Here is a 121,896-nt window from a genome sequence, read left to right as displayed (position 1 = left end):
ATGGCCTCTACTCTACTGTGTCGTCTAAAGAAGAAGCACACGGCACAAGAACGGGAATCACCACAAGAAAAAGTACACAGCAACGCCTCAGAGGACCCAACAGAGGAGGAAAGGATCAAACAGAAAGAGGACTTCAAAACAAAAACAGATAAAACAAAAGAAACAGCAAACATGAAACACACATCGAGGCTGAACTACATTTTTTTTGTTTTTTTTCTTTCCAATAAAATGTCTTATGTTAGAATTATAATCTGTATAATTTACAATATACAATGTTTAAGAAGGCTGAAAAAATACCCCTTACTAATAATACTGATGTTTGATACAGAGCGCGTGATGTTAGAGATCAACTACACTTAAACTGGAGCACCCCTCAGCTGTGACACGTTGCCAGTTTACATTAGATTACACCGTCATCTAGATGACACATTTTGGCATTCTTATTCGGCTTTAGAAACGACAAACAATGATATTAAAAAAAATCCCCTCGACTGTCTTTACCTGTTAAAGCTGCGACCAGTCAATCACACTGTATACAATGTTGTTTTTACTGTACGATGTCAGAGAGCTTCCTGTGAGCTCAGATTCCACTTCAGTTTGACTCAACGGGAAACTATTGAGGCCTTAAAAATGCCACTTAAAGTCTGTGTGGTTACTATTTAAAGGGGGGGTATTATGCTAATTTCAAGCTTATTATTTCAGTCTGTGATACCTGTGGAGTAGCTTAGCATAATTTACAGTTAAAAAAACTCACACTGGTGCTCTGTGCAGGCCCTCATACAGCCTGAAACGACTCAGTCAGCTCTGTCCCTTTAAGAAACCCCGCCCCCTACAAGCCCACTTTCTTCTGATTGGCCAGCTCTTTGAAGGCGGCTGAGGCAGCCGGGTTTTAGACAGTTTTTTATGACATCACAAAGTGTAGAAAAAACTGTGTGAAACCTGGCGTTTCCTGCAGCCTGAGCTGAGGAGCCTGGGGATTACTCCAACATACTTTTACCTACAGATTTGAAACTTCACCCACGTTTAGTCTGGACATCCAACATTGTAACATTATATATATATAAAATAAAATGTATTTAAGCACAATAGCCCCTCTTTAAATAATTTTATGAATTTAGATTATTATGTCTACTTAAAATACAGGATATGTTGAAGATTTTTAGTACAACACAAACTTCTAGAAAAAAAAAAAAGCAAGGAAACAAATGTAAGAGTAAAGCTCCCCCGTACATTTACTTTAGAAACTTAATATTTATTTTATTAAGTTAGATATTTGGTTGGATTTTACCATGACAACATTTCCTTTAAAATATTTAAATATAATGTTGATAAACAGGAAGTGGAATAGCGAGCTAACATGAAAGTCTCAGTGTCATGTTTCTTTTTATGCAGACGATGTTCTGTTTTAGCGTAAAGTACCAGATTTAGTACTGTTATTCTGATGGTCCCCTCATTGGCCACACGGAAACGTTCACCGTAAGGACAAAACTGTGTATTACTAAAAGTAGACTTGAAACAAAGAACTGTCTTGTTTGATCAGATTCAAAGTGGAAGCATAAAGAGCCTGGTCACAAGAAAGGTGCAAACATCAGAACCATGTGATACTTTATCTTTCAGCTTGTAGCTGCTAGTGTTACTTCTCTAATCCTCATACTAACCATTCCTCACAAAGCTTTTATGTGACAGCGGCATTAACGTCTCATCCTCACATTTCTGGTCCACATGTTTCCTGTGTAACTATCTCTAATAAAGGAAATATTGACTGTTATCTAATAGCTTATGGCAAGTTACACAGAGGGAAAGCTACAAAACCCTCCTCTCTCTGAAATTTGAAACTGGCACGTTATGTTAATATTGCAGACTTAGTCCATATGCACAAACCCCCTCCTTTTAAAACCACTATTGCTCAGTGTTTTCTAAGATAAACGCTGATTTGTTAATACATTATTACTTGTTATATTTATATATATATATGATAATTGCTGAAAGTGGTCAAGCTGATAGAAAAAAGGAAAGACATATTGATTGATTCAGTTTTAAGAAGACAATATTAATAACAAAAACAAAGCCGTGTTATATGTCATATACAGGATGACAGTTATTTACAACCCTAATACTGGTATCGTCGTCGCTAAGGTTATTTTCAAGATAGAAATAAAGGAGAAAAATAAGGAGTTTCAAAGCAACAATAGTTGTTCTTCAGTCAGTTTTTTTCAGCACACCTTTCCTTCTGGTTTGTATTGCGTTGAATGACTCAAGCGCCCTCATCACTCCCTGGAATAATCACAGAAACATCTCAGTACTGCCTTCGAGAGATGAGCTGGAAGGTGTGAATTCAGCGGAGTAAGGAGGGGAGTTCTGAGGTGATGCTTTGCAGTTTTTTTGGAGTTTGGGTAATGAGCATGGGCTGGACTATTCTTCATGGCACATCGACAGACTGAAATCTCTACTGACTTGTGTGTGGAAAGCGACAAACCTGGGACACCAAGGGGCTGAAAATGCTTCAAACAGACGTCCAAACACAAGAGGGGAGCGTGGACTGACCTCAAATCTACCAGCTGGACAAGCAGGAATCTATTGTTGAAGGTATAGATCAAATCTTATCTTGTTATAAATATGCACCTAACTCTGTCAATCGATCAGACCTCAAGTGGTTAGATTATTTAAAAGCATTTTCAGCCCCGTCAAGTGTGCAAACACTAACACTAAGGTAATACTGACAGGTTGGGGAGGCCAGAGTCTCTTGTTTTCTGACAATTACAACTAATAGTACAAGTTGTAGTGAAAGTAGGGGACTGATGGGAAACCAGGAACTGAATTAAGGAAGAACCAGAAAGCGTTTCCAATCCTGGTCATCGAGCCCTGCTGGTTTTCATCACTACCAGAAACAATTAAACTGGTTGAACAGAAAACCAGCAGCACTCTTCAGGCCCAGCATTGAAAGCCACTTGAGATCAGAGCAGAAAACAGTTTTGGGTTGTGACAGTAAAGTTTGCTGGCAATCCTCTGAATGGATGAGCTCCATTCTTTGGCAGGGCGAATCTCCTCTTCTTTTCTTTCCGTCCATCCATCTACATGAAATTTTTTTTACAACAAACGTCATTAATACTTCTTTAGTGTTCTTCTTTCCCCACTCGTCTTCTTCTTGAACACTTAAAAAACTCTGTTGGGGGAGACGGGGAGGAAAGTAGACACGAGTGCAGTCTTACAGTCTCTCAGGACTAAAATTAAGCGTTTCTTTAAATGTGTCCTCATTGAAGCGTTTGTCATTATTGGCCTCTTAATCGTTATTAAATGCATAAGTGTTTTGCCATCTTCAATGTTCTGAGCCGCTCTGGAAACAGTCAAGTGATGGTTAAGAGTTTTAAAAGGAAATACCATCTTTCCTCGGGGTTGGGGGGGGGTCCTGTCAGTCCATCAACTTCCTCCCGACACAAAGTTCAAGTGAGCACCCTCTGGTCACAGACTGTGGAGGTTCAGGGGTTCAGGTAAGAGGTTTAGGTTACTGGTTTAATCATAGGGTGATTTGTCAGCAGACGTAATTTAGGGACTTACTTCTGTGTGTGTGTGCGTGTGTGTAAGAGTGTGTGCGTGTAAAAGAGCAAGAGGTCATTCAAAGTGAGAGTTTGAGTTGAAGCTCAGGTGTTCAGACCGGCGTCTAGCTGTCCTTCCATCTATTCTCGCGTCCTCAGACCTTGGCTTCCAGCAGCTCCAGGAAGAGTTTGTGCATTGGGACTTTGCCGTCCTGCTTGATGCTGTAGAAGTGCTGCACGGCCTTGGTGGAGGTCTGGCGGAGCAGAGGGAGGGTCATGAGCAGCTTGCCCGCCCGGCGGGGATCCTCCTGGTGCTGGGAAGCCTCGTAGTCCTGCAGGGCCTCGTGGAGCACGTCCTGGAGCTTCTGCACTGCATCCACATCTTCAATGTGCATGGAGTCTGGAGGAGGAAGGCGGAGAAATACAGTACTAAGATTAAAATGGGATTAAAGGTATTTGATCAGGTGCTGGTGTTGGGTCCACATCCAATGCTGTTTGTTTGGCTTAATCTAGACATGAAAGTTATGATTCTGTTTGCTTGCATTGTAAAATATCATCAGGCATCGTGTGAAGTCTTTGACTGGCTGAAATGCAGACCACTAAAACCGAAGAGGATCATTCTAAAATAAGTACTCTTGACTTCAAAATGCTTATATACCTTCAAACATTGTTTTGTAATGTCGTTTTAAAACCTTCAACTGCTACATGCAGTGTGACGCAGGAATGTGGCTTTAAATTCAGCCGCCGCTCCCCTCTGAGTCTTTAAAGTGCGGATCTGTGGGTGTGATGAATGGACCGACAAAGAGACGAGTGGGCGGAGAGAAAAGAAATAGACTCGTGGAATGATGGAGAGATGCGCGAACACCTGAGAGTCTGTGCGAGTGTGTGCGTGCATAAGTATGTGGCTGCACACATGTATAATCTCTCTTTGAGCTGGCATGTATAAGGTGTGTTTCAGCACATGTGGCAGTGAAGGCTGAGAATGTCCCTCAATGATAATGCTCCATATTGCCCCTTAGGGAGGCAAAGTCTTAATGTGAGCTGGCCTTTAGCTCCCAACCTCCGATCAATGTCTCCGATCAATGACTACATGCATGTTAAATAATAATCACAAGGCAAGTATTGATAGGCCACCACACCCCAACACACACACAGCCCGACACTCGCACACACGCAAACTTAATCTGTGCTGCGGATGAGACCTTTGACGAAACATAAAAAACACTACATTTTACGATCTTTAACTTCTGTTTAAGGCGAGCTGTGTATTTGATGGAGCAACATGTCAAACAAAGGAGGGGTTTCTGTAGCGTGTGACTGATGAATGTCATTGGTGGATTCAATTAAACCATTCTATTTGCATCTCATAAAGGGCTATTTTTTGTCTGCTATAGCGGTGTTGGCCTGTAACATAACACTGCCAGTTCAAGGCGGGATTATTACGCCTCTGTAACGTGTCCTCTTTATGTAAAACGCACTGAGGCGTAACGGTGAGGCGAAGTCGTTCAGCCTCTGAGCCGGCATCGGAGGTAGTAACAGAGGCGAATCGGCGTCTGTGTAAACAGTGGAGCCGGCCGGGTGTTTACACCTTGCGCACATTTTGCTTCCTCAACGGAACTCTAAAAACACACACTGGAGCGGCTTCACGTCGGTGTTGCGTGGTCCAATGTAAAATGACAAAGGCTGCGTGACGGCAGAGCTTCGTCCCGGTGTTGAGGCGCAACCGCAGAGTAAAAAGGGCTATAGTGATACTGTAACCCATTAAATTCTTCACCCACACTCATGCACAAAAGTTGAATGAAAAAACATGCAGAAATAAAACATCTGTTGAGCAAGAACATTCAAAAACATGATAAATGAGACATCATCCTGTGCAGATAAAATAAATCCAACATATGTGTGTGAACACAGATGTGCACACTTACACACACACACAAACAGAATCAAATACCCCGTGTCGGATCTATAGAGTGTAATGCATGTATCAGTATGCAGGACCAGACCAGTCACTGGGCTGGATTCTTTGGGGATCAATAGAAAACTCAGCTGCTATTGGTGCTCAAATGTTCCACTCTTTACCAGTTTAGATAAGACAGGCTGTTTTAATTTTGCTGGCGGATGTTATTTTGGAAAGACGTATGAGGCAGGGATAATAATTAAGGTTAATGAATATCATACAGGTGCAACATACACTATAAACTACATGATAAATAAACCTCTGTTTTGCTGATGTTTATTTGCCGGCTTATCTTACTTTTACTAATTTCATTTCTTGAATATCAGTATTTTACAGACCAAATATTCAGCTTTCTTAAACAATGACACAATATAAACTTTGTACATCAGATACTGTCCCAAAGGACAAAAGAAATGTATGCTAAATGATCTAATTGTACTCCTTTGTCTTCGTTATTCTTGGATTTCCAATAAGTGGTTAACAGAAGTGCAGCCGTAACTTTAAATTTAGTTTAATGAGTTTCACATTGTTCCTGATTAATATTTTGTGTTTAGTATTTAAGCTGGTAGACATGGCCGCTGCCTGTGCTCTGACCCGCTCTACACTCACAAGTAAAACAGCAGACGTTAATGAGCACGAGCACATGAGGCTGTTAAAACGCACATGTTAACATGGAACTCACAATAAACGGATGCACACACACACATATTCACACGTGCCTCCTGTTTCCCATGGCTAGTTTAGCTGTCTTTACATGTGGGGCACGTTCGCTAACATTTCTTAAGGCTGGGCTTCATTAATGCAGACGATTAGCATCCTGTGAATTAATTAGTGTCAGTGCCCTTCAAAATGCTAATGCTAGCATTCTGTTGTCTTGAAGAGCAGTTACAGAGTCCGGGCAATGATGCAAAAGTTCTTATTTAGGCGTCAGCTGTTTCCATTTCAATCAGCTTAAAGAATAACTGTTACATATGTGGGTTTCCTGTGTGAGGTAAGCCTTTGATGGAGAATTACTCTGGATTTATATGGATCGGTTTTGAGGTGGGTGTGCCAAAGTGGACAAAGGGATTGAAGCCTCGGAAAGAGTCGGAATAAAACATATATAAGTCATCTGTCTTTCCAGGTCAATCAGCTGATTTATCGAGTAATTGATCTGCTGAAAATTAACTGGCAAACATTTTGATTATTTATTATTAATTCAAGTTCTTTTAAGAGAATTAATACACATCTGTGGACATTACCTGTATGTTTGCTCATGACTTTCATACCTGTCTCTATCTCTGTCTAAACCCTTTTGGACCACTCAGACCAGTGGACTATGTACCACATGTTTGCTAAATAATTATTCATAACCATCCTCTTGATCGTCAACACTTTTGTCCAGCCGACAGATCCAGCAAGCTTTTTTCAACTCAGCAATATTAAGAGACCAACGCGCACACACAAGTGGGCAGAACAAAGTGATTGATTGTCACACATAGACCACAGGAGAACAATATGTCAATATTTTCAGCATGTGCATGACAGGAGGAGCCCTTTTCAGTGGCTCACTTTTAAGAACAAATATAAAACTGAGTGTGTTTTTGTGTTGATGTCAGAGAGATTAAATTATCTTGTTTTAGAAAAAGCACGAGTGTTGTGTTTGTGAATGTTCCTGGCGTTTGTGCGTGTGCCGGCATCAGAACAAAAGGCCCCTCCCTCCCTATTCAAAGCCCTCCCATTGCATTCTCCCATTTAAACACATTGTATTGACAGCTCCCCCCTTGTAATTAAAGAGTACTGAAGAGCTGGCCGGCTTCCAAGACAAAGTTCAAAAGACGGGTCATGGGAGGAAGAAGGCGTGTGTGTGTGTGTGAGGGAGAGTGTGCGCGCGTGTGTCAGTCAGCTGTCGATGCAGCTGGACACATCAGAGAGGGGGCTTTATCGACAGACTTTGGGTTCTAATGATTTCACCTTATTTAACAGGCATCTGAAGAGACGACTATGCTAATTGTAAAAGGGATCGCCACTTTGTTTGGGAGGTGGAGGTGGGTTTTATGTTGAAGATGAGCGTGTGTTTTAAAGGTGTCCTAGTTTGTGTGTGCAATAAATGATTGTAGGCGTGTGTTACTTTAAGAGAAAGATGAGAAAGTGAGTCGCTTTAGGGGGAAGGTTTGAAAAAATGCCCCGGTATTTAAAAGTTACAGTTGTGTGTGTCTGTGTGCGTGTTTGCATGCAGTATTGAAATCACTCCTTTGATGGTTCAGTTTAAATGAGCCCTGTGGGACTGGAGATTCCTCCGTTTAACCCTTTCTGCACCAGTCATGTGCTCACAAACTCACACAGATTGCAGACAAAAAGCAGCGGGTGAAGAGTTTCAAACCTGAGTTAGCCAAAGCGATGGCCTTGAGAGTGACAAATTCCTCCTTCTCTAGTTTCATGGTCTTGTATTTCTTGACCAGCTGGAGGATGGCGTTGTTCAGGTCCAGAAGTCCAGCCAGCTTTGACTGGTCCTCGTCCATTATGTAGTCCTCAGCATACACCAACTACAGACAAACACAGAGAGGTTACAGGTTGAAAATAAGCATGCGTATCTATATATCGTAACTATATATTTGAATAGAGTGAGAAACAAGCAAGCCAACCTTGTCACCTACCTTGTCTTCAAAGGACAGTGAGCGATAGACAACGCGTAGGATCAAGATCTCCATCCACGCACTCTGCAGTAGACTCATCTGGTCTGCCAAAGACAGCGTGGAGAAACCTGGGGAGGATTGACACAGAAGAAAACAAAGAGAGACGATCAGCACAGAGTTAAGCTCTTTCTCTCACCTGTACTGAAAAGTCATACTGTCTGTGTAAAGAAACAAAGGAACAATGACAATGAGATCATGAAGCTCATTTTGAAGCTACAGAGAGGTTCAAGATCAGCTCTCCTCCACCCCTGCCCACCCTCAATCCATCCATCCAGCTGACCAGAGTCCTCCTCCTCCACCTCCTCCTCCTCTCCCTCTCTCTCCCCTGTGCCCAGGGCTGTTCTCTGGGGGAAAGGCAGGCCTTATCTCCCCCTGACACAACCTCCACGGATCAATGCTGGCCATCGCTGCTGCACCGCTCAAACACACACACACTAATTGCTGCTATGGCCTCAAAACTCCTGCTTTCTCTGGTGTCAATCCATGTCCTTCTATTTGCCTACGTCTATATCCGTCTGTCTCCCCGATCGCAATCCATGCCTTTTTTTATCTGTCACTGTCTGTGCACGACTGACCGTGTATGTGTGCCTGATTCTGGCTGTCCCTGTCTTTCTATACATCTTGATACATCTCTGTGCACAGGCTCTGTCTGCTCGGGTCTCTGCCTGTTTCATGTATTTGATGCTCCTTACACGTTCTCTGTGTGTCTCTTTTATTCTGTCACTTTGTAAAACTTTCTGCACTATATACATTTTATTAGATTTCTTCTTCCTTGTTGTCTCTCCCTCCCTGTCTCTCTCTCTTTCTGTGCGTCTATCTCTTTAATGGAACACCTGCCCGCTCACACCTTTCCTCACAGCTGTCCTTTCCTCACACACCTGTCCATTCACACCTGCCTGTCTGCCTATGTGTGTGTTTGTTTGTGTGTGTGTGTGTGCAAGCCTTCATAGGAAAAGGCAAAGACAGTGGTCCATGCGAGCACACCTGTCAGACCTCACAGCAGCCCTCCAGTGTGTGTGCGTGTTTGTTTGTGTGTGTGTTTTTGTGTGTGTGAGAGAGAGGAGCATGCTGCCAGCAGAAGTAGGCAGATGAGAAGGAAGATATTTCTTCAACAACATCTGCTGCAGTGGGCCTCCTCTTGAGATGGTAAGGTGTGCGACAGCGCGCGTGTTGGCGTGTTTGTGTGTGTGCATATGCATTAGGGGATCTTATCTCACAGTGTGTTGATGGGTAATGGCAGGCGTCTCATTATGTCCAGGTTGCAGGCTATTGTTGTTCGTAATGTGCCCTAATTCATCCTATCTACGACTGTTAATATCTCCAACACACACACATGCAGTATATAGAGAGGATGACACTGCTACGCACACACACACACATAGTTTCGCATATGCATAGGAACACACTGGAATGAATCCAAATGTATATGATTGATACACACACACACACACACATGGCACAGTGAAGGGAGCAGTATCGTTGCCAACTGGCAGTGTCTTCTTCTACTTAATGAAATCATCAGAAGGGATTAGAGGTGAATTTCTTAAGGGGGTCTTCATACACACACACACACACACACACACACACACATTCACACACGCAGATGTCTTTAGGGGGTCCTTAGACTTCACCACTCATGGTGGGCTGGGGAAATAAGCGTGGGCACGGCTAAATTTAACACACACACTTATTGAATGTGTTCAAAGCCTGGGGTCAAGTGAAGAGAAGACGACATGAGGGGGGTTAATATCATTTAATGGTGTCACCGGTTGTGCGTTTTAGCTCGTCCCTGTGTGTGCGTGTGTTTGCAGTGCTAGGGCATTGGGAACAGAGCGGAGGGTTCAATCAATTTGGGCACATCCCTCTGGTGGAATTTGATCCGGGGCCAACAGGGGCGCGCAAGGCACAAAAGGTGGGCACGCACGCACATTCACACAGAGTCACAGAAACGCAAGCGTGCACACGGTAAAAGAAATGTAAGTAAAAAAAATAATGATTACACATACTTTCAACCAATAAACATCTCCCTCCTGATTACATGTAACACGCACACATATGTGCGCAAACACACACAAAGGAAACACCAATAATTAAAACCCCTGTGATTAATTTATTGACCTGAAAGTGCAGCTTTTCTTATTGAGGTACATCAATGATTTTTATCTGGATGTGTGTGTGTGTGTGTGTGTGTGTAGTGTTTTGGTGAAAACATTTAGTGTACTTTTGTGAATATATGTCTGCTTATATTGCATATTTGAGCATAATATACATAACTGTATAGTGAGTGTGCCGTCTTGATGTTCCATCAGCGTGTATTCTGCATACATTCCCATACATACGCCCCTGTGAGTCTGTGCATGTGCGCCTCTATCTGCGTGTGTTTGTGTGTATGTGTGCCTCCCCGACCCCCTCCCATCCCCACCAGCCTGTCTGCGCTGTTCAGCCATCCAATGCCTCTTATCTGTCTGATTAATAGGCGGCCAGCTTCAGGACAAATTAATTAACAGATAACGCCATCTCTCCCTTCTTCCCTTCCTCCCCTCCTTCTCATGAAGCGATCGATACAGCAGAAGAAAAGAAACATCAATGGGAATTTAGTGCTGATGATGGAGAGAGAGAGGTATTGATGGAGAGAGAGAGAGAGAGCACGGGAAAGAGTAAGACGGAGGAGAGAAGAAAGTAAAAAGGAGGAGAGGTGGTGGCGGTGGTGTTGGAGGGAGGGGTGGAGACCTTTCTTTCATACCTGTGATTTCACTTGACAAAAGAAGGTTCCTTATTTGGCTCTAATTACATTTCCTTTCTGCCCATTGTTGATAAGGCATCTCATACTATATGAGGGAGTGTGAGTGTGCTTGTGCATGTGTGGATGTCGTACAGCCTGTGTGCTGTTTGCAGGGGTGATGCTGGGCTGAGCTAAGTTCAAAGCTTTGCTTAAATATATCTACATAAAGGTAGAAAAGAGAAAATCGCTACATGACACGAGCTGCAGGTAAAGCCATGTGTTCCCATGACAGCATTGTTGGATAAATGTTTAGGTCTTTGGTAGGAACATCATTCAGCTCAGCTTTTCTCAATGTTAACCATCCTCAGTTCCTCAGTGTTAACTCAACACTCAACAACAAGTGTAGTGCGCTTTACATTTGAAGCATTTGTTTCTTAAAGTGCTAACAATCTTCTCTTCACTTTCTACATGAAATGTCCAAGCCTAATATGTTTTTACTGAACTCGAATACAATCTCTTTGTGAACAAAGTAAACTATTTATTAGTAAATAAAGCTAATTTTAATCTTTCCGACCGACACCCAATATCGATATACGCAAGGAAAAGTTTGTGGATTACCAATATGGCAGCTAATATAGTGACTTTTTGAGCTGGAGAGAAAATAGCCCCTTTCTATGTGGTTTGTACTCTGATTTTGCACTGATATGACTATAAAAGACCATTAGGGTTGTTAAAACAATATGAAAATGTCTATCGTATGTGTTTTTCCATATCGTCTCTATAGTGATGTCACAAAACCAGCGGCTGAACTGCTTAACGTTCTTATCCTGACACGTGGGAGTGAACCTGGAGCGAACCATAGAGGGAGGCGCTGTTTATTAACATGGACAATAACGTGCAGAAAAAGACTTAGGCTCAGCCTGAGCGAAAACGGAAAATGTTCTGCAAAAACAGTTTTCATATCGACGTAGACAGGAGACCATTTACACTGGTACCGGAAAATCTGTAATACAACAATATCAGTCAACAGATTTTGGTCAGGCTCTATCTTTATTAACAACCAGTGTGTAAGTAATAATTGTTAAGATATAAGGGGTGCATCGATCAATCAATTTATATTTATATAGCGCCTAATCATAACAAAAGTTATCTCAGGACACTTTACAAATACAGCAGGTCCAGACCATAGAGAGAGAGACCCAACATGAATCCACAATGAGCAGTAACAGCAACAGTGGCGATAAAAACTTCCTTTTCACAGGCAGCAAACTTGAGCAGAACCAGGCTCATTGGTGAACAGCCATCTGCCTCGACTGGACGGGCCATAAAACAGGATAGAGTGAGAGGCGAAAAGAGTGCATGAGGTCAAGTTAATGATCCAAACTAGACATGGACTTCGTTGGATATGTGTGTGTGTTTGTGTACTTTAATTTGGGCTTTTCTGGCAAAATATTGGCACACTACATCTATGGCGGTGCAGGGAGAGAGTATGTGTGCGTAGGTGTGTGTGTGTGTGTGTGTGTGTGCCATACATTGGTCTGACAGAAAGAGGCTGCAGTGCAGTCATGCAGACTTAACCTCTCCTGCTTGCTCTCGTGCTCTTTCTTTTTTCTCTTTCCTTTGCTCTATCAGACACACACATAAAGACAAACACACACACACAAACACACGTCGATTCCCCAGCCACCCTGCGGCCTGTTTGTCTGCCAAATGAGTCCTGACTGCACGTTTACACCCGAGACCGCACAACAGTCTGGCACAGACACACACACACACACACACACACGCACACAAACAGGATAGCCCTCTCTCACGCCCCAGTTGCCATACAGACACACACGAACACACATATCCAGGAGGCCTATATTTGTTTTCTTGTGGTTACAGGGCAAATGGGAACCAGTGAGAGGAGATTGTGATGCTTATGAGTATCTGCGCGCTTGTATGTGTAGTTTGTGGTGCTTGTGAGGTTATTTCTATGAGCATGTGGGTCTGTTTGTTTGTATGGGGTGCCTATGGTACTGTGCAATAACTGATGCACCAGAGAGGGCTGTCCTATGTGTGTGTGTGTGTGTCTGTGTGGATTAATGTGACAGGTGTGAAAACTGGTTGCAATGCTGATCTGGTCTCTGTTATTAACACATGACTAGTCTTTACATTCTGTCGCTGCAGTGAAAAACAGGGACCTTTATTTTAGAACAAAGGAGAAGAACTTTTATTTTGAAAAGGATGGCAAGTACATTAAAGGAAGTCATCACTTACTTTCTTTTATTGTCTGTGTTTTCTGACTATCCGACTACATGTACCGGTATTACAATACACATATGGTTGTCCATCTGCACACTTGCAGTGCTCTCTTTAAGCACCCGCTCACTCTGTTATCAGGGACCCTGAGCTCTGTCCTACATGCTCGTGGCCCCTGGACACATTTATCAGGAAACTTCTCAGTCTGTCTCAACAATTTAACAGCAAACATTCACACACTTATCAAAAGTTATCGGTCTTGAAGCGATAAGAATAAGCTTCACGCATTGTCAAAGAAATGTAACACAATACAGTAAAACTGAATTCACACTATTCTCACAGTTAGAGTAAGTAGACGCACTGAAAGAGGAGTCTTCTGGCCTAACTCAACATTATTAAAGACGCACACTGTGGTTCAGTGTCGTGTACCAAATACTATTTGTCAGAAGGCATTTTAAAAGAGGTTTGGAGTACAGCAAGGTAAACTGTTTTGTGATCCTCTAGCTGCTCATTGTAAGTGTGAGGAGAATGATGGATTGTCTATGTGCAGCATGTACACGTATTGTGGTCTGCAGGGGACAGATTTAAGTCTACTGGCCCACTGAGAGAGAGATTGCATTAGGACACGTGAAGTTTCCAACAGTTACCAGCACATCGCTGCCCTGCATGTGTGTGTGTGTGTGTGTGTTTGTTCTGTATGCACACTGTGTTAGGTGGCTCCAGTGCTCTCTCCAACACTGTACGTGTACGCGTTTAAATTTGTGTTAGTGTGCACATTGTTGCACGCTGTGCAATGCAAGTGCTCCCTTGTGATGCTTTTTGAGTGTGTTTGTTTGTGTGTGTGTGTGTGTGTGTGTGTGTGTGTGTGTGTACACCTCAAACTGTTTTGTACCATACGGCCAGACGCCGGCCCAAATGAACACGGACCCCCTGTGATGGCTTTGGCGAGGCTGAAACTACACACACAAGATATAAGCACACGACAAGCACGCTGGCAATTGCTGTCACACACAAGCACACACAAGCACACACATCCACCAGCTGACCCAATTACACAGAGATGCGCAACGAAATGGAAACAAATCTACCCAGAGAACCAGCTAATTTAGAGGGGCTTAAAGACACACTCACACAGGACACACACTCACACTTCCCCTTACACGTCAAAAGTCACGTAGATGATTACAAAAAGATCATGTATCAAGTGGAGATGAGACTTTATGAAAGAGCAAATCAAAATTATGTCTTCTCTTATTGACAATGAGATATTAATTTCTATCACAAATTATTTCAGTGTAGCAAAAGTCAGAGTGAGAACAAACTCAATAGGCAAGAGTTCATTTTCATCCTCCTTTTTGCCCCAGTCCTGCTCATTATTGGAAAATGTGTCTGTATGCATGGTTGCATTTTTCTGCATGCACATTTGCGGTTGTAAGTTTCTATTATACTTTCACATACATCAAACTTTAGAGGATGTATAATGAATGAAGAAGCCCCCTGAAACAGTGGTAATGGTTGTGGTATTTCAAATCAACTGAACTGGGAGCATGAGGGAGAGGAGTGACCAGTTAGCCTCTGAACACCGTGGATACTGAAGCCAATGTGGCCTCAATATCCTGTGGTTAGTATGACGCAGCCACATGCTCGCTATTGATGATGTCACCTCTTTCTGGTTAGCTCTTTGGTCTGATTGTTTTTTGTGTATTAAGGTCAGGTGATCCTCAAGAAGGTCAAGTCACACTACTTGAAAAATGTGTTCCTTACTTTTACATAATTTGAATGTTTGATCTTCATTGTGCTAAATGCTTTATGTGCAATATATTTTTACATTCATCTGCTGTAAGATAAGTGTATCTGTTCTTGTTGGTCTTATCCATCTTGTTGAAGGCTGGATAAGATGCTAAGACCACCTGGTTGTCCCTCGCACTAATATAAAAGGAGAATGGACATTAGCATGTATACATTTTTTACACAATTCATCCGTTTTCTAATACACATAATGCACACACCAACATGCATCATCACCTTCACCTTCCTCCCCTCTCATATTGTTGGTTAAAATATCTTTTTTCTATGTCTTTCCCCTTCAACCCTCCCCCTCTCCTCCCCCCCCACATCCCCCCTTGTTCTGTGTGCGGCCTGGGGGAGAGTGGAGCAGTCACAGGGTTGCAGTAGCCTCTAATCAGTGTGAACAGCCAGCTAATTACCAAACCCTCAGCCCTGGCTGACTGTTAATTGCATACATTAGACACCATCAGCAGCACCGCAAGATTAACACTTAAAATCTTCCCATTGCTGTAGTCGAGATGAGTGCTCTGCGTGTGTGTCAATGTGTGTGCGTGAAAGAGGGAGTCAGGGGGGAAGAGAGATGTGTACATGTGTGGTGTGTGTGCGGCCTCTGTGGTTGCGGGTGCTAATATTTAACACTTAATTAGACCAAAATGGAGACGCGGCAACATGGAGATGGCTGTGGAGGGTTGCCGTGGCAGGGTTGCCTGGGTGGGGGCAGACGGTCGTTGAGGGCAACCCAAAGCCTCCGCGGAGACGACAGATGGAGTGACATTAAGATCATTGCAGTGAAGGCATTTCAAATAATAAAATATCAATATTTACATTTTAATTACCCACTTCTAGCTCCACCGGGGCCGTGTCAAGGAGTGTGTGGGTGAGCCTGTGTGTGTGTATGTGTGTGAGCATGCTCCGAAGTGTCTGTTTGACTCTATATAGAGTCAAGGGTGCTGCCCAAGTGACAACGGGCAGCTCTGCACCACGAAGTCCGTTCAGTAAAACAACTAATTATTCCACAATATCTGCTTCCTTTCTTCCTCCAACTGTGCATCCTGTCCCTCCATCCTTCCATACAATGCTGACGCAGGCAGAATGACCACTCTGAGTGTGTGTGTGTTTAAGAGAGAGCATGTGTGCACATATCTGTCAGGAGAATTAAGCATGTGTACGCAAAAACTGTGAAGCTCGTCTGTCTGTTTCTCGCTCACGCACCCTCACGAACACTGCTGACAGACAGTTTTGAAGACAGAAAACAATGAGATAAAAATGTTAAATATCTTTCTATCTATCTATCTATCTATCTATCTATCTATCTATCTATCTATCTAGATCATTCATTTTCCCAGCTTGTTCAATTAACTAGGTAGTGACAGTGTATTGATCTCTTGGTGGATTAACTTTTCAGAACAATATCCTGCCATAACATATTCTACTGAAGAGGCAAAATCCATAGTCCAAGCATCAGGAAACGGGCTTCCCTGTAGTCACACGTATTCTGGCCTGTCGCAAAACAATATCTTTCAATAAAGGGGAGCACCAAAGTAAACATAGGACAAGTAAGAAAATAAACTTGCTGATTGAGGCTTTAAAACAAACCCCAATGGTCCCTGTCCAGGCCCGGTGTCTGTGTATGAGATTATGCGGCTGTGTTGATTCTATCTTCCTAATCCCCCGTAGCCTTCCATAGAGAGAGGACTGTAGAAACTCCACAGGGATTAATTTACCATTCACAGATTAGAGATATAGTCTCCAATATCATAATCCAGGACAAGTATTGAGAGGAAGGGCTCAACAATGGAGCGATGAGGAGAGACAGAACAGAGAGAGACATGGCTGAGAGACAGACAGAGATGAAAACGAATGCCCACGGAGAGACAGCCTTCTCTGCTACAGCATCATGCCTTAATGTCCTCGCTCCAAGACAAGAACATTAGACCTCATTCCACCTCCTCATCTGGGCCTGAAAAAGCCTGGGCTGAAAATCTTAATTAATTGTCCAATAGTGCTGCGGGGTCATTATGCATTGCAATAAAGAAGCGTGTAATTATGAGATTTAACAGCCATTACCAAGGCCAGGAACTCATATGTCATCATCAGCAACCAAGCCAATGGTTTGGTACGGCTGTGTGTGTGGCTTGATGGACAGCACACACACACGTGCACAATACACACATTTAAATATGCATATATTGTTCATATCGGTATGTTGTTTTTTAGATGTATAAGAGACAAATGTGTCTGCTGTGTAAAGGCAAACTAACAGTTGCAGGTAAAAATACATGTTTGTAGTTTAATAGAACACAAACTGAGAATGAATACAGGCCAGCACACACACAGTATAACACACACACCCACGCACATACCCATCAGTCTGACCCAGACAATAAGGCAGCCAGCTGTGATAGCAGCCTGCAGATGAAACATCCCATCAAGATTAAATAGACACAAAAATACACACATTGTTACCGCTGTGTGTGTGTGTGTGTGTGTGCATGTGAATGAACAGTGAACCACTGAGACCACAGACATGGTCCTTCACCCCGTAGCAGGTGGGAAGTGACACACCTGTATAAGGATTAAGTGCTGTGTACAAACGCAAGCACACAATTCAATGTACATTATATCAAATGAGCTCAAGCACTCTCACAGCCAAAGAGAAACAAGAAGTATGACTGAAAAATACTCAGCAAAAAGAGTGTGGCGTGCCAAATGTGAGGACATAGAAGTAACACAGTATTTCATAACGTCTGCTGTGTAAAAATTGCCTCTCATCTTGATGATCAGTGTTTATAGTTTAGGTCAATCTGCATTGCTTTTGAGTGTCTGTGTTGGAGGAACGTCACTCTTAAAGTGCGTTCAGACTGAACAAATTCAAGCAAATGTTTACCTCGCCTACGCCTTTTAAATAACATTATTGCAGTCTGTTTATATATCCCATATTTCCAGTGTACACTCTGTAACTGTGTCCCACTTCAGGGGGCATCCTTTGAAGGACGCGCTCTACGGAGGATTTGTCATTCATAGCCTGTGTAGACCGCTAAAGCTGAACTGAAATGAGACGGTCTGGTCTACGGAGGATTTCCTGTTTGCGTCACCAGCTGTTCCCGCCTTTACCTTTGCGTCACCAAACGCCGCTCTTGTCGCCTAGCAACAGGTAGCTAGCGGGCTAAATAGCTAGCATAACTTACGCCACATAACTTAACCTATTATTTTAAAGAGAATTTGTTTCATGGGTCCTTTCATTTTTTTAAAAATGTGTCTGACACTAGCTATTCGACTGAGTTTAACCCAAAAACGTTTACATTTAAAGTGTATTCCTCGACTGTTTAAGAGTTTACCATCTCGTTTGAATTGGTGCGCAATTTTCGGGATACGCTGGGCCATGAAGGATGCACCCAGTGGATCCTTCGTGGCCCGGGAAAAGGAGGACGCATTTGTTCGCCGCATCTAAAGGAGCCTTCGAATTGGGACAGCCTTTGATGCACCGCTGTGACGCGATCAATTTGGACACGGCTTGTATAGATGTTACCTGTGGTAAGCTAGATTTGTTATTGACAAATTTCACATTCTGTAGCTCAAATCACAAAAGAATCCCAGTTCTGCCTGTTATATTGTCTTCATTTTGTATCTGCGAAGTAAAGAATCACAGTTGCAAAGCCTCTGAATGAGCACAAGAACATTTTGAGCTTGGGCAGATGTGTCCACAAACGTGTGCATCTTTGCACTGACATCATGTGCCATCACGTCCTCTCCCATATTTGCTAAGCTGAACTGTTTATAATTCCTTCCAACACTGTTGGGCCACACTCAGTTAAAGAAGCAGTCCAAAACGGTTGCCTGTGAGCAGGTTTTTCCTTCTGAGCTGTACCTGCCTTTGTGTTTTTATACCCATATAATGTATATATATAATTTGCCTCTATGTGTGTGCTGTGTGCACAGACCATAAGTCGTCCCCATCTGGTGACAGGCACGCTCCAATCCTATTTTCCCACCTGCTTATTCCCTGATGGAAAGGATGAATCCTCGAGACTGTTATTTAAGAACGATAGATGGAGGATGGGAGAGGGAGAAAAAGAGAGAGAGAGAGACAGAGGAAGGTAGAAGAAAGGGGGAAGGTGGAAGAGGGCACAGAAGAGCAGGAGAAGCAGGAAGGACAAGTGAGAAGCATATGAGGAAGAGATGGGAATAAAGAGGGGAAGGATTGGGAAGAATGTGAGGAGTAATGGCAGGGAGAGGAAGGAAGGAATAAAGGAGCAATTGTAGGAGGAGAAACAGTGAGCCTAGCGAATAAGAGAAAAGATACTGATAAAAGGGGAGAAAGGGGAAGATACAGGCAGAGGAAAGGTGGATAGATAAGTAGAAATAGAGAGAGAATAACTATTTCATGCCTGTCTGTGAACTTTGCATGAACCGACAGAAATAATGTGATGCCATGACAAGCCTGTCCCTCCTTCCACCAGATTTGCTGCATGCATAGGTGTGTGATATGTGGGCGTGGATGTCTGTGAATCCCTGTGTGTGTGAACTCTATATATTGCTTCTGGTCTGTGTGTATGTGTGTGTGTGTGTGTGTGTGTGTGTGTACATGTGTGCTCCAACAGATAGAATAGGATGATGATGATTTGAAATGGAGTTTGGCCTGTGCGTAATTATGATCATCTATCTTTATGCCCCGCCAGCATATCATATCATATCACATCACATCATCTCTCTCTCTCTCTGTCTCTCTCTCTCTCTCTCTGTCCCAGGCACACACACACACACACACACACACACACACACACACACACACGCTCACACACTCACAAAGACAAAAGCAAATTGAAAGTGGTAAAAGCTGACTGTTTGCTAGTGATGACTTAGATGATGATGGGCTCAGATGGTGCGCTGATTTATTTGTTACTGCTCGTCTGATGTCACATATTATAAAACTGTGCACGTCTGTGTGTGTGTGTGTGTGTGTGCATCTGTGCACATGCAATGTGTGTTAGTGTTTTATTTTCAAAGAGGGTGTTTAGGAGTGAATATTTGTGTGTTCCTGGGCATTTTTTATGATGTATGTGTTTGTGTATGCGCGCTTATGTGCATGCTGATGTATGCGGCTTCCCTCTGATGTGTGTTTGGTGTGTGTGTGTGTGTGTGACAGACATTATTTGATGCAGATTAGTCAGTGTACTCAGATTGCAGGCTGTGTCTCAAAGGCTGATAGACAAATGAATTTGATTTGCTAATGTAATCAAACTAATAAGAAAAACAGCAATGGGCTGCTGAGCGCAAATCTCACGACTTCAATATTTGTGTTTTTTTTCTCACTTTTACTTGAACATCTTTCTACTGAACGACTTTCCTGGCTATTTTTTTTAGAAATGAAAATTTATTGAAATTACTTTTAATGAGAGGCTGATCATGAAAAAAACAGATTTTCATCAGACACCACTTTTAAAATCAGTGTAATTCTTAATATACAGGTATTTTATTCACTTATTATAAGATCTAAAATTAGGAGAGGTGCTGTTGTACAATCATGTTTTCTTTATGAATACATCTCCACCGTACACTGCCTCTTATCTTCAAGTGACTTTTTTCTTTCATTGTGAATTCAGGTCTGATTTGTTGAGACACACGTGGATACAGTGACACCTGCTACCAGGTGTGAAGTTAGTTGTGTGTGTGTCATTGCGTGTGATGTGTGTCAGGTTGCTTGACTCTCAAAGCATAAGGTGTGTGTCATCACCAAGGTGTGACCTGATAGAGGAAATACCTGTGTGTGTGTGTGTGCGTGTGTGAGAATATTTGTGTTTTTAAGGCACACACCTACAGCGGTGCGTGTTTGAGTGTCATCACAGGCACATCGTCATGGAAACACTGTCAACACGGTGATGACAAAACAAACAGTGGATTGGACAGACAGGAGAGTCAACACAGACTGAACGTGCCCTCAGAGACTGAATATGGAGGTGCATTTGTGTGTGTTTGTGTGTGTGTGTGTGTCTTCTCTACAAATCAAATAACTCTTTCACGAAAACAAAACACGTCTCTGCCATCGTTTAGTGGCAACTTGTTGAAACTTAGCTAGCTTTAAATGTAGTAATTAGTAGTAACGTTAACATTAGTAGTCAGTAGTGAGTTTGCAAAAATTACAATCACAGTTACAGCTGGCTTGCGCATCGCGGAAGTGGTTGCCATAGGTTACACATAATGATATGCATAGCATCACCCCGTCAATTAACGGGATTGGCTCCTTAGGTTTGTAACGTCTCAAACCTGCCAATGTGAAAATGTGTTGTTCAGCCTGTCCTTGGTACACTGCAGTTTAAAAGCAGACAGGCCCAGCCATGATGACTGCTTATGTTGTCCCTGATATGTCTTGTAGCACATGAGAAACACCACATGGAGATGTTAAACACTTGATTTTCACTGGAGGGAGTCTTTAAGGCCCATACTCAAGCTTTAACAACTATTGTGACCAAGTATGTGTTCCATTTTGTTAACTTATTTTTGTGCTAAAACCCTAAAAAAAAGACCTTCTTTGTCAATTATTAAATTACATAGACTGATCTCACATTATAACCAAAAAGACAAGAATGACATAAACACAAAAAGTGGAGAGAAGAAAAGTAAGACAGAAGAGAAGCTATGCACAGAAAAAGGGAAATGTTTTCCCTCCTCTGTTTTCTCATATTGATGAAATGCTTCCAATACCCACAGGCCTAATCCAATAAAGAAAGCCCAACTTAATCCAAACATTAAGCTCAGATATCAAATATTCTTTTCCTAATTTGATTTCATCAATATTTGTTTTCATCTGCAAACAGGGGTCTGTTTGTTTGTATGGGCTGCAAGAGGAAACCAATGCGGTGGTGCACTGGAAAATAAGATGTCTCTGATGCACAAATGTGGACAATGAAACAAACACACAACGCACTCACACATAAGCAAACACACATTCTGGAAACCAAGACATCAACCTCTAAATGTGTTATGAAGCTCAGAGATGAGCAGAAATGGAAATCAAACACGCCCAACAGGGCTCAGAGAAAATCAACAGGGACGGGAAACACACACAAGAATGTATTTTGTCGAGAGCACAAAAGAATCAAAATTGACCAAAGCGATGAACAAAATCAAATTGTTGATTCTTAATATAAATCTAAATCAGATCCACATACATTTATATTTATAAGTTGAATATGAATATTCTTATAAGAATATGGAAACGGTGAGTTAGATCCCATCAAAGAAAACAAAGCGCTATCAGGTACCGTAAAATCCAGAATATAAGACGCAGTCTGTTTTGGGGGTATCCATGAGGGAAAAATGTTTGTGTTGAAACACATTCAAAACACACACAAATTACAGCCTACCATCTTTTCGACATGTTTGCAATCCTACTAGCTACCGGTGCTGGAGTTGAGCTCAGCCTACGGTAATGCTGATTGGCTAAATACCGATCTCCACACTCAGGACTCATATACTTTGAGGCGCGTTCTCGCTAAGTGTGTGAGTGATTGGCGCTGTCCCACTGTCAGATCGGCAAGTGCGTTGTGGTTATTTATAGCAGGTTTTTAGAGAAGTTTGTGTTATTCAGTTAAATATTCGCAAAGGATTAACATTAATGCCTTTCTGACATTTGATAGTTTGCTATTGTTGAGGATGGCAGCTGCACTGGCTATCATGACGGTGCATGTCCGTAGCTTTAGCTAGATTATAGCGCCATTGTCTGGGTAAAATACTGTCACACAAAAATTCCCCATTCTGCATTTTTTACTGGTATATTGGTCGCACCAGTATATAGGACACAGCCTACTTTTAGATGAAAAAAAAAGCATTAAAAGTGGGCCTTATACACCAAATGTTACAGTTTGTTTCTTATCTATTTTACCTGAAATGATTGAAAGCAGTTTGCAAAAACAGAAACCTTCTGAATCAGCATCAGAACAAAATGATGTGTGCTGATTTAGATCACTGTCAAGGTTAATTATTTGTGTTCCCTGCAGTATGTGCTCCTAGCTAAGTAATATTTGGGCTTTAATGGATACTATAGGCAACTCAAAGCAATTCTAATTAACACTAGATTTGATATGATGTGATTATTTATCTGTAACAAATATGTGTTTAATTCACTGGAATCTTTCCCTATAAATCTTACACCTTTAAATGTTGCCTACTAATACCTAAGACTTATAAACTCAACAGTGTGTGTGTATTTGTGCAAAATGACAATGTCATCTTCTGTGTGTTTATGTGTTTGCCATTTGTTCTTCTTTACGTCTGGTCACTGTGCTGTATTTGTCTATGGGAATACACTGTATGTTTGTGTGTGTTTTAAGAAGGCACTCAGCATGCTGTGACTGTCAAGGTGAGCTAGCCTTAGCCGACAGAATGGGGACAAATCTTTCTTGTGTGTTTCCGTGTGTCCATGTGTATTTCCGTGTATGCGTTTTTATGAGTTTAGGTGTATTTCTGTTCCTAGACCAGGCATTTTATGGCGGAGGGATATGGCAGTGAGAGGAAACGATAAAAATAAAGCGGGGAAGGTAAAGTGAAGACCACAGACGGAGGGAGTGAAAAAATAAAAAGGGAGGTAATATTGTTTCAGAATGGCAATTAAGCTCATTGATTCAACAATTGGAAAAGAGGAAAAGTGTGTTTGTGTGATTTGTAGAGGAGAGATGTTTTCTCTTCTGATTTACCACTCTCTGACCTGAAGCCCAACAAGCTCTTTGCTGATTGATGGCAACACCAGACTTAATGAGGAGGGCCATAGAGTGACATCACCACCAGTCTGGGCTTTTACATTCCTCTGTAACCCCACTCACACACACACACGCTCACACAGTCACTCCGTCAGTGCTGGTCGCTGCTCTGCATCTCTTGGAGCTCATTGTGAAGTGTTAAAATGTGTGTCAGTGTTAATTTAGAGAGCTGCACTTTCTGACTCAAGGATGTGTATACGTGTGAATGTGTGTAAGTGTGTGTGCAGAGGTTCCCCTTGACTGCTGAGACGCAACGTTTGATTTGCTAAAAGGAGCAGGACACTTCTATTAATCAATATTTGCTGACTGACTGCGTGTCTTTCTGGCTGATTGACTGGCTGTGTAGTTACTTGACTGTCTGATTGGCTAACTAACTGACTGACTGTCTGGCAGTCTGAATGACTAACAGTTCGACTGGCTGACTAAATCTCTGAGTGAAACCATTTAAAACATGACCAAAAGAGAGAGGGCAGGGCAGAACATCAGCAGAGGGGAAGATTCAGGAGGGCTTTGCTTAGTAGGTATGCTGACATGAACAAGTGTTGGTTTTAATCAATGTGCAGTCGATCATACTGCTTCAAAATAAAGGGCTAAACTGGACTAAATAAACCCTGATTACAGGAATCTGTAAGGACGTACAGACACACAGAACCAGGAAGAAAGGCAGTGACGAGAGTGGCTGGGGGAAGGAGAGACGAGGGGAGTTTGGAGGCGTGGGAGGGGATCGGGGTTGAGAGATGAGGTTGACTTGATAATGAAGAGGTTAAGGATACCATGGAGAGAGAGGGGGTGGGAGGTCAGGTCAGACAGAGGGAGAAAAGAAGGGAGCGCCAGAAAGAGACAGAAGTAGAGAGAGAGAGAAAAAGAGAGGTCACAAGAGAGGTTGAAGAGGTGGGGGATATTTAGCCATCGGGTCAGAATAGTATTGTGTTAAAGGCTCTTTGGGAGTATCCAGGTTATACTGAGGTAATGCATGTGACCTCACTGCTTTCCATTTTCACCCATTTCAACACTTCTCACTCTTCTGCCCCTGTCATTGTTCATCACACACAGAACAAGGAATAGAAAATAATTATATATCATTTGAGTTACACCTCAATGTATTACATTTTTTTAAATCTTATTCTATTTGTCTTTTACTTTTTTAAATTCTAGTTCTGTAACAATTGTTTTGCACCAAAACACCATAACAAATTCCTAATTCCTAATTCCATAACAAAACCTACTTGGCATTAAACCATGTTTCTGATTCTGAATTTTGTATTCTCAATTTGTATAGTAACGATATGTAACAACATAATAACAAAATAAAAAGTTAAAAATGATCAAGTAATAGAAAATAGGAAAATACATGATTTCCTACTGAAAACAAAATCCACAATTACAGCTTAACTTTTGTTAGCCAATGACAGTTAGTTTCATTATGATGTCTGTGCAATGTAATCGGACAGGTTGGGGTTTAGAAGCCTCTGATTTTTCTATTTAAGCTTCAATACTTGTATAACAAATTAAAAATAAAATGGGCCTATGAATGAGCCCTGAGGAACTCCACAGGTAATTTGTAATAGACAAACAGAGGAGTTTTCTGTTTTTGTTGTGAAACTCTGGGGCTTTCTTTGTCAACCCACTTTAAAATCAAGAGAAGAAACAATCTGGCATGTGTATAACTACCTAATGAGGTGTTTAAAATGTCTTTTATATATCTGGACTATAGGAAGTGTCCCTTTATTTAATAAACAAGATACGTGACACGTCTTCTAATCTCTTACAAGTCAAGAAGAAGAAAAATCTTCTTGGTGACAGGAAATGTCAGATTTTATGGACTCGTGCTAATGTTCACCATGACTGACATGAGACAGAGGCTACCAATCATCCAGGGCTAGACCTCATACTTGTTTTCAGCACCTCCACGGGGTCTTTCAACACCCTTGCTTATCCCAAAATCCAAACAAGTGGAAGCGACAGAAGAAACGATAGACAGATAGAGAGAAGCATGCATCACATGAAACAAGAGGACTTCCCTCTTCATCTACAATCCCATCACTACAACCACCACCACCACCACCACCCAAGCCCCTTCTCCCATATCTCCATAAAGGCCGATTAAATGAATAGACAGACAGCAATCCCCCCTCCACCTCCCTTCCCCCATTTTTACAGCTCAATCATACTGCGTTACTGCCGACACATAGACCGCTTATCCTGAGTGTCAAAATTGAAAGGGGAACGAAAGGAAGAGAGGGAGAGAGACTATAAGAAAAGAAAGAGCAAGTGAGAGGAGATAGAGGAGGAAGAGAATAGTGGAGGGGAAGTGGGGGGCGGCCCGAGAGCAATTTCTTTCTTGAATAAAGAAAGAATGGGGGAGGGGTCATAAAAAAACACTAATGGCAAGGCCCCTGGTTCTGGTAAAATAGACTGTGTTATAGGTTCTGCCTCTTATTCGTTGATTCATTCATTTGTTCGTTCCTTGCTCTTTTCGTCAAGTCAAGTGCTCGCCTGTCTGTCTTTCCCTTTTGTGTCCGCAAGTCGAGATAAGAGCTGCTGGCATGACTGCCCGGTAGTCATTTAGTTATTATGGAGAGAGAGAGAGAGAGAGACAGAGAGAGAGAGAGGATGAGGGAGGAGTAAGAGAAGTGAAAGGAGAGGATGAAAAGACTAATTCTACAGACAGATAAATGGCTCATTTTGAATGGCCTCTTTCTTTCTCTTAATTCACTCTCTCATTCGCTCCTGTTTAAATATTTGCTGTTCTCCTCCTCCTCTCACCTGACCGCTCCTCGTTCCTCCTCTGACACACACACTCACTACTATGACATGCAGCCTAATATGCATCTGAAGTTGTCTCTTTGAAAACTATTACATTAAGATTGTCTCTTTACTAATCCTTATAATTGGACACCAAAGCCTTTCCTGGCCTCTCAATAACAACCCTTACAAAATGTCTACATACCCAGTTTCCTGAGTGTGAAAGTATACTGCTTATATACTTAATCTTCTGTGCGTATGTGTGTGGCCACTTGTGTATGCGTTTTCTACAGTTTGAATCAGCAAAAAGGCTTCTAAAACTTGTTAGTGTTTATGTGTTTGCATGCTTTCATTTCTCTCTTTGAAACAGACGTGCATTTGCGAGGTGCACGCGTGTGTTAGAGTCCCATTCCTGGTGGGAAACACGAGACACACACTGTCTGAAACCTCATTTTCCTCTCCTAATGACATATCAAATGTTTGCATATAGGCCATATCAGTATGGAAATGAGCGTGCACACACACATGCCCACATGGCTTTAGAATAAAAGAACCAATCAAAGAGATATGTGTGTTTTGTCACAAGTCTCTAAGGTTGGGCGAGTCTGTGTGTCAAACGCTACTAGCTACACACACACTCAGACACACACACACGCACGTAGCCTAGCCTTGTTATCCGGGGGCCTGTCTTGCAGGCAGCCTCTCTAACGCTGAGTGATGTTTAAATTAGTTTACAATTTAGCCTCCTCGCTATCCGCAGACGGCTCTTAACTCAGTGTGTGTATGTGATGTGTTTTTGTGTGTGTGTGTTTGTGCGTGTGTGAGCGTAACAAATTGTTGCCAGTACGGCAGACATCTAATGACTTCAAATTAGCTGCCTGGCGCTCGCCTTGACACGTTGTTACCACTGTTAGCAGCCTGTGTGTGCGTGTATGTGCGTGCGCGTACGTGTGTGTGTATGCAGCGCTGCGCAGCCATATCATGAAGCATAAATTGGCTTCACCTCTCCTCTCTCTGCCTGTCTTTTTTCTCTTTGTTTCTCTGTCTCTCTCCATCAATTTGATTAAAAAAATTACTGTACCATGGCGAGCCAAGACGTGAGCGTTTGTGTTCACATGTACACACACACGCACACACACACTCGAAAACGCACACACTCCCATTCACACACAATTGACAAGATGTGAAACAAGACGGCTACAAAAAGGTTAACAGGTCTATTCTATTCTCTTCTATTCAAGAATTAAGTCATTGTAGACTCTTTATTGGTTGCCTTTGTGTGTGTCTGCGTGTGTGTGTGTGTGCGTGTGTGTGTGTGTATGTGTGTGTGGGGTGTAAGAGGCTGATAAAGAATGTTGAGATGTATTTCTTTCTGACAATCCTTTCAATCCTGAGTGAACAGTAGATCACCTTCTGTGTGTACAGGTTTGTATGTTTGTATGTGTGTGTATGTGCGGGAGTGCACGTATAAGATCAGTGTTCAGTGTTGTAAACAATGACGATTTCATAAAGTGTTCACACACACACACACACACACACACACACACACACACACACACACACACACACACACACACACACACACACACACACACACGAACACACACACACTTGGAAGATGAAGAGTTCTATCTTTCTGTGTGAGCAGTGGATTGCCTTTCTCGTTCATCTAATCACGCCATCTTCTCTCCTCCGCCAGGCAATCGTTGCGCTCCATCCACACAGAAAGCAACACACACGCACGCACGCACGCACACACACACACACACGCACACACACAGCTCAGCACATTACCAGGCTAACTCACTCTACTCACTTGTAAAAGTAGTGAGCAAAGGAAAAGGAAGGCCAAATGCAAAACAATACATTAAATATACATCGTGTGTTTTGAGTGTACATTTGTCCGTCTGTGAGTTCCTCTTGTGTGTGTGTGTGTGTGTGTGTGTGTGTGTGTGTGTTACATAGAGTAGGTGAAAAGAGAGAGACAGAGAAGGAAGGAGAGAGGGATAAATGGATTAAAAGAGAAAGCGAAAAGGAGTAAAAGGCAGGTCAGGGAGATTAGAGGATAGGAAACAGTACTGGAATGAGGCTATATGTTGTTTTGAGAGCAGAAAATAAATATTCAAAGAGCTATATTTGGTGTATGGATCAATATATATGTCTGCTTACTGCCCATATAGCAGCACATAGATCAATACACTAACAAGAAGCAATGTATATCCCCATCTCTCCTCTTCTTTCTCTCTCCATCTCTTTTTTTCTCTTTCTCTTTGTTATTTTCACATTTATTGATAAAATATAAAATATATCATTTGGAGATCCTGTTATCCAACGCCATTGACTTTATTGTTATAGATTTACGCAGCATGACTGAGTGGTATTTACGCTTCTAATCTGGTGTTTCACCGTATGCTTTTACACCCCCCCTATACTATCTGAGCTGTGGCAGCAGGGCTAATTCTATTCTACTCTATTCTACGCTTTTCTTTTCTATTGTATTCTATTCTATAACCATATTTCCTGCCGTCATTGTGACTAATCTTTGCACTAATCTGTGTTAATCTGAGACACCACTATTCCTTCCTCAGTGCTGTCACAGCAGGCTCCCTCACTAAAACCAAAACCAGATTATAGCTTTCATCTCTTCCTCTCATACGTCTGGCTCCCTGTCTTCCTCTTCATTTCAGCTTTTACGGCAGGACGCATTCGTCAATATCAATCTTGCTCTTTTCCTCTCTTACATCTTCACTATTTTTGTTTTTAATGTATCGGCCATTTTTCTTGTAGCCCAGATCCAATTTTGAACAGATTAGGAGACAAGGGTTAGTTTAAGCAGATTAGATTACATCGTACTGTTTTAGTGATGAACCTGCAGAGGGATGCTGATGCACTATAGGCTAAATAGAACATGTTATGTTTTGTGTAATTTATCGATACACCATTCTCTTATTTCTACCAGTCCCACAGATATTTCTGTGACAGTGACTTTTAGTTTCAGTACTTACAATTAGACCGCTAAGGTAAAGCTGTGGTTTCAAAGGGGCTTGTCGTATCCATGGTACAGTGACTGCAGGCACACTCACAAACACACCCACACACACATACGTGGGTCGAAGGTAAGGGGATTGGATTGTTGGTTCAAAAGGTCACAATGTATGCGCTTGTGTGTGTGTGCGAAGGTGTGTGTATGAAAGTGCGATATAAGTGAGGCCATTTGGTTGGTCTGCTGGAGGAGTCAACAGGTCAGGCTGTCTGAGTGCAAGGATTAGGGTGAAAGGTCACACCCTAGCACCAGGTGTACTTGTATGTATGTAAGTGTGCCTGAACTAGACTAACCTTGGACTCTCTGTGCCAAGTCGCACACCACATGTGTGTGTGTGTGTGTGTGTGTGTGTGTGTATGTCCTGTATGTGTGTGGGTGTGTATGAAGTCTTCCATTCCCTGGAATTGGAAAAAAAAAAATGTATCTGTGTGTTTGATTGTGCGACATCGTGGAGTCAGGGTAGGTTCAGTGTGAAAGTCAGGGTTCAGCAGTTTTTTTTCTCCCTACCTGGGATATGTTTGGCCCAGCCGATGTTGACCACCAGCTCTCTGTCCGCCAGGTCGCACAGCGTAGTGAGGGCCTTGATGTCGCTGTCTGGTACTGTTGGGTCAGGCATGGCGTAAATCTTCTCTGGCTCGGCCACCAGCAGGTGAGAGACGATTTTGTTATCTGCAAGGCAGCCAAAGGCAACTGACATGACCACCAGACAAGGAGAAAGACACAGAGACAGAGAGATGGTGAATTTTTGCCATAGTAGGCTACAAGCTGTTCTACCCAATCTGGTGTAAAAAAAAAAAAACCCAGTCACATGCCTTATAACATGGCTGGATAGATAACAGATATGCTTAAATGTATTTCCCCATATAGCAAAAAAGCAGCTGACATGACCTTTAGATTAGCAGAAAAAAACATGCATATTGCATCAAATCAACACAAAACGTTGCAGCATACTCACAAATTAATTTAGATATAATGCACACACTAACATATGACATTTGACATGATCTAAAAAACATGTTGACAGTGTAACAACATTGCATACAGTGTATTGTATAATATAGTATACACACATTTTAAGTTTCCAGGTTAACAGCAATTCATATATGCAGTGGAAAGATCCAATAAGAGGATGATTGACTAAAACGCATTGCCTACATTTCCTGAGGATTTTCCCATCAATTAAGCAGTAGATAATTGATTTGATGCCTTTAATTTGGCAGGACTAAAGATGAATAAAAATGATTGAAAGGTTTCCAGTTTAGAGGATGCTTCAAGGTGTGATTAAAGGCAATCACTGCTGGCGATTCAGGTTGCCCCAAATGCTGTCTTTTTGTATCACAGCCTTAAGAAGCTTTGCTGATACGTACAGAAGGGAAAGATAACTCTGAAAGCCAAACAGCTCAGCTGGTAATGGTGACATGTGGTGATGAGATCTCTATGGCCCATTAGTAACAGACTGATACCCTGCTTCCAAATTAATCCACTGACTAATCAAGCATGGGAATAATAACAGAGGATTGAAGAGCAAGAGAGGAGCGAGGGATGGAGATAAAGAGAGGGAGGAATAAGGGAAGAAAAAAAATGGGGGAAGACAGACAGGTAGAAATAGAGTCATGGACAGATTGTTAAAGACAGACAGGAAGAGTCGAGAGAGCGACAGCTAGATAGAGATAAACAGCAAGAGGGAGTGAAACAGAGTTGGGGGGATGAGTTGTGTATTGATCTAACACTGTCCTCCCCCAATTCTGTTACACACACACACACACACAAATACACACACTTGTACATATATATATTCGTTCCATCCTCTTCCCTAGCTCCAGCTCCAGGGTCGTTTGAGCCAAACCAATCCCAGTCACACTGCAGTATCTGTGGGTAAATCTTATTTAATGTTTCCCTAATTAGAATCAATGGAAGCCCATTTCCAAACCCTGGGCTATTGTTCTGTTCTCACACAATCAATGGGGACGCTGAGGCTGGGGATTGGGCTACAGATAGATAGGCTGTGTGCGTGTATCTGAAAGAGAGAGAGAGACAGGGGGACGGAAAGATTTTTGTGTGTATTGACTGTGAGTGAGAGAAAAAGAACAAGAGAGAGGGAGGAAGTCTATTATAAGCTTATATTTTTGTTTTTCAAGTGTTGGTTTGGCTTTAGATTGGAGAGCTATTTGTTTATACATATATTTGAGGAAATGATTTAAACTAGGGATTTAATACATAACTATTTGGTGGTTAATGGGGTTTCCAGGAAATTACTCTTCTAAAAAATCCTCAATAAAAAAACTCAGTAGTTAAATTTCACTCATCCAGTTACATGGAAAGTGGTGAATAGCATGTTCATCAAGCATCCAGTTTCCCGGAACACACACATGCTGTGTGTATGCAAACAAATACAATATAATTGCAAACACAGAGTGTACACACGTTTGTATTATCCCATCATTTCAATGATTAGTAGTGCAGAAGTCCCGGTAAGCTGTCGTGCAGCCATTCAGCATATTGGCCTAAAGCAGAATATGCTCCAGCTTTAAGCAAAATGGGCTTTGGGGACCAAGCTGCTAAACACTGCTCAATCTGCACTGCATGAGTGTGTGTGTGTATGTGTGTGAGCAGACGGTTAGCTAAAGAGCTAACTCTAGTTTGATGTGGTTGCCAGATTGGATTTAATCCGGATTAGGGTTCTGGCTGGTCCCCTTCCCTTCCTTCCTCTCCCTCCCTCCCCCTGCTCTCTCTCTCTCTCTCTGAGAAATGTTCCCATTTTGATTCACTCTCTCTCTCTCTTTCTCTGTTCACCTGTCTCTCAGTCACTCTCACTCTCTCCCTTGTTAATTTTTCAATCATCAGGCTTTGGCAATGGTTTTATTCTTTAAAAAATGCAGCCAATCCAGCCGGAGCTAAATGAATACCTTTATAGTGAAATATTACACGTATAAAATGTTATGACCCCAAACTGGTAGCCGTAGAGGCAGGGAGATAAACTTGGTCTCAAACAGATGGGCTTCTCACTACCGTGTCTATTTATGTGTGTGTGTGTGTGTGTTTGTGTGTCTGATTGTGTGTTTAAATGGTTTTACCGTCCAACTGTCTCCATTAGGAAAGAGACGGATGGAAAGGCACTTCCTTGTTCTTCGGCACATCACATGAACACTGCCTTCACATAGTGATGCTGCTGTAGCACATGTCAATTTGTGTTTGACTTTGAATATGAGCCACTGTAGATAGTGGATAGTAAGCAAATTCCTGCTCAACCTCTGAGAGAAAAGGGCTGTTACATATACAGTGAGCAGTCACAGTTTGTGTGTGTTCTTACATGGCTTCTTGGGAGGCAGAGCCAGCTGTGGGTTCAGGTATGGACTGTTATCTGCATCTATCCGGCGCTTATACTTCTGTCTTCCACCACGAACCCTGTCCAGACGAACACCTGCAAGAAAAGAAGGAAGAAGTGTATCAAGACACTGTGCATGCCTTTTGACTACTTAATAAAAAAGGCAAGTACAATTACAAATCTACTAGTGGGGAAAAAGGGGAAATGAAAGGAGTTTGTGGAGTAGGAGAGATGAAAAAGTTTGGACTGGAGGCAGACTATATATATGAGTTCTGGGTGTGAATTGGTTATAACAGTCCGTTTCTGCAGTGCATGCACTTTGTACATATGTGTGTCTGATATGCAGGTAAGCCCTTTTATGTAATTGTCAAGCTTTATAAACTGGCGTGCATCTTTTACTCTACAACAATACTAATTTATCGACACCATTTGAGCAAAGCACCTCTCTCTCTCTCTCTCATTGTCTTTCTGGCTTTCTGACTCCTTCCCCGTCTCTTCCCCAATCTCTGTCTCTCTCTCTCTCTGTCTCGTTAATTAATTGACACAAAGGAGTCCTAATTTAATTAGGCCTATCTCTCAAGGGATTGGATGTTACCGTGGTTACCACTTAAAGATGGATAAGGAAGACAGAGGTGTCATGTGCCCCGGAGGAGGAGAGAAGAGGAGAAGTGAGGAGAGGAAAGGAAAGGAGGAATCCAAAAGGGCTGTCAGATGTTTCCAAACTAACCCTAAGCTATTTGTGGAGGAGATCCAACATGGCTGTCGCAGAATAGCTCAAGAAAGAGGTCCAATATGTGGATGTCTTAAATATATAGAATATGGACAGGGGGGATGGGATGCGAGGGAGAGATTTGCTAACATAAAGAGATTTAAATCCTCAGAAAAATGTGCTGACCACGGGCTTAACAAGACACCTCAGAGATTTAACAGAAAGACATCCTTCTGCAGAAACGTCAGCGAGCATGTTATCTTTAGTTGTCTGCATATGAAAGTGTTTATAAAAGCATGTTTCCCTGTTTTATTTGTGTTTTGTACATGTGCACTTTGTTGCACCAGCTTGTACTGAAAGCATCTTACAGTGACCTGAGTGTAAACATTTTATTATGGAAATATAGTCGTTTAGAAACCTCAAACCAGCCCTGGCAGCAGTCAACCAAGTGAACTGAACATGGCATGCATCTCAGTGTGTGTGTGTGAGAGAGAGAGACAGGAATAGGTAGACAGAAGGGCTGACAGTCCAGGTACAGTGGGGGGAGGCAGTGTCAGCAAACGGTCAAGAAACTCTTAACACCGGGGGGTACAAACGCACTCACACACCCACTCTTTGCTTTCTCTCTCACACACACACACACTCACACACAGTCCATGCTTCTCTAACCCACATCTTCATGTTGTGTTTTGGGTTTAACTGCAACAAGCAGCTTGCTCAGTGACTTGCTGGGTCAGTGGCTGGTCAGAAGAGGAGAGGAAGATAGAGAGAGCAGGAACATAGCAGAGATAGAAAAGGTGGAGGACAGCGGAAAGGGGGGTAAGGGTGGATGTTTGATTCAATTTCAACCTGTATGGTAAACTAAAAGAAAGTACAGGTGGCACCAATAGACATGCTTCTAATTCAAATAGGCAGCATGGTTTTTAAACAGAAGAACAAATGTTATCAGTGGAAGCATTTCAACTTAAGCAGTAATTCAAGTGATTTTCAAAGTAAAGTTCAAAATTAAGAGTGGTTGATGTTGACAGTCTGCTCATTCTGACACAAAAATGAATGTACACACTGTCTGATATTACATTGCACTGCACACACACATTTCCTCTATCGCACACAGACTCTCAATTTTTTCCTCTTTCTCTCTTCTGTACACCTAAAAGACCCAGACTGCGCTGAGCTCACTTTATAAAGAGCCCTCTCTAACTACCTCATCTATTTTCCACCAAATTAACTCTCTCTCAGCACTGATTAATGATCAAATCTAAATGAATCAAATTAAAAATTGAAAATTATATTTCCAAAGCCCACAAAAAAGAGACAGGAGGAGGCTAGGGGGAGAGCGAGAGAGCTCTAACTCCTCTTAACAAATGAGCCTTCACATCGTAAAGAATGGGCACGAGAGGAGAGGAGGGAAGGAACGAGGAGAGGAGAGGAAAGGGGTATAAGGAGAGGAGGAAATGTTAGGATAAAAAAAGGTAGGAGAGGGACAGAATAATGGAAAAGGGATGGGCAAGACATCGATTAAAAAGGCTTGAGAAAAGAAATAAAATTTAAATGCTTTAAAGTAGGATTATGATAAAACGTGTAGAAAAAGGAGAACAGAGCAGAGAGGAGTAGAGAGCAGTAGTTGTGAAATAAGAGCAGGGGGAAGTAAATGATGGGCTAGTAAACAAAAGAAGAAAAATGGGGGAGAAAAGGGGGATGAAGAGAGGGCTAATAAAGGGAAATGAGAAAGGAATAGAATAATGAGAGAAAGGGGGAGATCCATGAAAGAGAGGGAATCCACAGAGGTTATACACCTTAATTATATCCTTTAATTATTATGTCAACTAACAGTGCACCTCTACTCAGTCTACTGCTTCTACTAGTGTCAGTGTTGTACAATTTAGGTCATATGGTGTTCACACGCACACACACACATACACGCACACAGTGACAGTGATGAAGGTGAATCTTTCCTATCGTGGGAATATTGCTGCCTGTCGATAGCACGATCTGCACTGATCACATCAGCATAGATTTTACACGGCCCTGGCGTCACTCTGTGTCAGCATATGTGTGTGTGTGTGTGTTTTAACAGTTGAGGGATTGCGATTGAAATGCCTTTGACACCTAAGTGCTTTTGAAGAGAGAAGCGACAGGAAGAGGGGAGAGGAAAAAGAGGAAAAGGGGAGAGAAAGACACAAATGGATTGATTTCAGATGGTCAATGATATGATAAGAGAATGAGAGAACGAAAGAGCGAGCCAAACAGGAGTGAGGGATGGAGTGGAGAGAGGAGTAGGAAGACAAATGAAATGATAGATTTCTGTTGATCACAGCAAGAAGAGAGAGAGAGAGAAGGATGACAAAAGAGGAAGAGAGCATTTAGAGTGGCAGAGACACGGGAAAGCGAAAGAGAAAGGGAGAGAGAGAGAGAGAGCAGAGTTTTATGGTAATTGAAGTTGTAACAGGGTTGAAGTCTGTCTTCCACCTTAGACCAGGTTATCACCTTATGTTTGCCAGAGTGTGTGTGGTGTGTGTGTGTGTGTAAAACCACAGTGTTGATGTAATAACATAAAGGGTTTTCCTATGTGGGTTTAAGAACTGATGGCTGAGTAGATTGGGTGGGACAACAGACCTCTTTAAATCTACTGTGTGTGTGTGTGTGTGTGTGTGTGTGTATCTGAATCTTGAGCATGTGAAGAGGAGTTAGAAATAAGAAACCTACACTCTATAGAAACAACGAAGCCAGAATACAGACTATTTTGTGATTTTCTTGTATTAGATGTTGGTTCAGACTGTGAAGAAATCATGTAAGTCTAAAGAGTCAAGATTTTAGTTGTTCCACGTCGGTATAAATGTAATGTTCAGAATAAAAACTTGACACAAGAGAGCTTAAAGAAAGACAGAAAGCTAAAGAGAGCATGTGGGAGGGGTGGAGGGGAGGTTAAGAGGAAAGTGTGTGTAGTGTCATGCAGTGACGTTTGTTTAGACCAGAACAGATCAGAACAGCACCGCCTGAGGCAGCGGGCAGGTGGCTGTCACTGGTGTGTGAATATGTGTGTGTGTTTGTGAGCATGTGGGCATGTGTGTAAGGCCATGTGAGGTCCATCAAAAGTGTTGCTTTAACTACGATAATGGCACCTATTCGTTTAAAGCATTGTTTATGAAATACATCGATACATTTATTAAAGAGGGGGTATTATGCTGTTTCTAATTTTAAGACATATGTATAATGTTACAATGTTGGATGTCCAGACTAAACGTGGGTGATGTTTCAAATCTGTAGGTAAAAGTATGTTGGAGTAATCCCCAGGCTTCTCAGCTCAGTATGCAGGCTGCTGTGAACGCCAGGTTTCACACTGTTTTTTCTACACAGGCTTCAGAGAGCTGGCCAATCAGAAGAAAGTGGCCATGTAGGGGCGGGGTTTCTTTGTTTTTAACTGTAAATTATGCTTAGCTACTCTACAGGTATCACAGAGTGAAATAAAAAATGTAGCATAATACCCCCCCTTTAAGCTGTAGTGTGTATATCACAATTTGGAATGAGAATACAAGGTTACACTTTATTTACTCAGACTATTTGAATTAGCTAACATTGGCTAACACAGTATAATTAATTGTTATCAGCTCATGAGACAGCAAAGCACCACATTCAAGTCAATCATACTGGAGTTGTCTATTGTGAAATGTCACACTGAAAACTACAGCAACATTTGGTTTGAGTCTTCTGATCCCTGTCGTCCTGCCACATCTCCTCTCCTCCCAAGACCAACAGAAAGAAAAAAGTGTATGTGAAAGAGAGCGGACCACTTAGGCAGATCACCCGTCACAGTATTTCCATTATCGCTCCTTTCTAGCCGGGATGCAACCAGATGCCACTCACACACACTCGCTCAGGACAGACGCTACAGGGCCAGATTTAGCTACAAGTTTCCCTTGGGGGAACACCAGACGCCACCAGTTGTCTGGCGCTTTCCTCCTCTGTTTCCCCCGTCCTCTGCTCTTGTCTGCTCCCCTCTCCCCATCTCTCGCTCTCTCTCCCCCTGCAGTCATTCTCTACTTTCATTCTTTACTTTCTTGTACATACCTTTTAAGAAATGTGTCCTATATGTGAAACAAATTGTCTTGGTGTATTTGGCATGAAAATGTGCCGGCTAGTCGTCTTGATTGTGTTTATGGCTGCATGTGTGTGCAGCAATAAGATCTGATAGCTGCAGTCAGGATGGTTGGGTTATGACGCAGACTACCAGCTGTATAAAAACACCAACACACACCGACACTCACACAGACTGGGGCCTTCCACCCGATCTCACTCATTAGGTCTTTGAGGCCGTGGGGAGCACGGCCAAAGTTGGCATGAGCTTTAAGTGTGTGTGTGTGAGTTTAGGGCAGCATGCCAAGGTTTATATTTGCAGTCCGTGGTCTCTGTAGTAGTCTACCATCTGAATCCAGCTGGCCGTTTACGGCAATATAGAGACAGAGGCTTTGGTTTAGGATTCAACACATTCTGTGTGTTTAACCATGATTCATCAGACGTGCCATCATCAAAGCTGCGGTGTTGTAAGGGAGCAAGTCTGTCAATAAGACCATATGTACAATATACATGCATACTGAATATTGCTGGCTCCTGTGACTGTGTGCCTCTGCCAAAGCTTTTATGTTCAAATGTCTGATCTGTGTTTTGTATTCTGTTCATGACAATTCTACGCATTACGGCTCAATTGAATGCATTATGTCCGTCCTGCCTTGCCAGATAGGTATTATAGAAATAACTGTGACATCTACAGTGTAATTAACACAGCTTGTTGGCAGTATTTTAACTTGTCTGGAAAATAGATTATGTTTTTGAGGTTATAAAATTGCTAAGAACCGTTGGAACGTTTCCCTGTGTTGTTATTTTTCATCCAATTTTTTACCTACAATAATGCCACTGTTCTCTCACTCCCCCTCCCCTCTCTCCTGGCAGATTAAAGCCCCGCCCCTGTGACCTTTTGGTCTTCAGCTGACGCATCATTATGACCTCATTAAAAATGGACAGACAGCCATTGCCAGAGGGGAAGTTCTCATAATACAGTCAGGCCTTTTAATTGCCTCGCTCCAGAAATTAGCTGCTACATATTGGTGGGTGGGTGGGAGCCCCGCGTTCGTTCATTCCTTCAGTTTACCCCCCTCCGCTCGTTTACTGCTCTGCTCTCCTCTGGGCGAGAAACATTCAATGTTTTCACACAGGTTGCGATGTGTGTGTGTGTGTGTGTGTGTGCGTATTCACACGATCAGGAGTGTGTTTAAGAGAACATGTAAAGAAAAGGCTCCACTCGGAGTTGATTTACTGACCCCCTGGCCTCTCGTCCTCCTCTCTCTTTACGTCACACACACAGACACACACACACTTCCTTGTTGCCTCGCTTGCTCTTCATCTCACCCTCTCTGTCTCCCAGGGCGACAAAGCTAATTTGAGGCAGATCTTGCCCTAAGGGGTAAACTACAGCATCTACACACACACACACACACACACATACACACTCACACAAATTCAGCCCTATGTCCTCCACCCCACTCTCACTCCACCCTTACCACTTTATCTTCACCTTTCTCCCGTGAGCGAGCCCCTGACAACCAAAGTTAGCTCTGATGCTAACTGATCTAGCCACTTACCATTATCATCTTTGCAATTCTGCTGCAACGATGCTTACACCCAGAAGGGAAGCATGAAACACAGCAGGCAGTGTTCTTAAATGTTGTGTGTGCACAGGACTGTGGACTGAAACCACGTTTACCATGATGCACCTGATGTATCTGCAGCATGTAGTTGTTTTTAAAAACTGACCAAACATTATAAATCATGAACCGATATTTCCAGCAGATAATGGCAAAGGTGAAAGGAACATTTAGCTCCTTTGTACTGGTATTGATCTTTTTCAAATTTCCCAGTTTGAGTGAAAGCGAGAAAATGTAAGAAAATGGGTGTATCAATTTTCCAAATGACCCTTATTCATATGTAGAGCAGAGCCCCCTGTATTAAATTCACACCCAGCACAACAAATGGGGTGGCTGTGGTCTGTCATGTTGATGTATATATATGTAACCCTCGGTATGTGTGTGCGTGTGCATGATATATGTGTGTGGAGCAGAGGAGCAGCGGAAACAAAATGCAGCTATAGTTTTGCTCTCTTATGGCTTAGTGGACAAACCTGTAGGGTTAAAATCAATAGCATATCCACCCATGTTGTCCACACATTGTTAAACAAATAAAATGTTTTTAAAAGTGATTTTAAAAGGGAAACTAAACATTATCTTGCAAATGTCGGCTTTGTTTGGAGTTTATCGACAAAGCGATGTGGTGTCTGTGTCCAGAAGGAGGATGCATCCTGAGCGGTGTGGATTGTGAGACTGTTGGAGCTGCCAATAATACATGCACTTACACGTGTGTGTGTGTGTGTCAGTGTTTGTGGCCACACACACATACGCCAGACAAAACAGGAGATGAGACATGGGTTCTGCCGATGTCAGATCGACTGGGAGAACAAACGCTACGACAGCAGCTTGTTGGGAATGTGTGTGTCTTTGTGTGTGTGTGCAAAAGAGAGAGGGAAGTAGAGAAAGACAGGAGAGAGAGAGATGAGCGTGTTTGTGCAGTAGAGTAAAAATGTGGGCTGTTGGAGGCAGTGATGTGTTTTAATTTTTGTGGGTGTGTGTGTTTAAGTGTCTGAACCTCCAAATTTTACTGCACTGAAGTTATCCTTACTTTTAATTTGCTGTTTATAGAACAAAGAGTCAATTTATCCCTTGAAGGAAAATCTTTTACTGTAATTTAAGCTAAAATAATTATATCAACACTGTCATAGTTGTAGTTTGCAAAGTTCCAGCTAGTCCTTGTGTCATGTTTATGTGTAAAATGTCCCATGAAATGCTTTTATGTCATCCTTTTGTGGATTAAATTCATGCTCTATATGTTTTTATCAGTTCATTGCAGCCATGGGGGGAAATGTAACATTGCTCATGTGGTGTTGTCCCACCATAAATCCTCATCAGCTTGTCAGGTACTTGTTTTTATTACAACTGTCTTCCTCAGTCTGATATGGATTCACATAACGTTTGAGTGTTAAAAGCAGCAGCTGCGGATGTGTTTTGTGGCAGCAAAGGAGGGATGGAGTACAGATGGATAAAAAAGGCAGAGAAGGAGCAACAGAAACAGTATAATAACACTGAGTGGGAGAACTGGAGGGAGAGATGGAGACAGGAATGGATGGAGGGAGGGCTGCCAGGCGTCGGCAGAGGCACGCTCCCTGACCACTGTAAGGAAGGGGGCGTAGGCCAGGTCTCCCATCAATTACAACCTTGACCCTCCTCTCTTCTCCTTTCTCTCTCTCACACACTTTCTGCTTCATTCAACCATCCTCCCCCTGCCTCTCATCCTCCCCCTGGTCCCTCTCCTCTGCTCCTATAAATCAATCTATTCTCCCTCCCTTCCTCCCCCTGGTTTTCTCCCGTCTCCCCCTCCTCCCACCATGCCTCTCTCTCTATCGGCCCTCCTCTTCATCCCTCGCGACTCCTCTCCCTCCTTTCATCGTTGGAAGTGCAGTGGGAGTAGAAAGGTCAGAGGTGGGGAGACGAGCAGGAGAGAAAGAGGCAGAGGCAACGAGGGAGTGTGAAAATGAGAGAGTGAGTGTATTTAATCAGAGCGGTGAGGGGGCATCATATCTATTGTTTTTCTTTTACCTTTTCTTCACCCCCAAAACCGGCTGAGTTTGAGGGCTGCAATTATTTTGTAATTCCTGTATTTATCTCATTTAGTTAAAGTGAAACATGGGCACATTCAGTTCCTGGGTGTGGGTCTTCCCATGTACACTTCTCCTCAGCAAATATTGTGTGTAACAAATAGTGCTGGGTAGTAAAAGTGAACATACACAGGGAAATAGACGATGAAATAAGATGACAGACACGAGGAAGGACAAAGAGATTAACAGAGCCATAAACACATATGAGGATAAAAAAGGTATGCATGATGCAAATAGAAAAAGATCACAATCCTTTAAGTGAAGAAAGGAGTATCAACAATTTCTTAGAAGTGTTACATGTAGCATCGTTCAACAACAATAAATCATTGTTTTTCTTTAATTACATATTAACTGTAAACCAATGACACCATATTTGGAAAGCTGGCCTATTTTTCCAACTAGCAGATCACTTGCAAAGTTAAACGCAGTGGTGCATGATGGGACGTTAAGGCCGCTACAAGTTGGTCAAATTAGCAGCAAAGACCTCCATTAACCAAATAAATAACCATATTAAATAGATTTTAAAATGCTACATGTAACACGGTTAACAGAGAAAGATAAGGAAGAGACCTTTTCCCTTACCCTCCCTCAGCATGCCCACAGTCAGACACTTCATGAAGCGGCAGGCCTGGCACGACTTGCGTCTCCTCTTGGTGATCTCGCACTCGTTGGTGGCTGGACAGCTGTACTCAATGTTGCCTGTATGTAAACATGTTGAAGGAAGAGAGAAAGAAAGGTCTCATTTTAGACGGATACATCAGCAGACATGCCAGCAGACGACCTGTTAGACACCTGTACCCTGCACATGCAGCTGCATACAAATACAGTTTAGAGGAATGAATAGACATATACAGAATTAAAAAGTTGTGCATGTAAAAAAGAGGTTAGTATACAACAAGATTACCATTTAAGAGTATTGACATAGACACCTTGGTCTTGACCTTTGACCTTAAATTATTCCTGTGTTGGCATTGTGCCAATTTAAAGTACATTATCATCAGAATAACTTTATTAGTGCATGATCCTTTAATTAATGCATCCAAACTGGCATAAGAACAGTGTGATGATACTGTATGTGTCTGTGTTGCATGGGTCTACATATATGTGCATATGGCACAGCTACAGCAAGCTGAGGTTGCGTGACAAGCTGCAGCACACTGACGCCAACACCGGTGCAGAGCCGAGGCTTACACTATCAGCTGATAAGTCTATTAACTTAACAACTCTGCCAACTAAAACAACACACCTGAAGTGTGTTAGAGGCTAATACCACTTTTACCTTGAAAAGTCGACGACCTCATTGTTTCTGTCTCTTTGTTAAGGAGAACTTAATTCCCAACTATAATATATTTAATACTTAATGGAGTGGTTTATCTCTCTAAAACCATTCGTACCCATCTCTTTCTACTTCCTGCTTCTATATTGTCATAGCCTTTGTTTTTACTGTTTTCCAACTCTGACCATCTACTCTGCCTCCTGTTTTCCTCTTTTCTTGTGTGCTGTTGTTTTCTTATTTTCAACTCCTCTCTCCTCCAGTTCTGCTCATTTCCTCCACTTAGTAATTTGCTTCCACCCGGCTCAAAGCAGAGCCCAGTTATGGATTCGTCTAAACAGTTTGGACTGTTAAAGAATTGCTCTTAAATGTGTATTTGTTCAGGAAGGTTTATTCATCTAGTTTAAGCTGTGTTAAGATGTGAACCTTCCTCCCATGCCCATCTGACAATTACAGTAGCCCAGCAAGCCAATGCATCTCCCTCTGAAACAGAGTAAACAGTGATTACTATTGACTGCTGCTGTAGAGAGGATGTTTTCTCATTACTGCGCTGATTAAGGGGGCTAGTTAGCTTGGGAAAAGGCTAAATGCGCTAACACTCCTTAATAGGCAACAAGATGCTCATTAACAGGCCCTGTTAGTTAAAGTAAAGGCTAAACATGCTAAATGCTAGGGGAATGGCCCCTCATAGTCTAATGGACGCCACTAATGGGACTAGTTAGCTCACACCCAACCTTTACATGCTGATGATACAGAAAGAGCAGATTAATTCAGCAATTAAGGGGGACACTTCCCTAGCATTAAGGCTAAATGTGCTAATGACATGGTTAATGGATGGTCAGTTAAAAGCCTTGTTAGTGCAGGGCTAAACAGGCTAAATGGATAACTGCAGTGAAGAGCCACTTATGGGGCTGGTAGCAAGGAGGCTAAATGTGATAACATATGCTGAGTGCTACAGTGAAAGTGGGCGTTAGTAGGCAATAATCATAATGAATCTTATTTGTATATTATTAAAATGACACCTAGGACAGATATAAGGATATTTGTCAGACTTGCATATAAAGTATCTCAAGTGCCATAGACTTTATTTCCATTATATTTGTATTAAAGGTACTTGACATCATGGACTGTTAAAGAAGGAGCAGGTCTGGTAGGCCTACATTACAGCAAAGGTGTGATATAGGCCTGTCTGTGTTATCTGGCTGTATACTCTCTGTATGCTCAGACATAAACATCCTCCCTCATAGCGGGGGTATATGGTAGGAATTAGAAAATAAGGGTTTATATCAGAATGGTATAGCTCTGGTTGTGTGTGTGTGTGTCTTTACATCTGTCTTTATGTGTCTTATTGTGCACTGGGGTGGGCTTAGAGCAGAGAGGTTCTTGGAGCCTTCTATGTATAACGTGTGAGTTTGTGCGTGTGTGTGTGTGTGTGTGAGTGTGTTGGTGTGAGTGAGGAAGGATATCCGAGGGCCTCAAATCCCCTGCAATCTCCTTTGAGATGTGTGTGAATGTCCACCTGCTGCATGACAATTGACCACCATTGTGCAGAGGGTGTAATATGAATGCCCACATAGTCTTTGTTTTTACCTCTCCCCATGTTACACCTCTAACTTTGTTCAGCCTCTCCCTCCTGTTCACTTTTCTTTACTTGGCTTTTTATAAGTTAGTTTTAACAATGCAACAAGGTGTCAGGGTAAACCTGGGTATATATTCACTGCACTGCTCACTTATTCCTTTGCCCTATGTGACTATCACCTCCCTCATCTTCCTCTTTTCTGCTCTCTTCTGCCTTTTCCATCCCTCTTGCTGCCTTCCTCTTCCCATTCCATCGCCCTATCCCTCCCTCTCCCACACTTTGCCCTCCTCCTCCTCCTCACTCCCCTTTATCCCTCTCTCTCAATAAGGGAGTGATAGATGCAGGTTGTCAGGTGTCGCTGGACTGACGCCACAGAAACAGCAGCTGCCAGAGCCACTTCCTCCATGCTGCGACACACACACACATGCACACACAAACACACACATTCCACTAATTCCTTCCTACATCCATGTGTCCAGTCCACCCTCCCCCCTTCTCTCCTCTTTTCTCATTCTTGCTTTAACTTGTTGTGTATCCAAACCGGTGTACACACCTCCTCTCTTCTCCTCTCCCGCCCCAGGCTCTCCTCCCTGTCCAGCTGGAGGTGTTTTTTTGGTGATTACCTGCGGTTTTATTGGCTAATGGGTTGAAACATACCAATATGTCTGCCGCTGCCCATCTGAGGCTGGCCCCGCTTTGCAGCCAAGATATGCACACTAACACACAACCGTGCATAAACACAGGCATACATGGATGAGCACAAGCCCACACAAACGCACACATGGGGTAACACACAGCCACACTAGCTGTGGATGAGTTTGGCTTGTGTGCTAGCCAAAGATAATGTCATGACCCATTTGTTCCAGTGGATCCAAGACTGCTCAGTCTGCATGCAAGCAAACATTCAGCGTTGTACTGTAGCACAAATATTGATCAGAAATGTGTTCATAAAAGGTCAATCCATTGATAGATATAGGTTTAGTGCAGGTTTATAAAGCGTAGACTATTAGCCATTTCTTAATAAACATCAAAGAAACATTATGTTAATTGGCAGAATCAATCTGTGATTTTGCGAACATTTCAATGTGGCTTTCCATCCTTTTGCTTGACACAGCCTCGTCATAACCTCTCGTGAAGTCAGTCCTAGCTAGTAACTAGCTTTGCCAAAGTCTTGACCCACAACCTCGAACTCCAGCCTTTCTGATCTGCAACATGTCCACTACAGGAAACGGGAGGATTACAAATACAGTGAATATAAGGGAGTGCGAGTGAGGAGGGGGGCAGACCATTGCTTTAAATCTATTCAAGGTCGTACTCCCAAGAGGCTCCACTGTCAACATGGCATCATATCTATATGTTTGCTGGGCTCCTGTATTTAATCTGTAACTGTGCGCTCACCTGTATAACCTTTAACAAGCCCTCAATTGAAATGAGACATGTGGAACTGGTTAACTATTAGGCACTACAGCTATGAAGGATGAATTAAGGGTCAAACCTATACACAAAGTGATTACAGAATCGTGTGTGCAGTCTATTCATGTGTGTGGAGGTCCATATGTGAATTCTATGAGTTAGCTTTGTGTGTGTGTGTGTCTCTCCACCTTTATCCCCGTTTGTGTGTTCTCCAATCTCTTTGTCAGGATTGCCCCATGTTCTGATCTCTCATCCCATAATAAACACATACAGGTCATCTCTAGGTAGTGGTGACCATCTAGTGGATGTAAGACTTTCACCCCCACCACCACCACCACACATTTCCCTGTCTCTCTCTGGGGCTTTACCGGCAAAGCTGCTTATCGGAGGCAAAAGAAAGCAGCGACAGATAGGTGGATGGATGGAAAGGCTGATAGATGAATCCTGTCTGATATGACTGACTGACTAACCGGCTCAATGGATCGATGGCTGGAAGTTTGACACGAAGGCTGTCCTGCTGACTGACGAGGCCTCATTATTTTAGAAATGTAACAAATAATTTAAGATTACAAACTGACAAACCAACGAGGTCAAAAGCACCATGGTGGCCTTCATAGAAAATTCAATGATCTTCTGTTGGTTTCCTAAACATAGTACCTTTGGTACATGGGTTTACAGAGGCGATAGTATATATTATATATTGCTAGCTTTATCCTTGTTGGCTATCATCAAGTTAAACCATCTAGCATGTATCTGCTTCAGTTGGTCTTGCTGTAGAAAGAAACTTGAAAACCATCAATAAATCAAATCAGTGTTTGTTATGTTTGTGAAATCTTCGGCATACTGCATAAATTATGTGAAATTAGGATGGTTATGTTTATGATTACCACTAACCCTTGTGCTTTTAAGGTTTAACAAAGAATCATACAGTGTGGGTTGAGTATGAATCGGATATCCTAAATACCTGTGCACTTCCTGGACTACTTCCTGGCCCCAACAAGATACGAGCAAGGATTACTGAGCCTAATTCCTGGTACTCTTCTCATCATGTGGATTACTGCTCTATCCGTTCTCTCCTCTCCCCCCTAACCTGAACTCCCGACCCCTAGACATAACCTCTGACCCTCTTCTGACACTAAGTTATCTCCTAGACAACAGGCTTATAGCTAACACTCTTCCTGTGAACATAAGCAGCCAGATCCCGAAACGCAAACACTACCTGGAAATTACTCTTTGCTGTTGATGAAGAAGAGGTCAAGGTTGAGGGTGAAAGAGGGGCGTGTCTGGTGGGTTGGTGTGTATGCATGAATCTGATTGGATGCTTATTTGTGAGTGTGTGTGTGGGTGCATGCAGGACAGAAAGATAAATGGGGAAGGACAAAGGAAAAAATAGATTGTGGTGGGTGTCCTGGTGGCTCACTTAGCAGACGGAGGAGGAGACGTGTACCATATAAAAATCTGGGTTCACATCTGGCCTGAGGCTCTTTTCGTATGGCCTGGATCTAGTACAATGGCTCAGGTGGATGTGCATGTGTTCTAAATGTAAAAAAGTCACTTCAGAGTGAAAAATGAATTAAAATAAAAAAATGGTTTTAAGGCAACACAGACTAAATTTCTGTTGCAGCAATTTGACAAAGAAGAGGTAACGACAGAACCACTGAAACAGGACGACACACAAAACAGGAAGTAACAATTAGACGAGAAATAAAGTAGACCTAGGAAAGTAAGAGATGGAGAGAACATAGAGAGAGACATAATTATTGGTAAAAATTCAAAATGGAAGCCAACCTTGGATGGTGCGTTTGAAGAAGGCCTTGCAGGCCTCACAGGACGCCACTCCATAGTGGTACCCTGACGCAATGTCCCCGCACACCAGACACAGCCTCTTGGGCATCGAATTCAACATGTACTCGCACTTAATCTGTGAATCTTCGCCAATCGTTGACGAACAGTCCTCGTAACGCTTTGATCCGGGGCCGCCAGCCGGACCCAGGGGCCCTGCGTTGGACCCATAAAGGCTCGGGGAGTCTAAGCCGTTGGGGTGGCCGTTCATCGTGGACGAATAGGAGCCTGAGGCGTCGCTGGAGCCACCAGGGGAGTGATGGTTTAGGCTGTCAGTCAGGGAGGCAGGACTAGACGGCTCAGTCTTTATGTAAGAGGACGGACAGTTGGAGTCAAGGTGGCGCTCCTTACTGGACATTCTGCAGAGAAGCCTGAGGGAGTGAGACAGGAACACAGAGAAGCAGAAGAGGAAGAAAATATTACAAGAAATCGGTAACATGTGGCAAAAGTGCTGAGCTACGGTGGAGAAAAACTGTTTAGGCAACGTTCAAGGCAATTACAGCAATCATTTGTACTAATGTTGTATTTCCTCACTGCCACTTCACATGATGGATACATTTATTTCACTGAGCCTGACATGTTCAATAAACGTACACACACAATCCATCCGTCACATTTGCTTTTCTTTTCTTCTCAGATATCAAAGCTGGAGGTGCGCAGAGTGAGAAAGACGGGACGAGGTAATAAAAGAGAGTTAAAGACTTAAGGACAAAAAAATAAATACATTGTGGTTCATGAGGGGAAACGTGTGTAAAATAGCATAGCAGAGAAATATCTCCAGTAGCACACAGTCCAAGAAACACATCCACACGCTTGGGGCCGACGGTCATCCGTCATTCTGCAGTCAATAGCAGCTTGTTCTACATGAAGGTAATCAGTAAGCAGGCTCTCTGCTGTTCAATCATCCCAAAGACAGCCTCACACATACATGATGCTCACATACACACCACCCACACACACACACACCCACACACACAGACACACAGATAAGTTATTTGCCAGCACACACTGAGAGATACAGTTTAACAAGTTACTGTATGACAGTATGACTGTATTCCTGGTTTCTCCTCGTCTATCTCTCCCTTCGTCTAACCTGCTTCCCTTCCTTCCTCCCTCTCTCCTCTCCTGCGTCTCCTCCTTCCTCTCCCTGAGGAGGCTGGCTCGTGCCTTGTTAATGGCAGTTGTAATTAACAGCTATCTTCTCTCTGTCCATATCTCTCCATCCGTCCCTTTGTCTACCGTACTATCTATCTGCCTGTCTCCCTATCACTTCCTATTCACCTGCATCTCTCTCTCTCTCTCTCTCTTCCTCTATCTCTTCCTCTCTGCATTACCACTCTCTATTCCTCTAACCCTGCCCTCCCTCCCTTTCTCTCCCTTTTCATTGTTAAAGGCAGAAAGCACAAAAGGGGTTTTTAATTAAGGCAGGATGCTGCTAAACGAGGGGCTTCTAAAGTCCAGTCGGCCTGTAAAAGATCCCTGTTCTACAGGGACCCATAAAACACAGACAGCGCCTTGACGGAGAATGGAGAGCCGCCTGGGAGAGGGGAAGGGTGGGGGAATGGGGAATGGATATAGACAGGAAAACAGGTAGGCAGACAGACAGACAGACATAGCAAGAGACAGACAGAAAGGAGAAAGAGAGCAGTGGGACGAGACAAAGCTATTCTTTTCCTTTAGCCAAACCTTCACAGATACTGTGAGGCAGAAACCCTCCTTTCCCTGAAATTCACTGCTTTTTTTTTTGGTCAATTTTTCCTTTCATAAAGTGACATGACATTTATAATGTACAATACTTTGGCCTTTTGCCCCCCCTCCCCCTTTTCATCATATATTTTATTCCCACCACCTCTTCCTTCCTCCGCTCCCCGCAGGTTCGTCTAATTCAGTGACTCCATTAATCGTGGCTTTGTGGTATTCACCAATGTCTATAAATCCATTTATCTGATGCTAAGGTGGGCCTTCGGTTTGGAATGAGGGGGGACAGTGGGAAAGATTTGGACACAAATCAAGTGAGGAGGTGAGGTGAAAAGAAGAGGAGAGGAGCTAGAACAAGGAAGAAGGAAGTGAATGAAAATGTGTAAAAGAGTGACGGGATGATGAGAGATCGCACAGGTTTCTCCGTGTCCTAACGGAGGGAGAGAAAACACAGTGGTGACAGAAAAAGAGAGGAGAGCCATTTAAGATGATGATGTGATGGTGATGATTTAATCTCTCCTTTTTCACTCTTTATGCTCTTTTATGCCCCCTCCCTTCGACCGTCAATCCCTCCGAGTGCCATTAAGTGAAAGAGTTTAAGTGCAAAAAGATCTCAAGCGCTTTTTTTTCTCTTCTCTCTCTCAAATTCTCATCTATCTCTCTTTCCTTCTCCCTTTCCATTCCTCCTCCTTTTCTCTCCCCTCTATCGTCTCCTTTTCTCCCACTCTGCTTATAAATGAAAAATAATGGCAGTCGAAGGGGGAGGAATAAAAAGAATAAAAAAAGAAGACATGCGTTCGGAGGAGGGGAGAAGAGGAAAGAAGATTAAGAAATCACAGGCAGTGCGCCGTGCCGAGCGAGAGGTTGAATGCATTTATGTATGTATGTTATCAGTATAATTACGGAGCTATGTAACGACGGCTCAGTGCTGAAAGAGCAGTCTTATTGTGCCTGTCTGCTCTTCAGATGAGTGTGCAGAGAAAGAGAGGGAGGGGCGGGCTCTCGTTTTTTATCAATTCTTTATGTTTTTAGGTGTTTAAAGAGATTTGTTTAAATCGGAAAAGCTTGAGTGTGTTTCTTTTTCTTTTTGAATTTTCACAAGACGTGAGCGGCGTGTTATGAGACGATTTCAGTGAACCACAAAGAGGAGCTGTAATCAGATTTATGGCTTAGCTGTTTAGCTTAATTCTGTTAAATAAATGGGTTCAGGTCTTTTTCCACCATTGTGTACATTCTGAAGCACATTATTGGAACACTGACGTAAAAAGTAGAGCCTGTTGTAAAAAGAGATCTTTTCATGAATTGTGGTATGAAGCTTCTTCTTTCTTAATTTGTCATAACTCATCACACTATAAGAAGAAGAAGGGCTGTCATGGATTATTCTAAATTTGAATATATAATAAAAATAGACATTAAAATTAATATTCGATATTCGCACTATCGCGGCTGTCTCGCGAGCTCTCGCATGTTCTCATATGTCCTCTTGCTTGGTTACGGTCAACGTCACTGTATACGTTAATAATCAACTTTAGTCCGGCTGAAATGAGGTAATACAACAACCATGCTGAGTGTGGTAATGATGCCGCAGAATACAAGAAAAACAACAGACAGGTATAGGTATGTTGTTTTTTTCAAAAGACATATTGATGTTTATACTTGTCACAACATAGCTCGCTCAGAGCGCTGAATGTCTGTTCTACTGTAACCTAATATTTTATATGTTTACTTTGCAAGGTGTAGGAAACCTGTGTTGATCGTTTAAAGGCATGTTTACGTTTAAATAAATATATCTTTGCAAGTAAGTTTGTCTCACGTTGTATTTTTAGAGGGAATAATTGAACGTCATTTTTGGCCAATTTTCCCTTTTCTTTTTCCTGGATGTCAAGAATAAAGTACTTTCTGTCAAATGTTCGATGTTTTTATATTGACAGTAACTTTATCCACAAAGTAGACAGATAAAACAGTAAGTTTAGTTTTACTGTCCATCGAACAAAAAACAGAAAAAGCCAAACGTGACACTTTTATTTATTTTCTCCTACACATTGACATTTTGTATTTAAAAGAGATGGAAAAAGTGTTAAAAAATGAAAAACAGTGTTTGTGACTAGATATAACACTGTGTCCCAAACAGCAAAAGTAAGGGGATAAAAGTGGCTGTTTAGTTCCTGCAGACATCAAATATTCAGCAGGCCTATTTACCTGTCCCTTACTCGAGGAGAACACACACACACACACACAAAAGCACATGCACACGCAAGAAAGATTACCACCTTTCCTTGTCTCCATTTCCGGCTCGATCCCTGTCATTTTCTCTTTCTCTTCGCTCTTATTTCTTTTTTTTTCTCACTTTCTGAAGGCACGGTGACTCATGAAAGAGAGCTAAATAAGTGGACGCGTGGAGAGAGGGAACAACAGAAAGAACAGAATAATGTCTAAAAAAGAAAGAAAGAAAAGAGCTTTTTTTTCTGTGTGTTTTGAAGGAAGGTGGGCCACTTTAGTATGACAAGCTGTCATTAGAGCGGTGGGCTGAGGCAGCGCTCTGACAACTGGCGGGGACAAACATACAATCATCGTATTAGAGCAACTACTCTGTGCCTCGCTCTGTGTCCCCGCTCTGTTCACCGTGTGCTCCTTTAGTCTGTGTTTCTGTGTGAACTCGCACTCTTTTATTATATACAATCTTTGTGCCACTGACTCACTACATGGCAGCCATAAACACAAACTGATGCTCAAACAACTACAGACTGTTTTTGTCCCGCCCCGGGGGAAGAGACGAGAGGAGAAGAAAGGAGGAGAATGGAGAGGTCTAAGTTGCTGGGAGTGAAATAGCTTTACAACAGACGGTCTGGATATCATTTTAACACTCACCTTTCACTACCAAATCAAAGGTTTAGACAAGAAATGTTTTGTTTGTGACCTGTCTGGTTGTCCGACTGCTCATGTGCATGCTATAATGGACTCTTGTGTCGATATTGCCATGTACCTACGTCTAAGAAATTAAATCGATTAGGAAAAAATGGCTTCAAACTAATAAAAACAACCAAAATATGATTGAAATTTGAAGAATTTACATTCAAAAAACATAAAAAAATTATTTTAGATGTAAAGTTTTCAACCATAAATTTGATTCTAACAATGAAAAATGCTTATAGAAAATGTAACTCTGTTAAAAGAGGACTAAATCATCCAGCTACACCCTGACAAACTTCAATGCATACAGGTGTAGAGGAATGTAGCATGTCCCTGCCCTTACAGTATAGTATAAAAAACACATTCCCATGGAAAAAGCGGTAAATATGAGTATAGAAGGAGAAGAAGAGAGGGGAAAAAGAGAAAGGAAGGAGAAGAGGTAGCAGTAGAGACAGAGAAGGGAGAAGTGCTGACAATGTAGCTACCGCGGGTTGGCTAATACCTTTCCATCACACCGAGCATTGTGCTCTCGATGCTGATAAGAACACACAGTCCAATAAGCAAAAAGAGAAAAAAAAGGAGGGAGAAAACCTTACACAATTCTATCTAGATGATACCGGCAATGCTTTGGGAAAGAAAATACATTGAATTAAAGAATGGGGTAAGGAGGGCAATCGAGCAAAAAAAATGCATTTACATTTCCATAGTCAAATGAATAGAACGATTTCATCAACGGGCTGAATTGCTTTTTTAGCTCCCACACTTGTCTGTTTATTTTTCTTTCTTTGCTCTGTTTCTGTCTCTATTTTACTCCCTTTTCAATGCTCTACTATCTGTGCAAGGTTGTTGAACTGCTTGTCAGCTTGTTAGTTCGATACACGCGCTGGTGAGTTCGCACACAAACACAGAAGAAGACAGCTAAACTCACTAGCTTGATACGACGGATCAAAGTAAGTATAATGCAGTTAAATATGTACAGTGAACTTTTCCTTTTTTCCTGGGCGGAATTATTTAACTGGGCAGGGAAAAACAAAAACACACACACACAGAAAAATGCATATAAATAAATATTTATATCTGTGTCATTTTATGGGCAAGTAGTAATTGAATCTATGTTTTGACATGTGCACTGTTTGAGGTGTGTGCAGAGAGAGAGAACGCTGTCTGTGTGTTTGTGTGAGTGTGTGTGTGTTTGAGTTGAGCTCCATAGTCTCACAGTGAGCATGATTACAGTTGTTTTCAGGGAGGAAAATGAATAAAATAAGAAATAAAAACTCACGCAGCGACAGTCAATCTAAACCACTCTGCCTCCTACTGAGCTCTCTCTCTCTCTCTCTCTCTCTCTCTCTCTCGCCCTCTCCTTCCTGGGTTTCTTTAGTCGCTTCTACTTCTCTCACACAAACACACTCTATCATTGCTCCTCTCTTTCTAGTGCTTCCACACAGCACCTTACACCCCGCACAAATACAAACACACACACACTCACACACCAGGGAGCAGATCAATTGTTACAGTGTTAGTCGGGCAGGAAACCTGTAATTCACTTCATTGGCTGCAGAATAAACCCCTGATTACATACAATCAATGTGATAATGGCTAAAACACATTCTGCCCAATGGGCTGTCGGCCCGTAAAGACCGGCAGAGGAGAGGAAATGTGTGTGTGTGTGTGTGTTGCGTGTCTATATTCCTGCGAGACTAGACTCCTTCTAGGTATGAATTTTAACATAACAAACACACACATACACACACCTTCGCAATGCACATGTATCCTCAAACGCATACACAGGTGTGACATGAATCAGGTAAGACTTACAGACATGCACTAGAGAGGCTAAAGCTGTTGTTATGCATCCTGGGGTTTATAAAGTTTACACACACACACACACACACACACACACACGCACACGTAGATGTGAATAGATAACCAGTGGGAGACAGCACCCACAGGGCAGGCTCAGCCAAACACGATTGATTAAGAATTATGTGCTTTCAAACTGCAGACTGAAAACTATTCAGGAATATCATGTTGAGTCTGGTCACATCAATGTTTTTCCAATCATAACAGAGCTGGAAAAACATTTATGGTCTTTCTCTCTCTTTTTTGAAAGTTGAGTACATCCCAAATATTTAAAGGGTTTCCTGCTCCTCTCCAAATCTTTGTTGCTCTGTAAAAAAGATGATTTAGGTTTGAAGAGTCGACTGTGTTGATGTGGTTATTTCTGTGAAAAGATATGAAGAGGTTAAGGCTTGTTCAAGCAGTGTACCGCTAACCCTGTATGTATGTGTGTGTGTGTGTGTGTGTGTGTCAGATGGGAATCTTGATGATTTAGGTCATTTTCTAGCGCAGCACTAGCTGATAAGTGTGTTGCTGCCAGGCACTATCTTTGTCACCATGTCTCTCTCTCTCTCTCTCTTTGTCTCTCTCTCTTTGCCCCCCTCTCTTTCTGTCTCCTTTATCTGCCGTGTGTCATTGTGTTTGTAAGGGTGTGTGTCTACTGTAAGAACAGTGCTTCAAACCTCTAAAACCTCCTCTATGCTGCACACTAGAAGTACAGTAAACAGTTTGTCTGATGGCTCCATTCAGGTATTTATTTGATAAATAATTAATTACACAAATTAGGAGTCTAATTAAGTTCTTATTTTTGGACATGGCAGACTTAACTGCATACCATTTACGTGTAGTGACCTCCAGCCTTTTAGTGGAAAAGCTGCAGAGTGGAAATCAATGAAATTACTGAATGCATCCTCTTTTAAGACGATACTGCGTGAAGAAAACATGGAAGAACTTCCCCTTTAATAGCTAAAAAACTGTATGTAATCTACATATCTACTTAAATATTAAAGTTATTTATGAACAGTAAATTTAATGTGATTAAACTCGTATTAATCTCGCTTATTCACATCTTGTTGGTAGGTTATGTTTGTGCAGGGTTAAAGGGGATACACACTGTAACCTGCTGCCTTTGTAGAAGAAAGGTCATTGATCAAGGTTAGAGTTCGTCTCTCTTTCTGTACGTGTGTGTAGTGTTATCACTAAGCATTAGGGCTTCAACAGTACTTCTAAACAATTAAAGACACTTCCCATTGTAGCAGACACATGCATTTACACACACACCAAAAAGCACTCGTACACATCGGACCGTTCCTTTACAGTGAGACATCCACCTGTCCTACACTCTCTATCAGGCAGATAGAGACCTGGGCAAGGTGCCGTATCAAATGAAATAGTGCAGAAGTGGGGGGAAAAAAGTGTTTAAAAAAACAAAATATCCCCGATCGGATTAAAAACACATTTTATTAAGCAGATGGTGGAAGAGGATTTCCACTCTAGTAAATATGACAGGGCTTTCAAATGTGACACGGGAGAGAGGCAGAGGGAGGGGAGGGGAGGGGAGGAGGAGGGAAACGGACAAGGAGGGAATGGGAAAGGAGAGGAGAGGAGAGATGGAAAAAGAGAGAGAGACTGTTTGAATTTAAGTGGTGTTTAATCTGAGAGAATGAAGGGAATAAAGAAGTTAAGGAAAAAAAAGAAAAAGAGATGTGGGAGAGGGAAGGGAGAGGAGAGGTGAGGAGAGGAGAGGAGAGGGGACATAAGTGAAGAGAGCGTCAGAGCTGAATTCTTTAAGCAGATCAGATTTGGGGAAATTGGGCTGTCACTACAGGATTGTGATGATTTACACCTATCCATCACAGGGAGAGAGGGAGAAGCAGAGCTGAGTATGTACAATAATGCACGGCATCTGTAAAAATGGAGAAAATCCATCCTAAACAGGCGGAGATTAGAGCTTACTTTAAAATTCAGGGTTCAATATTCTGCACATGCATTATAAAAAAGGAACTTCTGGAAGCCAGTTCTCTACTTTGAGTAGTATGAACAGGTACTTTGGGTAGTAAGACTACAGGTTAAGTCTTTATTATGACTTTAATTACTGCATTTATTATACAAATATATCTAATACATTTTACCTGCACGTTTCCAACTGAATTGATCTGTATTGTCACCAGCTGCTGTTGACACTCGCCCCCTCTGCTTCCTCCCCTGATCTTTCCCCTCTCTCTCCCTCCCTCCCCGGCCCTCCCCCCCTCACTGCTGGCTGATGCACCTTACAGCCTCGCTCTCGGACCATCTGTTAGGGAATCTAATTCACATCCAGTCATAATCAGGTTTTCTGGAGTGCCCACCGTCTCTGCCTGTCTCTGTCCCTCTTCCCTGGCCTGCCCGCTTCTTTCTGTCCATTTTATATATCGTGTTTGATCGTCCGAGATTCTCTATTTTTTGGCCTTTTTTAGTGTCCATGTCTGTCTGGCTGTCTTGCAGCGTTTTGCTTGGATTTCACAAGGTCTTAAACTTTGCTCATCATGTTTAAAAATAGGTGCAAATGAGCGGGATGTAAATACTGCCTCAGCATTATAATATTAAAACTCATTTATAAGCATATCTTTGACTTTGCACAGAAACACAAGGTGCTGCATGTACGCATCATCTTAAATGTGCATACTTATGTGTATAAAGCATAAAGTGTATGCGTGCATATAGGATGTGTGTGTGTGTGTGTTTATCCATGACTGGGAATAATGCGAGTTGAGGTGAAGGGGGTGGAAGTTAATGAGAGGTGAGTGTCTGAAACCCTCTCTTTCTCCCTCTCGTTCTCTCTCTCTGCTCCAGCAGTAATCCTCTTCTATAAATCTGCAATCCAATCAGCGTTGTCCACACTTACACACACCCACACACACGCAGACACATGCACAAACACACACATGTACACACAGAGCTGTTGGGAGGCCCATCTGTGTGTTAAGGCAATCTGCTTTATCATTATGATTACATTGGGCTCAGTTTACAGCAATGTGTGAGCGTGTGTGCGTGTGTGTGTATTGAAGCGCACCCTGGCTGCCTGACATTAATCACATTCCCATGGTTTGATGGCCTAAATAAAAATAGGAATAATATTGTTGCCGTCCAATGAAAACTGCAGTTCTCCAAAAACTAATTAAGAATTTGTTTTAATATTCAAAAAAAGTTTTACATTTTGGCAAAAGCTGAAAAAACTAAGCAAATTAAAGATTTTCAAATGTCTTTTTTTTTAATGATTTTTGATGGATTTAACATCAATGCCCCTCTCGGTGCTTACAACAAAAAGTGACAATATTGATACAAAAATATTGTACATGCATAAAATAATATATTTAAAGGTGCATCAAGTGCTTGCGTGTGCGTGCGAGAGTGTGTATGTCAGTTGTGCAGGTAAATCCTATCAGCAATCGGAAGTCACATATCCTGAGGAGAGAGTGTTCATTTGATCTTACACAGCTTGTCTGAATAAACCCTGACCTTCAGCTAATCTTAAGCAACTGGAAATGAGGAGATCTTCCTGTCCCATTATAGCATGGCATATTCCTGTATTGCAATTTTGCAGTATAAATACTGAAGTTGTCGTATGCGTATGTTTATTGTTCCGTCAGGTGTGTCCCCTTTAAAGGCTGCAGTTGAATTTGCAACAATATCAATTTTAGTTTGTTTTAACTCGATCCAAAACTTTAGTGAACGCAGCCAAAAGACAAACAAACCAAAAAAAACGATGGGAGTATATTTTGTGTCTCTACGTTGACTGCAAAAGTAGTTTATGACTCCAAGCCATGGCGTGACTCCCCAGCCGTTGGCAAACCTTTACACCTCTCATCACCAGACTCCGCTGTCTGCCAACATTACACACACTCACAATGCGCGAGTAACTCTCCTCGTGGTGATTGGCCGAGAGACCGCGTGAGAATGGTTTGCCAGACCTCTAATTGGCTTGACCCAGACTAACCCTGAAATCCTATTGGACTAAGACTTCCCAGTCTGCGGTGCACACCGGCACTTACACACACATAGACACGCTGACACACACTAAAAATTAAGGGGCTATGAAAATGGCTAACAATGCACTAATCAATAGTGTGATAGGCTGCCTTTATGGAAGAAGAAAAACAGTGTGCTGCATATTAATAATGTTTGCTTAGATGGTCGTGTCCGTGAGATCATTTGGCTGTTTTGTGACAAAAGAAAATAATGTCCTGAGATTAACATGACCACTGACTAAATACATGAAAACAAATATTTATAGAACAATAGATAAAGTTTTATGACATAACGTTGCTTCAAATCATCGGTAATGCTCCATCACAACAAGCCCAGGTGTAAAAAAACTCATAATAAAACATAAACACAGAGCTGGCAGCATACTTGTCACTTGCGCAATTTCATTTGCATATAATAGTACAATAAGCCTGCATTATGCTAATTATATACAAAACACATACTTACAATTACAGTATAGCAAGCTGGGCATGTGTCTCTATGTCTCATCCAGAGAAACTTAGAATGATTAAAAGGCAGAGAGAGGTAGAATCTGAAGAGAGAGAAAGTGCGTGTGCGCTTTATGCGTCCCACTTTCGCTGTGTTTCAACATGAAACAAGCCGCGTATTTACAGTTTGTGTTCTAAAAATGGAGGAAGGCAGCCCTCCCTGTCACCTGCCTCAAACTACATACACCTAGGACTGGTGGCTACTTGAAACTTTAAAGTCAAATTTCTCTTTAGTTAAAGCGTTTCATGCTTTATTGCACATGCAGATGGCATGGGGGATTAATGTTATGGTTAAAGTGACTGTCCTTCAACCAAATGATACGATTTAAAGGCTCCGTGCTGCGCCGCATTTACACTACTGAAGTGTCCTTGAGCCAGAAGTTGAATCCCGCTCTCTTGTGATATTGCATATACACCTTAAAATTATAACAGAGCAGAGATGGTGCTGCAGGTAAAGATAGGAAAATGTGTGGCAGAAGCCACAAGGGTTGTCAAGGTTTTAATTCATTATTTTGAGTAAGAAATATTTGTCTGTTAGGAACACTTAGTGACAAACAGCTCACACACACACACACACACAGATGGTCAAACTGAGGCAGAATAAAATGTCTTTCTCCTCATTTAGTTGAACTAGTTTGCACTGATGGAAATAAAAAACAAATGTGTATTAATGTGGCATCTAAGAAGTCACATAATTAAGTCATAACAAGCATCTTACTTACAGGCATATCTAATAATTATGCCGTAAAATAAAACACTGCGATGAGATTGAACATACAGTATAATCTGCTGCCATGGAATAAGAAAAGAGAGAAATATCTGAGAACATATAACTCTCATGTTGAATAGATCATGGAAAAGACTTATCACCGTCAGCACTGTCTTTCTGTCTCTCACACACACGCGTACACACACAGGCCGAGCACTAAAAACACTAGCTTTTGATGTCTCAAAGTGCTTGCCTTTTCCTTTTCTTTCATCTGAGGTTTATAGAGGTCAAATGTGGCTTTTGTGTAAAACTGAACCTAACAGATTCATAGATTCTTGTTCGCTCTCTCTCGCTCTCTTTCTGTGCGTCTTTGGTCCTCGCGTCATTTAGTCTTACCTGGGGTTGTAGAGGGCATGTGCGTCTCTCATGTGGTTGGCCTCCAGTGGATCGTAGCTTTGGTGCATCCTCCAGGCGCCAGCGCCGCATTTACTATAGGTTGACTTGGAGTTATCTTCACTGCTGCTGTTCACCAAGGGCCCCTTCGATAAGTTCATTCTGTGTGCGGGAGCAAAGTGAGAGAAGGACGGGTGAAAAAACAGCCAGCACAACAGAAAAATGTAGAGAAACAGCAGGTATAATGCGAGTTACATTTTTAAAAACTGAATGAAGAAGAAGTTCTAAAAGGCAAACTAAGCTTCCTTTTTTTAACCATTTCTCAGAACTTTGAATTCAAATGACAAATAAAAACATAATTTAATTATTTACCAAAACAGTCAAAAAAGGATGAAAGAAAGGTTCAGAAAAGCCTAAAATCACAAAATGTTATCCTTTACTAAAAGTAGTGAGGCAAATGAATTGCAGGCAATGTCACGTTATACATGTAGTCAATGCACAAGCATCACACATATTCAAACATACACGTTTTGCCTGTGTGTCCAGAAGACACACGGACGGTTAGTCATGTATGTAACTTAGCACAAGCAGGACAGAGATAGGCTGGTATGCAGACAGTTGCAAAAAAACAGAAAGACCGACACATGCTGAGAGCAGCGACAGGCACACAGATGCACAAAAAGACAGGTTGTGACTTTACACCACCACACACTACTTTTGTCCTCAAATGTGTTAACAGATTTCCGTGAAATACATCTGTCGGTGAGTGCGCAAACGTCTCAGTGGCCGCGTCAGGCTGCTAATTGAAGCACGTCCCGGCTGTGTTTAACGTCAGAGGAGTTTTACCATTTTAGCCTCGGTCCAGACTCGCTCTCAGACAGAGGGGATATAAAAGTAAAAGCACCGGAGGAGGGAGTGCTATCTGTCAATCAAACCCCGCGCTGTCGTCATGGGAGGAGCTGTTGCGGGGGTGATAAGGTCACCGCTGAATCAAAATCATCCACTGCCAAAAATAAATAAATTAAATGACACGGCTTGAGTGACAAAAGGGACAGTGCTTATGGCTGACGTCAAAGAGGAGGAGGGGAAGCGGGGTTTGTCATAAAATTGGCTGGATGGCCTACATTTAAACTAAACTATCGAGGGAGAATGGAGCGGGCCTGTACTGAAGACAAGACGGCACTTTATTATAGGCAGGCAAAATATGGAAACTACAGAAACAATGAACACAACTGTTAATAAACGGATCCTTCCAAAATAAAATGCACAAGAGAGGCCTGCAGGCGACGCTTGAGGCATTCCTGTCCTTTGTATCTTAAACTTTCTATGTTTTTTTGTAGGTTAAAATAAGCATAAATTCTTGCTTTTTCTTAAATAAGCCAAAAAGTCGTAAATCATTTGTCATTCATATTTAGTGTCGTAACTTTGCCGACTGAAATGATAATTATTTTACGTTGCCATGCCAAACAGTCCGAACCAAACCATTTGGAGGCTCTTTAAAAACACGCAATTGAGCTAAATAGCTGTTAATAAAAAAATCTTTTTGTATGTGATTTGCTGGATTTTTCCTGTCATTACCACATTCCTGCGTGTGCGTCGTCTCAGTCGAGTGTATCAGTAAACAGAGCGAGATATTGCTATGTGTCACAAACGGATAGACACATGTTTACCACACAAACACACACACACCACACAGACATTTGTCAGTGTGCGTGTGTGATGTTGTCCCACTGTGGGTTCCTGTTCAGGTGACGGCCCCGTAGACAGACAGGTAGACGGACCAATCACCCGCCTGACAGCCGTCCCCTCCCTGCGCCCACAGAGCTGGGTCGGCTCAGTGAGAGGTGGAGGGCCGGGGTGTGTAATATGTAGGTTTTAGTTCCACTCTGGTGAATAGGAGGAATCGATATCTCGCTGCTGCTGCTGCTGCTTCAAACACTTATTGGCTTTGGTTGCGGTGTCACAATGCTATATAGACAGGCAACACTTAATACAGCTTTTTTTTTATTGGGGAGCAGTCTGGAGTCACACCGGACTCAAGTGCATCCAGTGCCATGTGCATGTGAGGGTGTTAGCTTGAATCCTGATCCCGATTGTATATCTTAACACACAAAATAGGGAGACGTTTGACGGGAGAAGTAACTTATTTAGCTACATCCGCACTGCTATGAACCATAAGATGCAATTTCTAAAACGAAAACCTGCGTTCACCAAATCCCGACACGAATCAAATCAGATATATTTTAAGCTGAGCGGCAAAGCGCCTTTTGATTTTGCAGAAATAGCTCCGGTCTGCCACTTGTATTAACGCGAACACTTAAACTGTTCAGGATTACCAAGAGAGATTCTGTTATTACATTACACCTTATGGCGAGGTAATCGGATATTTTCTAATGTCTTTATTCATTTCAGAAGATTAAATTCAGGCTGAAAAGCATCCTAAAAGTAGCAGACAATCCTTTAAATCAGCTGTTTGTTATTCTATTCAGTACAGGGGAATCTTAACAGGACACACATGGTATTGGTACAGATCTAAATATGTATAAAATGTGATTAAAATGTTACAAATTACGATGAAAGATTCAAGCTGCTTGTCATTTTAAGTCAAAAGCTGAAAAGTGTTTCACACATAAACAAAATGTAAAGCTCAGGTCATAAATATTTATTAACGCATAAAGTAAAAGGAGAGAATAAAGGGGAAGAGTATTAACCTATGTGATTCTACCTAACCTATTTCACGCTCCTGTCAGTACATGTAAGTGACACCACCACACACACAATGTAGAAAGGTTTCTGTGTGTGTGTGTGTGTGTGACGGCAGCGAGATCGTGGGTGTCTTTCTGATGCTCACTGACTCGCTCATGTGTTGCTGGCCCATCTGTGAACAGAATGACCATGACACAGTATGAGTGTGTGTATGTGTGTGTGTGCCTGCGTGCATGCGTGTGTGTGTGTGTGTGACATGGTGATGCAGTGATTGATGAGACAGTTGCCATTCTTGCTAATGCAAAACGCACCTATCCCTGAAGGGAGCAAATGCCACAACACACACACACTCACACACACACACTGACACATACACACACACAGAGCTGCAACTGCCCTACCTAATTACCCCACTAGTCAGGGCAGTGTGATGTCCTCCAGCCACATATGCAATAAATATCCACAAACATGGCTAAATGTAGTTTCATTACGCAGCTGCATAGGTGACATATGAAGAGTGATAACTGCAGAAACAAAACACCTCAATTAGATTAATTTGCTTATTATTATTATTATTATTATTATTTATCTTTGAAAAATTCCTCCTTTACAAAGATAAGAGATAGTGAAATGTAAATAAATTATCTGCATGTATGACATATTATTAAATACAGGTCCGGTAAATAGAGTCTGACAAAGGTGTAAACATTGATGTGTGTGTATATGTATGTTTGCAGGTGTGACATTTGAATCATCATGACATCATCAGGTAATCACTCCCCGCATAAAGGTGTTTATACACAAATGATTGCGGCCACGTTTCTCCGCGCGCGTCTCCGGATGCACCCGGGCAGGTGGGCTTTAGAAGCATCCCTTTGTGTGTCTGAGTGGATGTGGATGTGTGTGCGCGTTAGCGTTAGCGACGGGAGCTGTTAGCGGGGCAGGCGGCAGATGGGCTGTCGGCCTTAATAGGGACTGAGCGGGTGCAGAAAGGTGACAGCTCCACGAGGGAGGGGTGTGTGCGGGGAGGGAGAGGAGGAGCGAGTGTGTGTGTGTGTGGGGGGGGGTGAATGGTGGAGGAAGACGGGGATAAAGGGGAAATGAATTATCTGCGGAGGTCAAGAAAAGTGCGGGTCAGCTGAGTAGAGGAGCAAACCGCCTGGGGGCAGGAAGTGATGATTATTTTTAATTTATTAAAATGATAAAATTGTATGTAAAAGTATTAACAGACAAAAAACTTTTCATCTTGTAATTTTGTGTAAAATTGAAAATACCAAGGAACATTTGTTCTTATAATAAAGCACACAAAAGGGAATAAATGAAAACAGAAAAAGCTGCTGCAGACTTCAAACCGGGCTACAGCACAACGTTTAAAAACAGTGATACAAGCTGTGGGTGTTTCCGCATATCTTCCTGATGTAAGATCTATTTATGTTCTGTGAAATAAAATCTGATGTGGTCTCTCTTTTCAAAACCAGTCTGACATTTTGAAAATGTAAAGCTTATGAGGCGTGTTACATTTCATTCAAATCAACCTACATAAATAAAATGTGCGATTATTTTTTTACCGACGTACGGCTGAAGTATTCTGACTCTGCACCTGCGCAAACACAAAATAAAATATATTCAGAGATGCATTTTGTCTTTTACGATCGATCTGATGCTGTGCTGCACATGCGCACAGCGTGTGTGAACATGTGACTGACGTGTCCTCATGTATGTGTACACTTCTGTCTGAAAGCTCAACCGTTAATCGTCCTCGAGAGGGAAAATATAAGATAAACTTTTATAAGCATCTCTGTCACCGGCATTACACAGAGAGGCACACATAACGAACCTGTTTATTTTCATACGAGTTACGCTGGTCAGTTTTTGATGTCAAACAAACTGTGGTGACGTCTTGAGACAGAACGAGCAAGAAAAAAAGTATATCTGTTTTAAGACGGTTTAAAAAATTGCTGTTTTGAAATTGCTTTTTGTTTAGATAAAATGTGTTTTGCATTTTACGTTTATACTTGATTTCAAATGATTTCTACGTTATGTATTTCAAAAAATCGTGTCTTCCCATAAGTGTTACTTTTCGGCGTAGACGACCATTTTTAAACTTCTCCATTGCGATTAAACACACCTCTCTGATTCAGAAGAGAGGCGCTGTTACTAAGCGCCCGTAACTAAAAATGAAGCCTTACTCGTGGAACTGGTGTGTTGGTGGAGATCCTCGTGTGTGTTTGATAAAGTTGGTAAATTACACCACAGAAGAAGCCGAGTGCATGTATGGCAGATAAAAGGAGAAAAGGCAGAAAGAAGCAGACTAAAAAAAAACTAAAGAGAGAGGTGGGGTGGTGGGCCGGCCTGTCATTCTCTCCCCATCAGGCACACACATGAAGCATGATGGGAGGATGAGAGGAGGAATATTTCACTGTCAGTCGGAAGGCGGGATGGTCATTCATTTCTATCTCTCTCTATCCATGTCCCTCTCTACTGTATCTTTCCTCTTTTGTCTTTTTGAACGCCCCTCACACTCTGTCGAAACAATGACAATTTAATCATACGATACACGGCCCGAGCGCGGAGAGGGGAGAACTATCCAAGCAGCCGATCTATAGGGCTCTCCCCACGGACACACGGGGGGAGGGAGAGAGGGAGGGAGAAACAGCCACGCAGGAAAAGTGAAAAACACGGACAAGATGTTTGAACCTGCGTCGTTCTCTCGATCCTCTTTAACTCATGCACACACACACACACACACACACACACACACACACACACACACACACACACACACACACACGGCAGCTCTCCATCTAAATCTGTTCTATTGTGGCCCGGTCTCTGCTGTCTCCTCCCATTAGGAGTGAGAGGCAGCATTAGAGGCCCAGAGCACGACACGATGAGCGCGCACACACACATACACACACTGAGACGCAACATACGACGATCTCCTGTTCTGAGGTGCAGCTCAATAGTCACCCAATGAACACTTGATATAACACTTTAGATATAAATTAGGAAAAGTCGATATTTCCCAAGATCAAACTGACATTTCTGTTAAACAGCTGCTAAAAAATGTCGTAGAAGAAGAAAATTAGGACGTGATTTTGACTCTGAAAGGCAAAGAACGCTCCCGCCTTTTCCCTTCTCTTCCGCATCTCTAAAAACCAGTATGAAAGTAGGCTCAGATGAGACGGAAAAGTGCGCACGAGCAGTGAGAAGAGTAACTCTGTGTCGGAGCATAAATGATCTGATAGATTTTGATAATGGTAATAATAAATGAATGCACATTTTGATGTATGTGAGACAGAACAAGAGGAATGAGCGGATGAGCGGCGTGAAGAGAGGGAAGGGGGGGGAAGGATAAGAGATGAGAAGAGATGAGCGGCGTTCTCTCTCACGATATATCACTCCCTCTCTTCTTTCAATCAGCGCTTTGGCATTCAATCACACACACACATTCACACACGCGCATGCACGTTCAGCTTCACCACCAGTGTGGTGTAATGGCTAATTGCAGTGAGTGTGTGTGTGTGTCACAGCTGGTACAGTCTCTCTTCCTGCTCTCATAAAGGCCAGCACTGACCCATGACACACACACACACACACACACGCACACACACATGTTCAAACAGCTCTGATAGATTGAGTATAAATCAATGAATTTCACATCATCACGTGTGCGTGTATGAATGTGTAATTGCATTTTTGACACAAGTTGGTCACTTTTAAGCTGCGCATGCCCCCAAAAGTGTGTGAGCGTGTGTGATGCGTGCATGTGTGCGCTCATGCGCGCATGTGTGTCCAGCGGACCCCTAAGTGCTGGTGTCAGACAAAAGCAAACCCCCCTCTCACCCCTCCCTCCTCTCCCACCTCTCGCTCTGTCTGTCTCTCTCGTTGCATCTCTCTCTCTCTCTCTCTCTCTTTACGGGTCTAAATTACCGCTGGAATGCCCGGACCCTTCACATGACAGAGAGGGTGCCGTGTGTGTGTGTGTGTGCGTGCATGTCGGCTTGGACAATGCAAAAAAAAAAAAATCAACTAAAACAACTAATGCTGTAGAGACAGACGGACAAACACACACACACAAAGAAGAAGACCTCCTCCTCATACGGGCCACCTATAGGTCACACACACGCACGCACAAAATGTGGCCAGGCATGCATGAACACCCGCATGACGACAAACAGATGCAAATGCACACACACACACACACACACACACACACACACACACACACAAACACGCACACCCAACAAATCAGTGCGGCACATATTGACATGCTTTGACAGATGAATTAAGTAAATGATTTTATAAGGAGATTAAAAGGATTTTAATTTACGCAATCTCTCTTTGGTCCCCCCGTCCCTCCCTCCACTCAGCTTTACCTCTCTCTCTCTCTCTCTCTGCTGCTTCCTCTCCCTCTTGGCCTGAGTGAAAGAGCGCACGAGAGACTGACAAAATGAAAACGGCAAAGAGAAATATAAAAAGATGTCTTCATTTTCTTAGATTGAAAACAAGTCATATTTTCTTTTCAGTCTTATTAACTCCACAGATGTTGATCGTCTCTTCAGCACAGTTTTAAACCAGAGCCCACCATCATTACCTCTTTTAAGCAGCCAGGAGATAATGATAAGGCTGCATTATTAAGGTTTTAAAAACAGTGTTTGCACTTGCTGATATTTAGAGCAAACAGAGCGGTCGGCCTTTGAGGTTTCAAGAACTCAGTTGTCTTCTGTTAATTTACGTAACTTAGAAGTCGCTTCAGGAAAATCAGAAAAAATCATTATTAAATCTTAAAGGTCATAGCGTGGCTCCTAAAATCAACTGAAATTCATTAATCTGTTGTAACTGCTCTCACTGCTGCACTGACAACAAAATGCAGCACTCAAACAGCGGCAGGGTGGAAATTCAGCGTTATCTTGTACACCCGATTAATCGTTAAATCTGTTCATTGCAAATAATTATCTCAATAACTAAAATATTTTGTCCATTTTCCCTCGCAGGTGCGAGAGCAGTGCGAGGAATTTTAAAAACTAAAATGCACCACGTTCTTTATCCAGACGTGATCAACAGATATTTTGTTTTTCACTGTAATCACAAACTATTTATTTGCATCAAATATTCCTGTAATCAAAACAATTATTACATGCAAGCAGAAATCATGGTTAAAATAATTCTGACTGTTATCACAAACGCTTCCTTGTGATTCTTTTCAACGCTCACACTGCAGACCTCTGACTGACTGAGCTGCACGGCCGCTGTGAATTCCTCACCACCCGTCTGCTTCACACCCACCGACAAAAAGCGCCAAATTCACTAAAGTCACTGTAGGAAATATATCTTAATGATATGCAAATGGTATGTATACGGTGGCATGAGGGGAATGCAATTATGTTAACAGCTTAAGCGCTACTTGTTGTTATTATTATTATTATTATTATTATTATCGAGATGATCATCATTATCCCTAATATTTTAATTAGTGTAGGAAGCCTGCCTGAGAGCAAAGGAGGGGAAGCCGGAGCAGAGAGAAGACAGCAGTGGATGGATGGATGGATGAAGAGGGGACAGACAGACAGACAGACACAAGAATGGACGAGAGGTCTTACTAAAATACGTCCCAGCATATGTGCACTCGCAGAAGCACACACAGAGCTGTGATTTGTTTCAATATATTATCTGAAAAACACTCTCACACTTTGCACGTCTTCACCGATGATGGACCAAACCCTGCTCAGAAGTGGTCACTCTTCTTCTCTTATTCACTCACAATTAAATAAAAAACAGAGTTGACTTTGTTAAAAACTGATCCGAGGTTGGTTTTAAAATACACCTCACTGATTTGAAGTATAAAGTAAAACATGCACACTTTCAGATGAAACCTGCAGGATTGAGTGAATTCAGACTTTGCTCCGGATATTCAGTCACTTTCAAACGGACATCAACATACTCCATATGAAAGCCTCTTTGTTTAGATCATGATGTCGCCTTTTTGAAGGCCTGATTTATAAGTCTGCACTCATGTCGAAAAAGGATCTTTAAAAATCTCTTTGCTGATTTTTATTGGCTAAAGAGCATTTAAAAAAATGTTTTAAAGGAATCTCTCTTTAGACTTTTGCAAATCTGCATTATTCACTGGAAATCTAAACTATACAAAAACCTGCTTCTAAAAATGATGAAGTTACATTATGTATCCAGACGCTCTTTTTACTTTTGATTACAAACTGTTCCTCTTTATTCCACACAGGATGTGAGACACACTCTGCATGTGAAAGACACACACACACACAAACACACATGAAGGCGATACAGCCTGAAAGTGCGCTTGTTAATTTTCTTTAAAATGTCCAGAATGTCATGAAGTTCAGACACATCAGATTATCATCCTGCTGCCACTTTGCTTTCACTTCTTCTACCGCAAAGACACTACAACTGAGTCTGTGATTCAGAGTAACTCATTCTGATTTATTAGCTATGAGGCCAAAACAACTTACAACAAAACCCACCTGCACATTTACTTTTATTTCTATACATATTTATAATAAAAACCTGGGGTTTATTAAAAGCAGTGCAGATTTGACAGCATCATTCACACCTACATGCACACAGAGTCCAGTCCACCTCCTGATTTTCACTCATCACTTCAGATGAATTTATGTTTTACTTTGCAATGGTAAAGACGTGTGTATTGGGCTGTATTTACTACACTTTAATCTATAAGTTTGTTTGCCCTTTTTGTTTTCATAAAACACACCTTGCATGGTGCATGCACACTAACACACACACACACACACACACACACACACACACACACTGCTGTCCGTTCCCCCAATCAGTTAATCTGCATTTTGAGCAGCGTCTTCAACATACACCTAAAAGAGCAAAGCGCTGGCGAAAGGAGCAGCTCAGCGGCACCCGCTTGTTTGTGTGTGTGTGTGTGTGCCTGTGTGTGTGTGTGTGTGTAACTGTCACTAATTCCTGTGCGGGGCCACACGCTGAGCAGCCCGTCTGAAATTCTACCTCCTCTGGCATTTAAGAGCGCAGCTCTCCCCCTTTCCTCCTCCCCTCCTCTCTTATGGGCCCTTCTCCTCCCGTCTCTCCACGTTATTCCTGTAACCTCACTGCCCTGTTACCTCGCCGATTCTCTGCTTGGACGAACACACACATAAGAAACACACGTGCACAAGCATAAAAACATGCACAGGCACACACACGCACGCACAGACGTACCCCGACTGAGTTGGTGTTTTGTCCTGTGAACAATTTGACTCAAAGTAAAAGAATGTCTTAAAAATGAGCAAGTAAAGGAGAAAGTGTGAGTGTGTTAGAGGAAACTAATGAGTGTGTGTGCGCAGGTGTGGTTGTGTGTCTGTGTCAGGTGGGGGGACAGAAATTCCGCTCATCTACTCACTGAGTAAAAGCTGCTGTCCGGATACTGCAGCCACACACACACACACTCACACACACACACACACACACACACACAAACACACACAGACAGTGAACGCGTGCTACCTGACAGCAGAAACAACCTTGACATGGTGCCGGCCACCTCCGCTGCATACCAGCACATACACACACAGACAGACACTCTCTCACACACACACTCGTGCTGATACACAGTGAATGACAATGACAATGACAAGTTGAATGATGAATATAAAGATAAGAATAAAAGGTAAAATTTACCTACTCTTGTTCAGAGTGCATTAAAAAACACTCAGATAACGGGTGTCCTACCGAATCCATCGGCGATACCGGGTCATTGTCATGTCAAGCACCTCCAGGGAAAAAACAAAAAATTCAAAAAATCAAAGTTTTTATATCTCTCCTCTCTCTCCTCCTCTTCTTTCTCCGCTCTTCCTCTCTCTTGGTCCTTCCTTCCGCTTGGTGGGAGCAATACAATTACCAGGCTCTGCGCTGCCTGCACTGATCGGCTCTGCGTGTGTGTAGCTTGCGAGGGAGCGTGTGTGTGTGTGTGTGCGTGCTCTGTGGATGTGAGAGCCAGGGAGAGGGGGCTATAGGTACACACACAGCCAGCCAGCCAGGCAGTTGGGACGGAAAGCTGTGCCTCTGTCCTAATCAACGACTTAAAGCCCCGATAGCAGCTCATGAATATTAAGCAGAGTTTTGCATATGCAGTCCCTCAGGCCCCGGTTCCGCTGTGATTGGTGGATGCTTGACCAATGGCTGCGGCTAGGGGCGGAGTGAGGGGTGGAGACAAGAAGGGAGAGCGAAGGAGAGGGAAGAGAAGAGCAGGTGGAGAGGGAGGGATCAGACAAAGAGCGATAGAGGGAGGGAGGAAGGAAAGAAGGGAGCGGAGAGGAGAAAGAGACAGGTGAGGGAAGGATTTAAAGAAAGACATCCCGCTCTTCTTCTTTCTTTCATTCTTTGTCTCTTTATCAGACAATCTTTCTTTTTCCGTCTCTTGGACCAAGTCTTTCTGAAAAGTCTCTCGTAATGTATCCGCACTGAAAACTGCATTCCAGCAATGTGACAAAAAGAGACATTGTGGACGATGTTTCTTCTGCTTCCGTTTCTTTTTGTAAACATTAAAAACTTGTGTTATACAAATGTTTCAAGCAAAAGCTACATATCTGAGTTGCACCATATTTGGAGGCACTTGTCAGGATGAAATTCAGGTTTGTGTCGGACACAAAACAACATAACTGACCTCATCCAATCCGGAGAATTGTGAGATCAAAGCACAAAGTGAGTGTTAGCTTGACCCTAAACCCTGAGCCTTAATAATGTGTCATGCTGCAAATATACACGCACACACCTACACACACACACACACATAGTACAGCAGAGCCCATCACAGCTCAGCAGTAAAATACAGGATTATGGCAATTCCAAGGCCCTGGTTCTTTCTTGTGGAATGATTTGGGAATGATTGGGACACGGTCTTCCCTGCTGCTTGCTGTTTTGTTGAGCTCCCCGCCATCTCAGAACCAGCGGGCTGTGTATTCCCAGTATTTTCTGACACCTTCCAATGTGGGCATTGTTGGTGTGAGAGGGGTTCTCCACGAGAATTAGCTCCTCAGTCTCAGAAAGAGGAGCAAACGGAGAGAGGAAAAAGGAGAACATGAGGAAGAGAGACTCAGATCTGCTCTCTGTCTGACTTCCTTTCTTTCTAAAAATTCTCCCATTTTTCATCTGACTTTTCCAACTCTCACATGCCCCTGCACGTAGGATGGAAGGGGAGGAGAGGAGTGTGGAAGAGAAGGTGGGGGAGATAGAGAGAAAGAAATCGGAGGGGTGGAAATGAGGGATGCAAAGATGAAAGAGAGTGGTTGTGATTAGCAGCTTTGGAAGAGAACAGATAATAAAACATTTCCTGAAACCAATCTCTGCTTTGATGTGCGTGCGTGTGTGCGTCTCTGTGTGTGTGTGTGTGCAACAGTAACTAGTAACTTCCTCATTCTCTCACAGACACATTCACAAACATGTTTAAATGCAGAGTCAGATGTGTAACACCCCAGCTTTACTGGGCGACAGTAAGACGTCTGTATGTTTATTACTTTACTAAAACACCTTTCTTCTCTCTTAAAGTGACGGTGCAACAAGACTACATTCATTTGACTCAGAGAATGTAAGCTGATGTGTCGAGTATAACACAGCTTTTTTTATATAAACATAAGACAAAAAAGGGGTCTACATGACAATTACAAACACACACACACTGACATACACTGCTTACAAATGTGTACATCCATCCGCCATCTGCACAGAGGTCCATGTATTCAAAAGCATCTATACACAGATGCCATGAGGTTCATGTGCAAACACACGCACATAAACACACACACAGTTATGATGTATCCAGGGGCTTATAAGCATCGACAAAGATGAGTGTGAATCAATGCTGCCGTCACTACTGGGCAAACAAATCCTTTACCAAAACCTCTGTGTCTAACAAATACATGCACACACACAGACACACACACGCATACAATGTAGATACAAACACAAGCATCTGCCACCTCTGGATCTGCGCAGAAAGATTAAGATACAGTTTTGCTCAGCGTAATGTGTATTGAAAATGATAAAAAATCAGTTTGTGGAAAATGAATTTGCAATAAAATAACTTATATATAAATGATGACCAGAAGTGAAGCAATGAGAGGAGAAAACACAACGTTGTGGAGGAGATATGAAGGTATTAGTCACACATTTCAGGGCTGCACGACAAACATTAAAAGAAAGGTGATTTGACTTAAACAAAGATGAATTAAACGCTCTGTCTGAGATGAACCGGTCGTTTTCATGGAGGTGTACTTCTTTGTTGCATTTTACTTCAGATAATATTCAATGACCCTTTTCTTTCCACATCCTGTAATTTATGCAGTAAGTGATGTTTAGGACAATGACTTTTAGTTTTAGCACAAGCAACAATGTGTTTGATAAAAAAAGCATCAGAATAAAATCCAGGTTTCCTCTGCACATGTGTCGTAAATAATGCTTTAAAAAGCTTTGGTCTATTAGCTACATAAATATGTATTGTTATGGTGAAAAAAATAAACACAGATGTGTTCCTTAAAATGTATGAGCACCTCTTACCCTCCATTCATCTTTACGAAGCTTCAGACTCACTGTTTGAAATCTAGACAGTGTCACAAAATTTCAGTGATTCCTCTCTCTGCCTCTTTCCTCTCTGACCCCATCCCCACCTTCCCCGCCCCCGCGACTATTGATTGGTTCTCAGTCAGTGTGTATGTTTACAGTGACCCCTTTAGGCCACTTCTCTCCCTCGTTGGACAAACCGGGCTGCCACGCAAACCTCTTCAACACGAAAATATCACAATAAAAGCCTGGAAGATAACTCTGTCTGCTCATGTGTGAGCTTATTTGTGTGTTCCTGCTCCCTGGGAGTCACAATCTCGTGACTGGTACAAGACTGTGGATAAAATGAAAGACAGGACTACCTATGCAATCACAATGTACGGTTTAAATGTAATTAATAAATGTATGCATGTGTTAATGGGCTTCTGCATCCTTTTCGGGATTCAGTAGACACTTAAAGGCTACTTTACTCTGAACACTTCTGCACTCTCGCTCTTGTCTTTTGTATGCTGTTGTGTGTGTGCGTCTGCGTGTGAGTTTTGACCCTGTGGTGGCGGCCTGTTGACATCTGTGGAAGAATTATCCATTGCAACTCTCACTGACATCAATCACACCACTCGATAGGCCTCTGCAAGTTCATTCAGGGCAGCGTGTGTGTGCGTCTGTGTGTGTGTGCTGGTCAAATCAGTCTTTAACAAATTCAAGAGGTGGTCACTTAAGCAGCTGACCTCATGTCACCCTTTGGCTCGTGTGGGCCAGTCATAAACACGTCTTTAGACAGAGGTTAGATCTGCACACAAAGCTGTTCTGCTCTTTATAAAAATATAAGTTGTGTTTTTATGATTTATTAACACTGGGTTTTTTTGTCTTGTTGGCATTTATATTTATGATAATTAGTTTACATTTAAATATTACTACTTGCGGCACAAACATGGATTTGTATTCTCATAATCAGGACTAAAAAGTCAAGATGAAAAAAGGAAACAATTTGGTAATTTTACAAAATAATATAAACAATGAACTTTGCTTTTGAGAAGAGGAAGACAGCTGCCAACGCAGGAGAGAAGGAGAGAGGGTAGAGAGAGAGACTGCAGTTCACAGCTGGCCAACAGAGGGAGCTATGGACTCTGGTCAGTCTGAAGCCAGCTGCAGGAGCACATCCCTGGTTGTGTGTGTGCGCATACGTGTGTGTTTATCTATATAGCGTGCAAGATTTAATCATCATAAATTATAAAGTCATACTAATAATAAAAAATCATATAATGCATCCAATCACATCAAAGAACCTCAAATCCTCCCACATATTCTCCTAAAGCACCACACACACACACACACACACGCTGAGTTACACTGCCAGCAGGGACGGGAGGGATGGAGCTAAGTTATCTGATAGCTCTGTCAGCAGGCACAGCACAACACAGTGTGGAAACGGCCAATTTGACCACAGACCCCCTGCCCGGCCCTCCAACCAGCTTTCCACTGATCCCAGAGGGAGGAAAGAGAAGAAAAAGAGGGAGAGGGGAGAGGGAGACGTAAAGGGAGACATAGCAACAATCCTAAAGCAGAGAGGGAAATGTGAGACCTGAAAAGACGTCTCAGTCACCAAACTGTCCAATTGGTGTAATAGCATAAACGCTTTGCAGTCACAAGGTGTTATTAGATAAACACTACACTTTAGCTGCAGTTCATTTCAGGCTCTGTGAGTGAGTGTGTTTATCCAGGTTTCAAGAACGTTGCTTTGAAAGTTAGTGTATTTTTTTAGTAGCATAGTAGCAAGTTTTGTAAAAGGTGAAACTTTGTATCTCGTTAGGAAAATCAGGATGGTGCTGAACAGGAACATCTTTTTGTTTAAATATAAAGACACAATTAAAGCAATACAATATGAATTAATTATATATCAATTAAATATGATAAGTTTGGTACAATAATAGAAAAGAGACAAAGATCAATTTTTAACTGAACCGCTAGTTCAGATGCCTTATCTTAACTACTGATTTAAAGTGATACTTTAAGTGTTCCACGTACAGTAGATAACAATCAGCACGGTCCCTGTTAGGAGAAGCCGCTCAGAGTTCCAACACAGAAGCTAAGCTAAGCAGCAGACGGGGTCAGGAGTACCAAACGGTGGCCACTTAAGAGAGTCCTACATATAAACATTTCAGTTTAAGTGTACGCTGTATTTTTTATTTTTGTCCCAGCTTCACCTTGGCGTCAGACAGCCCTTTCCCTTGGCACCATGTCTTACTCTACACAACGGCCCTGTATACCTACGCATGTAGCGCACAGTATCACAGCAGCAGTTCGGGTCAGCGGTTTGTAGAAGAGACGACAAATACAAGTAAAGGCAATATTATGGAAAAGACACAATGACGCTACTGTGCATAGTACATGATACGACACAACTTCAAAAAACCCGAACTAGCCCTTTAAGCTCAGTCATAACCATTACGGTTAATGTAAACTTGGCCCTAAATCCACAGTTAGGCAATAAAAATGGAAGTACAAACTTTCCTAACTTTAAAAAAATGGCCTCACTCTACACAAAGATGCACTGATGAAGGTGCTGTATACTGTATAATGCTCGCATACACTTAGCTAGTTACTTATGCATATTTGCAGTCAACGCACTCTCAAACAGTAAGCAGCTGTAGCATCTGAATTGAGGTTTCCAGTGTTTTATCTTCCACAGTCTCAGAGCTGTGACACATACAGAGGCTTGAGACTGTTGTTTTGCTTTGCAGAACATATGCATGGATAGAAGGTACACAGGTGGAATTATTCGATTTGAACTTATTATAGGCTGGTAAAATGAATGAGTTGAGATTAAATCAATAAAGATTACCTGACACACTGAAAAACATTTCGCTTTTGCAGTGGTTACTTAGCTTTCTTATTATAAGTGCATATGTGGATAAGTGTGTGTCTGTGTGAGTTTGTGTGTGTCTACCCAGGCACCTCCAGGGAGGGGAAAGGGGAATGATGGCGATCGAGGCCAAGGAGAGAACACCAGCTGCTGGGAAAAGCTGCTGGGTTTAGGGGGCTTTCTGGAGCCTGTCACCAAAACTCTGTCCGGGTAACCTTTAGAGGAGGGTGCACGGAAGTTACACACACATAAACACGCACACACATAACACACCCAAGCGTATAAAATCATATATCAACAAATCACATCTCATTCCAAGACAAACTGAACACAGTGCAGCGTAACAGATTCGTCTGGCAGAGAGTGTGCTGTTTCAAAAAGTTGTAATGTAATGTCACTCCAAAACGGCTGCCCTTACACTTATACACACACTGACACACACACACACACTGACACGCACACACGTGCAGTCAGATACATGCTTATAATCTTAGGGGATGTATGTAGCGATGTCTTTAGAACAGAGAGCCATGTGACAGTGCTGTTATTCCACACAAAGGTCAGGCAGGATTCACAGCTATAAGACAGAGGTGTGTGCGAGACAGAAAGAGATACAGACGGATACTATAAAGAGAGAGAGACAGAGAGAGAGAGGTGTGTGTATTAAGGTGACAAAAAGAGGCTGAGGACGAGTCATAAGGAGAAGGTGACCTTGCTGTATATAAAAGGGGCGCATTAAGCTTTTAAACTTTCACCTGGATTCACTCTTGTATGATTATATATTAAAGCATTTAGACACACACACACAAAAGCACAAACACACACACACCTCATGCATCCTTGTTTGTATTTTCTGTGGTATTTAAGTTCACCTTTAGTTTATCTTGTTCAAATTGCATAATGATCAGTGTATTAGAAAGAGGATACACTTTTTCCCCCACATAAAAAAAACATATATAAACACCCCCACCTTCTCACACACACTAGGTCAGTGGTGGTCACCGCCCTGTCAGTGGTCAGATTGAAGGTTGGCTGGAGCGTACCTCATCAGAGAGTGAAAGGAGTGACCTCATCAAGCAGGGACAGGGAAAAGGGGAAGGCTTTGGTCTGGACTGGGGCTTTAACCTCGTCAAACGCGGACAGACAGGGCAGACATGATAGATGTCAACTCTGAAGATGTGTGTTAGTGTGTCTCTCTGTGTGTGTGCGCATCATTTCCATTCAGTCAGTGTTCATGTTCTCAGCTGCAACCGAATAGTGTGCGGGCGCACAGAAACACATGTGTATCGTCCAAGTCAAAGTGAGACTTCAACTTCAATTTCACAGTCAAGACATCTGCTTCTCTGTCTCACGCACGCACACGCACACACACGCACACACACACACGCACACACACGCACACACACGCACACATGAGATAACATTTGACTTCTGAGTGCAAAGCTTAAAATCAGGGGGAAAGGCTATAAGAAGTTGTACAATCAGCGTTAGTGAAAAAGTTGCACAATTGCTAAAGAAAAGAAGTAATAAACAGACATACGAACAGACAGAAGAGATAGCGCATTTGGTTATCCAAAAATAACACTTTAATCATTCCATCACCAGAGGAGTATTTTCTACATCCTCTTGACCTTAGGATCTCTCTGAACCTCACTCCTACCACTGCGCTCTGTAAATCTTCTCCCTCCCTCCCTCTCATCCTCAGGTTTCGATATATTCCCAGGGATAAATTAGAGCCGGGATGTAATTATATGCAGAGTGAGTTTTGCCTTGGTAAGAAAGCAATGTGTGTGCGGGTACGTCTCTCTGCCTGTGTGTCTGTATAAAGCAGTGTTTTGTATTGAAATAGGTGACTTCGGAGAGGTGCGCTCCTTTAATTACGCCGCTCTCAAACAGAACATGAGTGGGCTATTCCGCCGGGATTAGTCGTCTCTCAATGCTGTCTCTTTGTTAACGCAACACACATAACACACACGCGTACTCAGACACAAATGTATGCCTGCCAAAAAAGCCCCCTCTCTCCAATAGTTCAACACTCAATTTATTCAAACTGAGGTGCAAGCCAAGTGAATAATTCCACTACTAATAAAGACGGTAAGAGAGAGCGTGCGTACGGAGAAGATGAAGTGGGAAAAGGGATAAAACAGCAAAGGAAGAAGAGGGAGGGGAACTGGGCTGAGAGTAAGCCTAGAAAAAAAAACAGATTTTCAAGGACAACAAAATGTGAGATCTAACCTCAGTATCAGTTGTGAGTTTCAGAGTGAGGCATGTGGCTGTTGGATTTGTACCAGGTATGTTTGTCTGCGTGGGTAACATATGAATTTGACTGTCAGAAGATCAAATAGACTTCTTTTAAGGTTTCAACAAACATAATACAAGAATATTTTGGCTGATAAGTAACAAGGCAAAGCGGTACAGAAGTGCTCTGCTGGAGGTGATTCAGAGGAGTGTCCTGTTAAATACTTTAGTTACCAGAGAAAAAGTTCATTCTTCAAAACTTTTAACAAACACGTAAGTGATGTCATACACAACTTCCATTACTATGTTAGTCAATATTTCAATCATATTTAACAATCTACCATAGCAGTTGTTATTGAGCATTGGATGTTAAAATTGAGCACTACAAATACTTTACAGTTTAAACTACCCATGTTTACCGTTGACCAATAATGAAATTGTGTGAGTGCATTAATTAAACGATCACATGCGACCGGTGACCATTCCAGGGTGCACCCGCCTCTCGCTCAATGACAGCTGGGCTGGGATCGGCTCAGGCCACCCCTCTACCATGAAGGATAAACAGTAGATGGATGGATGGATGGATGATCAAAACCAAGTAAACTAACCAACTTTAATTTGTCAATAATGATGACAAAAGCACCTATTGACAAAAAAACACAAAATATTAAAACTCAAGAGCATGACATATAAAAATTCTCCCTTCCCTATTTTTTTCTTTTTGAGCCACAGTTAATCAAAAAATCACACAACCAAAACAATGGTGACCTGTTGGTGTGTCTGTGTAGATGGGAGGGGGGAGGGTCGGGATGGACAAAGAAAACTGCTTTAGCGTCCTCAGTGCAGCCTCCGAGTCCCGGTGGCTCCGATAGGAGGTCTGCAGATGGGATTAGCCAAACTAAAATAGCAGTTAAAACGCATGGTTCTTATAAATAAGCCTGTAGTTATTCAGTCACTGTTGTTAGCTAGCTTCAGTTTTTAGCAATTCTAAGTTATGTTCCAATTTAATCCATAGACAGCACCAGTCGTGCAGCAGCCCCAGCTTCATCTCAAGTGGGTAACGTTAGCAGAAGTCAGACAACCAAGTGGAACCCATTGTCCATCGCTAAACGAGAGAAAGTTTACTGTAAAACATTTACTTCATGACAGTGGAGTCCAGTTGGTTTAGGTGCGCTTGTATGCCCCTATTTGTTTTTCTTTTCTTCAGATACAGAGCCAGTAAGATTTCTAATTCTCCCTATACATTATAGGCAGCTGTTGCCATCAATGTGCTCATTCAAACATCAGGAAGATATTTGTCATTCTGCTTTTGCCTGGTGCTACTTATATGACTGCCTTTGCTGTAAGATTGTGAAAATTGCTTAATTTGTTGTACTAGATGGATGATGTTATTGCATTCAAGGAGTAAAAGGGGCTACAATAGTCCACACTGCAAGATACACAGAACATAAACACACTCCACTTCATCTGTGTCTGTGTCTAATGACGTGTGTGAGTAATTACTTTAAAGCCAATGTGTGCGGCTGCTTAAGTGTCTGTGCTCATGTATGTTTTTATCTGGGCCTTTGTCAGTGTCTGTGCCTGCAATGAGTGTGTTTAATGGTGTGTGTGGAAATAATCACTTAATCGTCCCGCTGCCTCCATTTGAGGTCTGTGTGCGAGCGTGTGTGTGTGTGTGTCATGGTTTTACTGTAAAATAAGCTGAAAGATGTAGACATAAGTGGGAAGGTCTGGAAGAAGACAGAGTTAAAATAGTGGGAATAATTTGTGAGACGAAGGGAAGAAGGGATTAAAGTGGAGACAAGAGAGAGGGAAAGAGAAAACAAGGGGCAGAGGAGTACACAGGTTGAAAGAAAGACCTCTAGCCTTTATCTCTCCCTCTAATTCTCCACAATAACCCTTCCTTCCAATGTTGCTCTCCAAACCGTCGACCTGTGAATTTATAGTTGGCCCAATGATTGCTTCCCGGGCCATGATGGCTGTAAATTGCTTTGCCATTTGGTAAATGTTGGCAGTTAGAAGGTATACAAGTAATTATTTCCGCTTGTGCTGATTGAGACATAATTCCAAGACGAGGCCCTGGAAAAATGACAGCATTTCGAAACAACTCTGTTTTAATTTCCCAGCATTCCTAATTAGAATCTGTATGAACACTGGGAGTTTTTTTTATGTGGTTTCCTCCAATGGGGCCAGAAATAATTAAACTGTCAAGGGGAAATAAATACGTATAAACAAGGCATAATTTTTACAGCGTGCAGCACCTTGTCAGGCCGTGACTTTTTGTGAAGAAAAACAATGGGGGGAACAATGAAGGGGCATAGAGGACACACTGAAAACGCACACACACAGACACACAGAAAAAGGCATACACTATTAAAACACCTACACGTACATTATTATAAGGATGATACCTTCTAAGAAGGACTTCAAACGTCATGTCTCCTTCAGTCTTGGGTTTGTGCTACTAAGTGCATGCACTTTTTAAATGAAGATATATGGATCTTGTAATGTGCTAATCTTTACAGGAAAACTTTGGTTACAATTTAGCAGAACTGATCAAAATGAACACCTACATGGTAATACTGTAGCTTACATCTGCTAAATACATCAGTGAGTAAATGGGGTCTTACATACATGATACACTATTATTACCTTTTTATCATAATAGGTAGTATGAGCTATGACATTAAAATGAACCAAGAAGTGGATGTGAAGGTTTTCCTGTCTTTTGTCCAAGAACGTAGGCTTTCCGTTAAAGAGCATGGCAGATTTATTTCCCATTCAAATTTTGGAAAACGTGCACTCAAAAACCCTGCCTTTGCACTTAAATAGCTCCTGCTTGCGCACAAACTGTATGCTAACACTCAGATATTGTTGCTTGCACAGTTTTTCTGCACTCCAGTTCCAGCTCTTTACCTTGCACCCAGGCTTTTCTGTGCAGACATCAGCTCCCAGATTCAGGCATTCATCAGATTCTCCTTAATAATGTTAAAGGGATACTTTGGTTTGTTTGAAGTGGGGTTGTATGAGATACTTCCATATGGTGTCGGATCAGCTGTTTGTAGAAGAGACAACAAACTAAAGAAAATACAATACGACGTCATTATGAGTGGATAAATTAGGTGTGAAAATGACCCTGTCTGCAGTGGCACATAGCCTAGCTTCCATGCCGGCACTCCGGCCAGTTTCTCAATACACGAACAACCGGAACTATCCCTTTAATATTACTTTTATGGTCTGTCCAGATTAAGCTATCTACATCAATGTACCTTCAATTTAGTCTTGTAGTTTCCTTCCAAGACTACACTGCAGATATTGAGAAGTGCTCTATTCTCAGCCATAGCTAGCTTAGCCCACAGTACAATCAGGGCCTATTTTAGTGTGCGGGCAAGGTTTTAAGGAAAAGCATAACAAGATTAACATCATTACTTCTGATACCTCCTGCCCTAAAAGTAAATGAAGAAATGAAAAGACCCCATACAGACAGTTGCTGGTTGCAGCCTTTAGAATGTTCCAAAAACCAGCTGCCAGCTCCACACTGCCAAGATGTTAGCCGACAGGTCAGACTTTTGTAGTTAACCGACATTAGAAAAAGAAAGTCATGCATACTGATGTTCCGCACATGAGTATAGGTTAGTTGTCAACAGAGCGTACTCTCAGAATGTTGAGGTTTGTTGGGAAAAGGCGCACATTGGTCCGACTGTCCGACAGCTCCACCAAACCTGACTGGACACGTCAAACTCGAACAACTCCATCCGACAAACACAGACTGTCGACACACACTGACCCGACAGTTGGTGTTGGTTCGAGTTGGTTGGCGTTTGTCTGGGCAGTGTGCAGCCACCTTTAGCAACAGTGGGTGGATTAGAAGCTGCGTTTCTCCTCTGCAGGCTCACAGTGAGCTCACACTGATAGGGAGAGCTAATGGAGATGCATTCGAACTAGAGTTACTCAATTACAATCTGACAACAGCACGTAGACCCAGGCTTTGCCACGCACACACACACACACACACACACACACACACACACACACACACACACACACACACACACACACACACACACACACACACACACACACACACACACACACACACACACACACACACACACACAGTAAGCAGTTAACACTCTACAGCCTAAATGAATCTCGAAACACAGCAGATATCACAGGCTTCATCACGCTCTCAATGAAAGTGGTATCAGATTGAAAGTGTATATTCTGGTGTTACCTGGTAATTCCATTTACTACCAACCGTTTAGCTGACATTTTTATCTAGTGTATGTGACAATAAATTGTTTAAATTGCTGAAAATGCTTTGCCAAGACTCAAGCAACCAGCTTAAACAAGTGCAAGAGGCTCCTCACCAGCAAAACGATGGTTGCTTGCATTGGCTAATGATACAGGTCAGAGGGTGCTGATGAATCTGTGCTTAAGTGTGTTTAAGTGACACAACAGAGTCAAACATGTTTTTATTTTTTCTGAGTGCGGTCAAAAAGCAACTAATCGCTCACCAGAAGCTGTTGCGATTACAATCTAGCTCCAACTGAAGCTGTCTTCTTCCTTTATGTCTTTTTATTTTGTATTATCTAATTTATTAGCTCTAGATACTCTCATAACTCAACCTATGAATAATTAACCCTATCATGCAACTTAAAGATGTTTATAAAAATGTAAACATGGAGTCCTGGTGTCAAAAGTAATGCCAATGCCGCAGTGCCTTAAACCTGCATTCCTTCTAATGGCCAGCAGGGAGAGTTTCCACTTGTAGCCAAAAATAAGTCAGTCGTTTAATTATGCCTAAATGCTCGAGGATTCCCTAAAAAAGCTTGAAGTAATGCTATGACATGTACTCGGCGCAACTGTGCGCACGCACTGCCTGCGCCACGCCTCTTCCGTCAAGTGTGAAGAAAGGAGCAAGATGTCTGCAGTATGGCAGTTTTTCAAAGTTACTGAAAGGGACAGCACGATGGCTATTCGCAATGGTTGCTCAGCATCGGTCATGTGAGGAGGGGCCAAATCCCATCATCCAAGCCTGTCTAAGGCGATGAATATTACAGTTTTATTTGAAAGAAAATGTTACAACAAATAAATATGGCATTTTGTAAATAACCTCAGTTTAAGTAATTTTCTTATATTGACCAGTGAATGTGTACATTTTAAAAAGCACTTTATTATGTTATTTCTGCATCTGCCAGTGGGCCACTATAAGAGTAGGCATGATATCAATCTTGGATCCCATCAGCTACAGTCTGAGACGATATAGCCTCTGGGGACACCGGTGAACGTGCCAGGTGGTAAGCGATAAACGACTTCCCGTCAAGACTTCCTTTTTCCACGATCTGCATTGTTACAGAAAGAGAAAACATATTCTTATGATGTACTTGTTATTAACGGGTCTTACCTTTGCCGAAATTTCAACATCATGATGAAGATTTGTAAGAAGTAAAAATTCAAGCTTTGTCGGGTCTGTCCTCAAGAGGAGAAGAAAACTTTTAAAATGCTCGCTTGTTGAACGGAGGTCGTATCGATCTGATGCATTCGAGGAGGTCGGGAAATCTGAACGGCTTTCATGACACTGCGTCAAGGGAATTCATCTCAAGTTAAATTTTAGATCTAGAACATATTGTTAGCTGAACTTACATGCTGATGTCTGTTTATAGAGATCAATAAGAAGCTAAATCGTCGTCAGGTCACACTGATGGGAGCCGGGATAGCATTACGGCGGATTATGTTCCGCCTGCTTTTGCTCTCCTCACAGACTGCTTTTCCTGCACAGGCTGCAGCCTGCTGATACTGCCCGCGATTGGTCAATATTACTTGGACTACAAACGTAGTTCAAACAGAAACCAGAACAATTGCCTTCCCGGACATCCAAGTACCTGCCTACAGATTCTAATATGTAGACTATTCTACTATGTAGAATCTGTAAATAGAGATTAGCATATCAGTTCCACTACAGGGGAAACTTGATTCTCAGCAATTAGGTTGATAAAAACATGTGCCTAACATGTCGGCATCAAAATCGGCAATCAGTAAATAGGGTTGAAAAATATCGCCATGTCAGATATCTGCAAAAATCCAATGTCGTGCATCCCTAAAAGCAGGGTATGCTTTCTGGTAATGGCTACTTGTGACTGTCAAGTTGCTTCTACAATGGCCAGTCAACTAGGATAGCAACATAACCATGTATCTAACCTGTGGTACAAATATGGTCACTTCTGATTCCAAAAAAATAACAAGGTGTCAACAGTCCTTTAACTTTAACCAGCAAAAAAAGATTGTAAAAAATGTCTTATGTGGGAGGTATTGCGGTATTATGGTTATTGTTGCAGCCCTAGTATGAGTTAATACTGTTGCTACTTACACAGTACCATCTACTATCACAAGTTGTGAGAGTGGGGGCTTGAGCGTGCAGACACAAATACACATGTACTCTCCATACCTCGGCAGACTAAGGTCAATGGTGCGCTCAGATACAAATGATTCTCATCTAATATTAATAGGATATGCTAAACGGTAACACAGAGGCAGCATTGAACTGAACAGCAGTTGTGAGTGAGCGTGTGTGCACACATGCATGCATTTCCTGCCGTGTAGAAAGACGAATGCCACTGGGACTGAAGTAACACTCAAGAAAAATAGAAGTCAAAATGTTAACATTCTAGAACACTATAATTCAGTATGTTCATGTTTTGGAAAGGTGCTCCCTACGGAAACAAACACTATCCTCACCAGAAAACATTATTATTGATTGTTTTATTTTACACTTAAAACAGCCGTAAAGTCTTGAATAAGTAAAGTAATGTTTTATGTTACACTGACAGGCATCTCATGGCCTGTGATTGATAATAAGGAAAAAGAAAGTAAGAGGAAAAAGGTGGAAGTTGCCTGATGTAATTACTAATATTAATCTGCAAAAATTCTTAAAGAAGATCGATTCTCGAAGATCTCAGTTTCGTTTTCTTAGGCGGCACCAATGGCGATAAACAGTAATTGCGAGAGCACACTTCCTTGATATCCAGACAGTGTTGAATGTGTGACGTCCACAGTTGGCTCCAGTTGTAACTCTTGATTTTCCTGGCTGACGGTCGCTTTCCTTTTTAGACTGTTTGCCTTCATCTGAGCGTCCAATTTGTTTCTTTTTCTTTGGATTTTCACTTATGTTTGAAGTTGTATCTGTAGTCATCCATCTTTTCTTTGTTTGTTCAGCCATAGTAGATTACTGTTTACTCTAAACACTTGCAGAGAGCGGAAAAGCAGCCGCTTAGCTCCGCCTACCCTCTCTGACAGACCAACCACTGCTGGGTGATGGTCACTAACTGGGCGCCACTTGAGATTTTTTTCACAAAAGTCACCACCAGACGCCCAAAATGAAAATCCTCGAGATTATTACTTTAAAGGAGGAGATCAGGGCAGATGTTCTTAACTGTCCTACTTTGATGACTTTCTTACAGTTTTGAAAAGCACTGACCTGGACAAAAGATGCCAAATCAGAAAATGCTCATATTGTCCCTTTAAGTCACAAAGTCAAATGACTTCTCTCTCTGTTTACATGTAGAGGACTTGTTGGGAGTAGTTGGACTTTGTTTGCTGTAGTTAACTTTCCAGACTAGAACTTTTTCCTTTCTTAATTTCTACATTTGAGAATAAATTTGCCTTATAATAATTAACACATGTAAAAGTTCAATAATGATAGCTTTGCCTTGGCATGTTGAACGTTTTCTGACATGCTCATAATCATGAAATGTGAAACTAACAAGGTGGGGATAAATTGACACTTATAAGAGCAGTCCTTCTGTGCCACATTTAAGATCGGCCAAGCATCATATTTGCACTGCTGTTTTCATTACTTTCAAAGCTAACCATTAAAGCATGTAAAACCTGTATATAAGCATAAAGCAATCAAGTAAGCCAAGTGTGCATGTGCCTCCACTCTTGCCTAACTGGTTCTGTGCCTGTGCTGCGTGTGTGTATGTGTGAAACAGTCACCCGTTCCTTGAAACAAAAACAACCACTTAGGCATGAACAGCAGCGCTTGGGAGACATCAATATTTCAGTCAGGTGTGTCGAGAAAAAGAGAGAGAGAAAGAGAGAGAGAGAGGAACATGAAAGCGAGAACGAGGGGGGACCCTTGCCATTCTAAGGCATTCCCATGACTGACGGAGAAAGTAAGGCTGTGTGTGTGTGTGTGTGTGTGTGTGTACATGTGTGTGCCTTTCCCTCTTCCTCACCCCACCCCTACACTCACCATTGTGTGTACCACCTCTGTCACCTTTCCTCTAATCAGGAGTTTAAATCAATGACGTTGTCCAAAACTATAATTGCCACTCCTTAAACTGCTTCTCTCGCAATATGCTTTCACCAAGAAACCACTCGGCAGCAGAAATACGCCTCTGCGCGTGTCGGTGTGTGTATGTGTGAGCTGGATTAAGAGTATTTTCTCATTACGGCAGTGTCTGAACGAGTAGAAAGTGCTTCTCACATTGTTTTACAGCATCCTGAAACCTCAAAGCTCAGCACTAAGCAGTATAATATCCTGTGGTCCCACACTGATGCCTTCGACTGGAACTCTGTCGTCACAAATTGCTCATGAGCCAGACTCATCGGACGTCATTATCAAACTTCTGAAGAATGAATTATTCCTATGTCATGGCAGTAACACAAAGTTGTTGAGAGACTTGGTGCTTTCACACCTGGTGTCAGTTTGTTTGATCCGAATCAAAGACCAAATTGTTACCATGTTGCACTTTGCCTCGAGTTTGGTTTGTGTTCAGATGGCGGCTTTTAGCAGCGGACCAAAAGTTTTGATGTGCAAGGAAACTGCTCTCTGATTGGTCAGAAATTCCATGTGGGAAAACTCCCTGAAGTAAACAAAGAGGGAGAGCACACTTCTCAATCACACTCAACATGATCGTGGACTCGTCGCTCCCCCACGTCTGTCCTCTACTCATCTGGCTGCCTGGCTGTGTGTCTGTCTCTGCAAGTGTCATCACCCGTTAACAACCCACAATGCACTGTTTTTTGGTTTGCTTCCTGTATTAGGTCCTATTTTAAGTCTGTTTCTGTTCTCACCTGAAGAACCTCTCGGCATGGTCCAGTAGTTTGGTCCACACCAGAGTTCGAATGCGTTTTCTCACCTGTCCAAATTACCGGACCAAAGCTGTCAAGTGTGAAAGCACCCTTATTTGGTTACTGTATCTGATATCAGAGTTGGTTTTGGTGTTGGTTTCGCACAAGTTGGAGCACAGGAACATATAGGTGTGGTCAGATGACAAGGGAAGCAAAAATTTGCGCCTCCAGATATGGCAGAAAATAAATGCCGTATTTCTTAGTTCCCCTGGAAACAAACCACCAGCTGTTTCTTTTGTAGTCCAGAGAAAAATTTGAAACGCTTTTGGTCTGAACACACTGTAAGCATTTAGACAACACAAGCTGATACTGGCCCTTTATCTTGGAGTGAATGGTGCATGGTAAATGCTAAAGGAAAGTTAAAATATTGCAGTTCTATTACAGGACTTTCTGAAATTTTAAATATTTTCATTAAATTTCTAAACTCAGATCAGACAGTGTTTAAGAGTCAGAAAGGTACTATACTACAACCCTTGTTCCAGATTACTCACTTTCTTTTTTGTACCAGTCACACCTGAGCCCACTGACTCCAAACAGTTTTATCTGCCAGCTTTTGTTACATCACTGAATACATTCCAAATCCAAACCATTGTAATAACAAATAATGCAACAAATAGATTGTTAAATAAATCAGAAAAGAAAAGGGCCCTCCTGTGATTACCTGTGAGATCCTGAGACAACACTAAAATATTGTTTCTATGGTCTCATGTTAAAATGTAACAGGCAGACCTGCTCCAGAGATTTTGGTACTGGCAACCACCCTGGTTCTATGTGTGAGTGTTTGTGTGTGTGTGACAGTGTTTGTGTGTGTGTGTGATCGGACTTTGGCTGCCAGTCTGTGTTAACCTTGGCTGATGTTCCATTAACCAGAGACAGGAGTTTCCTTAACCTGACAATGCACTGACAGCAGGAAAACAAACACACACACACACACCTCTGAGCACACTACGGTTACATGCACAGACACAAATTGTTTATCAAGTGAATAAAACTAATTGGCACTTGGATGGATGGATGGATGGATGGATGGAAGGATGGATGGATAGATAGATATAGAGAAAATGGTGAGAATGGCAATACTAGCAAGAAGCCTGATTTTTCCTGCCTGGCTAACACCAAGAGGGACAGCTAGTCAGGGAAGTAGAGAGAGAAAGAGAGAGAGTGAACGAGCAAGGTGGAAAGAAAGATGGAAATAGAGATGGAAAGAGAGATGTCTGGTTAACAAGGTGCTGAGCACGACAAGCCCTGGGGAGTCCACGCTCCCTTACCCTCTAAGATTAGACATCTTTCTCTCTGTCGATCCCACTCTCTCTCTTGTTGCGACACGAGGGGAACATGCCACTATCACAGGGGGACGCCCCAGGAACCGTCACTGCCTCTCTCTCTCTTTCTTTTGTCTGATCAGGAATCACTGTTTTTCTGTCTTCTTTCCCTCGCTCTCTTATTCCTCTTTAAAACAACATGCCTAAGGATAGATTGTATTGTACATGCTGAAGACTGTAACGCTCTTTGAGGGGGAAAAAACATGTTTTTAAACCATATGAGTATGCCAACATATCGATGTACCAAAGTGGCTTCCTATCAGCTCTGATCGTGTGTTTAAGACATGTTTTGTGACTGTTTTGGGGGGTTTTGCCAGGTTTTCTTTCAAATTTGGACTGGACCCAAAATTTTAACAACCACATAAGATACATTACGTATGCGTTCCTTCTTCTACGTCTCTCTATTTCTACCTATCTTCTCCACCTTCCTGTTCTTGTCTTCCCTCTCTCTTATATGCTCTCCGTCTTCCTTCCTACAAACCCGTCTCTCGCTTTCTCTTTCGGTTGTTTGACACCTCTCTCCCACCTGAGCATCTCTATGTGTCAGGACAAATTGGCCAGGACTCACATCTCTCTCTCCCCCTCTGTCTGCTTACCACTCAACCGTAGAAAGAGAGAGAGAGAGAGAGAAAGAGAATGAAAGAAGGAGAAAGAGATTGATAATGTGTGGAGAGTGGGGGAGGAGGAGCACTAAGCAAGTGAAGGAAGACGAGGATGGTGAGGAGGGTTGTTAAGAAAAAAATGTTATGAGGAAGGAAGGAAAGATATGAAGGAAGAGAAGTAGCAAAACAAGTTTAGTAAAGATAAAGATAAATCGTTTAACCATCGCAATTATGATGTGCGCATGTGCAATAGTCACATCGCAGGGTGTGTGATTGTGACGCAAATTGACGTCAACGCATCAAGCTGCTACTTAATTGTTGCTTGGTGCAAAATGAGTACCCGCCATTTTCTCGTTTTCCATCACTTATCTACAACAAAAGTTCTTCTGATATCACATTAGTGCAGCTCTTTATGAGAGCACAGAGTGAACTGAGCTGTGCTGCAGAGTCTCTGCGTCACCTGCCTGTAAACTGTGAACAGGCACGCGACGCTGCTGCCGTCACAGGTCACGTCAAGTGTGATGAGGAGGCAGGCTTTTAGTTATGCGTGGCTGCTTTTCAGTGAGTGTATTGCAGGTATCAGCGGCACCTTGACCTGGTGCTCGTTAACGCTGTGGCTACATGCGGGCTGATGAAAACTATAACTCACTGCATAGTGTTTACTTTAGCAGCTTCACCTGCAGCGCCGACAGGAAGTAGGATACGGTGAGCTTTTCGTTTCCATACGTGACCGTCACCGAGCTGGTCACGCTGCTAAAACATACGTTTGAACACTGTTAGAAACTGTGGATGACATACCGTATGTGGCCATATTACATATTTTTATGTTAAGAATTAGTCAACATGAATATAAAGTAAAATATCACATGATGGGTAGCCTATACAAAAAAGGACATCTTATACCCCTACAAAGTCTTTGCACTGCCTTTCAGTGTTGAACTGCATCTTATATCCAACATTATAGAAACTCTACAGCTAATTTTAATCACCCTTTTACACCTGGGCTGCACAATAAATGGAAATTTCAATGTTATCTCAATATGAGCGAATAAACACATTGCAAAAATAATTTATCGCAATAAATAAGAAAAATTACTTTATGTAAACAAGCCATGCTTTCCCACTAAGCAGGCGAAAACTGTACCTATTGGTTGGAGCCCTGGGTATAATAAAGATTTCACAATATTTTATGTGATCAGATGAAGCCCGAGCAGGCTATCAGCTCCTCTCTCCCTTTTGGCTTTTTGGATATACTTTTGCATACAAAGACAAGTGCTGCGTAAAACATGCAGAACAGCAGATAGACATAGAAACTAAAAGTTATAGCTAATATACACTCTTTAATATTTGTTTACTTCTCATTATCGCGATTTGGACAAAATAACCGCCCAACACAGTTTCCTCACATTGTGCAGGCCGACTGTACACTAGTTAAACTTAACCACTTATTCCTGTGCCCATTGATTTGATCACTGAGTCCATTATAAGTCAATGTTTTTTGGACATTCAGTGTAAAACAGGTGTGTTAGGTGCTAAATATTTGCTCAACTTCCACAATTGGCCTGATGTTGTTTTCACAAAAGTCAAAGATGATACAACATGAGAATCAATCTGATTTCAGTGCTGACAAGTGACAAACTTTAGAACACACTCACTCTAACAGACACACACTCTCAACATTTGTGTCAACTAAATTTGGGCTGTGCACTCTGACACACAGACATCACACAAGCAAATACGTTCCCTCTGTCGCAGACTTCTACTCATATCATATCTTTTAACACACACACACACACACACACACACACACACACACACACACACACACACACACACAGAGATAGAGGCCTATAGCATTGCGACAAAGAGATCAGAGAAACGGGCAGAAAATAATAGAATCTTCATCCCAGTAATCCATATTCATTCTTCTCATCCCTCCTCGCCTCATCCCTCCCTCCCTGCACGCCACGCTTCCCTGTATCTGACATTCAAATGAGTTGTCTTTTCTCCCTTGTTAGACACACACGCACACTCGCACACACATACACATAAATGCATAAACATTCACTCACCGTCTCTCTCACTCCAACACACACACACACACACACACACGCACACTCATCCTCTTTCTTGGATACTTTCTGCCCCGTTGCACCCGTGATGGCAAATTGAGCGCCTCCCGTCTCTCTCTCTCTTCCCCTCACTCACCCCCTCTCTGTTGACTCCTCTCATCTTTCCTCCATCTTCCTCTCCCCCTCCCCGGCCCCTCCACCCCCACCTACTAACCCCTCCAGACTCTCCTCCCTTTCTCTCCATCCTTCTTCTCCTCTTCTTCTTCTCCCTCCCTCTCTCTCTCTCTGATTTGACTACAGTGGCAGGTAGGGCTGGATCACAAACCAATGAAGGGAGGGGAAAAGCCTTTATGTGGTTAAGGGGTGCGTGTCTGACACACACTTAAGACATTTCACTCACTCACTCACTGCAATACATTATCAGAGGAGCGGCAACTACAGAGGAAGAGTTTCTCAGAGGGAAAATTTATATGAAAAGATGGGAATATTTTTCTTTTTTTTCTCCCTGTACGTGCAGAGTTTAATACTGTTAAATCTACACATCTTTTAGTGGTGTCACAATTCTGCAAATCCACATTTTGATTTGACTTTTAATTTTAAAGGTGTGCTGTGGTATCAGGCACCAAGACATTAGCAGCAAGTCCTGTAGGTTGCGAGGCGGGGCCTCATGGACTTGTTCGTCCAGCACATCCCACAGATGCTCGATTGGATTGAGATCTGGGGAATTTGGAAGTCAACACCTTGAACTGGTTGTCGTGTTCCTCAAACCGTTCCTGAACCATTTCTGCAGTGTGGCAGGGAGCATTATCCTGCTGAGAGAGGCCACTGCCATTAGGGAATACTGTTTCCATGAAGGGATGTGCAACAATGTTTAGGTAGGTGGTACGTGTCAAAGTAACATCCACATGAATGGCAGGATCCAAGGTTTCCCAGCAGAACATTGCCCAAAGCATCACACTGCCTCTGCCAGCTTGCCTTCTTCCCATAATGCATCCTGGTGCCATGTCTTCCCCAGGTGAGCCACGCACACACACCCAGCCATCCACATGATGTACAAGAAAATATGATTCATCAGACCAGGCCACCTTCTTCCATTGTTGCGTGGTCCAGTTCTGATGCTCACCTGCCCATAGTAGGAGCTTTCTGCGGTGGTCAGCATGCGCACCCTGAGCGGTCTGCGGCTACGCAGCACCATACACAACAAACTGTGATGCACTGTGTGTTCTAACACCTTTCAATCAGAACCAGAATTAACTATTTCAGCTGTTTGAGCTACAGTAGCTCTTCTGTTGGATTGGACCACACAGGCCAGCCTTCGCTCCCCACGAGCATCAATGACCCTGTCGCCTGATTTACCGCCTTTCCTTCCTTGGACCTCTTTTGGTCGGTACTGACTGCTGCAGAGCTGCAGTTTTGGAGATGCTCTGACCCAGTCGTCCAGCCATCACAATTTGGCCCTTGTCAAAGTTGCTCACGCTCGTCCATTTTTCCGTCTTCCAACGCATCAACTTCGAGGACAAAATGTTCACTTGCTACCTAACTTATCCTACCCACTGCCATTGTAACGAGATACTCAATGTTATTCACTTCACCTGTCACTGGTCATAATGTTACGGCTGATCGGTGTAAGCGACAACATCTAGTTTATTCTCATTTCATGCATTTAATTGCATATAAATTCTCAATGGACACAACATATAATGAACATCAGCTCTGTGCACTGTAAACTTACCAAATAGCTGACAGTTTGCAAGACTGGGGGTATTGTTTTCTTTCTTTCTATCCTTTTATCTCTCTTTCTATCTTTCCATCTTTCTATCTTCCTATCTATCTTCTGCTCTCTGTCTGTCTGTCGTGGTCCTATTAGTGGAAGATGGAGGTGTGATCATGGTTACCGTGTGCTAACAGGGAGCGTGCTGCCACAGATGACAAATATTACACACACACAGTCCCTCTTTCTCCCTCACACACACACACACACACACAAACACAGAGGCAGCCATGCACGGAGAAAACACTTGGTAGATTTCATCACTGCTCGTAATTATGATCCTGTCAAGTCCACAACGTGGCAATCCATAACGACACACGCACATGTGCACCCGAACACACACACACAAACCCACAACCACTGGACGTATTCATTCATATGCTTTTACATACACCTCTCTTTCATAAACGTACTGGAAGCACTCTTTTTTTTAAGACTTATAAAATACCCGCAACTAAATATATGATTACACACTTTCACAAACAGAAGCTGCACTCGATACACAAACACTGAAACCTAAACATTCACATTGCAGCTGGTAAGAAATGAGCTGTGCTGGAATTGCTAAGAGGAGACAGACAGGGTGACCGTGTGAGATGTGAGTAACTGAAGAAGGAAAACACTTCATTCTAATAAGACTTGTGTTTGTCTGTGTGTTTGCACTCGGATGACGCCAACACATTTCAGTCTCTGTGTAATCTTGCCAATCTGTTTTTGTGTATATATTTTGTATTAAATTAATATCTAGACACAAGGGCAAAATATGTGTGTGTTTTTAAAGTGTTCAAGTGTGAGTGCATGAGTGTGTGTCAGCCAATGTGTGTGCGTGATGACATCTCTGTCTCCAGTGTTGACACCTCATGTGTCAGGGGAACCTATTAGAGACCCTCACAGCCTAACCCCACACCTGACCCCCACCCTGATGTATGTGTGTTTGTGTGTGCATGCATGTGTGTGTGTGTGTGTTTCTGAGTTTATCTCGGGGCCATCCTGTTTTCCTTTTTTACTTGTCCTCATAAAAGGTTCACTTCAGCCATCACTCACATTCATTTTAGTGCACATTTTAGGAATTAAAACCTAGAGGCAACATAATTTACACTTAGTTCAGGTGTTTCTATCCAGTGTATATATGTGTGTGTGTGTGTGTGTGTGTGTGTGTGTGTGTGTGTGTACGTGTGCCCCAGAACTCCCAAACAAACCATGGGGTCAGGCCTCTGGTTACCCCTGGATATCTGACCCCAAGACCCCATTGCCCCATATAAATCTATTGGGCCTTGCTGTGTGTATTTTAGTGTGTATGCACTTTGGGTTAGAACATGATTGCTGTCTGAATGTGTGTGTTTGTGTGAGATTTAGACAGAGACTCCACAGTCTCTCTATTGTTCCTTTCCTTTTCTGTTTTCAACTCATGTTTTCACTTACCCTGCAGTTTCTGAGTTTTTAAATCTGGCTAGTATTCTGGGTATTTTCTAGTATGGCACTTTCAGTAACTGTTTGACACAAAGACTAGGCCTTCATTCATATACTGACCTAAAATTATATTAAAAAAAAAGAAGTCCTCCCCTAATTGTTACTTTATCATCCTTAATCCCTTCTGCTGGTTTTGACGCATTTTGTTTCCTTTCATTGCCTTCCTGTAACGAAAAACATGCTTTTTTGTAAATAAAAAAAAAACATAAACACACGTCAGTAAAAAATAAATTCCAGTTAGGGTAAAGGCTTGTATCTTTATGCAGCTGGCAGGAGAATAAACCACACCCTCACCACTTGTACGTAGCGTGTAGGGCTTAATGTGTTGAATGTCAGTGGATATCAGTCGGCAAGTCTTGTGCTTCACTCTGCTCTACACTGTCAACACTGAGTTTAACCCCTAGATGACATTGAGCACCCCAGCACACATACACACACAACCACAAACACGCACCGTTATACACTGTGTAATACACACACAAAGGGGAAATCAAAACTTCAGAGCCCGTTCTGTAGTGAAGAGGAGAACAGGGAGAGAGGAGTGAGATGTGCACATAACCTGCGAGAGATATGACTACAAAGGTCTGTTTTATCAACATATGTGCTAATAAATCTAATGTAGAAACACAGCTGTTGTCCTGCATGATCACTGTTACCTAAGATACAGAAATCTACTATATTGTATAAACGTGTTAATGAATCGTCCAATCAGGCCGTCTAACTGTCTTCTATTCCTCCTCCACATCCCAGCTCATGACTTCTTTAACTTGGAGCTCCTCCACGTCCCTCATTTTGCTTGTTTACTCACTCTTTCCCTTGCTAACCCTGATTTCCTCTCTCCCGTCTCCATCACTCCCACTCTCTCTCTCTCCTGTCCCCCCTGTCTCTTTCCACTCACACACACTTAGACACACACACACACCCTCACTCCCTCTCTTGTCTCTCCAAACTCGCTCAAGCACATCTAAGCCGGGGGTTTGAGTCCCAATGAGAGCGGTTAGGGCAATCAGTGCTTTTCACACCCTCTGATGTTCTTAAAAGGTGGAGGGATCAGACGCCCCCGCTGTACCGCCGCACTTCATGGACACACCACACACCCGTACACACAGTCCTACATATACGCACACACACAAAATCCAACTCACATGCTCATGTACACAAATGATTGCACGCATACACATAGCTCTAACGTTGTCGGAAACACTCACAAATCCACATTCACTTGAACACCCACATCTATGCATGCATACACTGGCTCTCTCGCACACATAAACACACAGATATTCACGAGGACATCCCCCTGTTGCGCTAAAGTGAGCTGGTTATTAGAGTCAAAGCTACCACACTGACAGAAGAGAGACATGCAGCTACCCCCAGCTGGAGAAAACTCGTTGCATACTTGCAGCAGGGTTTTGTCAATTTAATTCAGAGTCCGGAAACTTCCATTAACGTTCTTTCATTAGCAAACAAAATTACTCAAACCTAAACTTGCTGTCATCTTAAGTTGAAAAAACATATTAACTTTGCTGGCTGGACACTGTAGGCCTTTGCAGCATACCAAATCGCAAAGAGAAGTGATTCCCTTAATTGCTGATAAATTCATTTTTTCATAATCAATTTCATCAAAATGCATCTAAAACATTTTTACCCATCATTACCAGCCTCTTTCCACATATCACATGTGTTAGGGAGCACATTTTTGGACTCTTAACAGTTGATTTTATCACTGTTTTTCTGACCAATAGAGATTGGGGAGTTCATTTTCATTCTGGAAAAGTAAGGGTGGATGGGATGGGACAATAGTTTTTGGCTAAGCTAACAGTAAAGTTTATAGAGAGTTTCAAATAATTAAATTGAAGCGGTTTGTCACTTTATGGTGAAGAAGGAATAAAGAAAGATATGGATTTTGGTACACAAATATACAGTATAAAAAAAACTCTATACAAGAGTAAATTATTTAACATTAACAATTTTATAAAATGGAAAACATGCACTTCAAAGGGTATGCAAAAGAAGCATGCATGCGGGTGTGTGTGTGTGTTACCAGCAGGGTTTCAGGTTAAAGTGCTTAGAAACAGTCCTTGCCGGCGTATCATTCAGGTCTGCGGGATCAGGTGAGCATGATGGTGTGATATAGAATGCATTTCGGAAACTGAATGTACAGCTCCACGCTCCCCGTAATGCGGCAAAGAGCAGTGACGCTATCAATTTACACCGTAACGGACAACACAGTCACTTTGCACCAAAGTGAAAGACACCAACGCACATACACTCGCACACGCACGCACGGACGGCACAGGCACAAAGTTCAGGGGGATTAATTCACTGCATCATGTCATCAATCCTACCTTACCCCCTACAGTCACAAAGGAAGGGAAAAAATGAAAAACTGAAGCGCAGTGCCCTTAATACTGTGCCAATATCTCCATATTCTCTTCAGCCCTCTCCTTTATGCTTTCCTTCTTTTCTCCTTTTATTTTGACTCAATTTTTCACCTCTTCTTCCTCTCTTCTACATTCCCATGCTGTCTTCATCAATCTATCCTCTCCTGCAGCCTCAGCCAGGCCGCCCTGATGAGCGGAGGCTCTTAGTCACATTGAGGTCAGTCTGAACACACACACACACACACACACACACACCTGCATACACAGGGACGGGGTCATCCTGGCAGGGTTACGCTGCACAAAGTCAGCTTCCCATAATGTGGCTGCTGTCGCCTGCATCACACCCTCATGATCCAATTAGGAGCCTCGATTCCTCCAATCAGCTGCTGTGGCAACCAACGGGTAGACGAGCCGGCGGTGGCAGGCGGGCAGCGCCAATCTCGTAAGTGCTTTTAAGGGATTAGAAGGTGGGTGGATAGCGGGGAGGGAGGGGAACACCTCTCTCTCCATCCTTGGCGCTCTATCGTTTTGTTGCTGAGAGCAGAACAGCAGAAGACATCTTAATTAGCCTCCAAAATTATTGCTGCACTTACAAATCCAAGTGGAAAAAGTATGGGAAGAATTTGTCAAACAAAAGCTGAAACAAGTTTAGAAAAAAAAGAAAGGAAAGTGACAGAAGAGGGAGAAACTATACACTTTAGGTGATTCATAATTGAGGATAAAGTACAAGCATCATGTGGACATATTGTAATAAAGGGAGGGATCTCTTCAGGTCATGTTGCACAATATGGAAGGTTAGTATGGTCCATGGCACACATTTTGATACAGATCTTTTAAAGTTCATGTTTTTCCAAAGGGCTTTGGATTGATTTTGTGACTTCGTATGCACATGCATTTGTGAACTCTATTAGCTTTTTCATAGTGACAGAGAAAGAGAGGACAGAGAGCGCGAACAAGAGAGAGAGAGATCTTAATAAGAGAACACAGTAACTACAGATTACATATCTACAATTTATCTCCTTTTTGCTATAATAGCACAGTAATTAAACACACAAGCATTCACACAGAAATCATATCCAAAATACAAAATCAATATTAAAGAATTAGAAAAACACCCAAACACGTGCATATTTAAAAATGCACACATGAACACAGACATAGACCTATAGTAACTGGCAAACGATACACAAATACTGACACACCGCACCTTCAGCCCTCCCTTATTCAATCTGTATCAGTAAAACCAGTGAAAGTGTTAAATAGGCTGTAAAATTATCTTCAATAAACTACTTAGTGAAGGCAAATATTTAAGAGAAGAAAAGAGGCTTTTAGCAGCAAAATATGAACACTAATATAATATTATATCAAACATTAAATATCAATAATTCTGACAGAGTATATACCATCAGGCTTGTGCCCAAACCATTCACATCCCTCCTGAGCCGTGAGGTACGGTGGCCTGTGGGTGACTCAGTTAACTCAGTCATTTTTCACATTTCACAATACGGTGAGGTGATCTGTCCTATTACAGCAGAACTCTTAACAGAAATGTCAAGTAGGTGTAACACATTGCCACGCCTAATTCAGTTAAACAATCACTGCTTTGTCAATTTGGCTTGAAGATAAGTCCTTGAGACTTGATAGCACAAACGTCAAATCAATTTTGTGCGAGTTAAGACTTAAACATATTGTCCTTTTAAATATGACAAAAAAGACAAACCAAGTAAACTCTTTTATGGTTTGCATTTTAAGTCCATCAAAGTCAGTTTATAGCAGCTCTTACTGCATGCAAACCCTAAAATCAGTGAGCTACATTACCCTCACCTTGATAAGACAGGAAATGCACTAAATAACTAACACATTAATAATGTGTTCATGCACGAGCAGTGGTCAGCACGCAAACTGCAAACTGTATCAGTACTGACTGCCTGATAACCAACTTTATTTATTTAGTTTTTAAGGTCAACATTGTTGTGTTACTTGTGTGTGTGTTACTTGTGTGTGTGTGTGTGTGTGTGTGTTTACCCACCACTGTGCAGGTTTTATCTTTCTCCTAAGCATTTTGCTTGAGGCGTCAGGACCTCAATTAAAGAGAACTGCTTGTAGCAGTCATGAGCTTGACACACACACATTTGCACGTGCACACCCACACCCCCACACCCACACACACACACACACACACACACACAGTGCCTCTAAAGTATGAATATTTCACTATATCTAAGTCCTTTTACCTTGGAATGACCTGATTGTCCCACCGTGTGTATGTGTGTGTGTCACTTCATTTCCATAGAGGTATGTGGAAGTGCATTCAATCTACTGCTCCAGCAAAGACATGGACACTAATACAGGCACAGAGGACTTGGTCCAATGACACAGAATATTCAGCACATAAATGCCCTTTTGTGAGATTTCACATCTTGTGGCTTAGTGATGTAGTGTTTGTCCTATATTCACCCCAGTGTGGGATGAATTTTACAAATTGTATTAATTACGGCACATAGCCTTCTGACAAAACCATTGGTTCTTTTACTCTTACTTTCATTTGATTATAAAAAGAGTCCATGAGGGTTAATCACTATGATCATGTCACAATGCTTTCTGTGTTAAATGCAGGAGTGTTGGATTCCATACAAAGTTCAATGCAATGCTGTGCTATCTTCGTAAAAAGCAGCACATTTCTTATTTAACATATGATCAGTTGCAAAGGGTGCATGTGTGTTTTTGCACTCTTACATGTTTTATTGTTTTGAAAAGAAGCGTGTAGGTGTTTTATACAGCTGTTACCTACTTTAAAAGCTTAAGTGAGCCAGGTCGCACACAAAACACAGAGCGCTTCCCCCCTGACACCCACAGGTAAAATGAGAGCAATAGGGGAATTGCTCTCTCGCTTTCTGTCTCTCTTTCGCCATGGTCATTTAAGAGGCCCAGTTAAAAGTGTCTCAGGGAAAAATGCCACACACATTCTGTGTGCATTAATCACCTGCGGCAGCCTCTCTCTTAGTTCTCAGCCCGGCATCAATTACCAAGCTCTTTACACAAATTCACCTTACAGAGGTGAGTCGCAGAACGCGTTAAAGACACAGGTAGAAAGTAAAGGAACATACAGGGAGGAAAGACGTGTATAATAGATGAAAGAGCAGATCCTAGGACAGATGATTTCCTCATCATCACATAGGGAAGAAAAGTTCTCCAAGGTAATTCAACTGAAGCTGTTATCTGATTTGTTTAAGGGGATGAGCGTTATTTCAGGTGCTTTATTGAGAAACAGATACAGGCTGAGGTAAGAGTTAAAGGTATAATAAGTAGGATTCCTTTTACAAATATAATATAAATCATCTCTTATGGGCCTCTATACATGTATGTTGGTGAGTGTGTGTGCGGACCCTTGTGAGACCCTTCCCTCTGCATCTATTCTGTTGTTTTGCTTTGCACGGGACTTTTTCAGGACGGGTGCTGTTGTGGTTCCCTGAGACAATCACAGCGTAGAGGTGAGTGCGGGAGTGGTGCAAATTAGCAACTAGGCCCCATTCAGACCGGCAAACATGGGGAAAGAGCGATGCAGAGTTGGCCTTCTTTCTGTTGGACAGGTAGGCGCCTCAAACCGGGTAGGACAAGCTACCCGGCGGTTAGCATGCTAGCGCAAAGGTAACCGTGATGCTGTCGGCGATAGCTTGGCGGGGTGGGCGTGTTCTCGTACGAGAGAGTGAGAGAGAGCTTCTGGTGACAAAGAGTCCAGGAGGAGGGGCCCAGTTTGAATGTATGTTGACAAAATGCAAGGAAAAATCCTACCTATTAAACCTTTAAGGTCAGACAGTATACGCAAACAGCTTGCCCTCAGTTAGTTGCCTGACCCACATAGGGATGTAGGGATGATAGGTAGAAGAGATGAATGTGCAAGTTGCTAGCTAATTTTAAAAAGAAGGAATGAATTACAACTCATTCTTTCCCTGCATGTTTTCTCTTTCAATGCTTCTTCTCTATCCCCTCATCCTCACTATGAATCCCCCTCTAAACCCTCCTCTTCCTCTGTGTCCTCTCTCTCTCTCTCTCTCTCTCTCTTTACCCTGTGCTTGCCAAACATCTCTCCCTCGTGTTCACATGAAAGACAATTAGACCCAGCGACATCAAACCGTGCAATGACAGTTAGTGTTCACACACACACACACACACACACACACACACAGAGCACCATCCACCTCTCGTCAGCCACACAGCCTTCTGTTCACTACCATGGCAGGAGAGAGGAGGAGAGGAGAGAAATCTTGAGCTAGTTAAACAGACTGTCATGATGTAGTGTGTAATGATTTATGCATCTCTATTAAGAATTTAACTTTATGCCTTACAATTACTGGTAACCGCTCATTTAAAGCCACAATATAAAGAGAATGAGAGACTGAGAGAGACAGGGGAGAGAGTACATATGGATGGATGTGTCTGCATATAGACTACATATCGTATCCTCCGTACGAGGATCCGTCTGTTTGAGTATTACCAGCATCAGTTTGATGATTTGGTAACAACCAAAAATGACTGAGAGTATCACTTTAACCCCTGGGCCACCAATGCACCACATAATGAAAAAATGTGAAAGCATCAGCAAAGATTGATACTATCAAAGATTTTAATTTAAATAAATGTCTGTTAAGTCACCATCTATCGCTGAATGAGGTAACACAATGGTGATTGAGCCTATGGCCCACTGGTGAAAACCTTTGCTTTTGCAGTATTATGGACTGGGCGTCTGGTGCGACTTTCGCAGAAAAAAATCACAAGCGGCGCCCAGTTAGTGACGTTTTCTATCAGCCAGCAGTGGTTGGTCTGCCAGAGAGGGTAGGTGGAGCTAAACGGCTGCTTTTCCGGTCTCTGCAAGTGTTGCAAGTAAACAGTAATCTACTATGGCTGAACAAACAAAGAAAAGATCGAAGACTACAGATACAACTTCAAAAAAAATAAGTGAAAATCCAAAGAAAAAGAAACAAATTCGACGCTCAGATGAAGGCAAACAGTCTAAAAAGGAAAGCGACCATCAGCGAGGAAAATCAAGGGTTACAACCGGAGCCAACCGTGGACGTCACACATGCAACACTGTTTGCATATCTGGGAAGTGTGCCACAAGAAATTACCATATATCGCCATAGGTGCATCAAAAGAGAGGAAAACTGAGATCTTCAAGATTATAACTTTAAGGTGCTCACCACTGACCCCATCGTCTCTGGTTGGAGTGTACCTGGGGCCCATTGTTTGCCCATTGCATGTTGTGTTCCCTTTTCCTCTCACCTGATTTAAAGCATAAAAAAGCCAAAAAGTAGTTCAAAAAAGTCCATATTAATGAAATGAATGATTAACTTAGTGAATGAATGGATGAATGAATGAGCAAAGAGCTTGCCTCTTACCAGAGTAATCCGGCTATTGATTAAGTCAGCTTTTCTCATACAATTGACCATTTCTTATAGATTATCAATACTTGGGCCACTTAGGCCATTTAGAGGTGACTGGGCAGCAAGAGCACTGTTGCTCTAATGAGCAGGGAATTGAGTCACATTTAGTGAAAGTACATCTTTGTTTGAGAGTGTGTGTTTGTGTTTCAAATGCTGCAATCATCTGTTTTGAGAAGATAAAAAGTGATTGCATATTGATTTTTGTCATTTTGTCCTACTCTCACATTAATGGTGAAAGAAAATTAATGCTTTGTTTTTATTAAAGGGCCGGAGCACATTTGATAATTAATCAAAGCTGACAGTCAAAAAGACGGGGAATTACAGAGGTTAGCACACACACAGAAAATCACGCACACACACAGCGGAGTGGTGGGAAGGGAAGGGAAACCCGAGCTGGACCAGGAGTGGGATAACAGGAGTCCAGGAATAGTGGCAATCGATGGATGGATAGATGGGTAGATGGATGGATATGTGGGGGAGGGAGGTTGGAGGGAAGGGGGTGGTGAGTTGAAGGGAGAGATGAGTGGTCTCCTGGGTGGAGTGGTGATAGTCTTGCTGAGTGTCTGTGAGACCAAATCCTTTCCAAGCGAAGGGGAGAACGGTAGGAGGAGAACAACAGAGAAAGAACAGACGAGAAAGGAGAGGAAAAGAGACAGGTAGGGGAGCTGAGAGAGGAGGGGGGAGGAGAGGAGAAGTAAACTGAAAAGAAGTGTGGAGGAATGCATGAAGACAATTTGTGGGAGGAGGAGATGGAGCCTGGAAGAGCGACTGTGGCTGTGTTTTTCCAACAGTGGCCAACTTTATTTAAAAAAATTATTTAGGGTGTCCTGCTGCGTTTATAGTTTAGAATGTTTTTATGCTTTGTCTTCATCAGTAGTCTCAAAAGTTACGTATTTTCTCTCGCACTTCAAAACAGCACGTGAGCCGCGTGTGCACGAGGGACGTTATTAATGACGTAGCGATCAAAACGATCGATCGATCGTTACCAAATGAAATCAGTACCTTTTATAAGCTTTATAAACAGCAACAATCAATGCATTTACAATAGGGACTTAGGAAGGTACACAATATGATTGTTTACATTGCGTTACAGAACTGCATATGATGATGTGCGGACATCCGTTCAATGACATTCCGTTAGAACACTGTGTGAGGAGTAAACTGGTCCCGCTGTTTATTTGGTGACCACGACTCCATGTGTGATTGACGTTCTGTGACTCCTGTCACTGTTTCAGTGCTCTTCCTCAACGAGGAGAGCGGGCAAACGACTGTTTATTTGGAGCAGACATCTCCATCATTTAATAGCAACTACGGGACACGTTATAGAATTCTAAGGGTGGGAACAGCTGGCGACGTAAACAGGAAATCTGCCATTGACCAGACTGTCTCATTTCAGTTCGGCTTTAACGGCTATGAATGTGTCTTAATGAGTGTCCTCTGTAGACCGCCTCCATATATGTAAAAAACATATATGTATCATATATATGTATATATATACAATACTGTGCAAAAGTTTTAGGCAGGTGTGAAAAAATGCTGTAAACTAAGAATGCTTTCAAAAATATAAATAATAATTGTTTATTTTTATCAGTTTACAAAATGATAAGTGAGCGAACAAAAGAAAAATCTAAATCAAATCAATATTTGGTGTTCCTACCCTTTGCTTTCAAACCAGCATCAATTCTTATAGGTACACTTGCACAAAGTCAGGGATTTTGTAGGATTAATGTCAGGTGTATGATCGACCATTTATACCAAACAGGTGCTATGGTTAATCAATATCACAGGTAGGTTGAAACACAGTCATTAACTGAAACAGAAACAGCTGTGTAAGAGGCTTAAAACTGGGTGAGGAACAGCCAAACTCTGCTGCCAAGGTGAGGTTGTGGAAGACTGTTTCATGTCACAGGTCATTCACCATGGCAAGACTGAGCACAGCAACAAGACACAAGGTAGTGATCAGTGCATCAGAAAGGTCTCTCACAGACAAAGATTTCAAAGCAGACTGGGGTTTCAAGATGTGCTGTTCAAGCTCTTTTGAAGAAGCACAAAGAAACGGGCAACGTTGAGGATCGTAGACGCAGTGGTCGGCCAAGGAGACTTAGTGCAGCAGATGAAAAACACATCTAGCTTATTTCCCTTCGAAATCGGAAGATGTCCTGCAGTGCCATCAGCTCACAACTGGCAGAAACCAGTGGGACCCAGGTACACCCATCTACTGTCCGGAGAAGTCTGGTCAGAAGTGGTCTTCATGGAAGAGTTGCAGCCAAAACGCCATACCTCCGACATGGAAACAAGCCCAAGCGACTCAACTATGCACGGAAACGTAGGAGCTGTAGTGCAGAAAAATGGAAGCAGGTGATCTGGACTGATGAGTCAAAAGTTGAAATATTTGGCTGTAGCAGAAGGCAGGTTACAGGCAGTCATGCAATTCCATCAGGGAGGCACATGATTGGCCCCAAATTAAGATGTAACACCTTGTCTGTGTTAGACGGCATCTTAAGAAGAGTCACAAGTAGAGGTAATTTTATTTTAGAAGTATATTGCAAAACCGCAGCCACACACATAACCACACAAACAAACAAACACGCACAACCACAGCCACACAAACACACACAGTCACACTCAGAGACACACACACATGCCTCTAGAAAAGCTGTAAAAACAGGTATTGATGAGAAGGCCTAGTCAATGACCATCAGAGGAAAACAGAGACTGCCATTAGCCAGTCAGTCAATGGCTAAAGCATTCTGGGTAATTCTAGCACACACATACACCCAGACACAGGGATACACACATCGACGGCAAGAGGACACCCTCTGGGGCGTCTTAACCACAGACACCAACGCACCCACATTCACACAAGAGTGAAGGCAGGAGTGCATTCGTTCTGACACTCTGTTATTATTACTTATATGATCATCCCCTGCCCCTTCCTGCTCTCTCTCTCTTTACCTTTCTCTTCATGCTCTCTTTATCTGACTTATCTCTCATTTTTACCCCTCCTCTCCACCCTTCTCTCACACCCACTGTCCCTCTCAGGGGTAAAGTGGCGGTTGGCTGTTCCTAGGGGGTCTTAACCAACTCTCATTAGTGTGGTAGCTTGGGCGTGTGTGTGTGTGTGTGTGTGTGTGAGTGTGCACTAGTGGTGGGGATGATTGTGCATTAGCCAGCCAGCTAATCAATGGGAAAAACCACTGAGCCCAGGCCCCTGCTTATGTTACCATCAGCGCTATTTATAGGGAAACACACATGTCCACACACACACGAAAAATCACAAATAGCCTTATGCTGTCGCGCACACACACACTGTTGATTCTTGGAGTCCAATTTAGGTTGTTGGTTGCTTCCATTTCTGAATTTTAACAAGTTGGTGTTCAAACTGTGACAACATGATTGGTAAAATTAAAATGCCTAATAAAGGGAGCACAAAATCAACTCGTCTGAACTGAGTAGCACTATTCAGCACAGTGTTATAAACCTGTTAGTGGACAGCAGGTCTAAACATAAACAACTAACACAACTCCTGTCCTCCTCATAAAGTGCGATTCAACTTAAAATCATGTTCGAGCTTCATCTAAATCCAAATGATCAAAACAATGTAACCTTTTCTCTTTGACTCCCTCCACTGTCTCACACTCCCTCTGCCTCCCCCTCTTGCCTCTCTCCCCCCCCCCCCCTTATCTGTCATTCCTAGTGGGAGCGAGACAGATTAACGTCAACGCTGGTTTTACTTATCATACTTTAGCCAGCACAACCCTGCGAGGGATAGAGTGGAAGCAAACTCACCAGTCAACACAGGGCACAAACACAGCACCACTACAAGCACACTTAACACATGTACACACACAAATTAAGTGGCACACTTCACTTATGTACTGCGTGTTCAGTTGGTGGTTGATGTGGATAGGATCAGAGCACAGATGTTTACATTTAAATTGAGATCAGTCATTACTATGAAAACCACTTAATATATGCAGCCCTGTATGGAAGTCAATGGAATGGCTTGCATGCTACTCGGCTATATGTTCAATAAACTTACTTCTTTGTCCAACAAGTAGGCTAATAATTCATATATTATAATGAATACTTCTTTTTCCATGTCTCTACAAATTCCAGTATTTTTATGCATGTGTATGTTTGCACAAGTGAACATGCATTGTGCAGTTGTCTGGTTGGTTAACAAACCCCCTGTGTACAGGTGCATGCAAAGTTATGTGCACCTATCTTGTGTATTACTCAGAGGTCCCCCCGCCCTCTGATACACAAACACACAAACATTCACACACAAACAGTTAGAGCTTAATGAAGCAGAACTCAGCCTGGTGCCCATTAGCCTGATAATTAATAATTTCTCCCTGCCTCCTAACACACTTATCAACTTGCAGAGGAGGTTGTGTGTGCGTGCGTGTGAGCACTTGTGAGTAGGGTATGTGGGTCTGTTTGTGCCCACCAGTGCTTGTGCATTTTGACAGATAAGGGATGTGGTTCATCATGGTATACATGTACGTGTTAATGTATGGAAAGGTTTTTTTACAGTATATCACTCTCGTGTGAAAACATGAAACTCAATTTAAAATACACTATGATGCCAGTGTGTCACAGAACCAACTGGCTATCGTTTGATGACGACATAGTGTCTGGGATCGGTGGCCAGCTTGTCAGGGCTTCCCGTGACTTCCAAACATGACTTCCTTTTCAGTGCGCTGCATTGTTTACAGTCCAATTAGCAACTTGTGAAGCGTAAATTGAGTTGAGTTGGAGACAACATCTGATTGTTAGCTACACTTGCAGGCCGATATCTGTATATAGAGATTAATAGAAAGCTAAACTGTTCGCAGAGGTTCCATTCCAAAAATCCCATCTGGCGCCGATATATACAGTATGTTTATGTCGTATTAAGAAAAAAGAGATAAGGTACACAGAGATGTGTTAATTTGTGATGCTCTTGTCCATCCAATATATATCAATAAAGGAAGGTTCTATATGTATAATGCAATACAAAAGCACCATTATAGCACTCCAATAGCCTTCAAAATAACCATTGATTACATGAAAACCTCTCAATGTATTGTTCTTGCGTCTCATATTGGCGCACAAGGTAGCATCTTTCGGGTGTCGTACACATGGTATCAGTTTCCTTCATTTCTAACAGGTTGTTAACATGACATTGTCTGTTTATCTTTAGGTCATAAAAAAGACATGGTTAAGGTTAGGGAAAACATCTTTGGTTGGCTTACAACAAAAACTGAATGTCGACTTTTGGTTTTACATAAGAATTGAACCATTGTCTCCTGGGTGAAGGTCGCCTGGTGCCTGTGATCTTGGTCCTGTGTTCTTTGCTCCATCCATTTTCCATGACCGTCTGCCCAGGCCAACTCTCTCGCCTTTGCAACTCGTCACTAAAAGCAGTTTCTCCAAGCATCTAATATTGCCACGGATGGGTTAATATTTGCTTCAATTGAACACATGGTGCGTCTGATTCAGATGTTTAAAGGGTTCAGCAGGCATCTTTAGGCGACGAAGAAAACAAATAAACTTTATAAAGGTAGGAGTTACTGTGCGACTGGTATATCAGACTGCAGTAGTGTACCTAATAAATGGGCAACTGAGTTCACATAGGACATTTACAGTGGTTATTGTAGCAATACAAGGTTTCCACAAGGCAGCGTTACCACTGCGTAAGGCAGGAAATTTCATCCAAAGCATCAGCACCACTGACAGCTCTGACATACACACGGTCACACAACATACACTCACACACCTGTCATTTAAAAACCCTTCACTACTCTTCTGTCTGCTGTAGTGTCAGTATTCCAACAGAGACAGAGGGGAACAGACAAAGGGGACATCTCAAGTTTGCAAATTATGTACCATGATGTTATGGACATGGATCCAGATTGTGTCCTCCTCTTCCTCCTCTTCTTCTTCTACTTCTGTAGCTATGTCACTTATTCCTATGGCTATGATCTGGATATTGTTGGAAACACAGAAAGGAGAGAGGGACAGGGAGATACACAGACATAGACAGAAAAGGGGGAACAACAGGAAAGGAGAGAAATTGAGGAAAAAGGTCAGACAGAAATGCAAAAAAAAGAAAATTAAAGGTATCACTTTTCAATCAGCCAACTTCATCCGTTCTTTCTCTCTTCCTTTTTTCATTTCTTTATGTTCTCCCTTATCCCCTTCGCTGCACTCACTCTTCCTCCATCCCCTCCTTCACCTCCCTTCTCTCTATCTCTGTGAATAGAACATCAAAAGCCTCTGAGTTAGATGGGGAGTGACAGTGTTTGCTATTGGTATGCAGGCAGACGTGTCTGCTCCAAAGTGTTAGTCTGAAGGCCTCGGCTAAGTGTTTGTCAAGACTTAAAGCCATTGTTCTCGTCTCCTCTTCCTCAGATCTCAGACCTCTGCCTTTCTCTCTCTCTGTCTCCCTCTCTCACTCCACTTTTGTACTTTGATGGAGCATTTTCCTGCTCTGTGTGTGTATGTGTGTACACGGGGAGACCGTTTTGAGACAATGTGTGTGTTAGAGAGGGGTTGTGCTTTCTGGTTTGGTTTATTTCTGTGCTCATTTTAACAATAAATGTCACCTACCTGTTGCAATTGGGAAAGACTGAACTCTAACAAAGCTAAATACATTTCTATGTCATAGTGTTGGTGTCATTATTCTGTAGTTGCAGAGGGACCGGATTGACAGACAATGGATGCCACCAATATTAGATCACAAACTCACTATACTTACATAGGGATGTAATGATAAATTAATATGGATCTATTTATTGATTCAATAATTAACTATTCATAAGATTGATACAAAGTCCAAACATTGATCCATAATGCATCTTTCAGATACCCCAACCAATATATTGTATGAATGATACAGTATACATATAAAATAGATAAAATAAAATTACAATAACATTCCCATTGTCCAATTGTACTTCCAGCTGTACTGATGTTCCAGTTTGCATCAGTCACCCAGGGTGCAGTGGTCTGTTTCAGACCTCCACTGACTCTTCAGTGGACTATATGACTTGTGATCTCTGTTAATCCGTGACGTTGTACAGGTGGCGTAATCTCCCTCCCTTCATTCCTCTATATTTTGCCCTCTGTCAGTTTCTCTTGACTGCCACCCTCCTCCCTTTTTAGTCTCTCCCATCTTCCCTCACGTGCACATCCTCTGTCTCTCACTGTTTAACTTGGAGCACTTGTGTGTGTGTGTGTGTGTGTGTGTGTGTGTGTGTATAAACACTACATTCCTAACAGGGTTACACTCAAGGCCTGGAAACAAAAAGCAGCTCTTTCTTTGAAGTCCAACCCAACGTTCTATAGGGTGGAACTGTTAATCACTGATAACCCTGCAGCATCTCATCTCTCCCTCTTTCTCTCTGTGTCTCACCCCCTCTCTTTTATTGTTGCCCTCCTCTCCCTCTGTCTTTTCACCTCATACCTCTCTCTCTTTCTTATTGTATTACTGGTATTTCTCTTCTCTCTACATTTTTTCTCCCTCTCTCTTTCCATTCAGACAGTTCTCACAGGAGAGTTAGCATCGTGCAGTGGCGTTCAGCTGATTGTCAATGGTGTATGTGTGCTTGTGTGTTGTGTTGGTAGGTATTGTCAGTGGTGTGGCAGTGAGCGTAGTGGTGCCAGTAAAGCAGATTATGAGTTGATTTTGGCGAAGGAGGCTGGTAATTCCTTTAAACCAACAAAGCTGTTCCATTAGCCCCCCGCTGGTGTCCTGAAAACAGACACTAAAACGCTCCCAAAACACAAGCCAGATCACAGCTAAACATACACACTCAGACGGTACCATCTCAGACCAAAATGTAAGCAAGCACACTTACATCTATAGCATGAAAACATGTTCAATTGACGACATGCTTGTACTGTATGCACAGACAGTCACAAATCTTCCATAGACACTTACAACACATTCATGCACGTCATTACAGACACTCCCAGTAATACCTCAATGTTACAACCAACAAATTACTGGTTATATAGTTTAAACTAGTGGACAAACTCCCCTCGATCTAGACCCTTCACATGCCCCTCACATTCTGTGTCCACGTACATGCTCTGCAGAGAAACACACACAAAGGACATTAAATGCATTAATTGAGATGTGAGGTGTTTAAAATTGACTTTCTTATGCTGCTGTTTTTAAAGATTTCATTTGCAGCTGGTTGGTAATGTCATTCAGTACCACATGGGTTTGGATCTATTTGATATGCTACGTCATAAGCATCAAACCTCCTCCACGTGCGACTCACCTGCTGTAGCCAGATCGGATTTGCGGGTTAAATAATGTAAAACCCAAATTGTGTTGTTTTGGCCACTCTTTGAAACATACCGCAGATTGTAAATAGTAAAGTGGACTGCACTTATACATTGCTTTTCTAGTCTTCAGACCACCCAAAGTGCTTTTACACTACATGTCACATTAACTCACACACATGGCAGAGGCTGCTATGCAAAGTGCCAGTCTCCAATCAGTTAACCATTCCCTCACAGTCATTCCCAATGGCTATTTCGGGAGCAATTTAGCATCTTGCCCTAGGACACTTCACATTTAGACCGCAGCAGCCAGGGATCGAACCGTCAACCTTCTGACTGAAAGACAATGGACTCTACCACTGAGGCACAGCCTCCCCAGATAAAGAAAGAGACGAAGCAGAGAAGGAAAGGAAACAGAAAGCTGCTGTGTGTACTAAGAACGTAGAGGTGTTTTTTAATCTACTATAAATGGGGTAATGTATTCATGTATGCATTTATAAATTTAATTTTAATAGACGACACACAGTAAAGCAGACAAACTTGCAAAAAGACAGACTGACAGACAGAGTGGCAGGCAGAGCAGACAGTAGATTTGGGCTCTATGACCTGCTGCTATGGGATACACACAGACACACACAGACAAACACACATACACACCAGTTGGGATATCCAGACCTGCCACTGAACAGGATTACCTCTGTCATGGGAGGACCGGTATCCCCTCATCAGCGCGTACACACAGACAGACACATACACAAACACACACACACACAAAACATCATAATGGTTCACTGGGCAAGCTGATAAGAAGCTGAAGTGCGTGAATGTGTGTGTGCGTGTAAGTGTGTATATGTGTGTGTTTAGAAGTCTCTGATGGCAAGGATTAGGGACTCTTGACTCTCTCAGTCTCTCAGCGAAGAACCAACCAGCACAAAAACATGCTCAAAAGGGATGGTACAGTACAGAGTGCTGCTTTGGATTTCACTTTAGTGCTTGCTACAGCACATATTTGAATCTACAAAATATTATATAGAGTTGAGGAGGACAGAAAAATGCTTGAGTAAAGGATCAATGTCATGCTCTCTTAACATTTATTTTTGTATGACTGAATAGGAGCATACAGCCATAAGACTGGTGGTTTGATCCCCGGCTCCTCCTGTCTGCATGTTGAAGTCTCTTTGGAAAAGGGACTGAACCCCAAATTGCTCCCATAGAGCCTTCGGTGTGTGGGCGTGTGTGTGTGAATGGAGTGAATGTGGCATGTAGTGGAAAGCACTCTGAGTGGTCCGAGGACCCAGGGGGTAGAAATAAGATAAAGATGCATGAATTGTTATTGTTATGGAAACTGTTCATTCAGCAGTTACAACTCAAAGAACTACATCTAAAAATCTAAATCTTCTTAGTCAGTAGACTTTAAACAATGTGTGCATCATTTTGATTTCACTTCAAAGATAACCTACAAATACATGGACATGGATACAAGATGTTTGAATCAACCTAAACACAAAAATAAACGATTGCTTTGATAAAGTTACCTAGCAACCACGAACAATGGATAGTTTAAGAACTGGTACTAAATTGGTACTGGTTCCTGATGTATTATTTTGATAGTCCAGACATCATAGATACACAAATTAGTCCAGACAAGGACATGCTGCAACTTCAATATCAAAACACCAGATACAGTGACAAGGCATGGGTATTTGTCTGCCTGGGATGAGAACTCATTGGGCCTTCACTTAATTACACAGGAAAAATTTGAACGCTTTCTAATGATGATTTCTAAATTTACAGGGGTACAGTGAGTGGTAAGCATTTGGATTCTAGTGGACAACCCTCAGCACAGAGACAAAAATGAGAGGAAAGCAATGGTCGGAAATATAGAAATGGGAATAGCATGTCAAATTGAGAGGGAGAGAGGGGACAAGATGAATGTTAGAGAAAGAGAGAAGGAGCACTTAACCCCTGGTTAGTGGGGTCAGATCCCTCTGGTAGGGGGAGAAGAAGGTCCCTGCACGCACACGTACACACACACACACACACACACAGGCTGAAATATAGACACACAGATGCACACATGCATACACAAATCATTTTCACACACACTGTGCATCTACATGCAGATACCTTTCTGTGGTTTCAATTCTTAAGGGGGACATTTGGGCCGAGAGGATCTCTCACCCTACAAACCTTTCAGTCTCCCTCTCTCTCCCTTTTTCACCAGACGTATAGAAAGATATCGCCTGCACACACACATATAAAACTCACTATGTTATAATACCTGCCTCTTTCAAACCGCTGGATAATCTGTTATAATGTACCAACATTTTCATATGCATGTCCATAACATGTATGTTCAAGGACATTAAACAAAAAGAGAAAAGATAGGCAGAAAAAAATAAAAATAGAGATGGCCAAAAAAGTCAGACAGAAAAAATGAACCAGACGAAAAGAAAAAGAGAACAGACAGATACACAGAGAGCAGAAAGAGAGAGCAAGTGAGTGCAACTCAGAGAGAGAGAGAGAGCATCAATTATTTAGTGAAGGTAACGTGAAGCTTCCTTGGATCAGGCAAACTGCTGGCTCTTCCCCAGAGAAAAGAGAGAATGAATTAGAGTGAATTTATTACAGACCGTGTGTGTGTGTGTGTGTGTGTGTGTGTGTGTGTGTGTGTGTGTGTGTGTGTCAGTGCAGCCCAGGCATCCACCCTGGTTGCTGCTGTTGTGTGAGTGCATAACCACACACACACACACACACACACACACACACACACACACACACACACACACACAACAGATCCTGAGAATCCCAAGCCTGTTTCCAGGTTCATTAATAAAACAGCAGCTCTTTATATGTGCTCTTCCCCTCGCTGTCTTGCCTTTCATCCTCTGTTTGTTCACACACACAGTGGGATTTTACCGTGTGTGTGTGTGTGTGTGTGTGTGCGTGTGTGTGTGTGTGTGTGTGTGTGTGTAAACTCCAACTGGGATTAGGGGATGGCCCGACTGTTTGTTCATCAGTCAGACAATAGTCGACCCCACTGTGGTACATATAAGAATCTGATCTCTCTTTCATCATGGGTAAAGGAGAACACAGCTGAATACAAGCTTTTCTAAGTAAATTCTGCTTGTTGATTCTGACCTCTGATTCAATGCGTTATTGGATGCATCTCTAAAAGGATACACGATTTTAAAGTAAAATCATTTTAAGGGGTGTACAATCAATATAACAAAAAACTAAATTTGTTTGCTTAAAATTGTGAAAAAGACATTTAAACAAACACATTGTTTTTGAAAACCCAAGAAAGTGAGAATGCAATTGCAAGCATGTAAAAAACCACTACTGACATGTTCTTGTATTGCTTCATGAGTAACACATGGCTTATCTTTGCATGACGAAGCAGCTCAGTATGAAGAGTTGGAATAGCATGAAAGGAATACTATGGGCACAATTTAGTGTAAGCAATCAAATATGTTCAAATGAAGATTATCATGCAAGGCCTAAAAGGAGCTTAAGTTTCGGAATAATGATAAAATGTAATCGTTGGTCTTCTAAGCACTAACATGCACTTGAAGAAGTGGACTTGGTTTTGAGAGTCTTCAACACTCATGTGGTATGCTGGACACTAACCTGTAACCTTTTGGGCTTTTAAATTTTGAATATCGAGCCTACCTAAGAGCACCCAGAATTATCTTTTACCTTAAAAATCATGCATACGCCGCAACCCCCCATTAAAATATTTTAAAATTGATTGAAATCCTGTGCTAGTGAAATGGAAGTCTTTTGGGGACCAAAAACTATAAAAGGTTATTAAAATGAAGATAGTGGATATGTTTTGAATAATTCAACAAAATAAATCTTACTGCTGAATTTTAATCCTGATTGTTTCTCTTTTCTTTTTCAAGATTTTAAAACTCCCTTCCTTCTTAGTAGCTCTTCACTTTAACAGTGTGAAGCGTGAAACTCGAGGGAACTATTTCATTTTGTTTTTTACAAAAAGATAATAAAAATGATGTTTGAAGAGATGGATTCCTTAAAAATGTAGCCTCTGAAATAGCCCTCCTGAAGTGAGTAAGAAAGATGCTCTTATAGAGAGTTGTTTAAATCCCTGCTCCTGCCTGCAGAAGCAGTGGAGAGCATACATGTAACACTCACACACCTTCTTTTCTTAGGCATGATTTAAAGCATGTCAACCATAGGACCTCCAAAATGTCCCCTGTTGGTTCTCTGGTCCACCTTTGGTGAATGTGTTACAAGACAGAGGTCCACTGTCTGACAGGTACACACACACACACGCACACACACACAGAAACACTAAAGACTCAAACCAACTCTCTGCAGCTTCTTTAACAATCTTATTTCTACATGTTTATATTCTTTCTCTGCTCTTCTAGTTTTCGACACACAAACACACAACTTAAACATTTGAACAGCTCTGGACCTGAGAGGGATCATGCTGGTTTACTGAGATGGGAAATGAAAGTCAGAGCAACACTTTCCTGGGTATTCACCCTCTGTCTACCTCTCTGTCTGACTGTCAAGCTGTCAAGCTTTCTGTCTCACCTTTCCTTCTTTTCTCTGACACTACTTTACTCTTGCATCATACAGTAGCTCTATCTTTCTGTTACACCATCTGGATGTCTTAGTCCCTGTCAATCTCTATTTTTTATTATTCATTCTCATTCTCATATAAAAGAGACATGCAAATTCCTGAGTTTTCTTCGACTGTCATGGCTGAGCTTGTTGAGGCAGGGATTATGGAGAATGGGGTTAAAAGAAAAGGTATGCTGTTTCATATCTATGAAATCATTTTACAGTAAAAACCATGTTCATAATTTCTAATTAAGTTAATGGTGATTCGGGCAGGGTAAGGATTTCTCAATTCGATTCAATTCCAATTCACAAGGTACCGATTCCATATCGATTTGGTTAGGGTCATTTCAGTTACAATATCAATGCACCTCTAACCTGGTGCATTGGTGCATGAACTTTTTTTCCAGTTTCAGATTTTTAGTCTGTACATCAGGCTCATGGTTTTGATTAAACAAACTGGGCTTCAACTTGCGCAAGATTTGGCCAAGTGATCTCATAGCGCGAAGAACAAAACCACATGAGACTAAGAGTTATGGGGAAAGGCATACTGTAAAACAACATGCCGAATATACAATCGCGGCCAAAGCCGACGCTAACAGAGAGTAGCATAAACATCAGTGCAAAACTAACTTACATATCCATGGAAGCACACATGATATCTCCGTAGTAGGTGCAGTAAACAAGTCCGGGCATGTCTCCCTCACTGCCGTGTTTCGGCAAAGCTTGTGCACAAGCTTGAGTGCATAAAAACTTCGAGGGAGAAAATAGATACAACTCCAAATGTGCATTTTGCCAAGAAACATTCAATCACCAATCTCAAAATGGTGTGATGTGTGCTGCAAACATTGAGCTGAGCAGGAGATGTACTTGCTTTTAACGGGATGCAGTATGAATATGACTGGTAGGTGCAACTAAATGGAAACAAGCCCCGGACTGTTGCGCCTGTATACGGAGGATGTTGGAGAAACGGAGTTGGGACGGTGCAGATGGTGTGTTCTGTCCACCAAACACACAAAACATTCTGCCGTGATCTCAGAATTAACATCATTGTAACCTCCTCGAGTGTCTCCATGTCTGTTGTTTACATCCTGCACATACAGTAGTTTCATACAGCCTGAGCTCTCTGGTCTGCCCTCTAGAGGTATCCTCCAGTAACACATGTAGTGCACAGACAAGTAAGTGAACAATTATGTTCATGACGCAGATGGTTGTGTACGCAAATGCAAGGCCAAGCAGTAAGTATATCTGATAATACAATCTGCAGCTTAAATACATTTCCTTTCAGATTGTAAGTCAGCTTTGGATTAGAGAAGCAACGATTGTGTCATATTTGTTTACAGATTCAACAACTAAGCATTGGGATTTCACTGCAACTCTCACTTACACCTCTGACTGGCTTCTTTGCAGAGGCTCATGAACAATGATATCTTTAGAGCTGCCTGCATTACCAAAATGATAACAAAACACAAATCAAACAGATTTCAGAAACAAAGCTGAAATAATTCAAAGTAGTGACAAAGCTCTATAGCATGTACATCTACTGAGAGTCCCATATGTCTATGCTAAATAACATCAAGGATACCGTTTGAAGTAAAATTTTAAACAAACTTCAAACTAACAAATTGTCATTTATCTTAATACTCATTTTCATTGAGGTGGTAGATATAATAACATCTGCACATAATCACTACACACTTTGTTTTAGTTGGCCACACAAGCAATTATTTTACTATATACTTATTTTAATAAACATCAGATTATGCATTACTTTTAATCTAATAAATTATTTAAGTTTGATATTAAGTCAAAAATGGACATTTATTTCTTTCTTCTGTTTTTGATTCCTCCTTTCTCAATGTATTGCCTCTTTCTTTCTCTGTCTCATCATTTCTACCATTCTCTACATACCAAATGCCATCCTCTATACCCGTCTGTTTATTCCCTCCATGTGTCTTTTTGACTGTGTATAAATGTATTTTGAGCATCAGCTGAATAGCAAATATTAAACTGTATGTGAGGTATGTAAACCTCATGTACAGTTGTGTACGTTTGTGCGTCTGTGTGGGCTTTTGTGCTGGTGTGAATTAGCAATTGTCTTAAGTCTCTGAATACATATGGCTGACTCAGTGATTCTGTCTCCAACACAGCAGCTGCATCTTATCTGCACCGCTGTGACGTGTATGCGTGTGTATGTGTGTTTGTCTGCGCACGGTATCTGGAATAGGAATCTTAACAGTTTTCCACATTAGAGAAGGGGAAACGTCAGAATGCTATTGTAAGAGATCCACTTCCTGTCTGATAAGCAAAAATCTCTCTCTCTTCCTCTCAGTGTCTTACACACGCACACACAAATGCACACACAAAAATCCTGACATGCAAAATTTGCTTTCTATTTCTTTCCATTCTCCCTCTTTCTATCTTTCTGCCTCCGCTTCATCAGTCTATCTGTCTTTCTCTAATAAGCAGAGGTTTGCTGTTGGGGCAGACAGGGCAGTAAAGATGAAAGAAAAGAGAAGACAAGCACTCAGAGAGAAAGACAGCAAGGAAGAAAAGCATTGAGTTTATGAATGAGAGTGCAAGACTAAAACCTGAAAACAGAGAGGTAAGATCTTTGTGTCCCATGAATGTTTTTATTGTAAATAAAGATGGTAAAAGTGACGTTAAAGAACTTGAACAAGATTTATAGGTATAAAAAGTAGGATTTTGTCAACAACACATTCAAACTGGGCCCCTCCTCCTGGGCTCTTCGTCACCAGATGCTCACTCTCACTCTCTCGTGCGACAACACGCCCACCCCGCTGAGCTAACACCACTAGCATCACAGTTACCTTTGCGCTAGCATGCTAACCGCTGGTTAGCTTGTCCTACCCGATTTGAGGCACCTACCTGTCCAACAGAAAGAAGGCCAACTCTGCATCGCTCTTTCGTCATGTTCACCGGTCTGAATGGGGCGCAGTTGCTAATTTGAACCACTCCCACAGGGAAGGGTCTCACAAGGGTCCGCACACACACTCACCAACACACATGTAAAGAGGCCCATAAGTGATATTATATTTGTAAAAGTCTATATTTTATTTTTCTAGGAAAATCCTACTTATTATACCTTTAAGCAATGTCAAGCAAGAGGAAGTGATGTTGTACTGAATATTAGCACCGCTGCGATACAGTAATGGGCACAAGGTCGGTGGTTCATTCTCTTCTATTCAATCCTCCCTTTCCTTCTCCCTACCATGACCCACTCCTCTCTCCCTGTCCATTTCCCTAGTCACTACATCCATCTTACTCTTCTCCCACCCACCTTCTTTCTTTTCTTCATGCTTTCCTTACTTCCTCTCCTAAAACTCACCCTCCACTTAGGACTCCACATCTTTATTTTATTCTCTCCTCCTTCTCTTCCAGTTGACCTGTGTTGACCCTTAGTGATAATCATCATGGTGACTGTGTGAACTGTGTGTTTTCCCCCGTGGGTCCACAGACTATTGGTGTGTGTTCCACACAAATTGCCTCAGCATGACACCCACTATTTTTCTCTTCCACGTCTCTGGAGTAAAAACCAGAGCCTCTAGTTAAATGGTGTTAAACTGGCTAAAGGGGGCACTAAACACCCCGGTATGTTCTCACCAAGGCAAGTAAAATATTATTTCAGACCTCACATTACCGCGCCTTAGTCCAAGTCTTATTCTCTGTGCTGTATCAATATGGAGGGGTCAACTTTTGTTTGCCAAACAAGATTTATTTAAATTTCACTGCTGTCTTTAAGAACAAGCTGGTGAAATAATAAAGCACTGTTCTACCAGGAGAGTCCCCTTATCACCTTCGTAAAAACGCACTGGACTGCTATTAGCTGCTTTTTCAAAACTATAGTATAAGCTACATTACATCTTATTTAATTAAAACATTTTTAAATGCTTATATTATATTTCCTGCAAACCTCCTGCTAACAACAGCTCACGCATTCTGTGATTGTCAGCGTTATATGCTTGGGACTTGAAAATCTGTATGTGTTTGTGTGTGGGGGTAGGGGGCTACATGTACTTGCCTGTGGGTCACAGTAGGCCCATCTGTCGTAAACCAAACCGAATCAAACACACAGCTAGACAAACTTTCTCACAAACCTGACCTCACTGTACCCCTTCTCTCTCCAGCTCTGTCTCTCATACACATACAATGCATCAGCCAAAACACTATGACCACCTGCCTAATATTGCGTAGGACCGCCAAAAAAGCAGCCAAAAGAGCCCTGGTTCGTTGAGGCATGGACTCCACCAGATCTCTGAAGGTGTGCTGTGGTATCTGGTGCCATGTCTTCCTCAGGTAAGAGACACACATGCAACAAGCCATCCACATGATGTAAAAGAAAACATGATTCTTCAGACCAGGACGCCTTCTTCCATTGCTCCGTGGTCCAGTTCTGAGGCTCGCAGTGGACAGGGGTCATCATGGGCACCCTTACTGGTCTGCGGCTACGCAGCCCCAAACGCAACAAACTGCGATGCACTGTATCCTGACACCTTTCTATCAGAAACAGCATTAACTTTTTCAGCAATTTGTGTTCTGTTGGAGCGGACCACACAGGCCAGTCCTCACTCGCCACATGCATCAATGAGCCTTGGCTGCCCATGACCCTGTCACGTGTCATAACCTTATGGCCGATTGGTGTATGGTCAGTGGAGTATGGTCAGTGGAGGTCCGGTAGTTTTACAGTACTTATGCCTACTCTTACAAACAGATCACACAATGCATATGGGCATATTTGTCAGAATGAGATCATATCAGTGCATGTATCAAATGCACGATTTACATACCATCCATACACACCCCACTTAATATTATTCCTAATTCCAACTACAAACTACCAGACCACTGCATAGGCTACAGTCACCAAACACACACAGGCCCTGTCCATGGTGCTGAGTGTCAGTATGGACAGTAGCAACAAAAACAAGCTCTGACTAAAACACAGAAGACAGCGACACTCTGGAGAACAAAGCATATTATATTTAAGCTATATTTACACTTCCAACTCTGCAGAGTGTATTCATGATTGCTTACCTCTGAACAAGGCTATGAAAGTGTTCATTACCAAGCTCTCCTGACACAGATCATAAAGTGCCATAAGGGAGCATGAATACACTGTAATTTGATTTCAGTTGACTTTTAAACAATATTTTATGTTGACACCGCCAACAAGAAACATATGAGTTGCACCACAAAGAAATTTAAACGAGAGATTTGGGTTTTACAGCTGCCAGAAGGCACAGCGACTCCTTTAGACTGTTTGGATATTTACAAAGACAGTAAGTCAAGGGGAAAGTGGCGACAGCATTACTAGCTGCATAAAAATATATGACTGAGGGGAACCTGAAATAAACTACCAGTTTTATGCCCTTGTGAGTGGGAGCTGTGTTATAGACAGAGGGTGAAGGCCTATGTGCTTTCCCATGGCATGACTGTTGCTACATTAAGCCATCAAGCCGCATTGGGTCACTTTTAACCATTTTATAACCATTCTGGAAAAGATACATAAGAAACTTGCCTATATTTTTCAGTCACTTCTCAGCTTTTACTGCAGTAGCTAAAGTTCAAACGCACATCTTAGAGCAAAGTGAGCAGGATTTAGAATAGAAAGGAGGAGAAGTAAGAAAAGGGATGAGTATGTACGCTGTTTTCTGTCTGTTTGTGCTCTATATCCTGAGATGGGAGAAAGTTATGAATATGCATAAAGCAAAGCGCTACACGCAGGTGACATGCTTGACTTGTGTTACTGCTGCGAACAACTGCACTAGACAAATGTTTTCTCCCTCTCCTCTCAGGAACAAGGGAGTGAGGGAGAAAAGAAGAGTAATCTCATGGGAACACTTCTTTTCTGTTTTTATACTCCGTGGATGAAAACCAACACACTAATGATGCAGACACACATGCAAAGAAGCATAAACCATGGTAGCTCATACACAAGCAGCCGCAAGAAGTTACAAATACATACCCCCAACCACACGCACAAAAGACGAACAGTATGCAAACACATTTTCTTTTCAAAATGTATTTCACAGGAATATTCTGCCCTCTTTTCCAACTCATTTAGAGTTTGTCGATTGCCGGCTGAAGGCGAGGCAGAGAGACCTTAGAGCAGAGATCCATTCCTAAAAAGTATTTAAATATGTGAGTCTTATTATCTTGGACAGTTCAGTCTAGATCCTGAGAAACGACAAAGTTATTTCTCAAGTTAGAAGTCAGAAAGCTATCTCTCCTCATAATAATTTGAAGACAGATCAGATATTGCATTAGCCATGCAAGCAAAATGATAACACCCAAGATCATTAGTCAATCAAAGCATCTGCAGCTAAAGATAATGAGACATTTCACATGAAAACACCATTTTTAGCTCTCCAGTACAGTGCAGAGGGGAACTTGAGAAAGAGGAGCGATATGGAGCAGACAGGGTGCCTCTCAAGGGAAAACCAGTTTTACAATAAAAAAAGATCCCCAGAGAGCAACAAGGAGATATACAGACACATCCATCCCTTACATCAACAACTCATTTTTACTATATGCCTCCATAATGGAACATTTGAATCCTGATTCAGCTGAATCATGCCAGTGAAGTCAATGACAAGTAGCAGAGAAAGGAAAAAGTGAGAGAGATGACAAAGCTCCAAACTCTTTCTTCTGAGGCAAGTCAATGTAAATTTATGTCTATGTGAAGTGCTGAACTTTGCCAGGGTGAGGTTCCTCTCTTGTCTAACTTTGGCTGCCAATAATGAAATTACTAAAACAATTTTAAAGTAGATAAAAAAAACTTAGAACAGCGGGGCAAAATAGAATAGTACAAGAACAAGAAAACTGGGGGCACAATGAGCAAACAGAGAGTTGAGAGATTTGGCTGAAGGAAGGAAAAAGAAAACAGAACACGAGGAGGTACAAAGGGGATTTGGGGAGAGAGGGATATGGTGGATGGGGCGAGGGAAGACGAGGGAGGTGAGCGGGGTCAGACAGCGGGAGGAAGCTAATGTCTTTATTTCCTGGTGGGGTGGGACCT

General features: G+C 42.2%; 1 protein-coding gene across 2 annotated transcripts; it reads right to left on the bottom strand.

Annotated features, from left to right (window-relative positions):
- Window positions 1-3,688: 3,688 nt before the first annotated feature.
- Window positions 3,689-59,494, bottom strand: esrrga (estrogen-related receptor gamma a). 2 transcript variants are annotated; one of them, XM_069657142.1, is made up of 8 exons: window positions 59,427-59,494; window positions 47,310-47,734; window positions 41,827-41,955; window positions 32,774-32,884; window positions 29,971-30,153; window positions 8,127-8,233; window positions 7,853-8,015; window positions 3,689-3,933 (listed from the first exon to the last, which is right to left on the bottom strand). In XM_069657142.1, the coding sequence occupies exons 1-8, from the start codon at window positions 59,492-59,494 to the stop codon at window positions 3,689-3,691; spliced, it is 1,431 nt and encodes a 476-aa protein (XP_069513243.1). The 2 variants fall into 2 exon arrangements, with proteins under 2 accessions (XP_069513243.1, XP_069513233.1); XM_069657132.1 differs by having other exon boundaries at window positions 41,839-41,955.
- Window positions 59,495-121,896: the final 62,402 nt, after the last annotated feature.

The sequence above is a fragment of the Semicossyphus pulcher genome, unplaced genomic scaffold (assembly GCF_022749685.1).
Source record: "Semicossyphus pulcher isolate SPU_LCO1_2020_fin unplaced genomic scaffold, fSemPul1.0.p SCAF_1, whole genome shotgun sequence".
Classification (NCBI taxonomy): Eukaryota; Metazoa; Chordata; class Actinopteri; order Labriformes; family Labridae; genus Semicossyphus; species Semicossyphus pulcher.
The sequence above is the reverse complement of the archived record's forward strand: the minus strand, read 5'-3'. Positions and strand labels throughout refer to the sequence as shown.

What these genes read in the sequence shown, in the direction of transcription:
- esrrga (XM_069657142.1), bottom strand. Translation starts at nt 59,494, where the DNA reads ATGCACCAAAGCTACGATCCACTGGAGGCCAACCACATGAGAGACGCA. An exon ending in CATGCCCTCTACAACCCCAG is followed by an intron (nt 47,735 to 59,426) that starts GTAAGACTAAAT and finishes TCACTCCCTCAG; the next exon opens with GCTTCTCTGCAGAATGTCCA. An exon ending in GAGGGAGGGTAAGGGAAAAG is followed by an intron (nt 32,885 to 41,826) that starts GTCTCTTCCTTA and finishes CTTTTCTTGCAG; the next exon opens with GTGTTCGTCTGGACAGGGTT.